A 144,179-nucleotide genomic window follows, 5' to 3' on the forward strand; every position below is an offset into this window, starting at 1 on the left:
TGTTTTTTTTTGTAATTTCTAGTTTTAGTGTGTATACAATTATATTATCGGGTTGATCTTCAAATTCGATTTATTCTTTATTAGGAAGGCTTCGTTCTGTTGCTCAAGTAATTTCTTATGAAGTAAGAATATTTTTAATTTTATTATCATTTTTAGTGTTAATTATATCTTTAAATTTAATAGATTTTATTTTTTATCAAAAATATGTTTGATTTGTTATATTTAATTTTCCTCTAAGAATAATATGATTTATTTCAAGATTAGCTGAAACTAATCGAACTCCTTTTGATTTTTCTGAGGGTGAATCAGAGTTAGTTTCAGGATTTAACGTTGAATATAGAAGTTTTGGATTTGCTTTTATTTTTATGGCTGAATATTCTAATATTATTTTTATAAGAATAATAAGAAGGTTGATTTTTATAGGAGGAGATTTTTATTCTATTATATTTTTTTTTAAATTATTATTTTTTTCTTTTATATGAATTTGGGTTCGAGGGACTTTACCTCGTTATCGATATGATAAATTAATATATTTATCTTGAAAGGTTTTTTTGCCTGTTTCTTAGAATATACTTATATTAAATTTTAGATTAAGATTATTATTTATAGTATTAATTATATAGTTAATTAAATTTTGTATAAATCAATAGAAATTTAAATTCTTTCTTATATTTTCAAAATATATGCTTTTCAAGCTCATTGATTAATTAAATATTCATCAGTCTCAAATTTTATAAATAATTGAGTTTAATATAAAGTATATGAAATAGATTAAGGTAAAAATTTGTCCTATGAAAATAAAAGGATTTTCAACTGGTTTAGCTCCGATTCATGTTAAAATTATAACTGTAACGATAAAATTTCAAAATATAATTTTATTAATATAATAAAAGCTGTTTCTTTTCATTATTTTGAAATAAATAAAAGGTATAAAATAAAGAATAGCAATTGATATTACTAAAGCAATTACACCTCCAAGTTTATTGGGAATAGAGCGAAGAATTGCATAAGCAAATAAAAAATATCATTCTGGTTGAATATGAGGAGGGGTGGAAAGAGGATTAGCTGGGATAAAATTATCAGGATCTCTTAATATATAAGGATATAGAATAATAATATTTAAAATAAAAAATATTATAATGAGAAAACCTAAAATATCTTTAAAGGAGAAATATGGATGAAAACTAATTTTATCTAGATTAGAATTAGATCCTAAAGGATTACTAGAGCCAGAGTTATGTAAAAATAGTAAATGAATTATAATTAAAGCTGAAATAATGAAAGGTAAAATAAAATGAAATGAATAAAATCGGTTTAATGTAGCATTGTCAACAGCAAAACCTCCTCATAGTCAAATAACGATAGAATTTCCTAGGTAAGGGATTGCAGAAACTAAATTTGTAATTACAGTTGCTCCTCAAAAAGATATTTGCCCTCAGGGAAGAACATAACCTAAAAAGGCTGTAGCTATAGATATAAATAAAATAGTAGTTCCTGTCATTCAAGTTTCTGTAAGTTTGTAAGAACCAAAATATAAGCCTCGCCTAATATGTAAATATAAACATATAAAAAATAAAGAGGCTCCATTTGCATGAATAGTTCGTATTAACCATCCTATATTTACGTCTCGACAAATATGAGTCACTCTATTAAAAGCTAAATCTACGTTTGCACAATAATGTATAGATAAAAATAATCCTGTAATAATTTGTATTATTAAACACAAGCCTAATAAAGATCCAAAATTTCATAAATATGAAATATTTCTTGGTGTAGGTAGATCGATTAAAGAGTTGTTAATAATTTTCGTTAAAGAATTAATTTTTCGTATTGGTATTTTCATATTTAAATTGACGTAACGGTCCAAATTTTACTTTAGTAATTTTTACAACTGCAATTATTGAAATTAATAAATAAAAAATCAAAATTAAAAATATGTTAGAATTTGGGTAATTTAAAAATTTATTTAAATTTAAATAAAAATTTCTAATTAAATCTATTTTATGTAAAATTTCATTATTAATATTTTGATTTATTAAATATAGATTTATATTATTTATAAATATAGTAATTATAAATAAACTAATTATAATAAATATAATATATTTATTAAATTTAAATTTTTCATTAGAGGCAGTTCTTGTTATATAAATAAATAAAATTAGTAAACCTCCAATTATAATTAATATTAAAATATATGAAAATCAAAAGTTTGATCTTATTAATCCTATAATGATACAAGTTATAATTGTATAAGTTAAAATAAGTAGTCCTAAGGATAGGGGGTGGGTAAGAAAAATTGCCAAAAAATTTAAAAATGTTAAAATTAAGATTTCAGAGGGTAGTTTAATAAAAAATATTAATTTTGGAGATTAAAGATATATTTGTTTTCCTCTGATATTTTAAAAGATTAAATCTTAAAGCTGGTTTACAAGACCAGTATTTTTTTTAAATTATTAAAATATGGAAATAATTTTTTTAAGTATGTTTATTTTTAGAATTTTAAATTTTTTTATTAATCGAAAACATTTATTAATAACATTACTTAGATTAGAATTAGTAATTTTAACTTTATTTATAATAATATATTTTTATTTATCTTATTTTAGTTATGAATTTTATTTTGTAGTAGTTTTTTTAACTATAAGTGTTTGTGAAAGAGTTTTGGGATTATCTTTATTAGTGTCAATAATTCGTTCTTATGGAAATGATTATTTTAATTCATTAAATATTTTATGATAATATTAATAATATTAGTATTTATGATTCCTTTATGTTTTATAAATAAATTTTGATTAATTAAAAATTATTTAATTTTAATAAGAATTTGATTTTTTTCAAAAATTTCTTTTTTATTTTTTAGTTCATTAAATTTTTTTATAGGTATAGATTTTTTATCATATTTTTTGTTATTATTAAGGTTTTGAATTTCTTTTTTAATATTTATAGCTAGAGAAAAACTTTTTAATTTAAAAGATTTCAGTGAGTTATTTAGTATTTTATTATTATTATTATTGCTTTTTTTATTATTAACTTTTTCTTCTATAAATATATTTTTATTTTATATATTTTTTGAGGCTAGGTTAATTCCAATTTTGATTTTGATTTTAGGTTGAGGATATCAGCCTGAACGTATTCAAGCTGGAATATATATATTTTTTTATACAATTATAGCTTCTTTACCAATAATATTGTTTATTTTTATTTATTATTCAAAGTTTAAAACATTAGATTTGACTTATATTAATGTAAATTTATTTAGTTTTATTTTATATTTTATAATAATAATAGTATTTTTAGTTAAAATGCCGATATTTTTATTTCATTTATGATTGCCTAAAGCACATGTAGAAGCTTCAGTTGCTGGGTCTATAATATTAGCAGGAGTGATATTAAAGTTAGGAAGATATGGACTTATTCGATTTTTAACTATATTTATATATCTAGGAGTTAAGGTTAATTTTTTTTTAATTAATTTATCTTTAATAGGAGGGATTTTAGTTTCTTTAAGTTGTTTACGTCAAAGAGATATAAAATCTTTAATTGCTTATTCTTCAGTTGTTCATATAGGACTTTTATTGTCAGGTTTATTAACATTTAATTCTTGAGGAATTACTGGATCTTTAATAATAATATTAGCTCATGGCTGTTGTTCTTCAGGATTATTTGTTTTAGTAAATATAAATTATGAACGTATTGTTAGTCGAAGTATTTTTATTAATGAAGGTTTAATTAATATTGTACCTTTTTTATCTTTATGGTGATTTTTGTTAGTAATTAGAAATATAGCTGCACCACCTTCTTTAAATTTGTTAAGAGAAATTTTGTTAATTAATAGTTTAATTAATTATTCTCATATTTGTATATTTATATTAATAATTATAACTTTTTTGAGAGCTTCTTATAGTTTGTATTTATATTCTTTTAGTCAACATGGAAAATTTTACAGAAGATTATATTTTTTTGAATTAATTTCTTATCGAGAATTAATTTTATTACTCATACATTGGGTTCCTTTAAATTTAATTTTATTAAAAAGAGATTTATTTTTCTTTTACTTAAATAGTTTATATAAAATATTGATTTGTGGAGTCAATGAAGTTACTTTAACTTTAAGTAATATCTTTTTGTGTAATTTTTTCTAGATTAATACTTAGGTTTTTTTTTTTTTTTTTTTGTTTTAGATTATTTTTACTTAATACAGGAAAGGTTTATTTTATTGAGTGAAGAATTTTTAATTTAAATTCAATAGAAGTAGAAATATTAATTCTTTTAGATTGAATATCTTTATTATTTGTTTCTTTTGTTTTATTTATTTCTACCATAGTAATTTTTTATAGAAAATCTTATATATCTAAGGATTTATCTATTAATCGTTTTATTATACTAGTTTTTATATTTGTTCTATCTATATTATTAATAATTTTAAGTCCAAATTTAATTTCAATTTTATTGGGTTGACATGGGTTAGGATTAGTTTCTTATTGTTTAGTAATTTATTATCAAAATGTAAAATCTTATTCAGCTGGTATATTAACAGCTTTATCTAATCGAGTAGGAGATGCAATATTAATAATTTCTATTGCTTGGATAATAAATTTTGGAAGATGAAATTTTATATTATATATTGATTATTATTATAGAGATAAAAGAATAATAATTGTAGGTTTGTTAATTATTATTGCTGCTTTAACTAAAAGTGCACAAATTCCTTTTTCAGCTTGATTACCAGCAGCTATAGCTGCTCCTACTCCTGTTTCAGCATTAGTACATTCTTCAACTTTAGTAACAGCAGGGGTTTATTTATTAATTCGATTTCATTTATTATTGGAAAATTATTCTTTTGTGTTAATATTCATTGGATTGATAACAATATTAATCTCAGGTTTAGCAGCTAATTTTGAATATGATTTAAAAAAAATTATTGCTTTATCAACTTTAAGTCAGTTAGGTTTAATAGTTACTATTTTAAGATTAGGTTTATATGAATTAGCTTTTTTTCATTTATTAATTCATGCTTTATTTAAAGCCTTATTATTTATATGTGCAGGTAATTTTATTCATTTAATAGGAGAATGTCAAGATATTCGTTTTATAGGAGGTTTAGTTTATAAAACTCCTATAACTGTAATATATTTTAATGTAAGAAATTTATCATTATGTGGTATTCCCTTTTTTTCTGGATTTTACTCAAAAGATTTAATTATAGAGGTTTATTCTATGATAAGATTAAATATTGTAATTTATTTAATTATATTAATTTCTTTAACATTAACAGTTTCTTATACAGTGCGTTTATTAAATTATTTAATATTTACAGATTATTGTGGGTTTAGAATAAATAGAACTGAAGAATTAAGAGATGAAATAGTTTATAGAATAGGATTTATATTTATTATTGTATTATTTTCAGGAACGGTTCTTATATGATTTATATTTAAGGATATCAATTTAGTTGTATTACCTTTTTTTATAAAAATTTTAATTTTAATTATAGTAATAATTGGGGTAATTATAGGTTTTGAGATTTCTTTATTAAAATTAAATTATAATTTAATTTTTTCTAATTTAATAAAAATTTTAATTTTTTTAGTATTAATATGGAATTTGCCTTATATTTCAACTTTTGGAATAAATTATTTTTTTATTAATTTAGGAATACTAAATTATAAATTTTTAGATCAGGGTTGATCAGAGTTCTTAGGAAGTCAGGGTTTATTTAAATTTTTTAATAAAATTTCTGTTTTATTTCAGTATATTTTTAAAAATAGTTTAAAGATTTATATAATCATATTTTTAATTTGAATTATTTTGTTATTGATTTATATATTCTACTTAAATAGCTTAATAGAGCGCAATATTGAAGATATTGAGGTAAATTAAAATATTTTTTAAGTATTTATAAGAATTAATCTTTTTTTATAATGAAAATATAATGTTTTAGATAAACTATATAAATAGAAATATTAACAAATTGCTATATATTAAGTTAGAAGCTTAAATTTTTATATTTCTTTAATTGGAGAGTTTCTCATTGGAATCATTAACAGTGACTTACCTCTAGTTTGGTTTCAATTAAATAAGGAATTTAAATTCAAATTTTTAGGTCGAAACTAAAAGCAATATTTTGCTTCTTATTTAAGATAAACTGAAAAACAGTATTTTTTAAATGCAAATTAAATGTTAATTTAACTATTATCCTATAAAGATCAGTTTAAGGCTCCTTGTTTTCATTCATGGTATAAACCTAAAATTAAGATTGCTATGAATATAAAAAATATAATGCTAATAATTATAATATTAGAATATTTTATTCTATAAATAAAAGGGATAATAAGGGTAATTTCTACATCAAAAATTAAAAAAATTAAAGCGATTAAAAAAAAGTGAATTGAGAATGGTAGGCGTGCAGAATTTTTAGGGTCAAATCCGCATTCAAAGGGAGAACTTTTTTCTCGATCTTTAAATGTTTTTATTGAGATATAATTTGCAGTAATTATTAAAATTATTATAATTCTAAGAATTATTAAAATTAAAGATGAAATTAAGAATATTATCTATACTTTTAAAAGATTTTTTGATTGGAAATCAAATGTAATATTTATACTATATAGATATCTACCTCATCAATAAATAGATATATATAGGAATAGTCATACTACGTCTACAAAATGTCAATATCATGCTGCTGCTTCAAATCCAAAATGGTGATTGTTTCTAAAATGATTAAAGTTTAATCGAGTTAAACAAACTAAAAGAAAAATAGAACCAATAATAACATGTAAACCATGGAATCCTGTAGCTATAAAGAATGTTCTTCCATAAACTGAATCGGCTATAGAAAATGGGGCTTCTAAATATTCAATTCCTTGTAGTAAAGAAAAATATATTCCTAGAAAAATAGTAATAATTAATCTTTGAAATGTTTGATTAAAATTATTTTCTATTAATCTATGGTGGGCTCAAGTTACTCTTAGGCCTGATCTTAATAGAATAATAGTGTTTAATAATGGGATTTCATTAGGATTAAAGGTATTAATTCCTTTTGGAGGTCAAGCTATTCCTAGTTCGATAGAAGGAGATAATCTTATATGATAAAATCTTCAAAAAAAACTAACAAAGAAAAAAATCTCTGAGGTAATAAATAAAATTATTCCTCATCGTAAACCAAAAGATACTAAAAGAGTGTGGTTTCCTTGAAAGGTTCTTTCTCGAATTACATCTCGTCATCATTGAAATATAATTAGTAAAAGAATTATATTTCTTAAAATAAATAAATTAGAGTTAAAAAGGTGGAATCATTTAATTATTCCTATTATTGCAGTTATAGCTCTAAAAGCTCCTAAAATTGGTCAAGGACTATAATCTACTAAATGAAATGGGTGATTTTTTATCATAATTATTTTCTCTAGAATAAAGAGTTCTAAGGATAGCAAAAACATAAGATTGAATTAAAGCTACTGCTGATTCTAATAAAATTAGTATAAATTGAATTATAATAATTAATAAAATAAGCAAATTTACTATAGGACCAGTGTTTCCTAAAAGAGTTAATAAAAGGTGTCCTGCAATTATATTAGCTGACAAACGAATAGCGAGAGTTCCAGGATGAATAATATTTCTAATTGTTTCAATACATACTATAAAAGGTATTAAAATAGAAGGAGTTCCTTGAGGCATTAGATGGGCAAATGAGTGATAAGTGTGACTAATTCAACTATTTAATATAAATCTTAACCATAAAGGTAAAGCTAGGGATAGAGTAAAAATTATATGACTTGAGGCTGTAAAAATGTAAGGAAATAACCCTATTAAGTTATTAATTATAATGAAGTAAAATAATACAATAAATATTAAAGTATTATTTTTTTTTGTAATGATTTTGAATTCTTTATGTAGAGTAATTAGTATATTTTGAATCAAAAAGTTAAATCGATTAGGAATTAGTCAGAATATAGAAGGAATAAATAAAAAACTAATAATTATTCTTAGTCAATTTAAAGGTAATATAAAATAAGATGAAGGATCAAAAGAAGAAAAAAGATTTATTATCATTTTCAAGAAAGTTTTTTATTTAATAATTTAAAATTTTTTAAAGGAGATTTTTTATGAGAATAAAATATTTTAATGTTTAAAATAATAAATAAAAGTGTTATAAAAATATATAAGGAAAACCAATCCATAGGTATAGTTTGAGGAATTAAAAATTATTCTGAGAATGATTTTAGTTTGACAAACTAATGTTATAGGTTAACTAAATTTTTCATTAGAAGTAGTCGTTAATTACTATAAAGTGGTTTAAGAGACCAATACTTATCTTTCAGTCATCTAATGAAAAATTTTCTACCCATTTAATGAAATTTTGGGGAGAAATTCTTTCAATAGAAATAGGTATAAATCTATGGTTTGCTCCACAAATTTCTGAACATTGACCAAAAAAAATTCCAGTTCGATTTAAATTAAATCTAAGTTGATTTAATCGCCCTGGGGAGGCATCGACTTTTACTCCTGTTGAAGGAACTGTTCAAGAATGAATTACGTCAGAAGATGAAGTTAGAATTCGAATATGAGAAAGATATGGTAAAATAGTTCGATTATCAACTTCTAGTAATCGAAAATTAAAAAGTTGATTATTATTAATTAAATATGAATCAAATTCAAGATTTTTAAAATCTGTATATTCATAGGTTCAATATCATTGATGACCAATAGTTTTAATAGTAACTAAAGGGTTACGGATTTCATCAATTAAGTAAATTAATTTTAAAGAAGGAAAAGCAATAAAAATTAAAGTTAATGCTGGTATGATAGTTCAAATTGTTTCAATATTGTGTCCTTCTAATATAAAACGATGGTTATAATTATTTAATGTTAGTCTCATTATGGTATATGTTACAATACAAGTGATTATTATTAAGATCAAAAGGGCGTGATCATGAAAAAATCTTAATTGTTCCAGTAAATATGAAGCTCTGTCTAAAAATATATATGATTTTCAAGTCGCTATTTCTAAAAAAAGGTAAATCTTTATAATTGGGGTTTAAATCCAATGCACTAATCTGCCATATTAGAATTTTTGAGCTAAGATTGGTACTTCTGAATAAGAATGTTCATTAGGGGGAGAAAGTTGGAGTCATTCAATTAAAGAGGGTACATTAGAATTAAACTTTCTTAAACGTATTGAATAAAATCTTTCTCAAATAATTAAGATTATAAAGATTATTCTAAGAGAGGAAATTATAGATCCAATAGAAGAAATTTTATTTCATTTGTAATAAGCATCAGGATAATCAGAGTATCGTCGAGGTATTCCTCTTAGTCCTAAGAAGTGTTGAGGAAAAAATGTTAAGTTTACCCCAATAAATATAATTAAAAATTGGATTTGTAATAATTTATTGTTAAGATTGAATCCTGTAATTAAAGGGAATCAATGGATAAATCCTGCTATAATGGCAAATACAGCTCCTATAGATAAAACGTAATGGAAATGAGCTACAACATAATAGGTATCATGTAAAATAATATCTATGGAAGAGTTAGCTAAAATTACTCCTGTTAATCCACCAATTGTAAATAAAAATAAAAATCCCAGGGTTCATAAAATTGAAGGTGTATAGTAAAATTGTATTCCATGTAAAGTTGCTAATCAAGAAAAAATTTTAATTCCAGTGGGTACTGCAATAATTATAGTAGCTGAAGTAAAATAAGCTCGAGTATCAACATCTATTCCCACTGTAAATATGTGATGAGCTCATACTACAAATCCTAGAAGTCCAATAGCTAATATAGCATAAATTATTCCTAAAGAACCAAAGGCAATTTTTTTCCCTCTTTCTTGTGTAATAATATGGGAAATTATACCAAATCCTGGGAGAATTAAAATATAAACTTCAGGATGGCCAAAAAATCAAAATAAATGTTGGTATAAAATTGGGTCTCCCCCACCGGTTGGATCAAAAAAAGAAGAATTTAAGTTTCGGTCAGTTAATAGTATAGTAATTGCTCCTGCAAGAACTGGTAGTGATAGTAATAAAAGAATTGCTGTAATAAGAACAGATCATACAAATAAAGGAGTTTTATCAAGTATTATACCAAATGGACGTATATTTATAATAGTTGAAATGAAATTTACTGCACCTAAAATTGAGGAAATTCCTGCTAAATGTAAACTAAAAATCACTAAATCTACTGAAGGCCCGTTATGTGTTAAATTAGAAGAAAGAGGAGGGTAAACAGTTCATCCTGTTCCTGCCCCTATTTCTACGATTGTTCTTAAAATTAAAAGAGTTAAAGCAGGGGGTAAAAGTCAAAATCTTATGTTATTTAATCGTGGAAATGCTATATCAGGAGCTCCAATTATTAAAGGAACTAATCAATTTCCAAAACCCCCAATTATAATAGGTATTACTATAAAGAAAATCATAATGAAAGCATGAGCTGTAACAATTATATTATAAATTTGGTCGTTTCCAATTAATCTTCCTCTAGTTCCTAATTCTAACCGAATTAAAATACTTAACGATGTTCCTACTATTCCTGCCCATATTCCAAATAAAAAGTATAATGTTCCAATATCTTTATGATTAGTAGAAAATAATCATTTATTCGATAAAGTGGCTGAATTAAAGCGTTAAATTGTAAATTTAATTATGAGTTTTCTCCTTTATTAAGCCTTATATTCAATTATGATTATAAATTGCAAATTTATAGGTGAATATTATTCTAAGGCTTAGAATAATTCTATTTTTAACTTTGAAGGTTACTAGTTTATTTAACTTAAATCCTTAATAAATTCTAAAAATTACAGTAAAAATGATTAATCCGTAAATATTCACTCAATTTAAAAAAATTACATAGTAAGAGTTAATATAATTAAATTTTTTATTTTCATTTAATTTTATTATTAAAGATTGAAGTATTAAGCGTATATAAATATATATACAAATTAAAGTAATAAAAATTATTATAAAAGATAGAAAATAAAAGTGATTTTCAATTAAAGTTTTTAGAATTAGTCACTTAGGAAAAAATCCTAAAAAGGGGGGGATTCCTCCTAGAGAAAAGAAATTTAAAAAAAAATAGAATTTTAAAGTTTTATTGTAATTCATATTATTTATAAGATCTTTAATGTTAAAGATTTTATATTTATTAAAAATTAAGATTATATTTAAAGAAATAAAAGTATAAATTAAAAAGTATAATATTCATAAGGATTGATTTAATATTATTATTCTTAATATTCAACCAATATGGTTAATGGAAGATAAGGCAAGAATTTTTTTTAATCTGGTTTGGTTCCATGTTTTTACACTCCCTAAGGTTATACATATCAAAATAATCAAAATAAAGAATAGGTTTAATTTAAAATTATATATAATTAAAATTATTGGGGCAATTTTTTGTCAAGTTATTAATAATAATGCATTAGCTCATCTTAGTCCTTCTAGGACTTCTGGGTATCAAAAGTGAAAAGGGGCTGCTCCTATTTTTATAAGGATAGCTCTGTTAAACAAAAATATAGAAGTAGGTATTAATTGCTCGATAGAATTGATTAAAATAAATGAATTTAAAAAAGAAAATAAAACTAGAATTGATGCAGAAACTTGAACTAAAAAATATTTCAAGGAGGATTCAGAAGAATACTTAAAATTATCTAAATTTATAATAGGAATAAAAGCTAAGAGGTTTAATTCTAAACCAATCCAGATATTAATTCATGAATAAGCAGAAATAGAAATAAGAGTTCCTCTTATTATTAAAATTAAAAATATTAATTTTATAGTTTTAATTATAAAGAAAAGGGGTATACCTTTATAAATGGGGTATGAACCCATCAGCTTCTTTAGCTTATCTTTATATTCTAGTATAAGATGTACAAGAGTTTTTGAAACTCTAAGAAATAATTTAATTTTATTGAATATAATTACAAAAAAAAATTAACAATTAAAAATTTAACTTATTAAGTTAAATTTAAAATTTAATATTTTAACCTTAAATAAAAACTATTAAATTTTCATTAATTTAAGTGTACAAAAATTAATTCACAAAGTAAAAAATCCTATAAAATAGGATTATTTATATAAATATATTCGATAAATTTGAGTTGATTTTGGTCGTCCTACTTCAGGATCAATTTCAACATTCTAAACCAATCCTGAGGCTAAGTCCAACAATCAACACCAAACCCGATAAATTTGAGTTGATTTTGATCGTCCTACTTCAGGATCAATTTCAATATTCTAAACCAATCCTGAGGCTAAGCCCAACAATCAACACCAAATCCGATAAATTTGAGTTGATTTTGGTGCCCTACTTCAGGATCAATTTCAACATTCTAAACTAATCCTGAGGCTAAGTCCAACAATCAACACCAAATCCGATAAATTTGAGTTGATTTTGGTGCCCTACTTCAGGATCAATTTCAACATTCTAAACCAATCCTGAGGCTAAGTCCAACAATCAGCACCAAATCCGATAAATTTGAGTTGATTTTGGTGCCCTACTTCAGGATCAATTTCAACATTCTAAACCAATCCTGAGGCTAAGTCCAACAATCAACACCAAATCCGATAAATTTGAGTTGATTTTGGTGCCCTACTTCAGGATCAATTTCAATATTCTAAACCAATCCTGAGGCTAAGTCCAACAATCAACACCAAATCCGATAAATTTGAGTTGATTTTGGTGCCCTACTTCAGGATCAATTTCAACATTCTAAACCAATCCTGAGGCTAAGTCCAACAATCAGCACCAAACCCGATAAATTTGAGTTGATTTTGGTGTCCTACTTCAGGATCAATTTCAACATTCTAAACCAATCCTGAGGCTAAGTCCAACAATCAGCACCAAACCCGATAAATTTGAGTTGATTTTGGTGCCCTACTTCAGGATCAATTTCAACATTCTAAACCAATCCTGAGGCTAAGCCCAACAATCAATACCAAATCCGATAAATTTGAGTTGATTTTGGTGCCCTACTTCAGGATCAATTTCAACATTCTAAACCAATCCTGAGGCTAAGTCCAACAATCAACACCAAACCCGATAAATTTGAGTTGATTTTGGTCGTCCTACTTCAGGATCAATTTCAATATTCTAAACCAATCCTGAGGCTAAGTCCAACAATCAACACCAAATCCGATAAATTTGAGTTGATTTTGGTGCCCTACTTCAGGATCAATTTCAACATTCTAAACTAATCCTGAGGCTAAGTCCAACAATCAACACCAAATCCGATAAATTTGAGTTGATTTTGGTGCCCTACTTCAGGATCAATTTCAACATTCTAAACCAATCCTGAGGCTAAGTCCAACAATCAACACCAAACCCGATAAATTTGAGTTGATTTTGGTCGTCCTACTTCAGGATCAATTCCAATATTCTAAACCAATCCTGAGGCTAAGTCCAACAATCAACACCAAATCCGATAAATTTGAGTTGATTTTGGTGCCCTACTTCAGGATCAATTTCAACATTCTAAACTAATCCTGAGGCTAAGTCCAACAATCAACACCAAATCCGATAAATTTGAGTTGATTTTGGTGCCCTACTTCAGGATCAATTTCAACATTCTAAACCAATCCTGAGGCTAAGTCCAACAATCAACACCAAACCCGATAAATTTGAGTTGATTTTGGTCGTCCTACTTCAGGATCAATTCCAATATTCTAAACCAATCCTGAGGCTAAGTCCAACAATCAACACCAAATCCGATAAATTTGAGTTGATTTTGGTGCCCTACTTCAGGATCAATTTCAACATTCTAAACTAATCCTGAGGCTAAGTCCAACAATCAGCACCAAACCCGATAAATTTGAGTTGATTTTGATCGTCCTACTTCAGGATCAATTTCAATATTCTAAACCAATCCTGAGGCTAAGCCCAACAATCAACACCAAACCCGATAAATTTGAGTTGATTTTGATCGTCCTACTTCAGGATCAATTTCAACATTCTAAACTAACCCTGAGGCTAAGTCCAACAATTAACACCAAATCCGATAAATTTGAGTTGATTTTGGTCGTCCTACTTCAGGATCAATTTCAATATTCTAAACCAATCCTGAGGCTAAGTCCAACAATCAACGTTTAAGTTTTTAAAATTATTAGTTTTTGATTTTGAATAACTAAGAAACTGACTTTTAAATTTTTAAAATTTTTAAATATCACCTTATTAATAAATTTGTATAAGAATTCTATGGGGGGGATCAATAGAATTCAATTTACAAAAATTTGAATAAATGGATTTATATTTAAAAATCAAAAAATTTTGTAATTAAAAATTATTCTTTCAATTTTATTTTCACAGAAAAGGTTTAAATTTTCTATAAAATAAATTTTCTGTTAGACTAGAAGAAGAATTTTTTCTAAAAGTTGATTTTTCTAACAAAATAGTTTGGAAAAAGAGATTTTATGATAAATCCTTTTTTCACATAAAAAATAATCGATCCCTGTAAAATTTTGTAATCCGAAGATTTTTTCCAAATTTCATCAAATTTCACGAAATTTGGCATTTTTTTCAAAAATTTCGGGGATGGAACTAGGGGTGGGTTGCACATGTTTCATCTCATCAAAATGATCCTTTCTTCAGGCGCCCTAATAGGAATTTCCTCATACATCGGTTTTTATATCCAAGTGTTATAATTGTTTTTTAGACAATAATGTCAATTTTAAAGATCAAATTTTTTGAAAAATTTCAAAAAAAAACGAAAAAAATGCAAAATTTTGCAATTTTTTGCATTTTTTGGGTCAAAATTTGGGCAAAAAAAAATGGCCTAAAATCGATACTTTATTAGCAGTATTAATTTAAATTTTGTCTTTTAATAGGGTTTTTCTCTTGGACCCTATGCCTTTTTAATTAAAGAATTTATTTATATATATCTATAATATTTAATAATTAATAATTACTTATTAATATATAATCATTTATATATAAGGGCGAAATATATCTTACATTGGATAGTACCATTAGTAATATTCTAGGTGCTAATTTTAATTAAATAGTTAAAATAAACATTTTTAAATATATAAAAACCGATTTAATATTGGTATCTTAAGGGATATATAATAGTACTCCCGAAAAAAAGAGAAAGAATATATAAAGTAAATCAGTATATAAAAACGACGGTGAATTTCGAGAATTTCTATATTAATAAATATTTTATATATTAATAATATTTATAATATATATATAAAGAGTATAAATTATTAATAATTAATTTAACATTAAAATATTAACATTTTATTTATATAAGAATTAAATTATAATTAATCTATAATTATTAATAATATATTAAAAATTATTAGTTATTAATAAAGTTAATTTTTAATGAAAAATTCAAAATTAATGAAAAAAAAAAAAAAAACCTGAGTATTAATGAATTAAATTATCATTAAGAAATATTATTTCTAAAGTATTATGGTATTTATCATGAAAATGAAGTTATTCTTATTTTAACTAAATCTATTAAAAATTACGTGAAAAATAGATTTAGAAAAATAAAATTAATAAAGATTTCATAAAAAATTTAAATTAAAATATCTAACAAAAAAATGTAATTTTTAAATATTTGGTTAAATTTGTCTATTTTTTGGTTGTCTCGAATAATTTTTAATTTATTGGATAAAAAGTGATCTTAAAGGGTAAAAAAATGATTTGTTAGTAAAATAAAGTTATTATGTCAATATTTTGATTTAAATTATAATTATTTTAAGTTTAATTATTACATAGTTAAAAAAATTATGTATAAAAATTTAGGATTTTCATAAAATTCGAGTAATTTTTGAAAATTTTATATAAATGCTTAAAAGGAAATCGCTCATAAAAAAAAAATCTATATTTTTTTGTTAGAAATTTAAATTTAAATAATTTTTAAAAATTGTGATATGGAAATTATCTAATAATTTTTTTTGAAAAAATTATTTGTTAGTGTAATAAAGTTATTTCGTTTAAAAATTTTGTGAAAAATTGTTAAAAATTTATCAAAATTTATGGATTTTTGAAAATTTTGATGATTAGGGGAAGAATTTTTTTTTTCATTTTTCATAAATTTGATTTTTATATAATTTTGAAAATTTTTAGAATAGGTTAATTTAAATATTTTAATAAAAATAGAAAATGTTTAGTTTCGGGGGGAACTAAATTAATAAATTTAAAATTAAATTTATTTTGAATTTTAAAAAATTTAATTTTTGATTATTTTATTTTATAATAAAATTATAATTTATTTTTTAAAAATTATTGTATTTATTAAGAATTTTTTGAATCCGATAATTTAAAATATTTTTGATATTTGGTAGGCTTCAGTTTATTACAAAATTTATTTTATTAAAATTAAATTTGAATAAAGCTATAACAGTCGGCAATAAGAATTGTTACAATTTAAATTGTTTAGTATTGGATTTAGTGAGTAGGGTAGCACTAAATTTAAGGGTATAACTTGTAAATCCTTGGGGGAAAATTTTTTAATTTAGAGTTAAAAAGTTTAAGGTTTGGTTATTATCTAAGGGGACGTTTTTGACGGGAGGAAGTTACAAAGATTTGTTAACATAAAGTTTTTATAATTATAATTTATTTTTTAAAAATTATTGTATTTATTAAGAATTTTTTAAATCCGATAATTTAAAATATTTTTGATATTTGGTAGGCTTCAGTTTATTACAAAATTTATTTTATTAAAATTAAATTTGAATAAAGCTATAACAGTCGGCAATAAGAATTGTTACAATTTAAATTGTTTAGTATTGGATTTAGTGAGTAGGGTAGCACTAAATTTAAGGGTATTACTTGTAAATCCTTGGGGGAAAATTTTTTAATTTAGAGTTAAAAAGTTTAAGGTTTGGTTATTATCTAAGGGGACGTTTTTGACGGGAGGAAGTTACAAAGATTTGTTAACATAAAGTTTTTAAAATTATTAGTTTTAATAATTTAATTTTTTAAATTTAATTTAATTATTATTATTTCTAAATAAAGTTAATTTTTTTTTGTTTGAAATAAATTTTAACTAAATGTAGTCTTTTTTGGGTTTTAGTTAATTAGATATTTGATTATGGTATTAGATATATATATTCATTCAAGATTTATATGAATATTGTTTTAAATTTAATAAATTAGTAGTGTATATTTTTAATTATTAAAAAAATTTAGAATTAGTGATAAGATTTAGTATTTGCAATTTTTGTGCCAGCAGCAGCGGTTATACAAAAAATATAATATATATTTATTAGCTTTAATTAATAGAATTAAAAATTAAAAAATAAATTTTAAGTTTTAAGGTGAAATTTTAATTTATTAATATTTTTAATTATGTTTTTATGAGGTTAAGAAATTATTATAATAAACTAGGATTAGATACCCTATTATTAATTAAGTAAATTATAAAGTTAAGTGATTAATAGTTAAGTTCTTTAAAGCTAAATGATTTGGCGGTATTTTTACTTTTCAGAGGAACCTGTTCTATAAACGATAATCCACGATTAAAATTACTTTAGTTAGAAACTTTTATATCGTCGTTGTTAAATATTTTTTTAGAAATTAATATTTAGATATTTTTTAAAAATTTAAATCAGATCAAGGTGAAGTTTATATTAAAGTAGAAATGGGTTACATTAAATTATATTTATGGATTTATATATTTTAAAAGTTTTATGAAATTGGATTTGATTGTAATTAAATATTTTTATTTTTAATGATTTAGTACTAAAATATGCACATATTGCCCGTCGCTTTCATCTAATATGGAATAAGTCGTAACATAGTAGATTTACTGGAAAGTGATTCTAGAATGTCAGTTTAGAGCTTGAATAAGCATCTTATTTACATTAAGAAGATAATTAATAATTTAAATTGAATTTTAAAATTTATTTAATTAATATATATATATATATATATATATATATATATATATATATATATATATATAATTTCATTAAATAATTAGTATTTTTATTAGATTAAGAAAAATTTTATTTTATGATAGATTAATAGTACTGAAAAGGAAAATTATATAAATTTATAAAAGAAACAATATTGTGTACCTTGTGTATCAGGGTTTATTAAAAATTTAATATTTATATATTTATCTCGAATTTAAAAGAGCTATATAGTTATAAATATTATTGTTTAATAAATATTTATAATAATTATATAGTAATGAAACGTTATTCGTTTTTAAATATATCTAGTTTTTTAAGAAAAGAATTTAATTCATTATAAAAATTATAAAAATTTAATTTTTAATTTTTTGAATTTTTATTTTAATAGTTTTAGGGATAAGCTTAAAATTAAATTATTATAATTAAATATTATAAATTAATAATTTATAGAATTAGAAATTTTTACTATTTGAAGTTTGTTAAAATTTGTTATTTAATTAAAAATATTTATATATCAATTTAATTTTTTTATTAAAGTAAATTTAATAATAAAAATTATATTGAAATAATGATAAAATTAGTATTAATTATTTTGTAAAAATATAAGTAATTACGAAAGGTATAATTAAGTAATTAGGCAAAAATATCTTTCACCTGTTTAATAAAAACATCTCTTTTTGATTATAATTTAAAGTAGGACCTGCCCACTGAATAAAATTTGAAGGGCCGCAGTATTTTGACTGTGCAAAGGTAGCATAATCATTAGTTTTTTAATTGAAAGCTTGTATGAATGGTTTGATGAGAAGATAACTTTCTAAATTTTATTATTTAAAAATTTTATTTTTAAGTTAAAAAGCTTAAATTTTTTTAAAAGACGAGAAGACCCTATAGAGTTTAATTTATAAAAGATTTTTAATTTAAAGAATTATAAAATTTAAAATTTTTATTAAATTTGATTGGGGTGATAAAAAAATTAGATTAACTTTTTTAATTTTAACCATTAATTTATGAAAAATTGATCCATTTTTATGATTAAAAGAATAAATTACCTTAGGGATAACAGCGTTATTTTTTTTTAGAGTTCAAATCGAAAGAAAAGATTGCGACCTCGATGTTGGATTAAAGTTAAATTTAGGTGTAGAAGCTTAAATATTTGGTCTGTTCGACCATTAAAACTTTACATGATCTGAGTTTAAACCGGTGTAAGCCAGGTTGGTTTCTATCTTCAATAATTTAATAAATTTTAGTACGAAAGGACCAAGTTTATGATTTAAAATTTTATAAATGAATAAAATTATTATTTTGGCAGATTAGTGCGTTAGATTTAGAATCTTTATAAGTATTTTATACAAATAATAATTGATATAATTTTAATTTTGATAATTTTTATTTTAATAATTATTTGTATTTTAGTTAGAGTAGCTTTTTTAACTTTATTAGAACGTAAGTTATTAGGGTATATTCAAATTCGAAAAGGCCCTAATAAAGTAGGTTTTTTAGGAATTTTACAGCCTTTTAGTGATGCAATTAAATTATTTAGAAAAGAAATAATTTTTCCTTATATGGCTAATATTTTAATTTATATTATATCACCAGTTTTTAATTTAATTTTAGCATTAATATTATGAATTAGAATACCTTTTTATTGTTATTTATTTAAGTTTAATTTTTCTGTATTGTTTTTTTTTGTAATTTCTAGTTTTAGTGTGTATACAATTATATTATCGGGTTGATCTTCAAATTCGATTTATTCTTTATTAGGAAGGCTTCGTTCTGTTGCTCAAGTAATTTCTTATGAAGTAAGAATATTTTTAATTTTATTATCATTTTTAGTGTTAATTATATCTTTAAATTTAATAGATTTTATTTTTTATCAAGAATATGTTTGATTTGTTATATTTAATTTTCCTCTAAGAATAATATGATTTATTTCAAGATTAGCTGAAACTAATTGAACTCCTTTTGATTTTTCTGAGGGTGAATCAGAGTTAGTTTCAGGATTTAACGTTGAATATAGAAGTTTTGGATTTGCTTTTATTTTTATGGCTGAATATTCTAATATTATTTTTATAAGAATAATAAGAAGGTTGATTTTTATAGGAGGAGATTTTTATTCTATTATATTTTTTTTAAAATTATTATTTTTTTCTTTTATATGAATTTGGGTTCGAGGGACTTTACCTCGTTATCGATATGATAAATTAATATATTTATCTTGAAAGGTTTTTTTGCCTGTTTCTTTGAATATACTTATATTAAATTTTAGATTAAGATTATTATTTATAGTATTAATTATATAGTTAATTAAATTTTGTATAAATCAATAGAAATTTAAATTCTTTCTTATATTTTCAAAATATATGCTTTTCAAGCTCATTGATTAATTAAATATTCATCAGTCTCAAATTTTGTAAATAATTGAGTTTAATATAAAGTATATGAAATAGATTAAGGTAAAAATTTGTCCTATGAAAATAAAAGGATTTTCAACTGGTTTAGCTCCGATTCATGTTAAAATTATAACTGTAACGATAAAATTTCAAAATATAATTTTATTAATATAATAAAAGCTGTTTCTTTTCATTATTTTGAAATTAATAAAAGGTATAAAATAAAGAATAGCAATTGATATTACTAAAGCAATTACACCTCCAAGTTTATTGGGAATAGAGCGAAGAATTGCATAAGCAAATAAAAAATATCATTCTGGTTGAATATGAGGAGGGGTGGAAAGAGGATTAGCTGGGATAAAATTATCAGGATCTCTTAATATATAAGGATATAGAATAATAATATTTAAAATAAAAAATATTATAATGAGAAAACCTAAAATATCTTTAAAGGAGAAATATGGATGAAAACTAATTTTATCTAGATTAGAATTAGATCCTAAAGGATTACTAGAGCCAGAGTTATGTAAAAATAGTAAATGAATTATAATTAAAGCTGAAATAATGAAAGGTAAAATAAAATGAAATGAATAAAATCGGTTTAATGTAGCATTGTCAACAGCAAAACCTCCTCATAGTCAAATAACGATAGAATTTCCTAGGTAAGGGATTGCAGAAACTAAATTTGTAATTACAGTTGCTCCTCAAAAAGATATTTGCCCTCAGGGAAGAACATAACCTAAAAAGGCTGTAGCTATAGATATAAATAAAATAGTAGTTCCTGTCATTCAAGTTTCTGTAAGTTTGTAAGAACCAAAATATAAGCCTCGCCTAATATGTAAATATAAACATATAAAAAATAAAGAGGCTCCATTTGCATGAATAGTTCGTATTAACCATCCTATATTTACGTCTCGACAAATATGAGTCACTCTATTAAAAGCTAAATCTACGTTTGCACAATAATGTATAGATAAAAATAATCCTGTAATAATTTGTATTATTAAACACAAGCCTAATAAAGATCCAAAATTTCATAAATATGAAATATTTCTTGGTGTAGGTAGATCGATTAAAGAGTTGTTAATAATTTTCGTTAAAGAATTAATTTTTCGTATTGGTATTTTCATATTTAAATTGACGTAACGGTCCAAATTTTACTTTAGTAATTTTTACAACTGCAATTATTGAAATTAATAAATAAAAAATCAAAATTAAAAATATGTTGGAATTTGGGTAATTTAAAAATTTATTTAAATTTAAATAAGAATTTCTAATTAAATCTATTTTATGTAAAATTTCATTATTAATATTTTGATTTATTAAATATAGATTTATATTATTTATAAATATAGTAATTATAAATAAACTAATTATAATAAATATAATATATTTATTAAATTTAAATTTTTCATTAGAGGCAGTTCTTGTTATATAAATAAATAAAATTAGTAAACCTCCAATTATAATTAATATTAAAATATATGAAAATCAAAAGTTTGATCTTATTAATCCTATAATGATACAAGTTATAATTGTATAAGTTAAAATAAGTAGTCCTAAGGATAGGGGGTGGGTAAGAAAAATTGCCAAAAAATTTAAAAATGTTAAAATTAAGATTTCAGAGGGTAGTTTAATAAAAAATATTAATTTTGGAGATTAAAGATATATTTGTTTTCCTCTGATATTCTAAAAGATTAAATCTTAAAGCTGGTTTACAAGACCAGTATTTTTTTTAAATTATTAAAATATGGAAATAATTTTTTTAAGTATGTTTATTTTTAGAATTTTAAATTTTTTTATTAATCGAAAACATTCATTAATAACATTACTTAGATTAGAATTAGTAATTTTAACTTTATTTATAATAATATATTTTTATTTATCTTATTTTAGTTATGAATTTTATTTTGTAGTAGTTTTTTTAACTATAAGTGTTTGTGAAAGAGTTTTGGGATTATCTTTATTAGTGTCAATAATTCGTTCTTATGGAAATGATTATTTTAATTCATTAAATATTTTATGATAATATTAATAATATTAGTATTTATGATTCCTTTATGTTTTATAAATAAATTTTGATTAATTAAAAATTATTTAATTTTAATAAGAATTTGATTTTTTTCAAAAATTTCTTTTTTATTTTTTAGTTCATTAAATTTTTTTATAGGTATAGATTTTTTATCATATTTTTTGTTATTATTAAGGTTTTGAATTTCTTTTTTAATATTTATAGCTAGAGAAAAACTTTTTAATTTAAAAGATTTCAGTGAGTTATTTAGTATTTTATTATTATTATTATTGCTTTTTTTATTATTAACTTTTTCTTCTATAAATATATTTTTATTTTATATATTTTTTGAGGCTAGGTTAATTCCAATTTTGATTTTGATTTTAGGTTGAGGATATCAGCCTGAACGTATTCAAGCTGGAATATATATATTTTTTTATACAATTATAGCTTCTTTACCAATAATATTGTTTATTTTTATTTATTATTCAAAGTTTAAAACATTAGATTTGACTTATATTAATGTAAATTTATTTAGTTTTATTTTATATTTTATAATAATAATAGTATTTTTAGTTAAAATGCCGATATTTTTATTTCATTTATGATTGCCTAAAGCACATGTAGAAGCTTCAGTTGCTGGGTCTATAATATTAGCAGGAGTGATATTAAAGTTAGGAAGATATGGACTTATTCGATTTTTAACTATATTTATATATCTAGGAGTTAAGGTTAATTTTTTTTTAATTAATTTATCTTTAATAGGAGGGATTTTAGTTTCTTTAAGTTGTTTACGTCAAAGAGATATAAAATCTTTAATTGCTTATTCTTCAGTTGTTCATATAGGACTTTTATTGTCAGGTTTATTAACATTTAATTCTTGAGGAATTACTGGATCTTTAATAATAATATTAGCTCATGGCTGTTGTTCTTCAGGATTATTTGTTTTAGTAAATATAAATTATGAACGTATTGTTAGTCGAAGTATTTTTATTAATAAAGGTTTAATTAATATTGTACCTTTTTTATCTTTATGGTGATTTTTGTTAGTAATTAGAAATATAGCTGCACCACCTTCTTTAAATTTGTTAAGAGAAATTTTGTTAATTAATAGTTTAATTAATTATTCTCATATTTGTATATTTATATTAATAATTATAACTTTTTTGAGAGCTTCTTATAGTTTGTATTTATATTCTTTTAGTCAACATGGAAAATTTTACAGAAGATTATATTTTTTTGAATTAATTTCTTATCGAGAATTAATTTTATTACTCATACATTGGGTTCCTTTAAATTTAATTTTATTAAAAAGAGATTTATTTTTCTTTTACTTGAATAGTTTATATAAAATATTGATTTGTGGAGTCAATGAAGTTACTTTAACTTTAAGTAATATCTTTTTGTGTAATTTTTTCTAGATTAATACTTAGGTTTTTTTTTTTTTTTTTTTGTTTTAGATTATTTTTACTTAATACAGGAAAGGTTTATTTTATTGAGTGAAGAATTTTTAATTTAAATTCAATAGAAGTAGAAATATTAATTCTTTTAGATTGAATATCTTTATTATTTGTTTCTTTTGTTTTATTTATTTCTACCATAGTAATTTTTTATAGAAAATCTTATATATCTAAGGATTTATCTATTAATCGTTTTATTATACTAGTTTTTATATTTGTTCTATCTATATTATTAATAATTTTAAGTCCAAATTTAATTTCAATTTTATTGGGTTGAGATGGGTTAGGATTAGTTTCTTATTGTTTAGTAATTTATTATCAAAATGTAAAATCTTATTCAGCTGGTATATTAACAGCTTTATCTAATCGAGTAGGAGATGCAATATTAATAATTTCTATTGCTTGGATAATAAATTTTGGAAGATGAAATTTTATATTATATATTGATTATTATTATAGAGATAAAAGAATAATAATTGTAGGTTTGTTAATTATTATTGCTGCTTTAACTAAAAGTGCACAAATTCCTTTTTCAGCTTGATTACCAGCAGCTATAGCTGCTCCTACTCCTGTTTCAGCATTAGTACATTCTTCAACTTTAGTAACAGCAGGGGTTTATTTATTAATTCGATTTCATTTATTATTGGAAAATTATTCTTTTGTGTTAATATTCATTGGATTGATAACAATATTAATCTCAGGTTTAGCGGCTAATTTTGAATATGATTTAAAAAAAATTATTGCTTTATCAACTTTAAGTCAGTTAGGTTTAATAGTTACTATTTTAAGATTATGTTTATATGAATTAGCTTTTTTTCATTTATTAATTCATGCTTTATTTAAAGCCTTATTATTTATATGTGCAGGTAATTTTATTCATTTAATAGGAGAATGTCAAGATATTCGTTTTATAGGAGGTTTAGTTTATAAAACTCCTATAACTGTAATATATTTTAATGTAAGAAATTTATCATTATGTGGTATTCCTTTTTTTTCTAGATTTTACTCAAAAGATTTAATTATAGAGGTTTATTCTATGACAAGATTAAATATTGTAATTTATTTAATTATATTAATTTCTTTAACATTAACAGTTTCTTATACAGTGCGTTTATTAAATTATTTAATATTTACAGATTATTGTGGGTTTAGAATAAATAGAACTGAAGAATTAAGAGATGAAATAGTTTATAGAATAGGATTTATATTTATTATTGTATTATTTTCAGGAACGGTTCTTATATGATTTATATTTAAGGATATCAATTTAGTTGTATTACCTTTTTTTATGAAAATTTTAATTTTAATTATAGTAATAATTGGGGTAATTATAGGTTTTGAGATTTCTTTATTAAAATTAAATTATAATTTAATTTTTTCTAATTTAATAAAAATTTTAATTTTTTTAGTATTAATATGGAATTTGCCTTATATTTCAACTTTTGGAATAAATTATTTTTTTATTAATTTAGGAATACTAAATTATAAATTTTTAGATCAAGGTTGATCAGAGTCCTTAGGAAGTCAGGGTTTATTTAAATTTTTTAAAAAAATTTCTGTTTTATTTCAGTATATTTTTAAAAATAGTTTAAAGATTTATATAATCATATTTTTAATTTGAATTATTTCGTTATTGATTTATATATTCTACTTAAATAGCTTAATAGAGCGCAATATTGAAGATATTGAGGTAAATTAAAATATTTTTTAAGTATTTATAAGAATTAATCTTTTTTTATAATGAAAATATAATGTTTTAGATAAACTATATAAATAGAAATATTAACAAATTGCTATATATTAAGTTAGAAGCTTAAATTTTTATATTTCTTTAATTGGAGAGTTTCTCATTGGAATCATTAACAGTGACTTACCTCTAGTTTGGTTTCAATTAAATAAGGAATTTAAATTCAAATTTTTAGGTCGAAACTAAAAGCAATATTTTGCTTCTTATTTAAGATAAACTGAAAAACAGTATTTTTTAAATGCAAATTAAATGTTAATTTAACTATTATCCTATAAAGATCAGTTTAAGGCTCCTTGTTTTCATTCATGGTATAAACCTAAAATTAAGATTGCTATGAATAAAAAAAATATAATGCTAATAATTATAATATTAGAATATTTTATTCTATAAATAAAAGGGATAATAAGGGTAATTTCTACATCAAAAATTAAAAAAATTAAAGCGATTAAAAAAAAGTGAATTGAGAATGGTAGGCGTGCAGAATTTTTAGGGTCAAATCCGCATTCAAAGGGAGAACTTTTTTCTCGATCTTTAAATGTTTTTATTGAGATATAATTTGCAATAATTATTAAAATTATTATAATTCTAAGAATTATTAAAATTAAAGATGAAATTAAGAATATTATCTATACTTTTAAAAGATTTTTTGATTGGAAATCAAATGTAATATTTATACTATATAGATATCTACCTCATCAATAAATAGATATATATAGGAATAGTCATACTACGTCTACAAAATGTCAATATCATGCTGCTGCTTCAAATCCAAAATGGTGATTGTTTCTAAAATGATTAAAGTTTAATCGAGTTAAACATACTAAAAGAAAAATAGAACCAATAATAACATGTAAACCATGGAATCCTGTAGCTATAAAGAATGTTCTTCCATAAACTGAATCGGCTAAAGAAAATGGGGCTTCTAAATATTCAATTCCTTGTAGTAAAGAAAAATATATTCCTAGAAAAACAGTAATAATTAATCTTTGAAATGTTTGATTAAAATTATTTTCTATTAATCTATGGTGGGCTCAAGTTACACTTAGGCCTGATCTTAATAGAATAATAGTGTTCAATAATGGGATTTCATTAGGATTAAAGGTATTAATTCCTTTTGGAGGTCAAGTTATTCCTAGTTCGATAGAAGGAGATAATCTTATATGATAAAATCTTCAAAAAAAAACTAACAAAGAAAAAAATCTCTGAGGTAATAAATAAAATTATTCCTCATCGTAAACCAAAAGATACTAAAAGAGTGTGGTTTCCTTGAAAGGTTCTTTCTCGAATTACATCTCGTCATCATTGAAATATAATTAGTAAAAGAATAATATTTCTTAAAATAAATAAATTAGAGTTAAAAAGATGGAATCATTTAATTATTCCTATTATTGCAGTTATAGCTCTAAAAGCTCCTAAAATTGGTCAAGGACTATAATCTACTAAATGAAATGGGTGATTTTTTATCATAATTATTTTCTCTAGAATAAAGAGTTCTAAGGATAGCAAAAACATAAGAATGAATTAAAGCTACTGCTGATTCTAATAAAATTAGTATAAATTGAATTATAATAATTAATAAAATAAGCAAATTTACTATAGGACCAGTATTTCCTAAAAGAGTTAATAAAAGGTGTCCTGCAATTATATAAGCTGATAAACGAATAGCGAGAGTTCCAGGACGAATAATATTTCTAATTGTTTCAATACATACTATAAAAGGTATTAAAATAGAAGGAGTTCCTTGAGGCATTAGATGGGCAAATGAGTGATAAGTGTGGCTAATTCAACTATTTAATATAAATCTTAACCATAAAGGTAAAGCTAGGGATAGAGTAAAAATTATATGACTTGAGGCTGTAAAAATGTAAGGAAATAACCCTATTAAGTTATTTATTATAATGAAGTAAAATAATACAATAAATATTAAAGTATTATTTTTTTTTGTAATGATTTTGAATTCTTTATGTAGAGTAATTAATATATTTTGAATTAAAAAGTTAAATCGATTAGGAATTAGTCAGAATATAGAAGGAATAAATAAAAAACTAATAATTATTCTTAGTCAATTTAAAGGTAATATAAAATAAGATGAAGGATCAAAAGAAGAAAAAAGATTTATTATCATTTTCAAGAAAGTTTTTTATTTAATAATTTAAAATTTTTTAAAGGAGATTTTTTATGAGAATAAAATATTTTAATGTTTAAAATAATAAATAAAAGTGTTATTAAAATATATAAGGAAAACCAATCCATAGGTATAGTTTGAGGAATTAAAAATTATTCTGAGAATGATTTTAGTTTGACAAACTAATGTTATAGGTTAACTAAATTTTTCATTAGAAGTAGTCGTTAATTACTATAAAGTGGTTTAAGAGACCAATACTTATCTTTCAGTCATCTAATGAAAAATTTTCTACCCATTTAATGAAATTTTGGGGAGAAATTCTTTCAATAGAAATAGGTATAAATCTATGGTTTGCTCCACAAATTTCTGAACATTGGCCAAAAAAAATTCCAGTTCGATTTAAATTAAATCTAAGTTGATTTAATCGCCCTGGGGAGGCATCAACTTTTACTCCTGTTGAAGGAACTGTTCAAGAATGATTTACGTCAGAAGATGAAGTTAGAATTCGAATATGAGAAAGATATGGTAAAATAGTTCGATTATCAACTTCTAGTAATCGAAAATTAAAAAGTTGATTATTATTAATTAAATATGAATCAAATTCAAGATTTTTAAAATCTGTATATTCATAGGTTCAATATCATTGATGACCAATAGTTTTAATAGTAACTAAAGGGTTACGGATTTCATCAATTAAGTAAATTAATTTTAAAGAAGGAAAAGCAATAAAAATTAAAGTTAATGCTGGTATGATAGTTCAAATTGTTTCAATATTGTGTCCTTCTAATATAAAACGATGGTTATAATTATTTAATGTTAGTCTCATTATGGTATATGTTACAATACAAGTGATTATTATTAAGATCAAAAGGGCGTGATCATGAAAAAATCTTAATTGTTCCAGTAAATATGAAGCTCTGTCTAAAAATATACTATTTTGTTAGAAAAATCAACTTTTAGAAAAAATTCTTCTTCTAGTCTAACAGAAAATTTATTTTATAGAAAATTTAAACCTTTTCTGTGAAAATAAAATTGAAAGAATAATTTTTAATTACAAAATTTTTTGATTTTTAAATATAAATCCATTTATTCAAATTTTTGTAAATTGAATTCTATTGATCCCCCCCAATAGAATTCTAATACAAATTTATAAATAAGGTGATATTTAAAAATTTTAAAAATTTAAAAGTCAGTTTCTTAGTTAATCAAAATCAAAAACTAATAATTTTAAAAACTTAAACGTTGATTGTTGGACTTAGCCTCAGGATTAGTTTAGAATGTTGAAATTGATCCTGAAGTAGGACGACCAAAATCAACTCAAATTTATCGGATTTGGTGTTGATTGTTGGACTTAGCCTCAGGATTGGTTTAGAATGTTGAAATTGATCCTGAAGTAGGACGACCAAAATCAACTCAAATTTATCGGATTTGGTGTTGATTGTTGGACTTAGCCTCAGGATTGGTTTAGAATGTTGAAATTGATCCTGAAGTAGGACGACCAAAATCAACTCAAATTTATCGGATTTGGTGTTGATTGTTGGACTTAGCCTCAGGATTGGTTTAGAATGTTGGAATTGATCCTGAAGTAGGACGACCAAAATCAACTCAAATTTATCGGGTTTGGTGTTGATTGTTGGACTTAGCCTCAGGATTAGTTTAGAATGTTGAAATTGATCCTGAAGAAGGACGACCAAAATCAACTCAAATTTATCGGATTTGGTGTTGATTGTTGGACTTAGCCTCAGGATTGGTTTAGAATGTTGGAATTGATCCTGAAGTAGGACGACCAAAATCAACTCAAATTTATCGGATTTGGTGTTGATTGTTGGACTTAGCCTCAGGATTGGTTTAGAATGTTGAAATTGATCCTGAAGTAGGACGACCAAAATCAACTTAGTATTAATTATTTTGTAAAAATATAAGTAATTACGAAAGGTATAATTAAGTAATTAGGCAAAAATATCTTTCACCTGTTTAATAAAAACATCTCTTTTTGATTATAATTTAAAGTAGGACCTGCCCACTGAATAAAATTTGAAGGGCCGCAGTATTTTGACTGTGCAAAGGTAGCATAATCATTAGTTTTTTAATTGAAAGCTTGTATGAATGGTTTGATGAGAAGATAACTTTCTAAATTTTATTATTTAAAAATTTTATTTTTAAGTTAAAAAGCTTAAATTTTTTTAAAAGACGAGAAGACCCTATAGAGTTTAATTTATAAAAGATTTTTAATTTAAAGAATTAAAAAATTTAAAATTTTTATTAAATTTGATTGGGGTGATAAAAAAATTAGATTAACTTTTTTAACTTTAACCATTAATTTATGAAAAATTGATCCATTTTTATGATTAAAAGAATAAATTACCTTAGGGATAACAGCGTTATTTTTTTTTAGAGTTCAAATCGAAAGAAAAGATTGCGACCTCGATGTTGGATTAAAGTTAAATTTAGGTGTAGAAGCTTAAATATTTGGTCTGTTCGACCATTAAAACTTTACATGATCTGAGTTTAAACCGGTGTAAGCCAGGTTGGTTTCTATCTTTAATAATTTAATAAATTTTAGTACGAAAGGACCAAGTTTATGATTTAAAATTTTATAAATGAATAAAATTATTATTTTGGCAGATTAGTGCGTTAGATTTAGAATCTTTATAAGTATTTTATACAAATAATAATTGATATAATTTTAATTTTGATAATTTTTATTTTAATAATTATTTGTATTTTAGTTAGAGTAGCTTTTTTAACTTTATTAGAACGTAAGTTATTAGGATATATTCAAATTCGAAAAGGCCCTAATAAAGTAGGTTTTTTAGGAATTTTACAGCCTTTTAGTGATGCAATTAAATTATTTAGAAAAGAAATAATTTTTCCTTATATGGCTAATATTTTAATTTATTATATATCACCAGTTTTTAATTTAATTTTAGCATTAATATTATGAATAAGAATACCTTTTTATTGTTATTTATTTAAGTTTAATTTTTCTGTATTGTTTTTTTTTGTAATTTCTAGTTTTAGTGTGTATACAATTATATTATCGGGTTGATCTTCAAATTCGATTTATTCTTTATTAGGAAGGCTTCGTTCAGTTGCTCAAGTAATTTCTTATGAAGTAAGAATATTTTTAATTTTATTATCATTTTTAGTGTTAATTATATCTTTAAATTTAATAGATTTTATTTTTTATCAAAAATATGTTTGATTTGTTATATTTAATTTTCCTCTAAGAATAATATGATTTATTTCAAGATTAGCTGAAACTAATCGAACTCCTTTTGATTTTTCTGAGGGTGAATCAGAGTTAGTTTCAGGATTTAACGTTGAATATAGAAGTTTTGGATTTGCTTTTATTTTTATGGCTGAATATTCTAATATTATTTTCATAAGAATAATAAGAAGGTTGATTTTTATAGGAGGAGATTTTTATTCTATTATATTTTTTTTTAAATTATTATTTTTTTCTTTTATATGAATTTGGGTTCGAGGGACTTTACCTCGTTATCGATATGATAAATTAATATATTTATCTTGAAAGGTTTTTTTGCCTGTTTCTTTGAATATACTTATATTAAATTTTAGATTAAGATTATTATTTATAGTATTAATTATATAGTTAATTAAATTTTGTATAAATCAATAGAAATTTAAATTCTTTCTTATATTTTCAAAATATATGCTTTTCAAGCTCATTGATTAATTAAATATTCATCAGTCTCAAATTTTATAAATAATTGAGTTTAATATAAAGTATATGAAATAGATTAAGGTAAAAATTTGTCCTATGAAAATAAAAGGATCTTCAACTGGTTTAGCTCCGATTCATGTTAAAATTATAACTGTAACGATAAAATTTCAAAATATAATTTTATTAATATAATAAAAGCTGTTTCTTTTCATTATTTTGAAATTAATAAAAGGTATAAAATAAAGAATAGCAATTGATATTACTAAAGCAATTACACCTCCAAGTTTATTGGGAATAGAGCGAAGAATTGCATAAGCAAATAAAAAATATCATTCTGGTTGAATATGAGGAGGGGTGGAAAGAGGATTAGCTGGGATAAAATTATCAGGATCTCTTAATATATAAGGATATAGAATAATAATATTTAAAATAAAAAATATTATAATGAGAAAACCTAAAATATCTTTAAAGGAGAAATATGGATGAAAACTAATTTTATCTAGATTAGAATTAGATCCTAAAGGATTACTAGAGCCAGAGTTATGTAAAAATAGTAAATGAATTATAATTAAAGCTGAAATAATGAAAGGTAAAATAAAATGAAATGAATAAAATCGGTTTAATGTAGCATTGTCAACAGCAAAACCTCCTCATAGTCAAATAACGATAGAATTTCCTAGGTAAGGGATTGCAGAAACTAAATTTGTAATTACAGTTGCTCCTCAAAAAGATATTTGCCCTCAGGGAAGAACATAACCTAAAAAGGCTGTAGCTATAGATATAAATAAAATAGTAGTTCCTGTCATTCAAGTTTCTGTAAGTTTGTAAGAACCAAAATATAAGCCTCGCCTAATATGTAAATATAAACATATAAAAAATAAAGAGGCTCCATTTGCATGAATAGTTCGTATTAACCATCCTATATTTACGTCTCGACAAATATGAGTCACTCTATTAAAAGCTAAATCTACGTTTGCACAATAATGTATAGATAAAAATAATCCTGTAATAATTTGTATTATTAAACACAAGCCTAATAAAGATCCAAAATTTCATAAATATGAAATATTTCTTGGTGTAGGTAGATCGATTAAAGAGTTGTTAATAATTTTCGTTAAAGAATTAATTTTTCGTATTGGTATTTTCATATTTAAATTGACGTAACGGTCCAAATTTTACTTTAGTAATTTTTACAACTGCAATTATTGAAATTAATAAATAAAAAATCAAAATTAAAAATATGTTAGAATTTGGGTAATTTAAAAATTTATTTAAATTTAAATAAAAATTTCTAATTAAATCTATTTTATGTAAAATTTCATTATTAATATTTTGATTTATTAAATATAGATTTATATTATTTATAAATATAGTAATTATAAATAAACTAATTATAATAAATATAATATATTTATTAAATTTAAATTTTTCATTAGAGGCAGTTCTTGTTATATAAATAAATAAAATTAGTAAACCTCCAATTATAATTAATATTAAAATATATGAAAATCAAAAGTTTGATCTTATTAATCCTATAATGATACAAGTTATAATTGTATAAGTTAAAATAAGTAGTCCTAAGGATAGGGGGTGGGTAAGAAAAATTGCCAAAAAATTTAAAAATGTTAAAATTAAGATTTCAGAGGGTAGTTTAATAAAAAATATTAATTTTGGAGATTAAAGATATATTTGTTTTCCTCTGATATTTTAAAAGATTAAATCTTAAAGCTGGTTTACAAGACCAGTATTTTTTTTAAATTATTAAAATATGGAAATAATTTTTTTAAGTATGTTTATTTTTAGAATTTTAAATTTATTTATTGATCGAAAACATTTATTAATAACATTACTTAGATTAGAATTAGTAATTTTAACTTTATTTATAATAATATATTTTTATTTATCTTATTTTAGTTATGAATTTTATTTTGTAGTAGTTTTTTTAACTATAAGTGTTTGTGAAAGAGTTTTGGGATTATCTTTATTAGTGTCAATAATTCGTTCTTATGGAAATGATTATTTTAATTCATTAAATATTTTATGATAATATTAATAATATTAGTATTTATGATTCCTTTATGTTTTATAAATAAATTTTGATTAATTAAAAATTATTTAATTTTAATAAGAATTTGATTTTTTTCAAAAATTTCTTTTTTATTTTTTAGTTCATTAAATTTTTTTATAGGTATAGATTTTTTATCATATTTTTTGTTATTATTAAGGTTTTGAATTTCTTTTTTAATATTTATAGCTAGAGAAAAACTTTTTAATTTAAAAGATTTCAGTGAGTTATTTAGTATTTTATTATTATTATTATTGCTTTTTTTATTATTAACTTTTTCTTCTATAAATATATTTTTATTTTAGATATTTTTTGAGGCTAGGTTAATTCCAATTTTGATTTTGATTTTAGGTTGAGGATATCAGCCTGAACGTATTCAAGCTGGAATATATATATTTTTTTATACAATTATAGCTTCTTTACCAATAATATTGTTTATTTTTATTTATTATTCAAAGTTTAAAACATTAGATTTGACTTATATTAATGTAAATTTATTTAGTTTTATTTTATATTTTATAATAATAATAGTATTTTTAGTTAAAATGCCGATATTTTTATTTCATTTATGATTGCCTAAAGCACATGTAGAAGCTTCAGTTGCTGGGTCTATAATATTAGCAGGAGTGATATTAAAGTTAGGAAGATATGGACTTATTCGATTTTTAACTATATTTATATATCTAGGAGTTAAGGTTAATTTTTTTTTAATTAATTTATCTTTAATAGGAGGGATTTTAGTTTCTTTAAGTTGTTTACGTCAAAGAGATATAAAATCTTTAATTGCTTATTCTTCAGTTGTTCATATAGGACTTTTATTGTCAGGTTTATTAACATTTAATTCTTGAGGAATTACTGGATCTTTAATAATAATATTAGCTCATGGCTGTTGTTCTTCAGGATTATTTGTTTTAGTAAATATAAATTATGAACGTATTGTTAGTCGAAGTATTTTTATTAATAAAGGTTTAATTAATATTGTACCTTTTTTATCTTTATGGTGATTTTTGTTAGTAATTAGAAATATAGCTGCACCACCTTCTTTAAATTTGTTAAGAGAAATTTTGTTAATTAATAGTTTAATTAATTATTCTCATATTTTTATATTTATATTAATAATTATAACTTTTTTGAGAGCTTCTTATAGTTTGTATTTATATTCTTTTAGTCAACATGGAAAATTTTACAGAAGGTTATATTTTTTTGAATTAATTTCTTATCGAGAATTAATTTTATTACTCATACATTGGGTTCCTTTAAATTTAATTTTATTAAAAAGAGATTTATTTTTCTTTTACTTAAATAGTTTATATAAAATATTGATTTGTGGAGTCAATGAAGTTACTTTAACTTTAAGTAATATCTTTTTGTGTAATTTTTTCTAGATTAATACTTAGGTTTTTTTTTTTTTTTTTTGTTTTAGATTATTTTTACTTAATACAGGAAAGGTTTATTTTATTGAGTGAAGAATTTTTAATTTAAATTCAATAGAAGTAGAAATATTAATTCTTTTAGATTGAATATCTTTATTATTTGTTTCTTTTGTTTTATTTATTTCTACCATAGTAATTTTTTATAGAAAATCTTATATATCTAAGGATTTATCTATTAATCGTTTTATTATACTAGTTTTTATATTTGTTTTATCTATATTATTAATAATTTTAAGTCCAAATTTAATTTCAATTTTATTGGGTTGAGATGGGTTAGGATTAGTTTCTTATTGTTTAGTAATTTATTATCAAAATGTAAAATCTTATTCAGCTGGTATATTAACAGCTTTATCTAATCGAGTAGGAGATGCAATATTAATAATTTCTATTGCTTGGATAATAAATTTTGGAAGATGAAATTTTATATTATATATTGATTATTATTATAGAGATAAAAGAATAATAATTGTAGGTTTGTTAATTATTATTGCTGCTTTAACTAAAAGTGCACAAATTCCTTTTTCAGCTTGATTACCAGCAGCTATAGCTGCTCCTACTCCTGTTTCAGCATTAGTACATTCTTCAACTTTAGTAACAGCAGGGGTTTATTTATTAATTCGATTTCATTTATTATTGGAAAATTATTCTTTTGTGTTAATATTCATTGGATTGATAACAATATTAATCTCAGGTTTAGCGGCTAATTTTGAATATGATTTAAAAAAAATTATTGCTTTATCAACTTTAAGTCAGTTAGGTTTAATAGTTACTATTTTAAGATTAGGTTTATATGAATTAGCTTTTTTTCATTTATTAATTCATGCTTTATTTAAAGCCTTATTATTTATATGTGCAGGTAATTTTATTCATTTAATAGGAGAATGTCAAGATATTCGTTTTATAGGAGGTTTAGTTTATAAAACTCCTATAACTGTAATATATTTTAATGTAAGAAATTTATCATTATGTGGTATTCCTTTTTTTTCTGGATTTTACTCAAAAGATTTAATTATAGAGGTTTATTCTATGACAAGATTAAATATTGTAATTTATTTAATTATATTAATTTCTTTAACATTAACAGTTTCTTATACAGTGCGTTTATTAAATTATTTAATATTTACAGATTATTGTGGGTTTAGAATAAATAGAACTGAAGAATTAAGAGATGAAATAGTTTATAGAATAGGATTTATATTTATTATTGTATTATTTTCAGGAACGGTTCTTATATGATTTATATTTAAGGATATCAATTTAGTTGTATTACCTTTTTTTATGAAAATTTTAATTTTAATTATAGTAATAATTGGGGTAATTATAGGTTTTGAGATTTCTTTATTAAAATTAAATTATAATTTAATTTTTTCTAATTTAATGAAAATATTAATTTTTTTAGTATTAATATGGAATTTGCCTTATATTTCAACTTTTGGAATAAATAATTTTTTTATTAATTTAGGAATACTAAATTATAAATTTTTAGATCAAGGTTGATCAGAGTCCTTAGGAAGTCAGGGTTTATTTAAATTTCTTAAAAAAATTTCTGTTTTATTTCAGTATATTTTTAAAAATAGTTTAAAGATTTATATAATCATATTTTTAATTTGAATTATTTTGTTATTGATTTATATATTCTACTTAAATAGCTTAATAGAGCGCAATATTGAAGATATTGAGGTAAATTAAAATATTTTTTAAGTATTTATAAGAATTAATCTTTTTTTATAATGAAAATATAATGTTTTAGATAAACTATATAAATAGAAATATTAACAAATTGCTATATATTAAGTAAGAAGCTTAAATTTTTATATTTCTTTAATTGGAGAGTTTCTCATTGGAATCATTAACAGTGACTTACCTCTAGTTTGGTTTCAATTAAATAAGGAATTTAAATTCAAATTTTTAGGTCGAAACTAAAAGCAATATTTTGCTTCTTATTTAAGATAAACTGAAAAACAGTATTTTTTAAATGCAAATTAAATGTTAATTTAACTATTATCCTATAAAGATCAGTTTAAGGCTCCTTGTTTTCATTCATGGTATAAACCTAAAATTAAGATTGCTATGAATATAAAAAATATAATGCTAATAATTATAATATTAGAATATTTTATTCTATAAATAAAAGGGATAATAAGGGTAATTTCTACATCAAAAATTAAAAAAATTAAAGCGATTAAAAAAAAGTGAATTGAGAATGGTAGGCGTGCAGAATTTTTAGGGTCAAATCCGCATTCAAAGGGAGAACTTTTTTCTCGATCTTTAAATGTTTTTATTGAGATATAATTTGCAATAATTATTAAAATTATTATAATTCTAAGAATTATTAAAATTAAAGATGAAATTAAGAATATTATCTATACTTTTAAAAGATTTTTTGATTGGAAATCAAATGTAATATTTATACTATATAGATATCTACCTCATCAATAAATAGATATATATAGGAATAGTCATACTACGTCTACAAAATGTCAATATCATGCTGCTGCTTCAAATCCAAAATGGTGATTGTTTCTAAAATGATTAAAGTTTAATCGAGTTAAACATACTAAAAGAAAAATAGAACCAATAATAACATGTAAACCATGGAATCCTGTAGCTATAAAGAATGTTCTTCCATAAACTGAATCGGCTATAGAAAATGGGGCTTCTAAATATTCAATTCCTTGTAGTAAAGAAAAATATATTCCTAGAAAAACAGTAATAATTAATCTTTGAAATGTTTGATTAAAATTATTTTCTATTAATCTATGGTGGGCTCAAGTTACTCTTAGGCCTGATCTTAATAGAATAATAGTGTTTAATAATGGGATTTCATTAGGATTAAAGGTATTAATTCCTTTTGGAGGTCAAGTTATTCCTAGTTCGATAGAAGGAGATAATCTTATATGATAAAATCTTCAAAAAAAACTAACAAAGAAAAAAATCTCTGAGGTAATAAATAAAATTATTCCTCATCGTAAACCAAAAGATACTAAAAGAGTGTGGTTTCCTTGAAAGGTTCTTTCTCGAATTACATCTCGTCATCATTGAAATATAATTAGTAAAAGAATTATATTTCTTAAAATAAATAAATTAGAGTTAAAAAGATGGAATCATTTAATTATTCCTATTATTGCAGTTATAGCTCTAAAAGCTCCTAAAATTGGTCAAGGACTATAATCTACTAAATGAAATGGGTGATTTTTTATCATAATTATTTTCTCTAGAATAAAGAGTTCTAAGGATAGCAAAAACATAAGATTGAATTAAAGCTACTGCTGATTCTAATAAAATTAGTATAAATTGAATTATAATAATTAATAAAATAAGCAAATTTACTATAGGACCAGTGTTTCCTAAAAGAGTTAACCCATTACAGCCCCGTGGCAACTTAAGTTGCCACGGCGCATTCGACTACATTCTATGCGCACGCGCATAGATATTGAAGTTCCATTGGTAAATTCCGGTCATGTGATATGTCCTGTCTCGAATAGCACAAACGTCAGTCAGATATTGTCAAACAGTGAGTTAGTGTATAACGATTTATTCAGAGCTCTTGAACTTTTTCATTCACCATAATGGCCGTCGATGAGAGATTGTAAGTATTCTATTTCAATAATGCATGCACATTTGTATTTTTGTACCAGTTTTATTCAATATGAATTCAGCAGTATATTTCTTCTTCACAGTAATATTTTCATGCAATATTTTGCTTTTGCCATACGGGCAAAGTTTGATGGCAACTAAAGTGGCCAACGGGAACACGTGACAACGGTTTCTGCAATATTTACATTTCTTACTGAATGATTTCGACAGGTATACTCGTGGAAGATCAGGCACTGGATTACTTCTTCATGAATTAATTGACCTTATCGAGAACGATGAGGACATATCAGCCACCAATATAGCCATATGTCCACCTGATGAACTTCCTGGTGCAGATACAGATAAGGACTCTGATTTATCGGATGAAGAGGTAGTTGGAGATTTTGACCACCTTCCTGCCCGTATATTACGCTCTCAGGTGGAAATGCAGAATCCAGAAATCGATGATGATCACGGCAATCCAGTCGTCCAAGATGAGAACCATTCAGAAGAACCTAGACCGACGACTTCTTCGCAGACAAGAGTAAGAAGCACCAAACGTAAGCGTCCCACAGAACGTACTTGGAAGCCGAAAATGAATGGGTTATCTTCAAGTATTCCTGAACTTGAATGCGAATACCGACCGGTAGCAGAAGATCTTCTGAAAGAAACGGTAAAAAGCCCTATTGAGGCTTTTAGGGCTTACTTCTCGGAAGATTTATTGAGTCATATCGTAACCGAAACTAATCGTTATGCTATGCAGAAACTCGTTCACAACCTGAATGCCACTGCTGAAGAAATGATTACATTTGTCGGAATTATGTTGATGTCAGGTTACCACCCTCTTCCATATAGAAGACTCTACTGGAAACAAGATCCAGATGTTCATTCGCACTTAGTTTCCGATGCCATCCGTCGAAACCGATTCGATGAACTGATAAGTTTTATTCACCTTGCCAACAATGAAAACAATGATGGAAGTGATAAAATGTACAAGGTCCGACCTATTTTTGATCACCTCAACAACTCTTTCAAACAAATCAGTCCTGGGCCCACTATTAGTATCGACGAGAGTATGATTCCTTATTACGGAAGGCATGGGTGCAAACAGTTTATTCGCGGAAAACCTATCAGATTTGGGTTCAAGTTATGGGTTGCCGCGGATCCATCTGGATACATCCATCATGTTGAACCCTATTGTGGAAGTTCAACTCGTCTTCCAGAAACTGGACTCGGTCAAGGAGGTGACGTAGTAATTGGACTTGTAGACCACATGAAATTGTCAAAGGGTATTCGACTCTACTTTGACAATCTTTTTACATCGGTTGGGTTGTTGGAAGAGCTTAGTTCTAGAGGACTTGGTGGAACTGGTACTCTGCGTGAGAATCGCTGTAGTGTTTCAATGAAACTTCCAGATAAAAAAACGTGGAAAAATAAACCCAGAGGTGAAACATCCACCAGTTCTTCAGGAGATATTTTAGCAGTCCGTTGGAATGACAACAATGTTGTTACTGTACTTACTAATTGTGATAATGTACATCCTATGTCAAAGTCAAACCGATACTCCAGAATTGAAAAGAAGGTCATTTCTGTCAAAGTACCAGGTCCTATTGCTCGTTACAATAGTAACATGGGTGGAGTAGATCTTTCTGATCAATTTTTGGCTTCCTACCGAAACAGAATCAGGTCGAAAAAATGGTGGTGGCCTTATTTCTCTTGGACTGTGGATGTATGCAGCACACAAGGTTGGTTACTGTATCGTCGCCTTGGGCATGATATTCCTCTATTGGATTTCAGACGTCAGTGTGCTATTTTCATTCTGAAGTCTTACGGCAGTCCTCCAATGGTAGCAGGAGTTCGATCATCTCTAGAGTTCACACCAGCTCTCGAAGAAATAAGAAAAGATCGAACAGATCATTTCATCGAAAAAGGTGAATCCAAGTATCGCCGTTGTAAAGTATGTGGCAGGCGTACAATTTTTGTATGCAAGAAGTGTGAAGTTCCTGTTCATCCTGATGAGTGTTTCAAAATTTTTCATGATGTAAAATAATAATATTTTATGTAATTTCATAGGAAATATTATACGGTTGAATCACAATAGATGTATACGATTGATATGCTAGTTTTATTGTACTTTGGAAAATTTCTTCATGAATTATCCCAGTGGCAACTTAAGTTGCCGCTTCATAGTAACTCTCCTGCATGTTCGATCATTATTTTTATAACACAATATCACTTTTTGAGTCTAAATAACTCATCAGACAAAGTTTCAGTTGAAAATCTTCACGGGGGAATTATGGGCTTTAATGGGTTAATAAAAGGTGTCCTGCAATTATATTAGCTGATAAACGAATAGCGAGAGTTCCAGGACGAATAATATTTCTAATTGTTTCAATACATACTATAAAAGGTATTAAAATAGAAGGAGTTCCTTGAGGCATTAGATGGGCAAATGAGTGATAAGTGTGGCTAATTCAACTATTTAATATAAATCTTAACCATAAAGGTAAAGCTAGGGATAGAGTAAAAATTATATGACTTGAGGCTGTAAAAATGTAAGGAAATAACCCTATTAAGTTATTAATTATAATGAAGTAAAATAATACAATAAATATTAAAGTATTATTTTTTTTTGTAATGATTTTGAATTATTTATGTAGAGTAATTAATATATTTTGAATTAAAAAGTTAAATCGATTAGGAATTAGTCAGAATATAGAAGGAATAAATAAAAAACTAATAATTATTCTTAGTCAATTTAAAGGTAATAGAAAATAAGATGAAGGATCAAAAGAAGAAAAAAGATTTATTATCATTTTCAAGAAAGTTTTTTATTTAATAATTTAAAATTTTTTAAAGGAGATTTTTTATGAGAATAAAATATTTTAATGTTTAAAATAATAAATAAAAGTGTTATAAAAATATATAAGGAAAACCAATCCATAGGTATAGTTTGAGGAATTAAAAATTATTCTGAGAATGATTTTAGTTTGACAAACTAATGTTATAGGTTAACTAAATTTTTCATTAGAAGTAGTCGTTAATTACTATAAAGTGGTTTAAGAGACCAATACTTATCTTTCAGTCATCTAATGAAAAATTTTCTACCCATTTAATGAAATTTTGGGGAGAAATTCTTTCAATAGAAATAGGTATAAATCTATGGTTTGCTCCACAAATTTCTGAACATTGACCAAAAAAAATTCCAGTTCGATTTAAATTAAATCTAAGTTGATTTAATCGTCCTGGGGAGGCATCGACTTTTACTCCTGTTGAAGGAACTGTTCAAGAATGAATTACGTCAGAAGATGAAGTTAGAATTCGAATATGAGAAAGATATGGTAAAATAGTTCGATTATCAACTTCTAGTAATCGAAAATTAAAAAGTTGATTATTATTAATTAAATATGAATCAAATTCAAGATTTTTAAAATCTGTATATTCATAGGTTCAATATCATTGATGACCAATAGTTTTAATAGTAACTAAAGGGTTACGGATTTCATCAATTAAGTAAATTAATTTCAAAGAAGGAAAAGCAATAAAAATTAAAGTTAATGCTGGTATGATAGTTCAAATTGTTTCAATATTGTGTCCTTCTAATATAAAACGATGGTTATAATTATTTAATGTTAGTCTCATTATGGTATATGTTACAATACAAGTGATTATTATTAAGATCAAAAGGGCGTGATCATGAAAAAATCTTAATTGTTCCAGTAAATATGAAGCTCTGTCTAAAAATATATATGATTTTCAAGTCGCTATTTCTAAAAAAAGGTAAATCTTTATAATTGGGGTTTAAATCCAATGCACTAATCTGCCATATTAGAATTTTTGAGCTAAGATTGGTACTTCTGAATAAGAATGTTCATTAGGGGGAGAAAGTTGGAGTCATTCAATTAAAGAGGGTACATTAGAATTAAACTTTCTTAAACGTATTGAATAAAATCTTTCTCAAATAATTAAGATTATAAAGATTATTCTAAGAGAGGAAATTATAGATCCAATAGAAGAAATTTTATTTCATTTGTAATAAGCATCAGGATAATCAGAGTATCGTCGAGGTATTCCTCTTAGTCCTAAGAAGTGTTGAGGAAAAAATGTTAAGTTTACCCCAATAAATATAATTAAAAATTGGATTTGTAACAATTTATTGTTAAGATTGAATCCTGTAATTAAAGGGAATCAATGGATAAATCCTGCTATAATGGCAAATACAGCTCCTATAGATAAAACGTAATGGAAATGAGCTACAACATAATAGGTATCATGTAAAATAATATCTATGGAAGAGTTAGCTAAAATTACTCCTGTTAATCCACCAATTGTAAATAAAAATAAAAATCCCAGGGTTCATAAAATTGAAGGTGTATAGTAAAATTGTATTCCATGTAAAGTTGCTAATCAAGAAAAAATTTTAATTCCAGTGGGTACTGCAATAATTATAGTAGCTGAAGTAAAATAAGCTCGAGTATCAACATCTATTCCCACTGTAAATATATGATGAGCTCATACTACAAATCCTAGAAGTCCAATAGCTAATATAGCATAAATTATTCCTAAAGAACCAAAGGCAATTTTTTTCCCTCTTTCTTGTGTAATAATATGGGAAATTATACCAAATCCTGGGAGAATTAAAATATAAACTTCAGGATGGCCAAAAAATCAAAATAAATGTTGGTATAAAATTGGGTCTCCCCCACCGGTTGGATCAAAAAAAGAAGAATTTAAGTTTCGGTCAGTCAATAGTATAGTAATTGCTCCTGCAAGAACTGGTAGTGAAAGTAATAAAAGAATTGCTGTAATAAGAACAGATCATACAAATAAAGGAGTTTTATCAAGTATTATACCAAATGGACGTATATTTATAATAGTTGAAATGAAATTTACTGCACCTAAAATTGAGGAAATTCCTGCTAAATGTAAACTAAAAATCACTAAATCTACTGAAGGCCCATTATGTGTTAAATTAGAAGAAAGAGGAGGGTAAACAGTTCATCCTGTTCCTGCCCCTATTTCTACGATTGTTCTTAAAATTAAAAGAGTTAAAGCAGGGGGTAAAAGTCAAAATCTTATGTTATTTAATCGTGGAAATGCTATATCAGGAGCTCCAATTATTAAAGGAACTAATCAATTTCCAAAACCTCCAATTATAATAGGTATTACTATAAAGAAAATTATAATGAAAGCATGAGCTGTAACAATTATATTATAAATTTGGTCGTTTCCAATTAATCTTCCTCTAGTTCCTAATTCTAACCGAATTAAAATACTTAACGATGTTCCTACTATTCCTGCCCATATTCCAAATAAAAAGTATAATGTTCCAATATCTTTATGATTAGTAGAAAATAATCATTTATTCGATAAAGTGGCTGAATTAAAGCGTTAAATTGTAAATTTAATTATGAGTTTTCTCCTTTATTAAGCCTTATATTCAATTATGATTATAAATTGCAAATTTATAGGTGAATATTATTCTAAGGCTTAGAATAATTCTATTTTTAACTTTGAAGGTTACTAGTTTATTTAACTTAAATCCTTAATAAATTCTAAAAATTACAGTAAAAATGATTAATCCGTAAATATTCACTCAATTTAAAAAAATTACATAGTAAGAGTTAATATAATTAAATTTTTTATTTTCATTTAATTTTATTATTAAAGATTGAAGTATTAAGCGTATATAAATATATATACAAATTAAAGTAATAAAAATTATTATAAAAGATAGAAAATAAAAGTGATTTTCAATTAAAGTTTTTAGAATTAGTCACTTAGGAAAAAATCCTAAAAAGGGGGGGATTCCTCCTAGAGAAAAGAAATTTAAAAAAAAATAGAATTTTAAAGTTTTATTGTAATTCATATTATTTATAAGATCTTTAATGTTAAAGATTTTATATTTATTAAAAATCAAGATTATATTTAAAGAAATGAAAGTATAAATTAAAAAGTATAATATTCATAAGGATTGATTTAATATTATTATTCTTAATATTCAACCAATATGGTTGATGGAAGATAAGGCAAGAATTTTTTTTAATCTGGTTTGGTTTCATGTTTTTACACTCCCTAAGGTTATACATATCAAAATAATCAAAATAAAGAATAGGTTTAATTTAAAATTATATATAATTAAAATTATTGGGGCAATTTTTTGTCAAGTTATTAATAATAATGCATTAGCTCATCTTAGTCCTTCTAGGACTTCTGGGTATCAAAAGTGAAAAGGGGCTGCTCCTATTTTTATAAGGATAGCTCTGTTAAACAAAAATATAGAAGTAGGTATTAATTGCTCGACAGAATTGATTAAAATAAATGAATTTAAAAAAGAAAATAAAACTAGAATTGATGCAGAAACTTGAACTAAAAAATATTTCAAGGAGGATTCAGAAGAATACTTAAAATTATCTAAATTTAAAACAAAATCAACTCAAATTTATCGGATTTGGCGTTGATTGTTGGACTTAGCCTCAGGATTGGTTTAGAATGTTGGAATTGATCCTGAAGTAGGACACCAAAATCAACTCAAATTTATCGGATTTGGTGTTGATTGTTGGACTTAGCCTCAGGATTGGTTTAGAATGTTGGAATTGATCCTGAAGTAGGACACCAAAATCAACTCAAATTTATCGGATTTGGTGTTGATTGTTGGACTTAGCCTCAGGATTGGTTTAGAATGTTGGAATTGATCCTGAAGTAGGACACCAAAATCAACTCAAATTTATCGGATTTGGTGTTGATTGTTGGACTTAGCCTCAGGATTAGTTTAGAATGTTGAAATTGATCCTGAAGTAGGACACCAAAATCAACTCAAATTTATCGGGTTTGGTGTTGATTGTTGGACTTAGCCTCAGGATTAGTTTAGAATGTTGGAATTGATCCTGAAGTAGGACACCAAAATCAACTCAAATTTATCGGATTTGGTGTTGATTGTTGGACTTAGCCTCAGGATTGGTTTAGAATGTTGGAATTGATCCTGAAGTAGGACACCAAAATCAACTCAAATTTATCGGATTTGGTGTTGATTGTTGGACTTAGCCTCAGGATTAGTTTAGGATGTTGAAATTGATCCTGAAGTAGGACACCAAAATCAACTCAAATTTATCGGGTTTGGTGTTGATTGTTGGACTTAGCCTCAGGATTAGTTTAGAATGTTGAAATTGATCCTGAAGTAGGACACCAAAATCAACTCAAATTTATCGGGTTTGGTGTTGATTGTTGGACTTAGCCTCAGGATTGGTTTAGAATGTTGGAATTGATCCTGAAGTAGGACGACCAAAATCAACTCAAATTTATCGGGTTTGGTGTTGATTGTTGGACTTAGCCTCAGGATTAGTTTAGAATGTTGAAATTGATCCTGAAGTAGGACGACCAAAATCAACTCAAATTTATCGGATTTGGTGTTGATTGTTGGACTTAGCCTCAGGATTGGTTTAGAATGTTAAATTGATCCTGAAGTAGGACGACCAAAATCAACTCAAATTTATCAGATTTGGTGTTGATTGATGGACTTAGCCTCAGGATTGGTTTAGAATGTTAAATTGATCCTGAAGTAGGACGACCAAAATCAACTCAAATTTATCGGATTTGGTGTTGATTGATGGACTTAGCCTCAGGATTGGTTTAGAATGTTAAAATGATCCTGAAGTAGGACGACCAAAATCAACTCAAATTTATCGGGTTTGGTATTGATTGTTGGACTTAGCCTCAGGATTGGTTTAGAATGTTGAAATTGATCCTGAAGTAGGACGACCAAAATCAACTCAAATTTATCGAATATATTTATATAAATAATCCTATTTTATAGGATTTTTTACTTTGTGAATTAATTTTTGTACACTTAAATTAATGAAAATTTAATAGTTTTTATTAAAGGTTAAAATATTAAATTTTAAATTTAACTTAATAAGTTAAATTTTTAATTGTTAATTTTTTTTTGTAATTATATTCAATAAAATTAAATTATTTCTTAAAGTTTCAAAAACTCTTGTACATCTTATACTAGAATATAAAGATAAGCTAAAGAAGCTGATGGGTTCATACCCCATTTATAAAGGTATACCCCTTTTCTTTATAATTAAAACTATAAAATTAATATTTTTAATTTTAATAATAAGAGGAACTCTTATTTCTATTTCTGCTTATTCATGAATTAATATCTGGATTGGTTTAGAATTAAACCTCTTAGCTTTTATTCCTATTATAAATTTAGATAATTTTAAGTATTCTTCTGAATCCTCCTTGAAATATTTTTTAGTCCAAGTCTCTGCATCAATTCTAGTTTTATTTTCTTTTTTAAATTCATTTATTTTAATCAATTCTATCGAGCAATTAATACCTACTTCTATATTTTTGTTTAACAGAGCTATCCTTATAAAAATAGGAGCAGCCCCTTTCCACTTTTGATATCCAGAAGTCCTAGAAGGACTAAGATGAGCTAATGCATTATTATTAATAACTTGACAAAAAATTGCCCCAATAATTTTAATTATATATAATTTTAAATTAAACCTATTCTTTATTTTGATTATTTTGATGTGTATAACCTTAGGGAGTGTAAAAACATGAAACCAAACCAGATTAAAAAAAATTCTTGCCTTATCTTCCATCAACCATATTGGTTGAATATTAAGAATAATAATATTAAATCAATCCTTATGAATATTATACTTTTTAATTTATACTTTTATTTCTTTAAATATAATCTTAATTTTTAATAAATATAAAATCTTTAACATTAAAGATCTTATAAATAATATGAATTACAATAAAAGTTTAAAATTCTATTTTTTTTTAAATTTCTTTTCTCTAGGAGGAATCCCCCCCTTTTTAGGATTTTTTCCTAAGTGACTAATTCTAAAAACTTTAATTGAAAATCACTTTTATTTTCTATCTTTTATAATAATTTTTATTACTTTAATTTGTATATATATTTATATACGCTTAATACTTCAATCTTTAATAATAAAATTAAATGAAAATAAAAAATTTAATTATATTAACTCTTACTATGTAATTTTTTTAAATTGAGTGAATATTTACGGATTAATCATTTTTACTGTAATTTTTAGAATTTATTAAGGATTTAAGTTAAATAAACTAGTAACCTTCAAAGTTAAAAATAGAATTATTCTAAGCCTTAGAATAATATTCACCTATAAATTTGCAATTTATAATCATAATTGAATATAAGGCTTAATAAAGGAGAAAACTCATAATTAAATTTACAATTTAACGCTTTAATTCAGCCACTTTATCGAATAAATGATTATTTTCTACTAATCATAAAGATATTGGAACATTATACTTTTTATTTGGAATATGGGCAGGAATAGTAGGAACATCGTTAAGTATTTTAATTCGGTTAGAATTAGGGACTAGAGGAAGATTAATTGGAAACGACCAAATTTATAATATAATTGTTACAGCTCATGCTTTCATTATAATTTTCTTTATAGTAATACCTATTATAATTGGAGGTTTTGGAAATTGATTAGTTCCTTTAATAATTGGAGCTCCTGATATAGCATTTCCACGATTAAATAACATAAGATTTTGACTTTTACCCCCTGCTTTAACTCTTTTAATTTTAAGAACAATCGTAGAAATAGGGGCAGGAACAGGATGAACTGTTTACCCTCCTCTTTCTTCTAATTTAACACATAATGGGCCTTCAGTAGATTTAGTGATTTTTAGTTTACATTTAGCAGGAATTTCCTCAATTTTAGGTGCAGTAAATTTCATTTCAACTATTATAAATATACGTCCATTTGGTATAATACTTGATAAAACTCCTTTATTTGTATGATCTGTTCTTATTACAGCAATTCTTTTATTACTATCACTACCAGTTCTTGCAGGAGCAATTACTATACTATTAACTGACCGAAACTTAAATTCTTCTTTTTTTGATCCAACCGGTGGGGGAGACCCAATTTTATACCAACATTTATTTTGATTTTTTGGCCATCCTGAAGTTTATATTTTAATTCTCCCAGGATTTGGTATAATTTCCCATATTATTACACAAGAAAGAGGGAAAAAAATTGCCTTTGGTTCTTTAGGAATAATTTATGCTATATTAGCTATTGGACTTCTAGGATTTGTAGTATGAGCTCATCACATATTTACAGTGGGAATAGATGTTGATACTCGAGCTTATTTTACTTCAGCTACTATAATTATTGCAGTACCCACTGGAATTAAAATTTTTTCTTGATTAGCAACTTTACATGGAATACAATTTTACTATACACCTTCAATTTTATGAACCCTGGGATTTTTATTTTTATTTACAATTGGTGGATTAACAGGAGTAATTTTAGCTAACTCTTCCATAGATATTATTTTACATGATACCTATTATGTTGTAGCTCATTTTCATTACGTTTTATCTATAGGAGCTGTATTTGCCATTATAGCAGGATTTATCCATTGATTCCCTTTAATTACAGGATTCAATCTTAACAATAAATTATTACAAATCCAATTTTTAATTATATTTATTGGGGTAAACTTAACATTTTTTCCTCAACACTTCTTAGGACTAAGAGGAATACCTCGACGATACTCTGATTATCCTGATGCTTATTACAAATGAAATAAAATTTCTTCTATTGGATCTATAATTTCCTCTCTTAGAATAATCTTTATAATCTTAATTATTTGAGAAAGATTTTATTCAATACGTTTAAGAAAGTTTAATTCTAATGTACCCTCTTTAATTGAATGACTTCAACTTTCTCCCCCTAATGAACATTCTTATTCAGAAGTACCAATCTTAGCTCAAAAATTCTGATATGGCAGATTAGTGCATTGGATTTAAACCCCAATTATAAAGATTTACCTTTTTTTAGAAATAGCGACTTGAAAATCATATATATTTTTAGACAGAGCTTCATATTTACTGGAACAATTAAGATTTTTTCATGATCACGCCCTTTTGATCTTAATAATAATCACTTGTATTGTAACATATACCATAATGAGACTAACATTAAATAATTATAACCATCGTTTTATATTAGAAGGACACAATATTGAAACAATTTGAACTATCATACCAGCATTAACTTTAATTTTTATTGCTTTTCCTTCTTTAAAATTAATTTACTTAATTGATGAAATCCGTAACCCTTTAGTTACTATTAAAATTATTTCTCAAGTTATTAATAATAATGCATTAGCTCATCTTAGTCCTTCTAGGACTTCTGGATATCAAAAGTGGAAAGGGGCTGCTCCTATTTTTATAAGGATAGCTCTGTTAAACAAAAATATAGAAGTAGGTATTAATTGCTCGATAGAATTGATTAAAATAAATGAATTTAAAAAAGAACATAAAACTAGAATTGATGCAGAAACTTGGACTAAAAAATATTTCAAGGAGGATTCAGAAGAATACTTGAAATTATCTAAATTTATAATAGGAATAAAAGCTAAGAGGTTTAATTCTAAACCAATCCAGATATTAATTCATCAATAAGCAGAAATAGAAATAAGAGTTCCTCTTATTATTAAAATTAAAAATATTAATTTTATAGTTTTAATTATAAAGAAAAGGGGTATACCTTTATAAATGGGGTATGAACCCATCAGCTTCTTTAGCTTATCTTTATATTCTAGTATAAGATGTACAAGAGTTTTTGAAACTTTAAGAAATAATTTAATTTTGTTGAATATAATTACAAAAAAAAATTAACAATTAAAAATTTAACTTATTAAGTTAAATTTAAAATTTAATATTTTAACCTTTAATAAAAACTATTAAATTTTCATTAATTTAAGTGTACAAAAATTAATTCACAAAGTAAAAAATCCTATAAAATAGGATTATTTATATAAATATATTCGATAAATTTGAGTTGATTTTGGTCATCCTACTTCAGGATCAATTTCAACATTCTAAACCAATCCTGAGGCTAAGTCCAACAATCAACACCAAATCCGATAAATTTGAGTTGATTTTGGTCGTCCTACTTCAGGCTCAATTTAACATTCTAAACCAATCCTGAGGCTAAGTCCAACAATCAACACCAAACCCGATAAATTTGAGTTGATTTTGATGTCCTACTTCAGGATCAATTCCAACATTCTAAACCAATCCTGAGGCTAAGTCCAACAATCAACACCAAATCCGATAAATTTGAGTTGATTTTGGTCGTCCTACTTCAGGATCAATTCCAACATTCTAAACCAATCCTGAGGCTAAGTCCAACAATCAACACCAAATCCGATAAATTTGAGTTGATTTTGGTCGTCCTACTTCAGGATCAATTCCAACATTCTAAACCAATCCTGAGGCTAAGTCCAACAATCAACACCAAATCCGATAAATTTGAGTTGATTTTGGTCATCCTATTTCAGGATCAATTTCAACATTCTAAACCAATCCTGAGGCTAAGTCCAACAATCAACACCAAATCCGATAAATTTGAGTTGATTTTGGTCTTCCTACTTCAGGATCAATTTCAACATTCTAAACCAATCCTGAGGCTAAGTCCAACAATCAACACCAAACCCGATAAATTTGAGTTGATTTTGGTCGTCCTACTTCAGGATCAATTCCAACATTCTAAACCAATCCTGAGGCTAAGTCCAACAATCAACACCAAATCCGATAAATTTGAGTTGATTTTGGTCGTCCTACTTCAGGATCAATTCCAACATTCTAAACCAATCCTGAGGCTAAGTCCAACAATCAACACCAAATCCGATAAATTTGAGTTGATTTTGGTCGTCCTACTTCAGGATCAATTCCAACATTCTAAACCAATCCTGAGGCTAAGTCCAACAATCAACACCAAACCCGATAAATTTGAGTTGATTTTGGTCGTCCTACTTCAGGATCAATTCCAACATTCTAAACCAATCCTGAGGCTACGTCCAACAATCAACACCAAATCCGATAAATTTGAGTTGATTTTGGTCGTCCTACTTCAGGATCAATTCCAACATTCAAAACAAATCATGAGGCTAAGTCCAACAATCAACACCAAATCCGATAAATTTGAGTTGATTTTGGTCGTCCTACTTCAGGATCAATTTCAACATTCTAAACCAATCCTGAGGCTAAGTCCAACAATCAACACCAAATCCGATAAAATTGAGTTGATTTTGGTCGTCCTACTTCAGGATCAATTTCAACATTCTAAACCAATCCTGAGGCTAAGTCCAACAATCAACACCAAACCCGATAAATTTGAGTTGATTTTGGTCGTCCTACTTCAGGATCAATTCCAACATTCTAAACCAATCCTGAGGCTAAGTCCAACAATCAACACCAAATCCGATAAATTTGAGTTGATTTTGGTCGTCCTACTTCAGGATCAATTTCAACATTCTAAACTAATCCTGAGGCTAAGTCCAACAATCAACGTTTAAGTTTTTAAAATTATTAGTTTTTGATTTTGATTAACTAAGAAACTGACTTTTAAATTTTTAAAATTTTTAAATATCACCTTATTTATAAATTTGTATTAGAATTCTATTGGGGGGGATCAATAGAATTCAATTTACAAAAATTTGAATAAATGGATTTATATTTAAAAATCAAAAAATTTTGTAATTAAAAATTATTCTTTCAATTTTATTTTCACAGAAAAGGTTTAAATTTTCTATAAAATAAATTTTCTGTTAGACTAGAAGAAGAATTTTTTCTAAAAGTTGATTTTTCTAACAAAATAGTTTGGAAAAAGAAATTTTATGATAAATCCTTTTTTCATATAAAAAATAATCGATCCCTGTAAAATTTTGTAATCCGAAGATTTTTTCCAAATTTCATCAAATTTCACGAAATTTGGCATTTTTTTCAAAAATTTCGGGGATGGAACTAGGGGTGGGTTGCACATGTTTCATCTCATCAAAATGATCCTTTCTTCAGGCGCCCTAATAGGAATTTCCTCATACATTGGTTTTTATATCCAAGTGTTATAATTGTTTTTTAGACAATAATGTCAATTTTAAAGATCAAATTTTTTGAAAAATTTCAAAAAAAAACGAAAAAAATGCAAAATTTTGCAATTTTTTGCATTTTTTGGGTCAAAATTTGGCCAAAAAAAAATGGCCTAAAATCGATACTTTATTAGCAGTATTAATTTAAATTTTGTCTTTCAATAGGGTTTTTCTCTTGGACCCTATGCCTTTTTAATTAAAGAATTTATTTATATATATCTATAATATTTAATAATTAATAATTACTTATTAATATATAATAATAATTATATATATAAGGGCGAAATATATCTTACATTGGATAGTACCATTAGTAATATTCTAGGTGCTAATTTTAATTAAATAGTTAAAATAAACATTTTTAAATATATAAAAACCGATTTAATATTGGTATCTTAAGGGATATATAATAGTACTCCCGAAAAAAAGAGAAAGAATATATAAAGTAAATCAGTATATAAAAACGACGGTGAATTTCGAGAATTTCTATATTAATAAATATTTTATATATTAATAATATTTATAATATATATATAAAGAGTATAAATTATTAATAATTAATTTAACATTAAAATATTAACATTTTATTTATATAAGAATTAAATTATAATTAATCTATAATTATTAATAATATATTAAAAATTATTAGTTATTAATAAAGTTAATTTTTAATGAAAAATTCAAAATTAATGAAAAAAAAAAAAAAAACCTAAGTATTAATGAATTAAATTATCATTAAGAAATATTATTTCTAAAGTATTATGGTATTTATCGTGAAAATGAAGTTATTCTTATTTTAACTAAATCTATTAAAAATTACGTGAAAAATAGATTTAGAAAAATAAAATTAATAAAGATTTCATAAAAAAATTGAATTAAAATATCTAACAAAAAAATGTAATTTTTAAATATTTGGTTAAATTTGTCTATTTTTTGGTTGTCTCGAATAATTTTTAATTTATTGGATACAAAGTGATCATAAAGGGTAAAAAAATGATTTGTTAGTAAAATGAAGTTATTATGTCAATATTTTGATTTAAATTATAATTATTTTAAGTTTAATTATTACATAGTTAAAAAAATTATTTATAAAAATTTAGGATTTTCATAAAATTCGAGTAATTTTTGAAAATTTTATATAAATGCTTAAAAGGAAATCGCTCATAAAAAAAAAATCTATATTTTTTTGTTAGAAATTTAAATTTAAATAATTTTTAAAAATTGTGATATGGAAATTATCTAATAATTTTTTTTGAAAAAATTATTTGTTAGTGTAATAAAGTTATTTCGTTTAAAAATTTTGTGAAAAATTGTTAAAAATTTTTCAAAATTTATGGATTTTTGAAAATTTTGATGATTAGGGAAGGAATTTTTTTTTTCATTTTTCATAAATTTGATTTTTATATAATTTTGAAAATTTTTAGAATAGGTTAATTTAAATATTTTAATAAAAATGATAAATGTTTAGTTTCGGGGGGAACAAAATTAATAAATTTAAAATTAAATTTATTTTGAATTTTAAAAAATTTAATTTTTGATTATTTTATTTAATAATAAAATTATAATTTATTTTTTTAAAATTATTGTATTTATCAAGAATTTTTTAAATCCGATAATTTAAAATATTTTTGATATTTGGTAGGCTTCAGTTTATTACAAAATTTATTTTATTAAAATTAAATTTGAATAAAGCTATAACAGTCGGCAATAAGAATTGTTACAATTTAAATTGTTTAGTATTGGATTTAGTGAGTAGGGTAGCACTAAATTTAAGGGTATAACTTGTAAATCCTTGGGGGAAAATTTTTTAATTTAGAGTTAAAAAGTTTAAGGTTTGGTTATTATCTAAGGGGACGTTTTTGACGGGAGGAAGTTACAAAGATTTGTTAACATAAAGTTTTTATAATTATAATTTATTTTTTTTAAATTATTGTATTTATCAAGAATTTTTTAAATCCGATAATTTAAAATATTTTTGATATTTGGTAGGCTTCAGTTTATTACAAAATTTATTTTATTAAAATTAAATTTGAATAAAGCTATAACAGTCGGCAATAAGAATTGTTACAATTTAAATTGTTTAGTATTGGATTTAGTGAGTAGGGTAGCACTAAATTTAAGGGTATAACTTGTAAATCCTTGGGGGAAAATTTTTTAATTTAGAGTTAAAAAGTTTAAGGTTTGGTTATTATCTAAGGGGACGTTTTTGACGGGAGGAAGTTACAAAGATTTGTTAACATAAAGTTTTTAAAATTATTAGTTTTAATAATTTAATTTTTTAAATTTAATTTAATTATTATTATTTCTAAATAAAGTTAATTTTTTTTTGTTTGAAATAAATTTTAACTAAATGTAGTCTTTTTTGGGTTTTAGTTAATTAGATATTTGATTATGGTATTAGATATATATATTCATTCAAGATTTATATGAATATTGTTTTAAATTTAATAAATTAGTAGTGTATATTTTTAATTATTAAAAAAATTTAGAATTAGTGATAAGATTTAGTATTTGCAATTTTTGTGCCAGCAGCAGCGGTTATACAAAAAATATAATATATATTTATTAGCTTTAATTAATAGAATTAAAAATTAAAAAAGAAATTTTAAGTTTTAAGGTGAAATTTAAATTTATTAATATTTTTAATTATGTTTTTATGAGGTTAAGAAATTATTATAATGAACTAGGATTAGATACCCTATTATTAATTAAGTAAATTATAAAGTTAAGTGATTAATAGTTAAGTTCTTTAAAGCTAAATGATTTGGCGGTATTTTTACTTTTCAGAGGAACCTGTTCTATAAACGATAATCCACGATTAAAATTACTTTAGTTAGAAACTTTTATATCGTCGTTGTTAAATATTTTTTTAGAAATTAATATTTAGATATTTTTTAAAAATTTAAATCAGATCAAGGTGAAGTTTATATTAAAGTAGAAATGGGTTACATTAAATTATATTTATGGATTTATTTATTTTAAAAGTTTTATGAAATTGGATTTGATTGTAATTAAATATTTTTATTTTTAATGATTTAGTACTAAAATATGCACATATTGCCCGTCGCTTTCATCTAATATGGAATAAGTCGTAACATAGTAGATTTACTGGAAAGTGATTCTAGAATGTCAGTTTAGAGCTTGAATAAGCATCTTATTTACATTAAGAAGATAATTAATAATTTAAATTGAATTTTAAAATTTATTTAATTAATATATATATATATATATATATATATATAATTTTATTAAATAATTAGTATTTTTATTAGATTAAGAAAAATTTTATTTTATGATAGATTAATAGTACTGAAAAGGAAAATTATATAAATTTATAAAAGAAACAATATTGTGTACCTTGTGTATCAGGGTTTATTAAAAATTTAATATTTATATATTTATCTCGAATTTAAAAGAGCTATATAGTTATAAATATTATTGTTTAATAAATATTTATAATAATTATATAGTAATGAAACGTTATTCGTTTTTAAATATATCTAGTTTTTTAAGAAAAGAATTTAATTCATTATAAAAATTATAAAAATTTAATTTTTAATTTTTTGAATTTTTATTTTAATAGTTTTAGGGATAAGCTTAAAATTAAATTATTATAATTAAATATTATAAATTAATAATTTATAGAATTAGAAATTTTTACTATTTGAAGTTTGTTAAAATTTGTTATTTAATTAAAAATATTTATATATTAATTTAATTTTTTTATTAAAGTAAATTTAATAATAAAAATTATATTGAAATAATGATAAAATTAGTATTAATTATTTTGTAAAAATATAAGTAATTACGAAAGGTATAATTAAGTAATTAGGCAAAAATATCTTTCACCTGTTTAATAAAAACATTTCTTTTTGATTATAATTTAAAGTAGGACCTGCCCACTGAATAAAATTTGAAGGGCCGCAGTATTTTGACTGTGCAAAGGTAGCATAATCATTAGTTTTTTAATTGAAAGCTTGTATGAATGGTTTGATGAGAAGATAACTTTCTAAATTTTATTATTTAAAAATTTTATTTTCAAGTTAAAAAGCTTAAATTTTTTTAAAAGACGAGAAGACCCTATAGAGTTTAATTTATAAAAGATTTTTAATTTAAAGAATTATAAAATTTAAAATTTTTATTAAATTTGATTGGGGTGATAAAAAAATTAGATTAACTTTTTTAACTTTAACCATTAATTTATGAAAAATTGATCCATTTTTATGATTAAAAGAATAAATTACCTTAGGGATAACAGCGTTATTTTTTTTTAGAGTTCAAATCGAAAGAAAAGATTGCGACCTCGATGTTGGATTAAAGTTAAATTTAGGTGTAGAAGCTTAAATATTTGGTCTGTTCGACCATTAAAACTTTACATGATCTGAGTTTAAACCGGTGTAAGCCAGGTTGGTTTCTATCTTTAATAATTTAATAAATTTTAGTACGAAAGGACCAAGTTTATGATTTAAAATTTTATAAATGAATAAAATTATTATTTTGGCAGATTAGTGCGTTAGATTTAGAATCTTTATAAGTATTTTATACAAATAATAATTGATATAATTTTAATTTTGATAATTTTTATTTTAATAATTATTTGTATTTTAGTTAGAGTAGCTTTTTTAACTTTATTAGAACGTAAGTTATTAGGATATATTCAAATTCGAAAAGGCCCTAATAAAGTAGGTTTTTTAGGAATTTTACAGCCTTTTAGTGATGCAATTAAATTATTTAGAAAAGAAATAATTTTTCCTTATATGGCTAATATTTTAATTTATATTATATCACCAGTTTTTAATTTAATTTTAGCATTAATATTATGAATTAGAATACCTTTTTATTGTTATTTATTTAAGTTTAATTTTTCTGTATTGTTTTTTTTGTAATTTCTAGTTTTAGTGTGTATACAATTATATTATCGGGTTGATCTTCAAATTCTATTTATTCTTTATTAGGAAGGCTTCGTTCAGTTGCTCAAGTAATTTCTTATGAAGTAAGAATATTTTTAATTTTATTATCATTTTTAGTGTTAATTATATCTTTAAATTTAATAGATTTTATTTTTTATCAAAAATATGTTTGATTTGTTATATTTAATTTTCCTCTAAGAATAATATGATTTATTTCAAGATTAGCTGAAACTAATCGAACTCCTTTCGATTTTTCTGAGGGTGAATCAGAGTTAGTTTCAGGATTTAACGTTGAATATAGAAGTTTTGGATTTGCTTTTATTTTTATGGCTGAATATTCTAATATTATTTTTATAAGAATAATAAGAAGGTTGATTTTTATAGGAGGAGATTTTTATTCTATTATATTTTTTTTAAAATTATTATTTTTTTCTTTTATATGAATTTGGGTTCGAGGGACTTTACCTCGTTATCGATATGATAAATTAATATATTTATCTTGAAAGGTTTTTTTGCCTGTTTCTTTGAATATACTTATATTAAATTTTAGATTAAGATTATTATTTATGGTATTAATTATATAGTTAATTAAATTTTGTATAAATCAATAGAAATTTAAATTCTTTCTTATATTTTCAAAATATATGCTTTTCAAGCTCATTGATTAATTAAATATTCATCAGTCTCAAATTTTATAAATAATTGAGTTTAATATAAAGTATATGAAATAGATTAAGGTAAAAATTTGTCCTATGAAAATAAAAGGATCTTCAACTGGTTTAGCTCCGATTCATGTTAAAATCATAACTGTAACGATAAAATTTCAAAATATAATTTTATTAATATAATAAAAGCTGTTTCTTTTCATTATTTTGAAATTAATAAAAGGTATAAAATAAAGAATAGCAATTGATATTACTAAAGCAATTACACCTCCAAGTTTATTGGGAATAGAGCGAAGAATTGCATAAGCAAATAAAAAATATCATTCTGGTTGAATATGAGGAGGGGTGGAAAGAGGATTAGCTGGGATAAAATTATCAGGATCTCTTAATATATAAGGATATAGAATAATAATATTTAAAATAAAAAATATTATAATGAGAAAACCTAAAATATCTTTAAATGAGAAATATGGATGAAAACTAATTTTATCTAAATTAGAATTAGATCCTAAAGGATTACTAGAGCCAGAGTTATGTAAAAATAGTAAATGAATTATAATTAAAGCTGAAATAATAAAAGGTAAAATAAAATGAAATGAATAAAATCGGTTTAATGTAGCATTGTCAACAGCAAAACCTCCTCATAGTCAAATAACGATAGAATTTCCTAGGTAAGGGATTGCAGAAACTAAATTTGTAATTACAGTTGCTCCTCAAAAAGATATTTGCCCTCAGGGAAGAACATAACCTAAAAAGGCTGTAGCTACAGATATAAATAAAATAGTAGTTCCTGTCATTCAAGTTTCTGTAAGTTTGTAAGAACCAAAATATAAGCCTCGCCTAATATGTAAGTATAAACATATAAAAAATAAAGAGGCTCCATTTGCATGAATAGTTCGTATTAACCATCCTATATTTACGTCTCGACAAATATGAGTTACTCTATTAAAAGCTAAATCTACGTTTGCACAATAATGCATAGATAAAAATAATCCTGTAATAATTTGTATTATTAAACATAAGCCTAATAAAGATCCAAAATTTCATAAATATGAAATATTTCTTGGTGTAGGTAGATCGATTAAATAATTGTTAATAATTTTCGTTAAAGAATTAATTTTTCGTATTGGTATTTTCATATTTAAATTGACGTAACGGTCCAAATTTTACTTTAGTAATTTTTACAACTGCAATTATTGAAATTAATAAATAAAAAAATCAAAATTAAAAATATGTTAGAATTTGGGTAATTCAAAAATTTATTTAAATTCAAATAAAAATTCAAAAAATAATATTATCTCAATGATTTCAATTTCAATGAATATTTCTATTAAGATCAGGCCTAAGTGTAACTTGAGCCCACCATAGATTAATAGAAAATAATTTTAATCAAACATTTCAAAGATTAATTATTACTGTTTTACTAGGAATATATTTTTCTTTACTAGAAGGAATTGAATATTTAGAAGCCCCATTTTCTATACCCGATTCAGTTTATGGAAGAACATTCTTTATAGCTACAGGATTCCATGGTTTACATGTTATTATTGGTTCTATTTTTCTTTTAGTTTGTTTAACTCGATTAAACTTTAATCATTTTAGAAACAATCACCATTTTGGATTCGAAGCAGCAGCATGATATTGACATTTTGTAGACGTAGTATGACTATTCCTATATATATCTATTTATTGATGAGGTAGATATCTATATAGTATAAATATTACATTTGATTTCCAATCAAAAAATCTTTTAAAAGTATAGATAATATTCTTAATTTCATCTTTAATTTTAATAATTCTTGGAATTATAATAATTTTAATAATTATTGCAAATTATATTTCAATAAAAACATTTAAAGATCGAGAAAAAAGTTCTCCCTTTGAATGCGGATTTGACCCTAAAAATTCTGCACGCCTACCATTCTCAATTCACTTTTTTTTAATCGCTTTAATTTTTTTAATTTTTGATGTAGAAATTACCCTTATTATCCCTTTTATTTATAGAATAAAATATTCTAATATTATAATTATTAGCATTATATTTTTTATATTCATAGCAATCTTAATTTTAGGTTTATACCATGAATGAAAACAAGGAGCCTTAAACTGATCTTTATAGGATAATAGTTAAATTAACATTTAATTTGCATTTAAAAAATACTGTTTTTCAGTTTATCTTAAATGAGAAGCAAAATATTGCATTTAGTTTCGACCTAAAAATTTGAATTTAAATTCCTTATTTAATTGAAACCAAACTAGAGGTAAGTCACTGTTAATGATTCCAATGAGAAACTCTCCAATTAAAGAAATATAAAAATTTAAGCTTCTAACTTAATATATAGCAATTTGTTAATATTTCTATTTATATAGTTCATCTAAAACATTATATTTTCATTATAAAAAAAGATTAATTCTTATAAATACTTAAAAAATATTTTAATTTACCTCAATATCTTCAATATTGCGCTCTATTAAGCTATTTAAGTAGAATATATAAATCAATAACAAAATAATTCAAATTAAAAATATGATTATATAAATCTTTAAACTATTTTTAAAAATATACTGAAATAAAACAGAAATTTTTTTAAAAAATTTAAATAAACCCTGACTTCCTAAGGACTCTGATCAACCTTGATCTAAAAATTTATAATTTAGTATTCCTAAATTAATAAAAAAATTATTTATTCCAAAAGTTGAAATATAAGGCAAATTCCATATTAATACTAAAAAAATTAAAATTTTTATTAAATTAGAAAAAATTAAATTATAATTTAATTTTAATAAAGAAATCTCAAAACCTATAATTACCCCAATTATTACTATAATTAAAATTAAAATTTTCATAAAAAAAGGTAATACAACTAAATTGATATCCTTAAATATAAATCATATAAGAACCGTTCCTGAAAATAATACAATAATAAATATAAATCCTATTCTATAAACTATTTCATCTCTTAATTCTTCAGTTCTATTTATTCTAAACCCACAATAATCTGTAAATATTAAATAATTCAATAAACGCACTGTATAAGAAACTGTTAATGTTAAAGAAATTAATATAATTAAATAAATTACAATATTTAATCTTGTCATAGAATAAACCTCTATAATTAAATCTTTTGAGTGAAATCCAGAAAAAAAAAGGAATACCACATAATGATAAATTTCTTACATTAAAATATATTACAGTTATAGGAGTTTTATAAACTCTAAACCTCCTATAAAACGAATATCTTGACATTCTCCTATTAAATGAATAAAATTACCTGCACATATAAATAATAAGGCTTTAAATAAAGCATGAATTAATAAATGAAAAAAAGCTAATTCATATAAACCTAATCTTAAAATAGTAACTATTATATTTATATATATATATATGATTTTCTTGGACTCGGATGTCACGCATGTAGCTACAATCTCTCAAATGGTAAGGTCAATTGCTGCTGTAACCAAAACTGGACGGCTGACTTCTGTTGTTGATTTCATTTGTTTGTTATTTCCTCCAATATTTCTTATTAAGCCATTCCACATTTTTGATTTCCTCCCACGTGGTAAGGTCAATTGCTGCTGTAACCAAAACTGGACGGTTGACTTCTGTTGTTGATTTCATTCGTTTGTTATTTCCTTCAATGTTTCTTACTCTAACACTTTTTGTCGTATTGCTGAGGGATGAAAGCTTGACACACGTGTCTAAGGAAACCACTTTGGTATAAAGGACTGTTCTTATTTCCTTTTTTTTGTTTAATCAACAATTATCCGAGTAGGCCATTCCACATTGTTGATTTTCTTGGACTCGGATGTCTCGCAGGTAGCTATAATCTCCCACGTGGTAAGGTCAATTGCTGCTGTAACCACAAATGCACGACTGACTTCTGTTGTTGATTTCATTCGTTTGTTATTTCCTTCAATGTTTCTTACTCTAACACTTTTTGTCGTATTGCTGAGGGATGAAAGCTTGACACACGTGTCTATGGAAACCACATTGGTATAAGGGACTGTTCTTATTCCCTTCTTTCTGGCCATTGACCTTAACACGTGGGAGATTATAGCTACCTGCGTGACATCGTAGTCCAAGAAAATCAACAATGTGGAATGGCTCACTTGGATAATTGTTCATCAAAATGAAAAAAGGGAATAAAAACAGTCCCTTATACCAAAGTGGTTTCCTTAGACACGTGTGTCAAGCTTTCGTCCCTGTGCAATACGATGAAAAGTATTAGAATGTGAAACATTGAAGAAAATAACAAACGAATGAAATCAACAACAGAAGTCAGTCGTGCATTTGTGGTTACAGCAGCAATTGACCTAACCACGTGGGAGGTTATAGCTCCCTGCGTGACATCCGAGTCCAAGGAAATCAACAATGTGGAATGGCTTACTTGGATAATTGTTCATTAAACAAAAAGAAGGGAATAAGAACAGTCCCTCATACCAAAGTGGTTTCCTTAGACACATGTGTCAAGCATTCGTCCCTGTGCAATACGATGAAAAGTGTTAGAATGAGAAACATAGAAGGAAATAACAAACAAATGAAATCAACAACAGAAGTCAATCGTGCATTCGTGGTTACAGCACGAATGGACCTTACCACGTGAGAGATTATAGCTACCTGCGTGACATCCGAGTCCAAGAAAATCAACAATGTGGAATGGCTTACTTGGATAATTGTTCATTAAACAAAAAGGAGGGAATAAGAACAGTCCCTTATACCAAAGTGGGTTCCTTAGACACGTGTGTCAAGCTTTCGTCCCTGTGCAATACGATGAAAAGTGTTAGAATGAGAAACATTGAAGAAAATAACAAACGAATGAAATCAACAACAGAAGTCAGTCGAGCATTTGTGGTTACAGCAGCAATTGACCTTACCACGTGGGAGATTATAGCTACCTGCGTGACATCCGAGTCCAAGAAAATCATCAATGTGGAATGGCTTACTTGGATAATTGTTCATCAAAAAGAAAAAAGGGAATGAGAACAAACCCTTGTGGTTTCCGTAGACACGTGTGTCAAGCTTTCGTCCCTGTGCAATACGATGAAAAGTGTTAAAATGAGAAACATAGAAGGAAAAAACAAACAAATGAAATTAACGACAGAAGTCAGTCGTGCATTTGTGGTTACAGCAGCAATTGACCTTACCACGTGGGAGATTATAGCTAGCTGCGTGACATCCTAGTCCAAGAAAATCAAAAATGTGGAATGGCTTACTTGGATAATTGTTCATCAAAAAGAAAAAAGGGAATAAAAACAGTACCTCATACCAATGTGGCTTCCTTAGACACGAAAGTCAAGCTTTCGTCCCTGTGTAATACGATGAAAAGAGTTAGAATGAGAAACATTGAAGGAAATAACAAACAAATGAAATCAACAACAGAAGTCAGTCGTGCATTTGTGGTTACAGCAGCAATTGACCTCACCACGTGTGAGATTATAGCTACCTGCGTGACATTCGAGTCCAAGAAAATCAACAATGTGGAATGGCTTACTTGGATAATTGATCATTATACAGAAAGAATGGAATAAGAACAGTCCCTTATACCGATGTGGTTTCCATAGACACGTGTGTCAAGCTTTCGTCCCTGTGCAATACGATGAGAAGTGTTAGAATGAGAAACATTGAAGAAAATAACAAACGAAAGAAATCAACAACAGAAGTCAGTCGTGCATTTGTGGTTACAGCAGCAATTGACCTTACCACGTGGGAGATTATAGCTACCTGCGTGACATCCGAGTCCAAGAAAATCAACAATGTGGAATGGCTTACTTGGATAATTGATCATTAAACAAAAAGAAGGGAATAAGAACAGTCCCTCATACCAAAGTGGTTTCCTAAGACACATGTGTCAAGCATTCGTCCCTGTGCAATACGATGAAAAGTGTTAGAATGAGAAACATAGAAGGAAATAACAAACAAATGAAATCAACAACAGAAGTCAATCGTGCATTCGTGGTTACAGCACGAATGGACCTTACCACGTGAGAGATTATAGCTACCTGCGTGACATCCGAGTCCAAGAAAATCAACAATGTGGAATGGCTTACTTGGATAATTGATCATTATACAGAAAGAATGGAATAAGAACAGTCCCTTATACCGATGTGGTTTCCATAGACACGTGTGTCAAGCTTTCGTCCCTGTGCAATACGATGAAAAGTGTTAGAATGAGAAACATTGAAGAAAATAACAAACGAAAGAAATCAACAACAGAAGTCAGTCGTGCATTTGTGGTTACAGCAGCAATTGACTTTACCACGTGGGAGATTATAGCTACCTGCGTGACATCCGAGTCCAAGAAAATCAACAATGTGGAACGGCTTACTTATATAATTGTTCTTCAAACAAAAAGAAGGGAATAAGAACAGTCCCTTATACCAAAGTGGTTTCCTTAGACACGTGTGTCAAGCTTTCGTCCCTGTGCAATACGATGAAAAGTGTTAGAATGAGAAACATTGAAGAAAATAACAAACGAAAGAAATCAACAACAGAAGTCAGTCGTGCATTTGTGGTTACAGCAGCAATTGACCTTACCACGTGGGAGATTATAGCTACCTGCGTGACATCCGAGTCCAAGAAAATCAACAATGTGGAACGGCTTACTTGGATAATTGTTCTTCAAACAAAAAGAAGGGAATAAGAACAGTCCCTTATACCAAAGTGGTTTCCTTAGACACGTGTGTCAAGCTTTCGTCCCTGTGCAATACGATGAAAAGTGTTAGAATGAGAAACATTGAAGGAAATAACAAACAAATGAAATCAAAAACAGATGTCAGTTGTGCATTTATGGATACAGCAGCAATTGACCTTACCACGTTAAAGATTATAGCTACCTGCGTGTCATCCGAGTCCAAGAAAATCAACAATGTGGAATGGCTTACTTGGATAATTGATCATCATACAGAAAGAAAGGGAATAAGAACAGTGTCTTATACCAATGTGGTTTCCATAGACACGTGTGTCAATCTTTCGTCCCTGTGCAATACGATGAGAAGTGTTAGAATGAGAAACATTGAAGGAAATAACAAACAAATGAAATCAACAACAGAAGTCAGCCGTCCAATTGTGGTTACAGCAGCAATTGACCTCACCACGTGGGAGATTATAGCTACCCGCGTGTCATCCGAGTCCAAGAAAATCAACAATGTGGAATGGCTTACTTGGATAATTGTTCATCAAAAAGAAAAAAGGGAATGAGAACAAACCCTTGTGGTTTCCGTAGACACGTGTGTCAAGCTTTCGTCCCTGTGCAATACGATGAAAAGTGTTAAAATGAGAAACATAGAAGGAAATAACAAACAAATGAAATTAACGACAGAAGTCAGTCGTGCATTTGTGGTTACAGCAGCAATTGACCTTACCACGTGGGAGATTATAGCTAGCTGCGTGACATCCTAGTCCAAGAAAATCAAAAATGTGGAATGGCTTACTTGGATAATTGTTCATCAAAAAGAAAAAAGGGAATAAGAACAGTACCTCATACCAATGTGGCTTCCTTAGACACGAAAGTCAAGCTTTCGTCCCTGTGTAATACGATGAAAAGAGTTAGAATGAGAAACATTGAAGGAAATAACAAACAAATGAAATCAACAACAGAAGTCAGTCGTGCATTTGTGGTTACAGCAGCAATTGACCTCACCACGTGTGAGATTATAGCTACCTGCGTGACATTCGAGTCCAAGAAAATCAACAATGTGGAATGGCTTACTTGGATAATTGATCATTATACAGAAAGAATGGAATAAGAACAGTCCCTTATACCGATGTGGTTTCCATAGACACGTGTGTCAAGCTTTCGTCCCTGTGCAATACGATGAGAAGTGTTAGAATGAGAAACATTGAAGAAAATAACAAACGAAAGAAATCAACAACAGAAGTCAGTCGTGCATTTGTGGTTACAGCAGCAATTGACCTTACCACGTGGGAGATTATAGCTACCTGCGTGACATCCGAGTCCAAGAAAATCAACAATGTGGAATGGCTTACTTGGATAATTGATCATTAAACAAAAAGAAGGGAATAAGAACAGTCCCTCATACCAAAGTGGTTTCCTTAGACACATGTCTCAAGCATTCGTCCCTGTGCAATACGATGAAAAGTGTTAGAATGAGAAACATAGAAGGAAATAACAAACAAATGAAATCAACAACAGAAGTCAATCGTGCATTCGTGGTTACAGCACGAATGGACCTTACCACGTGAGAGATTATAGCTACCTGCGTGACATCCGAGTCCAAGAAAATCAACAATGTGGAATGGCTTACTTGGATAATTGATCATTATACAGAAAGAATGGAATAAGAACAGTCCCTTATACCGATGTGGTTTCCATAGACACGTGTGTCAAGCTTTCGTCCCTGTGCAATACGATGAAAAGTGTTAGAATGAGAAACATTGAAGAAAATAACAAACGAAAGAAATCAACAACAGAAGTCAGTCGTGCATTTGTGGTTACAGCAGCAATTGACCTTACCACGTGGGAGATTATAGCTACCTGCGTGACATCCGAGTCCAAGAAAATCAACAATGTGGAACGGCTTACTTATATAATTGTTCTTCAAACAAAAAGAAGGGAATAAGAACAGTCCCTTATACCAAAGTGGTTTCCTTAGACACGTGTGTCAAGCTTTCGTCCCTGTGCAATACGATGAAAAGTGTTAGAATGAGAAACATTGAAGAAAATAACAAACGAAAGAAATCAACAACAGAAGTCAGTCGTGCATTTGTGGTTACAGCAGCAATTGACCTTACCACGTGGGAGATTATAGCTACCTGCGTGACATCCGAGTCCAAGAAAATCAACAATGTGGAACGGCTTACTTGGATAATTGTTCTTCAAACAAAAAGAAGGGAATAAGAACAGTCCCTTATACCAAAGTGGTTTCCTTAGACACGTGTGTCAAGCTTTCGTCCCTGTGCAATACGATGAAAAGTGTTAGAATGAGAAACATTGAAGGAAATAACAAACAAATGAAATCAACAACAGAAGTCAGTTGTGCATTCATGGATACAGCAGCAATTGACCTTACCACGTTAAAGATTATAGCTACCTGCGTGTCATCCGAGTCCAAGAAAATCAACAATGTGGAATGGCTTACTTGGATAATTGATCATCATACAGAAAGAAAGGGAATAAGAACAGTGTCTTATACCAATGTGGTTTCCATAGACACGTGTGTCAATCTTTCGTCCCTGTGCAATACGATGAGAAGTGTTAGAATGGGAAACATTGAAGGAAATAACAAACAAATGAAATCAACAACAGAAGTCAGCCGTCCAATTGTGGTTACAGCAGCAATTGACCTCACCACGTGGGAGATTATAGCAACCCGCGTGTCATCCGAGTCCAAGAAAATCAACAATGTGGAATGGCTTACTTGGATAATTGATCATTATACAGAAAGAATGAAGTAAGAACAGTCCCTTATACCAATGTGGTTTCCATAGACACGTGTGTCAAGCTTTCGTCCCTGTGCAATACGATGAAAAGTGTCAGAATGAGAAACATTGAAGAAAATAACAAACGAATGAAATCAACAACAGAAGTCAGTCGTGCATTTGTGATTACAGCAGCAATTGACCTTACCACGTGGGAGATTATAGCTACCTGCGTGACATCCGAGTCCAAGAAAATCAACAATGTGGAATGGCTTACTTGGATAATTGATCATTATACAGAAAGAATGAAGTAAGAACAGTCCCTTATACCAATGTGGTTTCCATAGACACGTGTGTCAAGCTTTCGTCCCTGTGCAATACGATAAAAAGTGTTAGAATGAGAAACATTGAAGAAAATAACAAACGAATGAAATCAACAACAGAAGTCAGTCGTGCATTTGTGGTTACAGCAGCAATTGACCTTACCACGTGGGAGATTATAGCTACCTGCGTGACATCCGAGTTCAAGAAAATCAACAATGTGGAACGGCTTACTTGGATAATTGTTCATTAAACAAAAAGAATTGAATAAGAACAGTCCCTTATACCAAAGTGGTTTCCTTAGACACGTGTGTCAAGCTTTCGTCCCTGTGCAATACGATGAAAAGTGTTAGAATGAGAAACATTGAAGGAAATAACAAACAAATGAAATCAACAACAGAAGTCAATCGTGCATTCGTGGTTACAGCAGCAATGGACCTTACCACGTGAGAGATTACAGCTACCTGCGTGACATCCGAGTCCAAGAAAATCAACAATGTGGAATGGCTTACTTGGATAATTGTTCATTAAACAAAAAGGAGGGAATAAGAACAGTTCCTTATACCAAAGTGGTTTCCTTAGACACGTGTGTCAAGCTTTCGTCCCTGTGCAATACGATGAAAAGTGTTAGAATGAGAAACATTGAAGAAAATAACAAACGAATGAAATCAACAACAGAAGTCAGTCGTGCATTTGTGGTTACAGCAGCAATTGACCTTACCACGTGGGAGATTATAGCTACCTGCGTGACATCCGAGTCCAAGAAAATCAACAATGTGGAACGGCTTACTTGGATAATTGTTCATTAAACAAAAAGAATTGAATAAGAACAGTCCCTTATACCAAAGTGGTTTCCTTAGACACGTGTGTCAAGCTTTCGTCCCTGTGCAATACGATGAAAAGTGTTAGAATGAGAAACATTGAAGGAAATAACAAACAAATGAAATCAACAACACAAGTCAGTCGTGCATTTGTGGTTACAGCAGCAATTGACCTTACCACGTGGGAGATTATAGCTACCCGCGTGTCATCCGAGTCCAAGAAAATCAACAATGTGGAATGGCTTACTTGGATAATTTTTCATTAGACAAAAAGAAGGGAATAAGAACAGTCCCTTATACCAAAGTGGTTTCCTTAGACACCTGTGTCAAGCTTTCGTTCCTGTGCAATACGATGAAAAGTGTTAGAATGAGAAACATTGAAGGAAATAACAAACAAATGAAATCAACATTAGAAGTCAGTCGTGCATTTGTGGTTACAGCAGCAATTGACCTTACCACGTGGGAGATTATAGCTACCTGCGTGACATCCGAGTCCAAGAAAATAAACAATGTGGAATAGCCTACTTGGATAATTGTTGATTGATCAAAAAAAAAAATCAGAACAGTCCCTTATACCAAAGTGGTTTCCTTAGACACGTGTGTCAAGCTTTCGTCCCTGTGCAATACGATGAGAAGTGTTAGAATGAGAAACATTGAAGGAAATAATAAACAAATGAAATCAACAACAGAAGTCAGTCGTGCATTTGTGGTAACAGCAGCAATTGACCTTACCACGTGGGAGATTATAGCTACCTGCGTGACATCCGAGTCCAAGATAATCAACAATGTGTAATGGCCTACTTGGATAATTGTTGATTAAACAAAAAAAAGAGAATAAGAACAGTTCCTTATACCAAAGTGGTTTCCTTAGACACGTGTGTCAAGCTTTCGTCCCTGTGCAATACGATGAAAAGTGTTAGAATGAGAAACATAGAAGGGAATAACAAACAAATGAAATCAACAACAGAAGTCAGTCGTGCATTTGTGGTTACAGCAGCAATTGACCTTACCACGTGGGAGATTATAGCTACCTGCGTGACATTCGAGTCCAAGAAAATCAACAATGTGGAATGGCTTACTTGGATAATTGTTGATTGAACAAAAAGAAGGGAATAAAAACAGTCCCTCATATCAAAGTGTTTTCCTTAGACACGTGTGTCAAGCTTTCGTCCCTGTGCAATACGATGAGAAGTGTTAGAATGAGAAACATTGAAGGAAATAACAAACAAATGAAATCAACATTAGAAGTCAGTCGTGCATTTGTGGTTACAGCAGCAATTGACCTTACCACGTGGGAGATTATAGCTACCTGCGTGACATCCGAGTCCAAGAAAATAAACAATGTGGAATAGCCTACTTGGATAATTGTTGATTGATCAAAAAAAAAATCAGAACAGTCCCTTATACCAAAGTGGTTTCCTTAGACACGTGTGTCAAGCTTTCGTCCCTGTGCAATACGATGAGAAGTGTTAGAATGAGAAACATTGAAGGAAATAATAAACAAATGAAATCAACAACAGAAGTCAGTCGTGCATTTGTGGTAACAGCAGCAATTGACCTTACCACGTGGGAGATTATAGCTACCTGCGTGACATCCGAGTCCAAGAAAATCAACAATGTGGAATGGCCTACTTGGATAATTGTTGATTAAACAAAAAAAAAATAAGAACAGTCCCTTATACCAAAGTGGTTTCCTTAGACACGTGTGTCAAGCTTTCGTCCCTGTGCAATACGATGAGAAGTGTTAGAATGAAAAACATTGAAGGAAATAACAAACAAATGAAATCAACAACAGAAGTCAGTCGTGCATTTGTGGTTACAGCAGCAATTGACCTTACCACGTGGGAGATTATAGCTACCTGCGTGACATCCGAGTCCAAGAAAATCAACAATGTGGAATAGCCTACTTGGATAATTGTTGATTGAACAAAAAAAAAAATAAGAACAGTCCCTCATACCAAAGTGGTTTCCTTAGACAGGTGTGTCAAGCTTTCGTCCCTGTGCAATACGATGAGAAGTGTTAGAACGAGAAACATTGAAGGAAATAACAAACAAATGAAATCAACATTAGAAGTCAGTCGTGCATTTGTGGTTACAGCAGCAATTGACCTTACCACGTGGGAGATTATAGCTACCTGCGTGACATCCGAGTCCAAGAAAATCAACAATGTGGAATGGCCTACTTGGATAATTGTTGATTGAACAAAAAAAAATAAGAACAGTCCCTTATACCAAAGTGGTTTCCCTAGACACGTGTGTCAAGCTTTCGTCCCTGTGCAATACGATGAGAAGTGTTAGAATGAGAAACATTGAAGGAAATAACAAACAAATGAAATCAACAACAGAAGTCAGTCGTGCATTTGTGGTTACAGCAGCAATTGACCTTACCACGTGGGAGATTATAGCTACCTGTGCAATACGATGAAAAGTGTTAGAATGAGAAACATAGAAGGAAATAACAAACAAATGAAATCAACAACAGAAGTCAGTCGTGCATTTGTGGTTGCAGCAGCAAATGACCTTACCACGTGGGAGATTATAGCTACCTGCGTGACATCCGAGTCCAAGATAATCAACAATGTGGAATGGCCTACTTGGATAATTGTTGATTAAACAAAAAAAAGAGAATAAGAACAGTCCCTTATACCAAAGTGGTTTCCTTAGACACGTGTGTCAAGCTTTCGTCCCTGTGCAATACGATGAGAAGTGTTAGAATGAGAAACATTGAAGGAAATAACAAACAAATGAAATCAACATTAGAAGTCAGTCGTGCATTTGTGGTTACAGCAGCAATTGACCTTACCACGTGGGAGATTATAGCTACCTGCGTGACATCCGAGTCCAAGAAAATCAACAATGTGGAATGGCCTACTTGGATAATTGTTGATTAAACAAAAAAAAAATAAGAACAGTCCCTTATACCAAAGTGGTTTCCTTAGACACGTGTGTCAAGCTTTCCTCCCTGTGCAATACGATGAAAAGTGTTAGAATGAGAAACATAGAAGGAAATAACAAACAAATGAAATCAACAACAGAAGTCAGTCGTGCATTTGTGGTTACAGCAGCAATTGACCTTACCACGTGGGAGCTTATAGCTACCTGCGTGACATTTGAGTCCAAGAAAATCAACAATGTGGAATGGCTTACTTGGATAATTGTTGATTGAACAAAAAGAAGGGAATAAGAACAGTCCCTCATACCAAAGTGGTTTTCTTAGACACGTGTGTCAAGCTTTCGTCCCTGTGCAATACGATGAAAAGTGTTAGAATGAGAAACATTGAAAGAAATAACAAACAAATGAAATCAACAACAGAAGTCAGTCGTGCATTTGTGGTTTCAGCAGCAATTGACCTTACCACGTGGGAGATTATAGCTACCTGCGTGACATCCGAGTCCAAGAAAATCAACAATGTGGAATGACTTACTTGGATAATTGATCATTATACAGAAAGAATGAATTAAGAACAGTCCCTTATACGAATGTGGTTTCCATAGACACGTGTGTCAAGCTTTCGTCCCTGTGCAATACGATGAAAAGTGTGAGAATGAGAAACATAGAAGGAAAAAACAAACAAATGAAATCAACAACAGAAGTCAGTCGTGCATTTGTATTTACAGCAGCAATTGACATTACCACGTGGGAGATTCTAGCTACCTGCGTGACATCCGAGTCCAAGAAAATCAACAATGTGGAATGGCATATTCGGATAATTGTTCATTAAACAAAAAGAAGGGAATAAGAACAGTCCCTTATACCAAAGTGGTTTCCTTAGACACGCGTGTCAAGCTTTCGTCCCTGTGCAATACGATGAAAAAAGTGTTAGAATGAGAAACATTGAAGAAAATAACAAACGAATGAAATCAACAACAGAAGTCAGTCGTGCATTTGTGGTTACAGCAGCAATTGACCTTACCACGTGGGAGATGATAGCTACCTGCGTGACATCCGAGTCCAAGAAAATCAACAATGTGGAATGGCCCACTTGGATAATTGTTGATCAAACAAAAAAAAGGGAATAAGAACAGTCCCTTATACCAAAGTGGTTTCCTAAGACACGCATGTCAAGCTTTCGTCCCTGTGCAATACGATGAAAAGTGTTAGAATGAGAAACATTGAAGAAAATAACAAACGAATGAAATCAACATTAGAAGTCAGTCGTGCATTTGTGGTTACAGCAGCAATTGACCTTACCACGTGGGAGATTATAGCTACCTGCGTGACATCCGAGTCCAAGAAAATCAACAATGTGGAATGGCCTACTTGGATAATTGTTGATTAAACAAAAAGAAGTGGTTTCCTTAGACACGCGTGTCAAGCTTTCGTCCCTGTGCAATACGATGAAAAGTGTTAGAATGAGAAACATAGAAGGAAATAACAAACAAATGAAATCAACAACAGAAGTCAGTCGTGCATTTGTGGTTACAGCAGCAATTGACCTTACCACGTGGGAGATTATAGCTACCTGCGTGTCATCCGAGTCCAAGAAAATCAACAATGTGGAATGGCTTACTTGGATAATTGTTCATCAAAAAGAAAAAAGGGAAGAAGAGCAGTCCCTCATACCAAAGTGGTTTCCTTAGTCACGTGTGTCAAGCTTTCGTCACTGTGCAATACGATGAAAAGTGTTAGAATGAGAAACATTGAAGAAAATAACAAACGAATGAAATCAACAACAGAAGTCAGTCGTGCATTTGTGATTACAGCAGCAATTGACCTTACCACGTGGGAGATTACAGCTACCTGCGTGACATTCGAGCCCAAGAAAATCAACAATGTGGAACGGCTTACTTGGATAATTGTTCATTAAACAGAAAGAAGGGAATAAGAACAGTCCCTTATACCAAAGTGGTTTCCTTAGACACGCGTGTCAAGCTTTCGTCCCTGTGCAATACGATGAAAAGTGCTGGAATGAGAATCATTGAAGAAAATAACAAACGAATGAAATCAACAACAGAAGTCAGTCGTGCATTCGTGGTTACAGCAGCAATTGACCTTACCACGTGGGAGATTACAGCTACCTGCGTGACATCCGAGCCCAAGATAATCAACAATGTGGAACGGCTTACTTGGATAATTGTTCATTAAACAAAAAGAAGGAAATAAGAACAGTCCCTTATACCAAAGTGGTTTCCTTAGACACGCGTGTCAAGCTTTCGTCCCTGTGCAATACGATGAAAAGTGTTAGAATGAGAAACATTGAAGGAAATAACAAACAAATGAAATCAACAACAGAAGTCAGTCGTGCATTTGTGGTTACAGCAGCAATTGACCTTACCACGTGGGAGATTATAGCTACCGGCGTGACATCCGAGTCCAAGAAAATCAACAATGTGGAATGGCTTACTTGGATAATTGTTGATTGAACAAAAAGAAGGGAATAAGAACAGTCCCTTATACCAAAGTGGTTTCCTTAGACACGTGTGTCAAGCTTTCGTCCCTGTGCAATACGATGAAAAGTGTTAGAATGAGAAACATTGAAGAAAATAACAAACGAATGAAATCAACAACAGAAGTCAGTCGTGCATTTGTGGTTACAGCAGCAATTGACCTCACCACGTGGGAGATTATAGCTACCTGCGTGACATCCGAGTCCAAGAAAATCAACAATGTGGAATGGCTTGGATAATTGTTCATTAAACAAAAAGAAGGGAATAAGAACAGTCCCTTATACCAAAGTGGTTTCCTTAGACACGCGTGTCAAGCTTTCGTCCCTGTGCAATACGATGAAAAGTGTTAGAATGAGAAACATTGAAGAAAATAACAAACGAATGAAATCAACAACAGAAGTCAGTCGTGCATTTGTGGTTACAGCAGCAATTGACCTTACCACGTAAAAGATTATAGCTACCTGCGTGTCATCCGAGTCCAAGAAAATCAACAATGTGGAACGGCTTACTTGGATAATTGTTCATTAAACAAAAAGAAGGGAATAAGAACAGTCCCTTATACCAAAGTGGTTTCCTTAGACACGTGTGTCAAGCTTTCGTCCCTGTGCAATACGATGAAAAGTGTTAGAATGAGAAACATTGAAGGAAATAACAAACAAATGAAATCAACAACAGAAGTCAGTCGTGCATTTGTGGTTACAGCAGCAATTGACCTTACCACGTTAAAGATTATAGCTACCTGCGTGTCATCCGAGTCCAAGAAAATCAATAATGTGGAATGGCTTACTTGGATAATTGATCATCATACAGAAAGAAGGGAATAAGAACAGTCCCTTATACCAATGTGGTTTCCTTAGACACGTGTGTCAAGCTTTCGTCCCTGTGCAATACGATGAGAAGTGTTAGAATGAGAAACATTGAAGGAAATAACAAACAAATCAAATCAACAACAGAAGTCAGTCGTGCATTTGTGATTACAGCAGCAATTGACCTTACCACGTGGGAGATTATAGATACCTGCGTGACATCCGAGTCCAAGAAAATCAACAATGTGGAATGACTTACTTGGATAATTGATCATTATACAGAAAGAATGAAGTAAGAACAGTCCCTTATACCAAAGTGGTTTCCTTAGACACGTGTGTCAAGCTTTCGTCCCTGTGCAATACGATGAGAAGTGTTAGAATGAGGAACATTGAAGGAAATAACAAACAAATGAAATCAACAACAGAAGTCAGCCGTCCAATTGTGGTTACAGCAGCAATTGACCTTACCACGTGGGAGATTATAGCTACCCGCGTGTCATCCGAGTCCAAGAAAATCAACAATGTGGAATGGCCCACTTGGATAATTGTTGATCAAACAAAAAAAAGGGAATAAGAACAGTCCCTTATACCAATGTGGTTTCCTAAGACACGCATGTCAAGCTTTCGTCCCTGTGCAATACGATGAAAAGTGTTAGAATGAGAAACATTGAAGAAAATAACAAACGAATGAAATCAACATTAGAAGTCAGTCGTGCATTTGTGGTTACAGCAGCAATTGACCTTACCACGTGGGAGATTATAGCTACCTGCGTGACATCCGAGTCCAAGAAAATCAACAATGTGGAATGGCCTACTTGGATAATTGTTGATTAAACAAAAAGAAGTGGTTTCCTTAGACACGCGTGTCAAGCTTTCGTCCCTGTGCAATACGATGAAAAGTGTTAGAATGAGAAACATACAAGGAAATAACAAACAAATGAAATCAACAACAGAAGTCAGTCGTGCATTTGTGATTACAGCAGCAATTGACCTTACCACGTGGGAGATTATAGATACCTGCGTGACATCCGAGTCCAAGAAAATCAACAATGTGGAATGACTTACTTGGATAATTGATCATTATACAGAAAGAATGAAGTAAGAACAGTCCCTTATACCAAAGTGGTTTCCTTAGACACGCGTGTCAAGCTTTCGTCCCTGTGCAATACGATGAAAAGTGTTAGAATGAGAATCATTGAAGAAAATAACAAACGAATGAAATCAACAACAGAAGTCAGTCGTGCATTCGTGGTTACAGCAGCAATTGACCTTACCACGTGGGAGATTACAGCTACCTGCGTGACATCCGAGCCCAAGAAAATCAACAATGTGGAACGGCTTACTTGGATAATTGTTCATTAAACAAAAAGAAGGGAATAAGAACAGTCCCTTATACCAAAGTGTTTTCCTTCGACACGCGTGTCAAGCTTTCGTCCCTGTGCAATACGATGAAAAGTGTTAGAATGAGAAACATTAAAGGAAATAACAAACAAATGAAATCAACAACAGAAGTCAGTCGTGCATTTGTGGTTACAGCAGCAATTGACCTTACCACGTGGGAGATTATAGCTACCGGCGTGACATCCGAGTCCAAGAAAATCAACAATGTGGAATTGCTTACTTGGATAATTGTTCATTAAACAAAAAGAAGGGAATAAGAACAGTCCCTTATACCAAAGTGGTTTCCTTAGACACGCGTGTCAAGCTTTCGTCCCTGTGCAATACGATGAAAAGTGTTAGAATGAGAATCATTGAAGAAAATAACAAACGAATGAAATCAACAATAGAAGTCAGTCGTGCATTTGTGGTTACAGCAGCAATTGACCTCACCACGTGGGAGATTATAGCTACCTGCGTGACATCCGAGTCCAAGAAAATCAACAAAGTGGAATGGCTTACTTGGATAATTGTTCATTAAACAAAAAGAAGGGAATAAGAACAGTCCCTTATACCAAAGTGGTTTCCTTAGACACGCGTGTCAAGCTTTCGTCCCTGTGCAATACGATGAAAAGTGTTAGAATGAGAAACATTGAAGAAAATAACAAACGAATGAAATCAACAACAGAAGTCAGTCGTGCATTTGTGGTTACAGCAGCAATTGACCTTACCACGTGGGAGATTACTGCTACCTGCGTGACATCCGAGCCCAAGAAAATGAACAATGTGGAACGGCTTACTTGGATAATTGTTCATTAAACAAAAAGAAGGGAATAAGAACAGTCCCTTATACCAAAGTGGTTTCCTTAGACACGTGTGTCAAGCTTTCGTCCCTGTGCAAAACGATGAGAAATGTTAGAATGAGAAACATTAAAGCAAATAACAAACAAATGAAATCAACAACAGAAGTCAGTCGTGCATTTGTGGTTACAGCAGCAATTGACCTTACCACGTAATAGATAATAGCTACCTGCGTGTCATCCGAGTCCAAGAAAATCAACAATGTGGAATGGCTTACTTGGATAATTGATCATTATACAGAAAGAAGGGAATAAGAACAGTCCCTTATACCAATGTGGTTTCCATAGACACGTGTGTCAAGCTTTCGTCCCTGTGCAATACGATGAGAAGTGTTAGAATGGGAAACATTGAAGGAAATAACAAACAAATCAAATCAACAACAGAAGTCAGTCGTGCATTTGTGATTACAGCAGCAATTGACCTTACCACGTGGGAGATTATAGCTACCTGCGTGACATCCGAGTCCAAGAAAATCAACAATGTGGATTGGCTTAATTGGATAATTGATCATTATACAGAAAGAATGAAGTAAGAACAGTCCCTTATACCAATGTGGTTTCCGTAGACACGTGTGTCAAGCTTTCGTCCCTGTGCATTACGATGAAAAGTGTTAGAATGAGAAACATTGAAGAAAATAACAAACGAATGAAATCAACAACAGAAGTCAGTCGTGCATTTGTGGTTACAGCAGCAATTGACCTTACCACGTGGGAGATTATAGCTACCTGCGTGACATCCGAGTCCAAGAAAATCAACAATGTGTAACGGCTTACTTGGATAATTGTTCATTAAACAAAAAGAATTGAATAAGAACAGTCGCTTATACCAAAGTGGTATCCTTAGACACGTGTGTCAAGCTTTCGTCCCTGTGCAATACGATGAAAAGTGTTAGAATGAGAAACATTGAAGGAAATAACAAACAAATGAAATCAACAACAGAAGTCAGTCGAGCATTTGTGGTTACAGCAGCAATTGACCTTACCACGTTACAGATTATAGCTACCTGCGTGTCATCCGAGTCCAAGAAAATCAACAATATGGAATGGCTTACTTGGATAATTGATCATCATACAGAAAGAAGGGAATAAGAACAGTCCCTTATACCAATGTGGTTTCCATAGACACGTGTGTCAAGCTTTCGTCCCTGTGCAATACGATGAGAAGTGTTAGAATGAGAAACATTGAAGGAAATAACAAACAAATGAAATCAACAACAGAAGTCAGCCGTCCAATTGTGGTTACAGCAGCAATTGACCTTACCACGTGGGAGATTATAGCTACCCGCGTGTCATCCGAGTCCAAGAAAATCAACAATGTGGAATGGCTTACTTGGATAATTGTTCATTAAACAAAAAGAAGGGAATAAGAACAGTCCCTTATACCAAAGTGGTTTCCTTAGACACCTGTGTCAAGCTTTCGTTCCTGTGCAATACGATGAAAAGTGTTAGAATGAGAAACATAGAAGGAAATAACAAACAAATGAAATCAACAACAGAAGTCAGTCGTGCATTTGTGGTTACAGCAGCAATTGACCTTACCACGTGGGAGATTATAGCTACCTGCGTGACATTCGAGTCCAAGAAAATCAACAATGTGGAATGGCTTACTTGGATAATTGTTGATTGAACAAAACGAAGGGAATAAGAATAGTCCCTTATACCAAAGTGGTTTCCTAAGACACGCGTGTCAAGCTTTCGTCCCTGTGCAATACGATGAAAAGTGTTAGAATGAGAAACATTGAAGGAAATAACAAACAAATGAAATCAACATTAGAAGTCAGTCGTGCATTTGTGGTTACAGCAGCAATTGACCTTACCACGTGGGAGATTATAGCTACCTGCGTGACATCCGAGTCCAAGAAAATCAACAATGTGGAATGGCCTACTTGGATAATTGTTGATTAAACAAAAAAAAATAAGAACAGTCCCTTATACCAAAGTGGTTTCCTTAGACACGTGTGTCAAGCTTTCGTCCCTGTGCAATACGATGAAAAGTGTTAGAATGAGAAACATAAAAGGAAATAACAAACAAATGAAATCAACAACAGAAGTCAGTCGTGCATTTGTGATTACAGCAGCAATTGACCTTACCACGTGGGAGCTTATAGCTACCTGCGTGACATCCGAGTCCAAGAAAATCAACAATGTGGAATGGCTTACTTGGATAATTGTTGATTGAACAAAAAGAAGGGAATAAGAACAGTCCCTCATACCAAAGTGGTTTTCTTAGACACGTGTGTCAAGCTTTCGTCCCTGTGCAATACGATGAAAAGTGTTAGAATGAGAAACATTGAAGGAAATAACAAACAAATGAAATCAACAACAGAAGTCAGTCGTGCATTTGTGGTTTCAGCAGCAATTGACCTTACCACGTGGGAGATTATAGCTACCTGCGTGACATCCGAGTTCAAGAAAATCAACAATGTGGAATGACTTACTTGGATAATTGATCATTATACAGAAAGAATGAAGTAGGAACAGTCCCTTATACGAATGTGGTTTCCATAGACACGTGTGTCAAGCTTTCGTCCCTGTGCAATACGATGAAAAGTGTAAGAATGAGAAACATAGAAGGAAAAAACAAACAAATGAAATCAACAACAGAAGTCAGTCGTGCATTTGTGGTTACAGCAGCAATTGACATTACCACGTGGGAGATTCTAGCTACCTGCGTGACATCCGAGTCCAAGAAAATCAACAATGTGGAATGGCTTATTCGGATAATTGTTCATTAAACAAAAAAAAGGGAATAAGAACAGTCCCTTATACCAAAGTGGTTTCCTAAGACACGCATGTCAAGCTTTCGTCCCTGTGCAATACGATGAAAAGTGTTAAAATGAGAAACATTGAAGAAAATAACAAACGAATGAAATCAACATTAGAAGTCAGTCGTGCATTTGTGGTTACAGCAGCAATTGACCTTACCACGTGGGAGATTATAGCTACCTGCGTGACATCCGAGTCCAAGAAAATCAACAATGTGGAATGGCCTACTTGGATAATTGTTGATTAAACAAAAAAAAGTGGTTTCCTTAGACACGCGTGTCAAGCTTTCGTCCCTGTGCAATACGATGAAAAGTGTTAGAATGAGAAACATAGAAGGAAATAACAAACAAATGAAATCAACAACAGAAGTCAGTCGTGCATTTGTGGTTACAGTAGCAATTGACCTTACCACGTGGGAGATTATAGCTACCTGCGTGTCATCCGAGTTCAAGAAAATCAACAATGTGGAATGGCTTACTTGGATAATTGTTGATTAAACAAAAAAAAGGGAATAAGAACAGTCCCTCATACCAAAGTGGTTTTCTCAGACATGTGTGTCAAGCTTTCGTCCCTGTGCAATACGATGAAAAGTGTTAGAATGAGAAACATAGAAGGAAATAACAAACAAAAGAAATCAACAACAGAAGTCAGTCGTGCATTTGTGGTTACAGCAGCAATTGACCTTTCCACGTGGGAGATTATAGATAGCTGCGTGACATCCTAGTCCAAGGAAATCAACAATGTGGAATGGCTTACTTGGATAATTGTTCATCAAAAAGAAAAAAGGGAAGAAGAGTAGTCCCTCATACCAAAGTGGTTTCCTTAGACACGTGTGTCAAGCTTTCGTCACTGTGCAATACGATGAAAAGTGTTAGAATGAGAAACATTGAAGAAAATAACAAACGAATGAAATCAACAACAGAAGTCAGTCGTGCATTCGTGGTTACAGCAGCAATTGACCTTACCACGTGGGAGATTACAGCTACCTGCGTGACATCCGAGCCCAAGATAATCAACAATGTGGAACGGCTTACTTGGATAATTGTTCATTAAACAAAAAGAAGGGAATAAGAACAGTCCCTTATACCAAAGTGGTTTCCTTAGACACGCGTGTCAAGCTTTCGTCCCTGTGCAATACGATGAAAAGTGCTGGAATGAGAATCATTGAAGAAAATAACAAACGAATGAAATCAACAACAGAAGTCAGTCGTGCATTCGTGGTTACAGCAGCAATTGACCTTACCACGTGGGAGATTACAGCTACCTGCGTGACATCCGAGCCCAAGATAATCAACAATGTGGAACGGCTTACTTGGATAATTGTTCATTAAACAAAAAGAAGGAAATAAGAACAGTCCCTTATACCAAAGTGGTTTCCTTAGGCACGTGTGTCAAGCTTTCGTCCCTGTGCAATACGATGAAAAGTATTAGAATGAGAATCATAGAATGAAATAACAAACAAATGAAATCAACAAACGAAGTCAGTCGTGCATTTGTGGTTACAGCAGCAATTGACCTTACCACGTGGGATATTATAGCTACCTGCGTGACATCCGAGTCCAAGAAAATCAACAATGTGGAATGGCTTACTTGGATAATTGTTCATTAAACAAAAAGAAGGGAATAAGAACAGTCTCTTATACCAAAGTGGTTTCCTTAGACACGCGTGTCAAGCTTTCGTCCTTGTGCAATACGATGAAAAGTGTTAGAATGAGAAACATAGAAGGAAATAACAAACAAATGAAATCAACAACAGAAGTCAGTCGTGCATTTGTGGTTACAGCAGCAATTGACCTTACCACGTGGGAGATTATAGCTACCTGCGAGACATCCGAGTCCAAGAAAATCAACAATGTGGAATGGCCTACTCGGATAATTGTTGATTAAACAAAAAAAAAGGAAGTAAGAACAGTCTCTTATACCAATGTGGTTTCCATAGACACGTGTGTCAAGCTTTCGTCCCTGTGCATTACGATGAAAAGTGTTAGAATGAGAAACATTGAAGAAAATAACAAACGAATGAAATCAACAACAGAAGTCAGTCGTGCATTTGTGGTTACAGCAGCAATTGACCTCACCACGTGGGAGATTATAGCTACCTGCGTGACATCCGAGTCCAAGAAAATCAACAATGTGGAATTGCTTATTTGGATAACTGATCATTATACAGAAAGAATGAAGTAAGAACATTCCCTTATACCAATGTGGTTTCCTTAGACACGCGTGTCAAGCTATCGTCCCTGTGCAATACGATGAAAAGTGTTAGAATGAGAATCATTGAAGAAAATAACAAACGAATGAAATCAACAACAGAAGTCAGTCGTGCATTTGTGGTTACAGCAGCAATTGACCTTACCACGTGGGAGATTACAGCTACCTGCGTGACATCCGAGCCCAAGAAAATGAACAATGTGGAACGGCTTACTTGGATAATTGTTCATTAAACAAAAAGAAGGGAATAAGAACAGTCCCTTATACCAAAGTGGTTTCCTTAGACACGTGTGTCAAGCTTTCGTCCCTGTGCAATACGATGAGAAATGTTAGAATGAGAAACATTAAAGGAAATAACAAACAAATGAAATCAACAACAGAAGTCAGTCGTGCATTTGTGGTTACAGCAGCAATTGACCTTACCACGTAAAAGATAATAGCTACCTGCGTGTCATCCGAGTCCAAGAAAATCAACAATGTGGAATGGCTTACTTGGATAATTGATCATTATACAGAAAGAAGGGAATAAGAACAGTCCCTTATACCAATGTGGTTTCCATAGACACGTGTGTCAAGCTTTCGTCCCTGTGCAATACGATGAGAAGTGTTAGAATGGGAAACATCGAAGGAAATAACAAACAAATCAAATCAACAACAGAAGTCAGTCGTGCATTTGTGATTACAGCAGCAATTGACCTTACCACGTGGGAGATTATAGCTACCTGCGTGACATCCGAGTCCAAGAAAATCAACAATATGGAATGGCTTACTTGGATAATTGATCATCATACAGAAAGAAGGGAATAAGAACAGTCCCTTATACCAATGTGGTTTCCATAGACACGTGTGTCAAGCTTTCGTCCCTGTGCAATACGATGAGAAGTGTTAGAATGAGAAACATTGAAGGAAATAACAAACAAATGAAATCAACAACAGAAGTCAGCCGTCCAATTGTGGTTACAGCAGCAATTGACCTTACCACGTGGGAGATTATAGCTACCCGCGTGTCATCCGAGTCCAAGAAAATCAACAATGTGGAATGGCTTACTTGGATCATTGTTCATTAAACAAAAAGAAGGGAATAAGAACAGTCCCTTATACCAAAGTGGTTTCCTTAGACACCTGTGTCAAGCTTTCGTTCCTGTGCAATACGATGAAAAGTGTTAGAATGAGAAACATAAAAGGAAATAACAAACAAATGAAATCAACAACAGAAGTCAGTCGTGTATTTGTGGTTACAGCAGCAATTGACCTTACCACGTGGGAGATTATAGCTACCTGCGTGACATTCGAGTCCAAGAAAATCAACAATGTGGAATGGCTTACTTGGATAATTGTTGATTGAACAAAACGAAGGGAATAAGAACAGTCCCTTATACCAAAGTGGTTTCCTAAGACACGCGTGTCAAGCTTTCGTCCCTGTGCAATACGATGAAAAGTGTTAGAATGAGAAACATAGAAGGAAATAACAAACAAATGAAATCAACAACAGAAGTCAGTCGTGCATTTGTGGTTGCAGCAGCAATTGACCTTACCACGTGGGAGATTATAGCTACCTGCGTGACATCCGAGTCCAAGATAATCAACAATGTGGAATGGCCTACTTGGATAATTGTTGATTAAACAAAAAAAAGAGAATAAGAACAGTCCCTTATACCAAAGTGGTTTCCTTAGACACGTGTGTCAAGCTTTCGTCCCTGTGCAATACGATGAAAAGTGTTAGAATGAGAAACATAGAAGGAAATAACAAACAAATGAAATCAACAACAGAAGTCAGTCGTGCATTTGTGATTACAGCAGCAATTGACCTTACCACGTGGGAGCTTATAGCTACCTGCGTGACATCCGAGTCCAAGAAAATCAACAATGTGGAATGGCTTACTTGGATAATTGTTGATTGAACAAAAAGAAGGGAATAAGAACAGTCCCTCATACCAAAGTGGTTTTCTTAGACACGTGTGTCAAGCTTTCGTCCCTGTGCAATACGATGAAAAGTGTTAGAATGAGAAACATTGAAGGAAATAACAAACAAATGAAATCAACAACAGAAGTCAGTCGTGCATTTGTGGTTTCAGCAGCAATTGACCTTACCACGTGGGAGATTATAGCTACCTGCGTGACATCCGAGTTCAAGAAAATCAACAATGTGGAATGACTTACTTGGATAATTGATCATTATACAGAAAGAATGAAGTAGGAACAATCCCTTATACGAATGTGGTTTCCATAGACACGTGTGTCAAGCTTTCGTCCCTGTGCAATACGATGAAAAGTGTAAGAATGAGAAACATAGAAGGAAAAAACAAACAAATGAAATCAACAACAGAAGTCAGTCGTGCATTTGTGGTTACAGCAGCAATTGACATTACCACGTGGGAGATTCTAGCTACCTGCGTGACATCCGAGTCCAAGAAAATCAACAATGTGGAATGGCTTATTCGGATAATTGTTCATTAAACAAAAAAAAGGGAATAAGAACAGTCCCTTATACCAAAGTGGTTTCCTAAGACACGCATGTCAAGCTTTCGTCCCTGTGCAATACGATGAAAAGTGTTAAAATGAGAAACATTGAAGAAAATAACAAACGAATGAAATCAACATTAGAAAGCAGTCGTGCATTTGTGGTTACAGCAGCAATTGACCTTACCACGTGGGAGATTATAGCTACCTGCGTGACATCCGAGTCCAAGAAAATCAACAATGTGGAATGGCCTACTTGGATAATTGTTGATTAAACAAAAAAAAGTGGTTTCCTTAGACACGCGTGTCAAGCTTTCGTCCCTGTGCAATACGATGAAAAGTGTTAGAATGAGAAACATAGAAGGAAATAACAAACAAATGAAATCAACAACAGAAGTCAGTCGTGCATTTGTGGTTACAGTAGCAATTGACCTTACCACGTGGGAGATTATAGCTACCTGCGTGTCATCCGAGTTCAAGAAAATCAACAATGTGGAATGGCTTACTTGGATAATTGTTGATTAAACAAAAAAAAGGGAATAAGAACAGTCCCTCATACCAAAGTGGTTTTCTCAGACATGTGTGTCAAGCTTTCGTCCCTGTGCAATACGATGAAAAGTGTTAGAATGAGAAACATAGAAGGAAATAACAAACAAAAGAAATCAACAACAGAAGTCAGTCGTGCATTTGTGGTTACAGCAGCAATTGACCTTTCCACGTGGGAGATTATAGATAGCTGCGTGACATCCTAGTCCAAGAAAATCAACAATGTGGAATGGCTTACTTGGATAATTGTTCATCAAAAAGAAAAAAGGGAAGAAGAGTAGTCCCTCATACCAAAGTGGTTTCCTTAGACACGTGTGTCAAGCTTTCGTCACTGTGCAATACGATGAAAAGTGTTAGAATGAGAAACATTGAAGAAAATAACAAACGAATGAAATCAACAACAGAAGTCAGTCGTGCATTCGTGGTTACAGCAGCAATTGACCTTACCACGTGGGAGATAACAGCTACCTGCGTGACATCCGAGCCCAAGAAAATCAACAATGTGGAACGGCTTACTTGGATAATTGTTCATTAAACAAAAAGAAGGGAATAAGAACAGTCCCTTATACCAAAGTGGTTTCCTTAGACACGCGTGTCAAGCTTTCGTCCCTGTGCAATACGATGAAAAGTGCTGGAATGAGAATCATTGAAGAAAATAACAAACGAATGAAATCAACAACAGAAGTCAGTCGTGCATTCGTGGTTACAGCAGCAATTGACCTTACCACGTGGGAGATTACAGCTACCTGCGTGACATCCGAGCCCAAGATAATCAACAATGTGGAACGGCTTACTTGGATAATTGTTCATTAAACAAAAAGAAGGAAATAAGAACAGTCCCTTATACCAAAGTGGTTTCCTTAGACACGCGTGTCAAGCTTTCGTCCCTGTGCAATACGATGAAAAGTGTTAGAATGAGAAACTTTGAAGGAAATAACAAACAAATGAAATCAACAACAGAAGTCAGTCGTGCATTTGTGGTTACAGCAGCAATTGACCTTACCACGTGGGAGATTATAGCTACCGGCGTGACATCCGAGTCCAAGAAAATCAACAATGTGGAATGGCTTACTTGGATAATTGTTGATTGAACAAAAAGAAGGGAATAAGAACAGTCCCTTATACCAAAGTGGTTTCCTTAGACACGTGTGTCAAGCTTTCGTCCCTGTGCAATACGATGAAAAGTGTTAGAATGAGAAACATTGAAGAAAATAACAAACGAATGATATCAACAACAGAAGTCAGTCGTGCATTTGTGGTTACAGCAGCAATTGACCTCACCACGTGGAAGATTATAGCTACCTGCGTGACATCCGAGTCCAAGAAAATCAACAATGTGAAATGGCTTGGATAATTGTTCATTAAACAAAAAGAAGGGAATAAGAACAGTCCCTTATACCAAAGTGGTTTCCTTAGACACGCGTGTCAAGCTTTCGTCCCTGTGCAATACGATGGAAATTGTTAGAATGAGAAACATTGAAGAAAATAACAAACGAATGAAATCAACAACAGAAGTCAGTCGTGCATTTGTGGTTACAGCAGCAATTGACCTTACCACGTAAAAGATTATTGCTACCTGCGTGTCATCCGAGTCCAAGAAAATCAACAATGTGGAACGGCTTACTTGGATAATTGTTCATTAAACAAAAAGAAGGGAATAAGAACAGTCCCTTATACCAAAGTGATTTCCTTAGACACGTGTGTCAAGCTTTCGTCCCTGTGCAATACGATGAAAAGTGTTAGAATGAGAAACATTGAAGGAAATAACAAACAAATGAAATCAACAACAGAAGTCAGTCGTGCATTTGTGGTTACAGCAGCAATTGACCTTACCACGTGGGAGATTATAGATACCTGCATGACATCCGAGTCCAAGAAAATCAACAATGTGGAATGACTTACTTGGATAATTGATCATTATACAGAAAGAATGAAGTAAGAACAGTCCCTTATACCAAAGTGGTTTCCTTAGACACGTGTGTCAAGCTTTCGTCCCTGTGCAATACGATGAGAAGTGTTAGAATGAGGAACATTGAAGGAAATAACAAACAAATGAAATCAACAACAGAAGTCAGCCGTCCAATTGTGGTTACAGCAGCAATTGACCTTACCACGTGGGAGATTATAGCTACCCGCGTGTCATCCGAGTCCAAGAAAATCAACAATGTGGAATGGCTTACTTGGATAATTGTTCATTAAACAAAAAGAAGGGAATAAGAACAGTCTCTTATACCAAAGTGGTTTCCTTAGACACGCGTGTCAAGCTTTCGTCCTTGTGCAATACGATGAAAAGTGTTAGAATGAGAAACATAGAAGGAAATAACAAACAAATGAAATCAACAACAGAAGTCAGTCGTGCATTTGTGGTTACAGCAGCAATTGACCTTACCACGTGGGAGATTATAGCTACCTGCGAGACATCCGAGTCCAAGAAAATCAACAATGTGGAATGGCCTACTCGGATAATTGTTGATTAAACAAAAAAAAAGGAAATAAGAACAGTCCTTTATACCAAAGTGGTTTCCTTAGACACGTGTGTCAAGCTTTCATCTCTCAGCAATACGACAGAAAGTGTTAGAGTAAGAAACATTGAAGGAAATAACAAACGAATGAAATCAACAACAGAAGTCAACCGTCCAGTTTTGGTTACAGCAGCAATTGACCTTACCACGTGGGAGGAAATCAAAAATGTGGAATGGCTTAATAAGAAATATTGGAGGAAATAACAAACAAATGAAATCAACAACAGAAGTCAGCCGTCCAGTTTTGGTTACAGTAGCAATTGACCTTACCAATTGAGAGATTGTAGCTACATGCGTGACATCCCATTCCAAGAAAATCAACAATGTGGAATGGCTTACTTGGATAATTGTTGATTAAACAAAAAAAAGGGAATAAGAACAGTCCCTCATACCAAAGTGGTTTTCTCAGACATGTGTGTCAAGCTTTCGTCCCTGTGCAATACGATGAAAAGTGTTAGAATGAGAAACATAGAAGGAAATAACAAACAAATGAAATCAACAACAGAAGTCAGTCGTGCATTTGTGGTTACAGCAGCAATTGACCTTTCCACGTGGGAGATTATAGATAGCTGCGTGACATCCTAGTCCAAGAAAATCAACAATGTGGAATGACTTACTTGGATAATTGATCATTATACAGAAAGAATGAAGTAAGAACAGTCCCTTATACCAAAGTGGTTTCCTTAGACACGTGTGTCAAGCTTTCGTCCCTGTGCAATACGATGAGAAGTGTTAGAATGAGGAACATTGAAGGAAATAACAAACAAATGAAATCAACAACAGAAGTCAGCCGTCCAATTGTGGTTACAGCAGCAATTGACCTTACCACGTGGGAGATTATAGCTACCCGCGTGTCATCCGAGTCCAAGAAAATCAACAATGTGGAATGGCTTACTTGGATAATTGTTCATTAAACAAAAAGAAAGGAAATAAGAACATTCCCTTATACCAAAGTGGTTTCCTTAGGCACGTGTGTAAAGCTTTCGTCCCTGTGCAATACGATGAAAAGTGTTAGAATGAGAATCATAGAATGAAATAACAAACAAATGAAATCAACAAACGAAGTCAGTCGTGCATTTGTGGTTACAGCAGCAATTGACCTTACCACGTGGGATATTATAGCTACCTGCGTGACATCCGAGTCCAAGAAAATCAACAATGTGGAATGGCTTACTTGGATAATTGTTCATTAAACAAAAAGAAGGGAATAAGAACAGTCTCTTATACCAAAGTGGTTTCCTTAGACACGCGTGTCAAGCTTTCGTCCTTGTGCAATATGATGAAAAGTGTTAGAATGAGAAACATAGAAGGAAATAACAAACAAATGAAATCAACAACAGAAGTCAGTCGTGCATTTGTGGTTACAGCAGCAATTGACCTTACCACGTGGGAGATTATAGCTACCTGCGAGACATCCGAGTCCAAGAAAATCAACAATGTGGAATGGCCTACTCGGATAATTGTTGATTAAACAAAAAAAAAGGAAATAAGAACAGTCCTTTATACCAAAGTGGTTTCCTTAGACACGTGTGTCAAGCTTTCATCCCTCAGCAATACGACAGAAAGTGTTAGAGTAAGAAACATTGAAGGAAATAACAAACGAATGAAATCAACAACAGAAGTCAACCGTCCAGTTTTGGTTACAGCAGCAATTGACCTTACCACGTGGGAGGAAATCAAAAATGTGGAATGGCTTAATAAGAAATATTGGAGGAAATAACAAACAAATGAAATCAACAACAGAAGTCAGCCGTCCAGTTTTGGTTACAGTAGCAATTGACCTTACCAATTGAGAGATTGTAGCTACATGCGTGACATCCCATTCCAAGAAAATCAACAATGTGGAATGGCTTACTTGGATAATTGTTGATTAAACAAAAAAAAGGGAATAAGAACAGTCCCTCATACCAAAGTGGTTTTCTCAGACATGTGTGTCAAGCTTTCGTCCCTGTGCAATACGATGAAAAGTGTTAGAATGAGAAACATAGAAGGAAATAACAAACAAATGAAATCAACAACAGAAGTCAGTCGTGCATTTGTGGTTACAGCAGCAATTGACCTTTCCACGTGGGAGATTATAGATAGCTGCGTGACATCCTAGTCCAAGAAAATCAACAATGTGGAATGGCTTACTTGGATAATTGTTCATCAAAAAGAAAAAAGGGAAGAAGAGCAGTCCCTCATACCAAAGTGGTTTCCTTAGACACGTGTGTCAAGCTTTCGTCACTGTGCAATACGATGAAAAGTGTTAGAATGAGAAACATTGAAGAAAATAACAAACGAATGAAATCAACAACAGAAGTCAGTCTTGCATTCGTGGTTACAGCAGCAATTGACCTTACCACGTGGGAGATTACAGCTACCTGCGTGACATCCGAGCCCAAGAAAATCAACAATGTGGAACGGCTTACTTGGATAATTGTTCATTAAACAAAAAGAAGGGAATAAGAACAGTCCCTTATACCAAAGTGGTTTCCTTAGACACGCGTGTCAAGCTTTCGTCCCTGTGCAATACGATGAAAAGTGCTGGAATGAGAATCATTGAAGAAAATAACAAACGAATGAAATCAACAACAGAAGTCAGTCGTGCATTTGTGGTTACAGCAGCAATTGACCTCACCACGTGGGAGATTATAGCTACCTGCGTGACATCCGAGTCCAAGAAAATCAACAATGTGGAATTGCTTACTTGGATAATTGTTCATCAAACAAAAAGAAGGGAATAAGAACAGTCCCTTATACCAAAGTGGTTTCCTTATACACGCGTGTCAAGCTTTCGTCCCTGTGCAATACGATGAAAAGTGTTAGAATGAGAATCATTGAAGAAAATAACAAACGAATGTAATCAACAACAGAAGTCAGTCGTGCATTTGTGGTTACAGCAGCAATTGACCTCACCACGTGGGAGATTATAGCTACCTGCGTGACATCCGAGTCCAAGAAAATCAACAATGTGGAATGGCTTACTTGGATAATTGTTCATTAAACAAAAAGAAGGGAATAAGAACAGTCCCTTATACCAAAGTGGTTTCCTTAGACACGCGTGTCAAGCTTTCGTCCCTGTGCAATACGATGAAAAGTGTTAGAATGAGAATCATTGAAGAAAATAACAAACGAATGAAATCAACAACAGAAGTCAGTCGTGCATTCGTGGTTACAGCAGCAATTGACCTTACCACGTGGGAGATTACAGCTACCTGCGTGACATCCGAGCCCAAGAAAATCAACAATGTGGAACGGCTTACTTGGATAATTGTTCATTAAACAAAAAGAAGGGAATAAGAACAGTCCCTTATACCAAAGTGGTTTCCTTAGACACGCGTGTCAAGCTTTCGTCCCTGTGCAATACGATGAAAAGTGTTAGAATGAGAAACATTGAAGAAAATAACAAACGAATGAAATCAACAACAGAAGTCAGTCGTGCATTTGTGGTTACAGCAGCAATTGACCTTACCACGTGGGAGATTACAGCTACCTGCGTGACATCCGAGCCCAAGAAAATGAACAATGTGGAACGGCTTACTTGGATAATTGTTCATTAAACAAAAAGAAGGGAATAAGAACAGTCCCTTATACCAAAGTGGTTTCCTTAGACACGTGTGTCAAGCTTTCGTCCCTGTGCAATACGATGAGAAATGTTAGAATGAGAAACATTAAAGGAAATAACAAACAAATGAAATCAACAACAGAAGTCAGTCGTGCATTTGTGGTTACAGCAGCAATTGACCTTACCACGTGAGAGATAATAGCTACCTGCTTGTCATCCAAGTCCAAGAAAATCAACAATGTTGAATGGCTTACTTGGATAATTGATCATTATACAGAAAGAAGGGAATAAGAACAGTCCCTTATACCAATGTGGTTTCCATAGACACGTGTGTCAAGCTTTCGTCCCTGTGCAATACGATGAGAAGTGTTAGAATGAGAAACATTGAAGGAAATAACAAACAAATCAAATCAACAACAGAAGTCAGTCGTGCATTTGTGATTACAGCAGCAATTGACCTTACCACGTGGGAGATTATAGCTACCTGCGTGACATCCGAGTCCAAGAAAATCAACAATGTGGAATGGCTTACTTGGATAATTGATCATTATACAGAAAGAATGAAGTAAGAACAGTCTCTTATACCAATGTGGTTTCCATAGACACGTGTGTCAAGCTTTCGTCCCTGTGCATTACGATGAAAAGTGTTAGAATGAGAAACATTGAAGAAAATAACAAACGAATGAAATCAACAACAGAAGTCAGTCGTGCATTTGTGGTTACAGCAGCAATTGACCTCACCACGTGGGAGATTATAGCTACCTGCGTGACATCCGAGTCCAAGAAAATCAACAATGTGGAATGGCTTATTTGGATAATTGATCATTATACAGAAAGAATGAAGTAAGAACATTCCCTTATACCAATGTGGTTTCCTTAGACACGCGTGTCAAGCTTTCGTCCCTGTGCAATACGATGAAAAGTGTTAGAATGAGAATCATTGAAGAAAATAACAAACGAATGAAATCAACAACAGAAGTCAGTCGTGCATTCGTGGTTACAGCAGCAATTGACCTTACCACGTGGGAGATTACAGCTACCTGCGTGACATCCGAGCCCAAGATAATCAACAATGTGGAACGGCTTACTTGGATAATTGTTCATACTTACATATTTTCACTCATTGTTATTGATTTCAGTGCATCATTGTGAGTGAAGTTCTCTGATAGCCGTTTGAGGAGATTACAAAGTGGTGGGCAAGCAAGTAAGGCTTGTAATATTGAGTTTATAAAACAAAAGTTACTTTTGTTTCGTAAACACCTGGATTTAAAACTGGTTTGCGTCCCAGCAATTTAATAGTTCTTGAGAAATTCTGAAAATTTAAAAATATCACTAACCATGATAGAAACTTGAATTTTCACTGATATCTGTAGGTGAAAACCAAAGCATTCCACTTTTCATCAAGTAAAATGGGTTCAACTAAGTAAAATAATTATCTACTGTAGATGTTAGCAAATTGTTAGTTGAAAGTAAGATAAATATATAAAAAAAGATATGGTTTTGAACTGACCTCCTAACATATGAGTGGCTGAATCTATTTTTTTGACTACTTTTGTATGTTTTAAAGGTGTTACATGTGAATCATTAATTTTATTGTCTATTTTCTCATTCGATATTGTTTTAACATCTTTATCAAATAGACTAGCCCATGATTTTTTCCATACATTTACTGTGGGCTCCTCAATTTTAGATTCATTTTTATTCGAGATGCTACTTTCAATTTTTTCAATTGTCCTATTGGAAATTGTATCATTTTTGATTATCTCTGTATTATCTCTTGCATTAATTTCAACTGTTTTTACAGCTGAACTAGGGGGAGTTGAAGGTTTCGAATGTTTTCCTGTCTTCTCATTCTGGATAAAAGGTTTTGTAATTGATAATCCATTGTAATTGATTACAGATTTTCTACACTCATTTTCTGAAAAAGTTGATATTAGTTGATTCATTATTATATTACATATTCATATTGACCATGAATAATTCTTTTAAGATCTCTATACTTACTTGCAGAAATTTTTTGTTCGACTCTACAGGGTAATTTGTATTCACTAGAATTGGTAAATAATATATTATTAATAATACCTCTTCTTCTTCTAACTGAGTTAACTCCAAGAAATGTAGATTCTGAAAAAAAAAATAACAATATAATAGTGGAAATCATTTTGGAAATTATAATATTTCTGTATATAGTATATCCAAAGTCCCTTGAAATAGTCTATAAAAACGCTTGGCCAGAGATAATTGCAAAACAGTCATAAACCAGTAAGGCGAAATTTATATCCCTCAGTGGAAGCAAAAGGCTGAATGATAATGATGTACAGAGTGATTCACCGCGATGGCTTATTGTTTATGGAAAACTAATAATAATTTTGTGCTGAAAATTTAATCAATTTCAGATTACTACCTTCTTATCTCAAACGGCACACCCAGTATATTAGTGCATTATCAGAATGCTTGGTTGATGATAATTTCAGCAATATGGCAATACTTGAGTATAAGCTGAACAGTTCATAAGTTGAAGAGATTCCTATAGATATCTAATGAAAAGTTTTTCGGAAAAATCTTTATTTTTTTATTCATTCAGTCAAATTTACGTAGATATAAAAAGAGAGGGGTCTCAAGCAAACTCTATACTTGAAGAGTTTTCGAGGAAAAACTTCAACTAAGAAAAACTGCAATTTCTCATTGAATGGAGTAGTCTATGACTTCCAGAAAACATGAAAAGAAACTAAAAAGTCGAAATTTCTTGAATTGTAATAAATTTTTCGTTAAGAAAGTTGAAAATTCATAAACCAATAAAAAAAAACAACTACATAAAATATAACTGATATTTGGAAATATTCGAATAAATGAAAATATCCCTAAGCTAGTATTAAAAAAATTACCTCCATATTCAAGCAATTAACTATTTAAACATGAAACTTTCCACTAGAAATATCACTTCAACAACTGTTTATAAAGTAACTCTTTGAAGAATGTTCGCTGAACTGAGGTTACTTACAATTTGTCAACCCGGCATGGTTGACGAACATAGAATATTTTTCTTCTTCTTAACTATGTACAGATCGAGCCATATACCTAATATTAGGGGCAAGTTGCACCATTTGCCTGAACATTGATTAAAATTTAAACATTGATTAATTTCTGATTTCTTTCGAGAAATCATAGAGTAATCAACGTTTAAATTTTTAATTAATGTTTAGGCAAATGGTGCAACTGGCCCTTTGTCTATTGGGTAAAATATAGAAGTGCGCGTGCGCGGCATATTTTTTTGTTCATTAAGACAATTTTACGTAGATATAAAAAGAGAGGGGTCTCAAGCAAATTCTATACTTAAGGAGATTTCGAGGAAAAACTTCAACTAAGGAAAACTGCAATTTCTCATTGAATGGAGTAGTCTATGACTTCCAGAAAACATGAAAACAAACTAAAAAGTCGAAATTTCATGAATTGTAATGAATTTTTTGTTATGATGGTTGAAAATCCATAAACCAATAAAAAAAAACTAACTACATGAAATATAACTGATATTTGAAAATATTCGAATAAATTAAAACAACCCTAAGCTAGTATTAAAAAAATTACCTCCATATTCAAACAATTTTATATTCAAACATGAAACTTTCCACTAGAAATATCACTTCAACAACTGTTTATAAAGTAACTCTTGAAAGAATGTTCGCTAAACTGAGGTTACTTACATTTTGTCAACCCGGCATGGTTGACGAACATAGAATATTTTTCTTCTTCTTAACTATGTACAGGTCGAGCCATATACCTAATATTAGGGGCCAGTTGCACCATTTGCCTAAACATTGATTAAAATTCAAACATTGATTAATTTCTGATTTCTCTTGAGAAATCATAGAGTAATCAACGTTTAAATTTTTAATTAATGTTTAGGCAAATGGTGCAACTGGCCCTTAGTCTATAAGGTAGAATATAGAAGTGCGCGTGCGCCTCATATTAAATTTCAATAATAATATATATGATAATAATAATAATTTTCAAACAGATAGTTTCTAAACTGTGCTCGAAATAAAAAATTCCAATCCCACAAAATTATCTGTATTTCGTTTCTTCATTTCCAGCTTAATTTTATTGTAATCTATGGTCCACAGTTCGCATTGAAAAAGTGTCCAGCGGACAGGATAAATAGATGGCGCTAGTGTAGCTAGGGGTATATTTGTATTTTGTGGTTTCTGTAATCTGCATTCCGTGGTTTCATTTTAAGCGTGGTTATATTCATAGATAAATACAAATGTACCCCTTATATATGGTTATAATTGATTCTGATAGATGTGGCAAGCTGAAAAATAAATATTAAATTCTGTTGATAATTATAACATAGGTAATGAGAAAACCATTGTCTGTTGATATTTCGACATTTCGATCTTTAGTGGAATATAACAATTATGTTAAATTATTATATTTACTTTAATATTATTTTTGTGTCTCCCGACCAAAGTACAAATTTCCGAAATTATTTTTTGTTCCCGATAATAGGGACATTCGATCTGCCAACCCAAGAAAGCGAACATACTTTTGTTGGATAGCACAGATGCCTACTCATGCGTTTCGTCCCTGGCACACACACCGGACTCATCAGTGTGACTTTGGTATAATTGTGTGTGCCGTGTCACAGACGCTTGGGGAATTTATTATTATCGGGAGCCGCCGGGACTCGAACCCGGCACCTTGTCGCATCTCGGTGAGTGAGTCTACCTCTTAACGTCTAGGCTACCGAATGCTTTGTTTATTGTTGCTATGTGGAGCTTTATGAGAAACCGCCACACTTTCATCCTTTTTGAAGTTTTCTATGAAATTTACCTTAGAACATAGAATATACTCTAAGAAATTAGCCTTCTAGCTATTCAGTGAATAGTTTTCTATTCAGTGAGTAGTTGATATTTATGAATATTCGTTACTATTCACTGATGATGATTAGATAGTTGAGTAATTAATTATTTGTGAAGTTAAGAATGAAAGTTTGAATGATCACTTTTCAGGAATAATTGAAGAAAGATATTGAAATTGGAGATCACATATGTTGAAATTGATAGATACAATTGAATTGTAATTATTCATTTCATAGTAGAAACTGGTATTCGTCCAAAGAAACATGAATAGAATTGGGATTTTATAAATAAAAAAATATAAAAATTGAATATAAGATTCTAACATATGAATTTAGCAATAAAGAGTTCTAATAATAACAATATAAGATTCTACATTCGAAATTTAATGCCGTCTTTTTAATCGATTGCAGAGTTTATTCATTTGAAACCTTGCTTTCATATTTCATATGCATTGTCATTTCTAGACATTACTCTATTTCATTGGTCAATTATTGTTTGATTCTGAATTGCGAAACGACGAATTTTTCTATTCTTTTAAATCTGAGGTCTAAAAATGTAAAAGAATTGAATGGACTTAACCAATCCTTATTCAGAAGCAAATTCTAGAGGTTTTAGGCATGTACATTAGTAAATGGTGGAACATCCAAAATGTTACCAAATCGAGGCCTATGCCATTGAATAGTTGGTATCCCAGACAATCGAAATTACTAGCGTACACCAGATGTAAATTATAAGCACATACCTTCAACTGTAGTAAGAGAGAAATTCAATATATTCTGAGTTCTCATGTCTAATATCCAGGATAATAAAATTTAAAGAAATCCAATCTGACCTTGGACAGAACTTTTTTTTGAGTAATTATTCAACTGAGTTTTGATTTTCAAGTGAATTAGAGGACCAATAGAAAAAAAAAATTTCATAATAATCAGAGACGAGAATTCTCCAAAAAAATTGTTCTGACCCAGGAAAAGGAATAATAGGTTATAAAACGGAAATTAATGAGTGTTTTGTTTTGGGTCATTATAGATATAGGTTAATTCAGAGTTCATGACTGAGTTAATGCCCATAGCTGGCCTCCTTTCCTACATGGTATACTACAGATATTAATTTATATTGTCTCTCCGCTGAAGTATTCGTCCTTCCAGATAATATTTTAGAATCAATCTGCAGATTGATGGGAAATTCTATAGTCTTCATTATTTTAGTGCAGCCATTCATTCTGTATTCGAAGCATTTCAAATGTAATACTAAAACTACAGGCAACTTCTCTATCATCACTTGCTGCCATGCTTCAACCGTTTCTTTCGTTTTCGATGATGTCAGACCCTCTAGTTTGTTCTTGGTTGTAAGGCCTTCTAATGCTTCAGATATGTTATTTGCTTTCTTAATATTTAATGGCAATGTTAGGAATGGTTCAATATTTTCTGAAGTTTCGTCTCCGGTTTTATGGATTCTTGAACAGAGAAGTCCTTCGAATATATCACTAATCGGTGTCTTGTCCATTTGTATTTCTCTTGTTACATTCCCTTCGTTCCTAGGACCAATAACTTTCCAATCATCCACATCTATTTTCACTTCTTTTTTAGCTGCTTGAATATTTTCGTCATGGCTAATCAATTTCATTATTCCCATCATTTCATCATTGAGTCCATTCAACAGAAGGCCCAAGATTTCTTCGGCGTCTTCTTGTCGGCCTTCAACAAGGAAAGAATCGCTACGTGTTCCGTTTAGCATCGTATAAAACGATGAGGCCTCAAACGAATTGTCATTGTCTATATTGACGAAAGTTTGCTTCTTGTTCTTCTTTTTTGAACGTGACTTGCGTCTTACATTGGGCAGATTATCGAAGTTATTCATAAATTTACACCTGGATTAGTTGAATAATGAAAATACATATATAAAATTGTTATCCAATCAAAGTTGCAAATTATATTAATTTATACTTACATATTTTCACTCATTGTTATTGATTTCAGTGCATTATTGTGAGTGAAGTTCTCTGATAGCCGTTTGAGGAGATTACAAAGTGGTGGGCAAGCAAGTAAGGCTTGTATTATTGAGTTTATATAACAAAAATTACTTTTGTTTCGTAAACACCTGGGTTTAAAACTGGTTTGCGTTCCAGCAATTCAATAGTTCTTGAGAAATTCTGAAAATTTAAAAATATTACTAACCATGATAGAAACTTGAATTTTCACTGATATCTGTAGGTGAAAACCAAAGCATTCCACTTTTCATCGAGTAAAATGGATTCAACTAAGTAAAATAATTATCTACTGTAGATGTAAGCAAATTGTTAGTTGAAAGTAAGATAGATATATAAAAAAAGATATGGTTTTGAACTCACCTCCTAAATGGTGGAACATCCAAAATGTTACCAAATCGAGGCCTATGCCATTGAATAGTTGGTATCCCAGACAATCGAAATTACTAGCGTACACCAGATGTAAATTATAAACACAGACCTTTAACTGTAGTAAGAGAGAAATTCAATATATTCTGAGTTCTCATGTCTAATATCCAGGATGATAAAATTCAGAGAAATCCAATTTGACCTTGGACAGAACTTTTTTTTGAGTAATTATTCAACTAAGTTTTGATTTTCGAGTGAATTAGAGGACCAATAGAAGAAAGAAATTTTATAGTAATCAGAGACGAGAATTCTCCAAAAAAATTGTTCTGACCCAGGAAAAAGAATAATAGGTTATAAAACGGAAATTAATGAGTGTTTTGTTTTGGGTCATTATAAATATAGGTTAATTCAGAGTTCATGACTGGTATATTTGTGATTTTTGTGAAACAAAAAAAAATTACATGATTCGAGTGCATGAGGTAAACAAATGAAATCAACAACAGAAGTCAGTCGTGCATTTGTGGTTACAGCAGCAATTGACCTTACCACGTGGGAGATTATAGCTACCTGCGAGACATCCGAGTCCAAGAAAATCGACAATGTGGAATGGCCTACTTGGATAATTGTTGATTAAACAAAAAAAAGGAAATGAGAACAGTCCTTTATACCAAAGTGGTTTCCTTAGACACGTGTGTCAAGCTTTCATCCCTCAGCAATACGACAAAAAGTGTTAGAGTAAGAAACATTGAAGGAAATAACAAACGAATGAAATCAACAACAGAAGTCAACCGTCCAGTTTTGGATACAGCAGCAATTGACCTTAACACGTGGGAGGAAATCAAAAATGTGGAATGGCTTAATAAGAAACATTGGAGGAAATAACAAACAAATGAAATCAACAACAGAAGTCAGCCGTCCAGTTTTGGTTACAGCAGCAATTGAACTTAACAATTCAGAGATTGTAGCTACATACGTGACATCCGAGACCAAGAAAAACAACAATGTGAAATGGCTTACTTGGATAATTGTTCATTAAACGAAAAGAAGAGAATAAGAACAGTCCCTTATATCAATGTGGTTTCCTTAGACACGTGTGTCAAGCTTTCGTCTCTGTGCAATACGATAAAAAGTGTTAGAATGAGGAAGATTGAAGGAAATAACAAACAAATGAAATCAACAATAGAAGTCAGTCGTGCATTTGTGGTTACAGCAGCAATTGACCTTACCAATTGAGAGATTATAGCTACCTGCGTGACATCCGAGACCAAGAAAAACAACAATGTGAAATGGCTTACTTGGATAATTGTTCATTAAACAAAAAGAAGAGAATAAGAACAGTCCCTTATATTAATGTGGTTTCCTTAGACACGTGTGCCAAGCTTTCGTCTCTGTGCAATAAGATGAAAAGTGTTAGAATGAGGAAGATTGAAGGAAATAACAAACGAATGAAATCAACAACAGAGGTCAGTCGTGCATTTGTGGTTACAGCAGCAATTGACCTCACCAAATGAGAGATTACAGCTACCTACGTGACATCCGAGACCAAGAAAAACAACAATGTGAAATGGCTTACTTGGATAATTGTTCATCAAACAAAAAGAAGAGAATAAGTACAGTCCATTATATCAATGTGGTTTCCTTAGACACGTGTGTCAAGCTTTCGTCCCTGTGCAATACGATGAAAAGTGTTAGAATGAGAAACATTGAATTTAATAACAAACAAATGAAATCAACAAAAGAAGTCAGCCGTCCATTCATTGTTAAAGCAGCAATTGATCTTACCACGTGGGAGATTATAGCTACCTGCGTGACATCCGAGTCCAAGAAAATCAACAATGTGAAAAGGCTGATCTGGATAATTGTTCATCTAACAGAAAAAAGGGAATAAGAACAGTCCCTCATACCAGTGTGGATTCCTTAGACACGTGTGTCAAGCTTTCGTCCGTGTGCAATACGATGAAAAGTGTTAGAATGAGAAACATTGAAGGAAATTTCAAACAAATGAAATCAACAAAAGAAGTCAGCCGTCCATTTATTGTTAAAGCAGCAATTGATCTTACCACGTGGGAGATTATAGCTACCTGCGTGACATCCTAGTCCAAGAAAATCAACAATGTGGAATGGCTTACTTGGATAATTGTTCATCAAAAAGAAAAAAGGGAAGAAGAGCAGTTTCTCATACCAAAGTGGTTTCCTTAGACACGTGTGTCAAGCTTTCGTCACTGTGCAATACGATGAAAAGTGTTAGAATGAGAAACATTGAAGAAAATAACAAACGAATTAAATCAACAACAGAAGTCAGTCGTGCATTTGTGGTTACAGCAGCAATTGACCTTACCACGTGGGAGATTATAGCTACCTGCGTGACATCCGAGTCCAAGAAAATCAACAATGTGGAATGGCTTACTTGGATAATTGTTCATTTAACAAGAAGAAGGGAATAAGAACAGTCCCTCATACCAAAGTGGTTTCCTTAGACACGCGTGTCAAGCTTTCGTCCCTGTGCAATACGATGAAAAGTGTTAGAATGAGAAACATTGAAGGAAATAACAAACAAATCAAATCAACAACAGAAGTCAGTCGTGCATTTGTGATTACAGCAGCAATTGACCTTACCACGTGGGAGATTATAGCTACCTGCGTGACATCCGAGTCCAAGAAAATCAACAATGTGGAATGGCTTACTTGGATAATTGATCATTATACAGAAAGAATGAAGTAAGAACAGTCCCTTATACCAATGTGGTTTCCATAGACACGTGTGTCAAGCTTTCGTCCCTGTGCAATACGATGAAATGTGTTAGAATGAGAAACATTGAAGAAAATAACAAACGAATGAAATCAACAACAGAAGTCAGTCGTGCATTTGTGGTTACAGCAGCAATTGACCTTACCACGTGGGAGATTATAGCTACCGGCGTGACATCCGAGTCCAAGAAAATCAACAATGTGGAATGGCTTACTTGGATAATTGTTGATTGAACAAAAAGAAGGGAATAAGAACAGTCCCTTATACCAAAGTGGTTTCCTTAGACACGTGTGTCAAGCTTTCGTCCCTGTGCAATACGATGAAAAGTGTTAGAATGAGAAACATTGAAGAAAATAACAAACGAATGATATCAACAACAGAAGTCAGTCGTGCATTTGTGGTTACAGCAGCAATTGACCTCACCACGTGGAAGATTATAGCTACCTGCGTGACATCCGAGTCCAAGAAAATCAACAATGTGAAATGGCTTGGATAATTGTTCATTAAACAAAAAGATGGGAATAAGAACAGTCCCTTATACCAAAGTGGTTTCCTTAGACACGCGTGTCAAGCTTGTTAGAATGAGAAACATTGAAGAAAATAACAAACGAATGAAATCAACAACAGAAGTCAGTCGTGCATTTGTGGTTACAGCAGCAATTGACCTTACCACGTAAAAGATTATTGCTACCTGCGTGTCATCCGAGTCCAAGAAAATCAACAATGTGGAACGGCTTACTTGGATAATTGTTCATTAAACAAAAAGAAGGGAATAAGAACAGTCCCTTATACCAAAGTGATTTCCTTAGACACGTGTGTCAAGCTTTCGTCCCTGTGCAATACGATGAAAAGTGTTAGAATGAGAAACATTGAAGGAAATAACAAACAAATGAAATCAACAACAGAAGTCAGTCGTGCATTTGTGGTTACAGCAGCAATTGACCTTACCACGTTAAAGATTATAGCTACCTGCGTGTCATCCGAGTCCAAGAAAATCAATAATGTGGAATGGCTTACTTGGATAATTGATCATCATACAGAAAGAAGGGAATAAGAACAGTCCCTTATACCAATGTGGTTTCCTTAGACACGTGTGTCAAGCTTTCGTCCCTGTGCAATACGATGAGAAGTGTTAGAATGAGAAACATTGAAGGAAATAACAAACAAATCAAATCAACAACAGAAGTCAGTCGTGCATTTGTGATTACAGCAGCAATTGACCTTACCACGTGGGAGATTATAGATACCTGCATGACATCCGAGTCCAAGAAAATCAACAATGTGGAATGACTTACTTGGATAATTGATCATTATACAGAAAGAATGAAGTAAGAACAGTCCCTTATACCAAAGTGGTTTCCTTAGACACGTGTGTCAAGCTTTCGTCCCTGTGCAATACGATGAGAAGTGTTAGAATGAGGAACATTGAAGGAAATAACAAACAAATGAAATCAACAACAGAAGTCAGCCGTCCAATTGTGGTTACAGCAGCAATTGACCTTACCACGTGGGAGATAATAGCTACCCGCGTGTCATCCGAGTCCAAGAAAATCAACAATGTGGAATGGCTTACTTGGATAATTGTTCATTAAACAAAAAGAAAGGAAATAAGAACATTCCCTTATACCAAAGTGGTTTCCTTAGGCACGTGTGTCAAGCTTTCGTCCCTGTGCAATACGATGAAAAGTGTTAGAATGAGAATCATAGAATGAAATAACAAACAAATGAAATCAACAAACGAAGTCAGTCGTGCATTTGTGGTTACAGCAGCAATTGACCTTACCACGTGGGATATTATAGCTACCTGCGTGACATCCGAGTCCAAGAAAATCAACAATGTGGAATGGCTTACTTGGATAATTGTTCATTAAACAAAAAGAAGGGAATAAGAACAGTCTCTTATACCAAAGTGGTTTCCTTAGACACGCGTGTCAAGCTTCCGTCCTTGTGCAATACGATGAAAAGTGTTAGAATGAGAAACATAGAAGGAAATAACAAACAAATGAAATCAACAACAGAAGTCAGTCGTGCATTTGTGGTTACAGCAGCAATTGACCTTACCACGTGGGAGATTATAGCTACCTGCGAGACATCCGAGTCCAAGAAAATCAACAATGTGGAATGGCCTACTCGGATAATTGTTGATTAAACAAAAAAAAAGGAAATAAGAACAGTCCTTTATACCAAAGTGGTTTCCTTAGACACGTGTGTCAAGCTTTCATCCCTCAGCAATACGACAGAAAGTGTTAGAGTAAGAAACATTGAAGGAAATAACAAACGAATGAAATCAACAACAGAAGTCAACCGTCCAGTTTTGGTTACAGCAGCAATTGACCTTACCACGTGGGAGGAAATCAAAAATGTGGAATGGCTTAATAAGAAATATTGGAGGAAATAACAAACAAATGAAATCAACAACAGAAGTCAGCCGTCCAGTTTTGGTTACAGTAGCAATTGACCTTACCAATTGAGAGATTGTAGCTACATGCGTGACATCCCATTCCAAGAAAATCAACAATGTGGAATGGCTTACTTGGATAATTGTTGATTAAACAAAAAAAAGGGAATAAGAACAGTCCCTCATACCAAAGTGGTTTTCTCAGACATGTGTGTCAAGCTTTCGTCCCTGTGCAATACGATGAAAAGTGTTAGAATGAGAAACATAGAAGGAAATAACAAACAAATGAAATCAACAACAGAAGTCAGTCGTGCATTTGTGGTTACAGCAGCAATTGACCTTTCCACGTGGGAGATTATAGATAGCTGCGTGACATCCTAGTCCAAGAAAATCAACAATGTGGAATGGCTTACTTGGATAATTGTTCATTAAACAAAAAGAAGGGAATAAGAACAGTCCCTTATACCAAAGTGGTTTCCTTAGACACGCGTGTCAAGCTTTCGTCCCTGTGCAATACGATGAAAAGTGCTGGAATGAGAATCATTGAAGAAAATAACAAACGAATGAAATCAACAACAGAAGTCAGTCGTGCATTTGTGGTTACAGCAGCAATTGACCTCACCACGTGGGAGATTATAGCTACCTGCGTGACATCCGAGTCCAAGAAAATCAACAATGTGGAATTGCTTACTTGGATAATTGTTCATCAAACAAAAAGAAGGGAATAAGAACAGTCCCTTATACCAAAGTGGTTTCCTTATACACGCGTGTCAAGCTTTCGTCCCTGTGCAATACGATGAAAAGTGTTAGAATGAGAATCATTGAAGAAAATAACAAACGAATGTAATCAACAACAGAAGTCAGTCGTGCATTTGTGGTTACAGCAGCAATTGACCTCACCACGTGGGAGATTATAGCTACCTGCGTGACATCCGAGTCCAAGAAAATCAACAATGTGGAATGGCTTACTTGGATAATTGTTCATTAAACAAAAAGAAGGGAATAAGAACAGTCCCTTATACCAAAGTGGTTTCCTTAGACACGCGTGTCAAGCTTTCGTCCCTGTGCAATACGATGAAAAGTGTTAGAATGAGAATCATTGAAGAAAATAACAAACGAATGAAATCAACAACAGAAGTCAGTCGTGCATTCGTGGTTACAGCAGCAATTGACCTTACCACGTGGGAGATTACAGCTACCTGCGTGACATCCGAGCCCAAGAAAATCAACAATGTGGAACGGCTTACTTGGATAATTGTTCATTAAACAAAAAGAAGGGAATAAGAACAGTCCCTTATACCAAAGTGGTTTCCTTAGACACGCGTGTCAAGCTTTCGTCCCTGTGCAATACGATGAAAAGTGTTAGAATGAGAAACATTGAAGAAAATAACAAACGAATGAAATCAACAACAGAAGTCAGTCGTGCATTTGTGGTTACAGCAGCAATTGACCTTACCACGTGGGAGATTACAGCTACCTGCGTGACATCCGAGCCCAAGAAAATGAACAATGTGGAACGGCTTACTTGGATAATTGTTCATTAAACAAAAAGAAGGGAATAAGAACAGTCCCTTATACCAAAGTGGTTTCCTTAGACACGTGTGTCAAGCTTTCGTCCCTGTGCAATACGATGAGAAATGTTAGAATGAGAAACATTAAAGGAAATAACAAACAAATGAAATCAACAACAGAAGTCAGTCGTGCATTTGTGGTTACAGCAGCAATTGACCTTACCACGTGAGAGATAATAGCTACCTGCGTGTCATCCGAGTCCAAGAAAATCAACAATGTTGAATGGCTTACTTGGATAATTGATCATTATACAGAAAGAAGGGAATAAGAACAGTCCCTTATACCAATGTGGTTTCCATAGACACGTGTGTCAAGCTTTCGTCCCTGTGCAATACGATGAGAAGTGTTAGAATGAGAAACATTGAAGGAAATAACAAACAAATCAAATCAACAACAGAAGTCAGTCGTGCATTTGTGATTACAGCAGCAATTGACCTTACCACGTGGGAGATTATAGCTACCTGCGTGACATCCGAGTCCAAGAAAATCAACAATGTGGAATGGCTTACTTGGATAATTGATCATTATACAGAAAGAATGAAGTAAGAACAGTCTCTTATAGCAATGTGGTTTCCATAGACACGTGTGTCAAGCTTTCGTCCCTGTGCAATACGATGAAATGTGTTAGAATGAGAAACATTGAAGAAAATAACAAACGAATGAAATCAACAACAGAAGTCAGTCGTGCATTTGTGGTTACAGCAGCAATTGACCTTACCACGTGAGAGATAATAGCTACCTGCGTGTCATCCGAGTCCAAGAAAATCAACAATGTGGAATGGCTTACTTGGATAATTGTTCATTTAACAAGAAGAAGGGAATAAGAACAGTCCCTCATACCAAAGTGGTTTCCTTAGACACGCGTGTCAAGCTTTCGTCCCTGTGCAATACGATGAAAAGTGTTAGAATGAGAAACATTGAAGGAAATAACAAACAAATCAAATCAACAACAGAAGTCAGTCGTGCATTTGTGATTACAGCAGCAATTGACCTTACCACGTGGGAGATTATAGCTACCTGCGTGACATCCGAGTCCAAGAAAATCAACAATGTGGAATGGCTTACTTGGATAATTGATCATTATACAGAAAGAATGAAGTAAGAACAGTCCCTTATACCAATGTGGTTTCCATAGACACGTGTGTCAAGCTTTCGTCCCTGTGCAATACGATGAAATGTGTTAGAATGAGAAACATTGAAGAAAATAACAAACGAATGAAATCAACAACAGAAGTCAGTCGTGCATTTGTGGTTACAGCAGCAATTGACCTTACCACGTGGGAGATTATAGCTACCGGCGTGACATCCGAGTCCAAGAAAATCAACAATGTGGAATGGCTTACTTGGATAATTGTTGATTGAACAAAAAGAAGGGAATAAGAACAGTCCCTTATACCAAAGTGGTTTCCTTAGACACGTGTGTCAAGCTTTCGTCCCTGTGCAATACGATGAAAAGTGTTAGAATGAGAAACATTGAAGAAAATAACAAACGAATGATATCAACAACAGAAGTCAGTCGTGCATTTGTGGTTACAGCAGCAATTGACCTCACCACGTGGAAGATTATAGCTACCTGCGTGACATCCGAGTCCAAGAAAATCAACAATGTGAAATGGCTTGGATAATTGTTCATTAAACAAAAAGAAGGGAATAAGAACAGTCCCTTATACCAAAGTGGTTTCCTTAGACACGCGTGTCAAGCTTTCGTCCCTGTGCAATACGATGGAAATTGTTAGAATGAGAAACATTGAAGAAAATAACAAACGAATGAAATCAACAACAGAAGTCAGTCGTGCATTTGTGGTTACAGCAGCAATTGACCTTACCACGTAAAAGATTATTGCTACCTGCCTGTCATCCGAGTCCAAGAAAATCAACAATGTGGAACGGCTTACTTGGATAATTGTTCATTAAACAAAAAGAAGGGAATAAGAACAGTCCCTTATACCAAAGTGATTTCCTTAGACACGTGTGTCAAGCTTTCGTCCCTGTGCAATACGATGAAAAGTGTTAGAATGAGAAACATTGAAGGAAATAACAAACAAATGAAATCAACAACAGAAGTCAGTCGTGCATTTGTGGTTACAGCAGCAATTGACCTTACCACGTTAAAGATTATAGCTACCTGCGTGTCATCCGAGTCCAAGAAAATCAATAATGTGGAATGGCTTACTTGGATAATTGATCATCATACAGAAAGAAGGGAATAAGAACAGTCCCTTATACCAATGTGGTTTCCTTAGACACGTGTGTCAAGCTTTCGTCCCTGTGCAATACGATGAGAAGTGTTAGAATGAGAAACATTGAAGGAAATAACAAACAAATCAAATCAACAACAGAAGTCAGTCGTGCATTTGTGATTACAGCAGCAATTGACCTTACCACGTGGGAGATTATAGATACCTGCATGACATCCGAGTCCAAGAAAATCAACAATGTGGCATGACTTACTTGGATAATTGATCATTATACAGAAAGAATGAAGTAAGAACAGTCCCTTATACCAAAGTGGTTTCCTTAGACACGTGTGTCAAGCTTTCGTCCCTGTGCAATACGATGAGAAGTGTTAGAATGAGGAACATTGAAGGAAATAACAAACAAATGAAATCAACAACAGAAGTCAGCCGTCCAATTGTGGTTACAGCAGCAATTGACCTTACCACGTGGGAGATTATAGCTACCCGCGTGTCATCCGAGTCCAAGAAAATCAACAATGTGGAATGGCTTACTTGGATAATTGTTCATTAAACAAAAAGAAAGGAAATAAGAACATTCCCTTATACCAAAGTGGTTTCCTTAGGCACGTGTGTCAAGCTTTCGTCCCTGTGCAATACGATGAAAAGTGTTAGAATGAGAATCATAGAATGAAATAACAAACAAATGAAATCAACAAACGAAGTCAGTCGTGCATTTGTGGTTACAGCAGCAATTGACCTTACCACGTGGGATATTATAGCTACCTGCGTGACATCCGAGTCCAAGAAAATCAACAATGTGCAATGGCTTACTTGGATAATTGTTCATTAAACAAAAAGAAGGGAATAAGAACAGTCTCTTATACCAAAGTGGTTTCCTTAGACACGCGTGTCAAGCTTTCGTCCTTGTGCAATACGATGAAAAGTGTTAGAATGAGAAACATAGAAGGAAATAACAAACAAATGAAATCAACAACAGAAGTCAGTCGTGCATTTGTGGTTACAGCAGCAATTGACCTTACCACGTGGGAGATTATAGCTACCTGCGAGACATCCGAGTCCAAGAAAATCAACAATGTGGAATGGCCTACTCGGATAATTGTTGATTAAACAAAAAAAAAGGAAATAAGAACAGTCCTTTATACCAAAGTGGTTTCCTTAGACACGTGTGTCAAGCTTTCATCCCTCAGCAATACGACAGAAAGTGTTAGAGTAAGAAACATTGAAGGAAATAACAAACGAATGAAATCAACAACAGAAGTCAACCGTCCAGTTTTGGTTACAGCAGCAATTGACCTTACCACGTGGGAGGAAATCAAAAATGTGGAATGGCTTAATAAGAAATATTGGAGGAAATAACAAACAAATGAAATCAACAACAGAAGTCAGCCGTCCAGTTTTGGTTACAGTAGCAATTGACCTTACCAATTGAGAGATTGTAGCTACATGCGTGACATCCCATTCCAAGAAAATCAACAATGTGGAATGGCTTACTTGGATAATTGTTGATTAAACAAAAAAAAGGGAATAAGAACAGTCCCTCATACCAAAGTGGTTTTCTCAGACATGTGTGTCAAGCTTTCGTCCCTGTGCAATACGATGAAAAGTGTTAGAATGAGAAACATAGAAGGAAATAACAAACAAATGAAATCAACAACAGAAGTCAGTCGTGCATTTGTGGTTACAGCAGCAATTGACCTTACCACGTGGGAGATTACAGCTACCTGCGTGACATCCGAGCCCAAGAAAATCAACAATGTGGAACGGCTTACTTGGATAATTGTTCATTAAACAAAAAGAAGGGAATAAGAACAGTCCCTTATACCAAAGTGGTTTCCTTAGACACGCGTGTCAAGCTTTCGTCCCTGTGCAATACGATGAAAAGTGCTGGAATGAGAATCATTGAAGAAAATAACAAACGAATGAAATCAACAACAGAAGTCAGTCGTGCATTTGTGGTTACAGCAGCAATTGACCTCACCACGTGGGAGATTATAGCTACCTGCGTGACATCCGAGTCCAAGAAAATCAACAATGTGGAATTGCTTACTTGGATAATTGTTCATCAAACAAAAAGAAGGAAATAAGAACAGTCCCTTATACCAAAGTGGTTTCCTTATACACGCGTGTCAAGCTTTCGTCCCTGTGCAATACGATGAAAAGTGTTAGAATGAGAATCATTGAAGAAAATAACAAACGAATGTAATCAACAACAGAAGTCAGTCGTGCATTTGTGGTTACAGCAGCAATTGACCTCACCACGTGGGAGATTATAGCTACCTGCGTGACATCCGAGTCCAAGAAAATCAACAATGTGGAATGGCTTACTTGGATAATTGTTCATTAAACAAAAAGAAGGGAATAAGAACAGTCCCTTATACCAAAGTGGTTTCCTTAGACACGCGTGTCAAGCTTTCGTCCCTGTGCAATACGATGAAAAGTGTTAGAATGAGAATCATTGAAGAAAATAACAAACGAATGAAATCAACAACAGAAGTCAGTCGTGCATTCGTGGTTACAGCAGCAATTGACCTTACCACGTGGGAGATTACAGCTACCTGCGTGACATCCGAGCCCAAGAAAATCAACAATGTGGAACGGCTTACTTGGATAATTGTTCATTAAACAAAAAGAAGGGAATAAGAACAGTCCCTTATACCAAAGTGGTTTCCTTAGACACGTGTGTCAAGCTTTCGTCCCTGTGCAATACGATGAGAAATGTTAGAATGAGAAACATTAAAGGAAATAACAAACAAATGAAATCAACAACAGAAGTCAGTCGTGCATTTGTGGTTACAGCAGCAATTGACCTTACCACGTGAGAGATAATAGCTACCTGCGTGTCATCCGAGTCCAAGAAAATCAACAATGTTGAATGGCTTACTTGGATAATTGATCATTATACAGAAAGAAAGGAATAAGAACAGTCCCTTATACCAATGTGGTTTCCATAGACACGTGTGTCAAGCTTTCGTCCCTGTGCAATACGATGAGAAGTGTTAGAATGAGAAACATTGAAAGAAATAACAAACAAATCAAATCAACAACAGAAGTCAGTCGTGCATTTGTGATTACAGCAGCAATTGACCTTACCACGTGGGAGATTATAGCTACCTGCGTGACATCCGAGTCCAAGAAAATCAACAATGTGGAATGGCTTACTTGGATAATTGATCATTATACAGAAAGAATGAAGTAAGAACAGTCTCTTATACCAATGTGGTTTCCATAGACACGTGTGTCAAGCTTTCGTCCCTGTGCAATACGATGAAATGTGTTAGAATGAGAAACATTGAAGAAAATAACAAACGAATGAAATCAACAACAGAAGTCAGTCGTGCATTTGTGGTTACAGCAGCAATTGACCTTACCACGTGAGAGATAATAGCTACCTGCGTGTCATCCGAGTCCAAGAAAATCAACAATGTGGAATGGCTTACTTGGATAATTGTTCATTTAACAAGAAGAAGGGAATAAGAACAGTCCCTCATACCAAAGTGGTTTCCTTAGACACGCGTGTCAAGCTTTCGTCCCTGTGCAATACGATGAAAAGTGTTAGAATGAGAAACATTGAAGGAAATAACAAACAAATCAAATCAACAACAGAAGTCAGTCGTGCATTTGTGATTACAGCAGCAATTGACCTTACCACGTGGGAGATTATAGCTACCTGCGTGACATCCGAGTCCAAGAAAATCAACAATGTGGAATGGCTTACTTGGATAATTGATCATTATACAGAAAGAATGAAGTAAGAACAGTCCCTTATACCAATGTGGTTTCCATAGACACGTGTGTCAAGCTTTCGTCCCTGTGCAATACGATGAAATGTGTTAGAATGAGAAACATTGAAGAAAATAACAAACGAATGAAATCAACAACAGAAGTCAGTCGTGCATTTGTGGTTACAGCAGCAATTGACCTTACCACGTGGGAGATTATAGCTACCGGCGTGACATCCGAGTCCAAGAAAATCAACAATGTGGAATGGCTTACTTGGATAATTGTTGATTGAACAAAAAGAAGGGAATAAGAACAGTCCCTTATACCAAAGTGGTTTCCTTAGACACGTGTGTCAAGCTTTCGTCCCTGTGCAATACGATGAAATGTGTTAGAATGAGAAACATTGAAGAAAATAACAAACGAATGAAATCAACAACAGAAGTCAGTCGTGCATTTGTGGTTACAGCAGCAATTGACCTTACCACGTGAGAGATAATAGCTACCTGCGTGTCATCCGAGTCCAAGAAAATCAACAATGTTGAATGGCTTACTTGGATAATTGATCATTATACAGAAAGAAGGGAATAAGAACAGTCCCTTATACCAATGTGGTTTCCATAGACACGTGTGTCAAGCTTTCGTCCCTGTGCAATACGATGAGAAGTGTTAGAATGAGAAACATTGAAGGAAATAACAAACAAATCAAATCAACAACAGAAGTCAGTCGTGCATTTGTGATTACAGCAGCAATTGACCTTACCACGTGGGAGATTATAGCTACCTGCGTGACATCCGAGTCCAAGAAAATCAACAATGTGGAATGGCTTACTTGGATAATTGATCATTATACAGAAAGAATGAAGTAAGAACAGTCTCTTATACCAATGTGGTTTCCATAGACACGTGTGTCAAGCTTTCGTCCCTGTGCATTACGATGAAAAGTGTTAGAATGAGAAACATTGAAGAAAATAACAAACGAATGAAATCAACAACAGAAGTCAGTCGTGCATTTGTGGTTACAGCAGCAATTGACCTCACCACGTGGGAGATTATAGCTACCTGCGTGACATCCGAGTCCAAGAAAATCAACAATGTGGAATGGCTTATTTGGATAATTGATCATTATACAGAAAGAATGAAGTAAGAACATTCCCTTATACCAATGTGGTTTCCTTAGACACGCGTGTCAAGCTTTCGTCCCTGTGCAATACGATGAAAAGTGTTAGAATGAGAATCATTGAAGAAAATAACAAACGAATGAAATCAACAACAGAAGTCAGTCGTGCATTCGTGGTTACAGCAGCAATTGACCTTACCACGTGGGAGATTACAGCTACCTGCGTGACATCCGAGCCCAAGATAATCAACAATGTGGAACGGCTTACTTGGATAATTGTTCATACTTACATATTTTCACTCATTGTTATTGATTTCAGTGCATCATTGTGAGTGAAGTTCTCTGATAGCCGTTTGAGGAGATTACAAAGTGGTGGGCAAGCAAGTAAGGCTTGTAATATTGAGTTTATAAAACAAAAGTTACTTTTGTTTCGTAAACACCTGGATTTAAAACTGGTTTGCGTCCCAGCAATTTAATAGTTCTTGAGAAATTCTGAAAATTTAAAAATATCACTAACCATGATAGAAACTTGAATTTTCACTGATATCTGTAGGTGAAAACCAAAGCATTCCACTTTTCATCAAGTAAAATGGGTTCAACTAAGTAAAATAATTATCTACTGTAGATGTTAGCAAATTGTTAGTTGAAAGTAAGATAAATATATAAAAAAAGATATGGTTTTGAAATGACCTCCTAACATATGAGTGGCTGAATCTATTTTTTTGACTACTTTTGTATGTTTTAAAGGTGTTACATGTGAATCATTAATTTTATTGTCTATTTTCTCATTCGATATTGTTTTAACATCTTTATCAAATAGACTAGCCCATGATTTTTTCCATACATTTACTGTGGGCTCCTCAATTTTAGATTCATTTTTATTCGAGATGCTACTTTCAATTTTTTCAATTGTCCTATTGGAAATTGTATCATTTTTGATTATCTCTGTATTATCTCTTGCATTAATTTCAACTGTTTTTACAGCTGAACTAGGGGGAGTTGAAGGTTTCGAATGTTTTCCTGTCTTCTCATTCTGGATAAAAGGTTTTGTAATTGATAATCCATTGTAATTGATTACAGATTTTCTACACTCATTTTCTGAAAAAGTTGATATTAGTTGATTCATTATTATATTACATATTCATATTGACCATGAATAATTCTTTTAAGATCTCTATACTTACTTGCAGAAATTTTTTGTTCGACTCTACAGGGTAATTTGTATTCACTAGAATTGGTAAATAATATATTATTAATAATACCTCTTCTTCTTCTAACTGAGTTAACTCCAAGAAATGTAGATTCTGAAAAAAAAAATAACAATATAATAGTGGAAATCATTTTGGAAATTATAATATTTCTGTATATAGTATATCCAAAGTCCCTTGAAATAGTCTATAAAAACGCTTGGCAAGAGATAATTGCAAAACAGTCATAAACCAGTAAGGCGAAATTTATATCCCTCAGTGGAAGCAAAAGGCTGAATGATAATGATGTACAGAGTGATTCACCGCGATGGCTTATTGTTTATGGAAAACTAATAATAATTTTGTGCTGAAAATTTAATCAATTTCAGATTACTACCTTCTTATCTCAAACGGCACACCCAGTATATTAGTGCATTATCAGAATGCTTGGTTGATGATAATTTCAGCAATATGGCAATACTTGAGTATAAGCTGAACAGTTCATAAGTTGAAGAGATTCCTATAGATATCTAATGAAAAGTTTTTCGGAAAAATCTTTATTTTTTTATTCATTCAGTCAAATTTACGTAGATATAAAAAGAGAGGGGTCTCAAGCAAACTCTATACTTGAAGAGTTTTCGAGGAAAAACTTCAACTAAGAAAAACTGCAATTTCTCATTGAATGGAGTAGTCTATGACTTCCAGAAAACATGAAAAGAAACTAAAAAGTCGAAATTTCTTGAATTGTAATAAATTTTTCGTTAAGAAAGTTGAAAATTCATAAACCAATAAAAAAAAACAACTACATAAAATATAACTGATATTTGGAAATATTCGAATAAATGAAAATATCCCTAAGCTAGTATTAAAAAAATTACCTCCATATTCAAGCAATTAACTATTTAAACATGAAACTTTCCACTAGAAATATCACTTCAACAACTGTTTATAAAGTAACTCTTTGAAGAATGTTCGCTGAACTGAGGTTACTTACAATTTGTCAACCCGGCATGGTTGACGAACATAGAATATTTTTCTTCTTCTTAACTATGTACAGATCGAGCCATATACCTAATATTAGGGGCAAGTTGCACCATTTGCCTGAACATTGATTAAAATTTAAACATTGATTAATTTCTGATTTCTTTCGAGAAATCATAGAGTAATCAACGTTTAAATTTTTAATTAATGTTTAGGCAAATGGTGCAACTGGCCCTTTGTCTATTGGGTAAAATATAGAAGTGCGCGTGCGCCGCATATTTTTTTGTTCATTAAGACAATTTTACGTAGATATAAAAAGAGAGGGGTCTCAAGCAAATTCTATACTTAAGGAGATTTCGAGGAAAAACTTCAACTAAGGAAAACTGCAATTTCTCATTGAATGGAGTAGTCTATGACTTCCAGAAAACATGAAAACAAACTAAAAAGTCGAAATTTCATGAATTGTAATAAATTTTTTGTTATGATGGTTGAAAATCCATAAACCAATAAAAAAAAACTAACTACATGAAATATAACTGATATTTGAAAATATTCGAATAAATTAAAACAACCCTAAGCTAGTATTAAAAAAATTACCTCCATATTCAAACAATTTTATATTCAAACATGAAACTTTCCACTAGAAATATCACTTCAACAACTGTTTATAAAGTAACTCTTGAAAGAATGTTCGCTAAACTGAGGTTACTTACAATTTGTCAACCCGGCATGGTTGACGAACATAGAATATTTTTCTTCTTCTTAACTATGTACAGGTCGAGCCATATACCTAATATTAGGGGCCAGTTGCACCATTTGCCTAAACATTGATTAAAATTCAAACATTGATTAATTTCTGATTTCTCTTGAGAAATCATAGAGTAATCAACGTTTAAATTTTTAATTAATGTTTAGGCAAATGGTGCAACTGGCCCTTAGTCTATAAGGTAGAATATAGAAGTGCGCGTGCGCCTCATATTAAATTTCAATAATAATATATATGATAATAATAATAATTTTCAAACAGATAGTTTCTAAACTGTGCTCGAAATAAAAAATTCCAATCCCACAAAATTATCTGTATTTCGTTTCTTCATTTCCAGCTTAATTTTATTGTAATCTATGGTCCACAGTTCGCATTGAAAAAGTGTCCAGCGGACAGGATAAATAGATGGCGCTAGTGTAGCTAGGGGTATATTTGTATTTTGTGGTTTCTGTAATCTGCATTCCGTGGTTTCATTTTAAGCGTGGTTATATTCATAGATAAATACAAATGTACCCCTTATATATGGTTATAATTGATTCTGATAGATGTGGCAAGCTGAAAAATAAATATTAAATTCTGTTGATAATTATAACATAGGTAATGAGAAAACCATTGTCTGTTGATATTTCGACATTTCGATCTTTAGTGGAATATAACAATTATGTTAAATTATTATATTTACTTTAATATTATTTTTGTGTCTCCCGACCAAGGTACAAATTTCCGAAATTATTTTTTGTTCCCGATAATAGGGACATTCGATCTGCCAACCCAAGAAAGCGAACATACTTTTGTTGGATAGCACATATGCCTACTCATGCGTTTCGTCCCTGGCACACACACCGGACTCATCAGTGTGACTTTGGTATAATTGTGTGTGCCGTGTCACAGACGCTTGGGGAATTTATTATTATCGGGAGCCGCCGGGACTCGAACCCGGCACCTTGTCGCATCTCGGTGAGTGAGTCTACCTCTTAACGTCTAGGCTACCGAATGCTTTGTTTATTGTTGCTATGTGGAGCTTTATGAGAAACCGCCACACTTTCATCCTTTTTGAAGTTTTCTATGAAATTTACCTTAGAACATAGAATATACTCTAAGAAATTAGCCTTCTAGCTATTCAGTGAATAGTTTTCTATTCAGTGAGTAGTTGATATTTATGAATATTCGTTACTATTCACTGATGATGATTAGATAGTTGAGTAATTAATTATTTGTGAAGTTAAGAATGAAAGTTTGAATGATCACTTTTCAGGAATAATTGAAGAAAGATATTGAAATTGGAGATCACATATGTTGAAATTGATAGATACAATTGAATTGTAATTATTCATTTCATAGTAGAAACTGGTATTCGTCCAAAGAAACATGAATAGAATTGGGATTTTATAAATAAAAAAATATAAAAATTGAATATAAGATTCTAACATATGAATTTAGCAATAAAGAGTTCTAATAATAACAATATAAGATTCTACATTCGAAATTTAATGCCGTCTTTTTAATCGATTGCAGAGTTTATTCATTTGAAACCTTGCTTTCATATTTCATATGCATTGTCATTTCTAGACATTACTCTATTTCATTGGTCAATTATTGTTTGATTCTGAATTGCGAAACGACGAATTTTTCTATTCTTTTAAATCTGAGGTCTAAAAATGTAAAAGAATTGAATGGACTTAACCAATCCTTATTCAGAAGCAAATTCTAGAGGTTTTAGGCATGTACATTAGTAAATGGTGGAACATCCAAAATGTTACCAAATCGAGGCCTATGCCATTGAATAGTTGGTATCCCAGACAATCGAAATTACTAGCGTACACCAGATGTAAATTATAAGCACATACCTTCAACTGTAGTAAGAGAGAAATTCAATATATTCTGAGTTCTCATGTCTAATATCCAGGATAATAAAATTTAAAGAAATCCAATCTGACCTTGGACAGAACTTTTTTTTGAGTAATTATTCAACTGAGTTTTGATTTTCAAGTGAATTAGAGGACCAATAGAAAAAAAAAATTTCATAATAATCAGAGACGAGAATTCTCCAAAAAAATTGTTCTGACCCAGGAAAAGGAATAATAGGTTATAAAACGGAAATTAATGAGTGTTTTGTTTTGGGTCATTATAGATATAGGTTAATTCAGAGTTCATGACTGAGTTAATGCCCATAGCTGGCCTCCTTTCCTACATGGTATACTACAGATATTAATTTATATTGTCTCTCCGCTGAAGTATTCGTCCTTCCAGATAATATTTTAGAATCAATCTGCAGATTGATGGGAAATTCTATAGTCTTCATTATTTTAGTGCAGCCATTCATTCTGTATTCGAAGCATTTCAAATGTAATACTAAAACTACAGGCAACTTCTCTATCATCACTTGCTGCCATGCTTCAACCGTTTCTTTCGTTTTCGATGATGTCAGACCCTCTAGTTTGTTCTTGGTTGTAAGGCCTTCTAATGCTTCAGCTATGTTATTTGCTTTCTTAATATTTAATGGCAATGTTAGGAATGGTTCAATATTTTCTGAAGTTTCGTCTCCGGTTTTATGGATTCTTGAACAGAGAAGTCCTTCGAATATATCACTAATCGGTGTCTTGTCCATTTGTATTTCTCTTGTTACATTCCCTTCGTTCCTAGGACCAATAACTTTCCAATCATCCACATCTATTTTCACTTCTTTTTTAGCTGCTTGAATATTTTCGTCATGGCTAATCAATTTCATTATTCCCATCATTTCATCATTGAGTCCATTCAACAGAAGGCCCAAGATTTCTTCGGCGTCTTCTTGTCGGCCTTCAACAAGGAAAGAATCGCTACGTGTTCCGTTTAGCATCGTATAAAACGATGAGGCCTCAAACGAATTGTCATTGTCTATATTGACGAAAGTTTGCTTCTTGTTCTTCTTTTTTGAACGTGACTTGCGTCTTACATTGGGCAGATTATCGAAGTTATTCATAAATTTACACCTGGATTAGTTGAATAATGAAAATACATATATAAAATTGTTATCCAATCAAAGTTGCAAATTATATTAATTTATACTTACATATTTTCACTCATTGTTATTGATTTCAGTGCATTATTGTGAGTGAAGTTCTCTGATAGCCGTTTGAGGAGATTACAAAGTGGTGGGCAAGCAAGTAAGGCTTGTAATATTGAGTTTATATAACAAAAATTACTTTTGTTTCGTAAACACCTGGGTTTAAAACTGGTTTGCGTTCCAGCAATTCAATAGTTCTTGAGAAATTCTGAAAATTTAAAAATATTACTAACCATGATAGAAACTTGAATTTTCACTGATATCTGTAGGTGAAAACCAAAGCATTCCACTTTTCATCGAGTAAAATGGATTCAACTAAGTAAAATAATTATCTACTGTAGATGTAAGCAAATTGTTAGTTGAAAGTAAGATAGATATATAAAAAAAGATATGGTTTTGAACTCACCTCCTAAATGGTGGAACATCCAAAATGTTACCAAATCGAGGCCTATGCCATTGAATAGTTGGTATCCCAGACAATCGAAATTACTAGCGTACACCAGATGTAAATTATAAACACAGACCTTTAACTGTAGTAAGAGAGAAATTCAATATATTCTGAGTTCTCATGTCTAATATCCAGGATGATAAAATTCAGAGAAATCCAATTTGACCTTGGACAGAACTTTTTTTTGAGTAATTATTCAACTAAGTTTTGATTTTCGAGTGAATAAGAGGACCAATAGAAGAAAGAAATTTTATAGTAATCAGAGACGAGAATTCTCCAAAAAAATTGTTCTGACCCAGGAAAAAGAATAATAGGTTATAAAACGGAAATTAATGAGTGTTTTGTTTTGGGTCATTATAAATATAGGTTAATTCAGAGTTCATGACTGGTATATTTGTGATTTTTGTGAAACAAAAAAAAATTACATGATTCGAGTGCATGAGGTAAACAAATGAAATCAACAACAGAAGTCAGTCGTGCATTTGTGGTTACAGCAGCAATTGACCTTACCACGTGGGAGATTATAGCTACCTGCGAGACATCCGAGTCCAAGAAAATCGACAATGTGGAATGGCCTACTTGGATAATTGTTGATTAAACAAAAAAAAGGAAATAAGAACAGTCCTTTATACCAAAGTGGTTTCCTTAGACACGTGTGTCAAGCTTTCATCCCTCAGCAATACGACAAAAAGTGTTAGAGTAAGAAACATTGAAGGAAATAACAAACGAATGAAATCAACAACAGAAGTCAACCGTCCAGTTTTGGATACAGCAGCAATTGACCTTAACACGTGGGAGGAAATCAAAAATGTGGAATGGCTTAATAAGAAACATTGGAGGAAATAACAAACAAATGAAATCAACAACAGAAGTCAGCCGTCCAGTTTTGGTTACAGCAGCAATTGAACTTAACAATTCAGAGATTGTAGCTACATGCGTGACATCCGAGACCAAGAAAAACAACAATGTGAAATGGCTTACTTGGATAATTGTTCATTAAACGAAAAGAAGAGAATAAGAACAGTCCCTTATATCAATGTGGTTTCCTTAGACACGTGTGTCAAGCTTTCGTCTCTGTGCAATACGATAAAAAGTGTTAGAATGAGGAAGATTGAAGGAAATAACAAACAAATGAAATCAACAATAGAAGTCAGTCGTGCATTTGTGGTTACAGCAGCAATTGACCTTACCAATTGAGAGATTATAGCTACCTGCGTGACATCCGAGACCAAGAAAAACAACAATGTGAAATGGCTTACTTGGATAATTGTTCATTAAACAAAAAGAAGAGAATAAGAACAGTCCCTTATATTAATGTGGTTTCCTTAGACACGTGTGCCAAGCTTTCGTCTCTGTGCAATAAGATGAAAAGTGTTAGAATGAGGAAGATTGAAGGAAATAACAAACGAATGAAATCAACAACAGAGGTCAGTCGTGCATTTGTGGTTACAGCAGCAATTGACCTCACCAAATGAGAGATTACAGCTACCTACGTGACATCCGAGACCAAGAAAAACAACAATGTGAAATGGCTTACTTGGATAATTGTTCATCAAACAAAAAGAAGAGAATAAGTACAGTCCATTATATCAATGTGGTTTCCTTAGACACGTGTGTCAAGCTTTCGTCCCTGTGCAATACGATGAAAAGTGTTAGAATGAGAAACATTGAATTTAATAACAAACAAATGAAATCAACAAAAGAAGTCAGCCGTCCATTCATTGTTAAAGCAGCAATTGATCTTACCACGTGGGAGATTATAGCTACCTGCGTGACATCCGAGTCCAAGAAAATCAACAATGTGAAAAGGCTTATCTGGATAATTGTTCATCTAACAGAAAAAAGGGAATAAGAACAGTCCCTCATACCAGTGTGGATTCCTTAGACACGTGTGTCAAGCTTTCGTCCGTGTGCAATACGATGAAAAGTGTTAGAATGAGAAACATTGAAGGAAATTTCAAACAAATGAAATCAACAAAAGAAGTCAGCCGTCCATTTATTGTTAAAGCAGCAATTGATCTTACCACGTGGGAGATTATAGCTACCTGCGTGACATCCTAGTCCAAGAAAATCAACAATGTGGAATGGCTTACTTGGATAATTGTTCATCAAAAAGAAAAAAGGGAAGAAGAGCAGTTTCTCATACCAAAGTGGTTTCCTTAGACACGTGTGTCAAGCTTTCGTCACTGTGCAATACGATGAAAAGTGTTAGAATGAGAAACATTGAAGAAAATAACAAACGAATTAAATCAACAACAGAAGTCAGTCGTGCATTTGTGGTTACAGCAGCAATTGACCTTACCACGTGGGAGATTATAGCTACCTGCGTGACATCCGAGTCCAAGAAAATCAACAATGTGGAATGGCTTACTTGGATAATTGTTCATTTAACAAGAAGAAGGGAATAAGAACAGTCCCTCATACCAAAGTGGTTTCCTTAGACACGCGTGTCAAGCTTTCGTCCCTGTGCAATACGATGAAAAGTGTTAGAATGAGAAACATTGAAGGAAATAACAAACAAATCAAATCAACAACAGAAGTCAGTCGTGCATTTGTGATTACAGCAGCAATTGACCTTACCACGTGGGAGATTATAGCTACCTGCGTGACATCCGAGTCCAAGAAAATCAACAATGTGGAATGGCTTACTTGGATAATTGATCATTATACAGAAAGAATGAAGTAAGAACAGTCCCTTATACCAATGTGGTTTCCATAGACACGTGTGTCAAGCTTTCGTCCCTGTGCAATACGATGAAAAGTGTTAGAATGAGAAACATTGAAGAAAATAACAAACGAATGAAATCAACAACAGAAGTCAGTCGTGCATTTGTGGTTACAGCAGCAATTGACCTTACCACGTGGGAGTTTATAGCTACCTGCGTGACATATGAGTCCAAGAAAATCAACAATGTGGAACGGCTTACTTGAATGATTGTTCATTAAACAAAAAGAAGGGAATAAGAGCAGTCCCTTATACCAAAGTGGTTTCTTTAGACACGTGTGTCAAGCTTTCGTCCCTGTGCAATACGATGAAAAGTGTTAGAATGAGAAACATTGAAGGAAATAACAAACAAATGAAATCAACAACAGAAGTCAGCCGTCCAATTGTGTTTACATCAGCAATTGACCTTACCACGTGGGAGATTATAGCTACCCGCGTGTCATCCGAGTCCAAGAAAATCAACAATGTGGAATGGCTTATTTGGATAATTGTTCATTAAACAAAAAGAAGGGAATAAGAACAGTCCCTTATACCAAAGTGGTTTCCTTAGACACCTGTGTCAAGCTTTCGTTCCAGTGCAATACGATGAAAAGTGTTAGAATGAGAAACATAGAAGGAAATAACAAACAAATGAAATCAACAACAGGAGTCAGTCGTGCATTCGTGGTTACAGCAGCAATTGACCTCACCACGTGGGAGATTATAGCTACCTGCGTGACATCCGAGTCCAAGAAAATCAACAATGTGGAATGGCTTACTTGGATAATTGTTCATTAAACAAAACGAGGCGAATAAGAACAGTCCCTTATACCAAAGTGGTTTCCTTAGACACGCGTGTCAAGCTTTCGTCCCTGTGCAATACGATGAAAAGTGATAGAATGAGAAACATAGAAGGAAATAACAAACAAATGAAATCAACAACAGAAGTCAGTCGTGCATTTGTGGTTACAGCAGCAATTGACCTTACCACGTGGGAGATTATAGCTACCTGCGTGACATTCGAGTCCAAGAAAATCAACAATGGCTTACTTGGATAATTGTTGATTGAACAAAAAGATGGGAATAAGAACAGTCCCTTATACCAAAGTGGTTTCCTTAGACACGTGTGTAAAGCTTTCGTCCCTGTGCAATACGATGAGAAGTGTTAGAATGAGAAACATTGAAGGAAATAACAAACAAATGAAATCAACATTAGAAGTCAGTCGTGCATTTGTGGTTACAGCAGCAATTGACCTTACCACGTGGGAGATTATAGCTACCTGCGTGACATCCGAGTCCAAGATAATCAACAATGTGGAATGGCCTACTTGGATAATTGTTGATTAAACAAAAAAAAGAGAATGAGAAAAGTCCCTTATACCAAAGTGGTTTCCTTAGACACGTGTGTCAAGCTTTCGTCCCTGTGCAATACGATGAAAAGTGTTAGAATGAGAAACATAGAAGGAAATAACAAACAAATGAAATCAACAACAGAAGTCAGTCGTGCATTTGTGGTTACAGCAGCAATTGACCTTACCACGTGGGAGATTATAGCTACCTGCGTGACATCCGAGTCCAAGAAAATCAACAATGTGGAATGGCTTACTTGGATAATTGTTCATTTAACAAGAAGTAGGGAATAAGAACAGTCCCTCATACCAAAGTGGTTTCCTTAGACACGCGTGTCAAGCTTTCGTCCCTGTGCAATACGATGAAAAGTGTTAGAATGAGAAACATAGAAGGAAATAACAAACAAATCACATCAACAACAGAAGTCAGTCGTGCATTTGTGATTACAGCAGCAATTGACCTTACCACGTGGGAGATTATAGCTACCTGCGTGACATCCGAGTCCAAGAAAATCAACAATGTGGAATGGCTTACTTGGATAATTGATCATTATACAGAAAGAATGAAGTAAGAACAGTCCCTTATACCAATGTGGTTTCCATAGACACGTGTGTCAAGCTTTCGTCCCTGTGCAATACGATGAAAAGTGTTAGAATGAGAAACATTGAAGAAAATAACAAACGAATGAAATCAACAACAGAAGTCAGTCGTGCATTTGTGGTTACAGCAGCAATTGACCTTACCACGTGGGAGATTATAGCTACCTGCGTGACATCTGAGTCCAAGAAAATCAACAATGTGGAACGGCTTACTTGAATAATTGTTCATTAAACAAAAAGAAGGGAATAAGAACAGTCCCTTATACCAAAGTGGTTTCCTTAGACACGTGTGTCAAGCTTTCGTCCCTGTGCAATACGATGAAAAGTGTTAGAATGAGAAACATTGAAGGAAATAACAAACAAATGAAATCAACAACAGAAGTCAGCCGTCCAATTGTGGTTACATCAGCAATTGACCTTACCACGTGGGAGATTATAGCTACCTGCGTGTCATCCGAGTCCAAGAAAATCAACAATGTGGAATGGCTTATTTGGATAATTGTTCATTAAACAAAAAGAAGGGAATAAGAACAGTCCCTTATACCAAAGTGGTTTCCTTAGACACCTGTGTCAAGCTTTCATTCCTGTGCAATACGATGAAAAGTGTTAGAATGAGAAACATAGAAGGAAATAACAAACAAATGAAATCAACATTAGAAGTCAGTCGTGCATTTGTGGTTACAGCAGCAATTGACCTTACCACGTGGGAGATTATAGCTACCTGCGTGACATCCGAGTCCAAGATAATCAACAATGTGGAATGGCCTACTTGGATAATTGTTGATTAAACAAAAAAAAGAGAATGAGAAAAGTCCCTTATACCAAAGTGGTTTCCTTAGACACGTGTGTCAAGCTTTCGTCCCTGTGCAATACGATGAAAAGTGTTAGAATGAGAAACATAGAAGGAAATAACAAACAAATGAAATCAACAACAGAAGTCAGTCGTGCATTTGTGATTTCAGCAGCAATTGACCTTACCACGTGGGAGATTATAGCTACCTGCGTGACATCCGAGTCCAAGAAAATCAACAATGTGGAATGACTTACTTGGATAATTGATCATTATACAGAAAGAATGAAGTAAGAACAGTCCCTTATACGAATGTGGTTTCCATAGACACGTGTGTCAAGCTTTCGTCCCTGTGCAATACGATGAAAAGTGTAAGAATGAGAAACATAGAAGGAAAAAACAAACAAATGAAATCAACAACAGAAGTCAGTCGTGCATTTGTGGTTACAGCAGCAATTGACCTTACCACGTGGGAGATTATAGCTAGCTGCGTGACATCCTAGTCCAAGAAAATCAACAATGTGGAATGGCTTACTTGGATAATTGTTCATCAAAAAGAAAAAAGGGAAGAAGAGCAGTCCCTCATACCAAAGTGGTTTCCTTAGGCACGTGTGTCAAGCTTTCGTCACTGTGCAATACGATGAAAAGTGTTAGAATGAGAAACGTTGAAGAAAATAACAAACGAATTAAAACAACAACAGAAGTCAGTCGTGCATTTGTGGTTACAGCAGCAATTGACCTTACCACGTGGGAGATTATAGCTACCTGCGTGACATCCGAGTCCAAGAAAATCAACAATGTGGAATGGCTTACTTGGATAATTGTTCATTTAACAAGAAGAAGGGAATAAGAACAGTACCTCATACCAAAGTGGTTTCCTTAGACACGCGTGTCAAGCTTTCGTCCCTGTGCAATACGATGAAAAGTGTTAGAATGAGAAACATTGAAGGAAATAACAAACAAATCAAATCAACAACAGAAGTCAGTCGTGCATTTGTGATAACAGCAGCAATTGACCTTACCACGTGGGAGATTATAGCTACCTGCGTGACATCCGAGTCCAAGATAATCAACAATGTGGAATGGCCTACTTGGATAATTGTTGATTAAACAAAAAAAAGAGAATGAGAAAAGTCCCTCATACCAAAGTGGTTTCCTTAGACACGTGTGTCAAGCTTTCGTCCCTGTGCAATACGATGAAAAGTGTTAGAATGAGAAACATAGAAGGAAATAACAAACAAATCACATCAACAACAGAAGTCAGTCGTGCATTTGTGATTACAGCAGCAATTGACCTTACCACGTGGGAGATTATAGCTACCTGCGTGACATCCGAGTCCAAGAAAATCAACAATGTGGAATGGCTTACTTGGATAATTGATCATTATACAGAAAGAATGAAGTAAGAACAGTCCCTTATACCAATGTGGTTTCCATAGACACGTGTGTCAAGCTTTCGTCCCTGTGCAATACGATGAAAAGTGTTAGAATGAGAAACATTGAAGAAAATAACAAACGAATGAAATCAACAACAGAAGTCAGTCGTGCATTTGTGGTTACAGCAGCAATTGACCTTACTACGTGGGAGATTATAGCTACCTGCGTGACATCTGAGTCCAAGAAAATCAACAATGTGGAACGGCTTACTTGAATAATTGTTCATTAAACAAAAAGAAGGGAATAAGAACAGTCCCTTATACCAAAGTGGTTTCCTTAGACACGTGTGTCAAGCTTTCGTCCCTGTGCAATACGATGAAAAGTGTTAGAATGAGAAACATTGAAGGAAATAACAAACAAATGAAATCAACAACAGAAGTCAGCCGTCCAATTGTGGTTACATCAGCAATTGACCTTACCACGTGGGAGATTATAGCTACCTGCGTGTCATCCGAGTCCAAGAAAATCAACAATGTGGAATGGCTTATTTGGATGATTGTTCATTGAACAAAAAGAAGGGAATAAGAACAGTCCCTTATACCAAAGTGGTTTCCTTAGACACCTGTGTCAAGCTTTCATTCCTGTGCAATACGATGAAAAGTGTTAGAATGAGAAACATAGAAGGAAATAACAAACAAATGAAATCAACATTAGAAGTCAGTCGTGCATTTGTGGTTACAGCAGCAATTGACCTTACCACGTGGGAGATTATAGCTACCTGCGTGACATCCGAGTCCAAGATAATCAACAATGTGGAATGGCCTACTTGGATAATTGTTGATTAAACAAAAAAAAGAGAATGAGAAAAGTCCCTTATACCAAAGTGGTTTCCTTAGACACGTGTGTCAAGCTTTCGTCCCTGTGCAATACGATGAAAAGTGTTAGAATGAGAAACATAGAAGGAAATAACAAACAAATGAAATCAACAACAGAAGTCAGTCGTGCATTTGTGGTTACAGCAGCAATTGACCTTACCACGTGGGAGATTATAGCTACCTGCGTGTCATCCGAGTCCAAGAAAATCAACAATGTGGAATGGCACACTTGGATAATTGTTGATTGAACAAAAAGGAGGGAATAAGAACAGTCCCTCATACCAAAGTGGTTTCCTTAGACACGTGTGTCAAGCTTTCGTCCCTGTGCAATACGATGAAAAGTGTTAGAATGAGAAACATTGAAGGAAATAACAAACGAATGAAATCAACAACAGAAGTCAGTCGTGCATTTGTGATTTCAGCAGCAATTGACCTTACCACATTGGAGATTATAGCTAGCTGCGTGACATCCTAGTCCAAGAAAATCAACAATGTGGAATGGCCTACTTGGATAATTGTTGATTAAACAAAAAAAAGTGGTTTCCTTAGACACGTGTGTCAAGCTTTCGTCCTTGTGCAATACGATGAAAAGTGTTAGAATGAGAAACATTGAAGGAAATAACAAACAAATGAAATCAACAACAGAAGTCAGTCGTGCATTTGTGATTTCAGCAGCAATTGACCTTACCACGTGGGAGATTATAGCTACCTGCGTGACATCCGAGTCCAAGAAAATCAACAATGTGGAATGACTTACTTGGATAATTGATCATTATACAGAAAGAATGAAGTAAGAACAGTCCCTTATACGAATGTGGTTTCCATAGACACTTGTGTCAAGCTTTCGTCCCTGTGCAATACGATGAAAAGTGTAAGAATGAGAAACATAGAAGGAAAAAACAAACAAATGAAATCAACAACAGAAGTCAGTCGTGCATTTGTGGTTACAGCAGCAATTGACCTTACCACGTGGGAGATTATAGCTAGCTGCGTGACATCCTAGTCCAAGAAAATCAACAATGTGGAATGGCTTACTTGGATAATTGTTCATCAAAAAGAAAAAAGGGAAGAAGAGCAGTCCCTCATACCAAAGTGGTTTCCTTAGGCACGTGTGTCAAGCTTTCGTCACTGTGCAATACGATGAAAAGTGTTAGAATGAGAAACGTTGAAGAAAATAACAAACGAATTAAATCAACAACAGAAGTCAGTCGTGCATTTGTGGTTACAGCAGCAATTGACCTTACCACGTGGGAGATTATAGCTACCTGCGTGACATCCGAGTCCAAGAAAATCAACAATGTGGAATGGCTTACTTGGATAATTGTTCATTTAACAAGAAGAAGGGAATAAGAACAGTCCCTCATACCAAAGTGGTTTCCTTAGACACGCGTGTCAAGCTTTCGTCCCTGTGCAATACGATGAAAAGTGTTAGAATGAGAAACATTGAATTTAATAACAAACAAATGAAATCAACAAAAGAAGTCAGCCGTCCATTCATTGTTAAAGCAGCAATTGATCTTACCACGTGGGAGATTATAGCTACCTGCGTGACATCCGAGTCCAAGAAAATCAACAATGTGAAAAGGCTTATCTGGATAATTGTTCATCTAACAGAAAAAAGGGAATAAGAACAGTCCCTCATACCAGTGTGGATTCCTTAGACACGTGTGTCAAGCTTTCGTCCGTGTGCAATACGATGAAAAGTGTTAGAATGAGAAACATTGAAGGAAATTTCAAACAAATGAAATCAACAAAAGAAGTCAGCCGTCCATTTATTGTTAAAGCAGCAATTGATCTTACCACGTGGGAGATTATAGCTACCTGCGTGACATCCTAGTCCAAGAAAATCAACAATGTGGAATGGCTTACTTGGATAATTGTTCATCAAAAAGAAAAAAGGGAAGAAGAGCAGTTTCTCATACCAAAGTGGTTTCCTTAGACACGTGTGTCAAGCTTTCGTCACTGTGCAATACGATGAAAAGTGTTAGAATGAGAAACGTTGAAGAAAATAACAAACGAATTAAATCAACAACAGAAGTCAGTCGTGCATTTGTGGTTACAGCAGCAATTGACCTTACCACGTGGGAGATTATAGCTACCTGCGTGACATCCGAGTCCAAGAAAATCAACAATGTGGAATGGCTTACTTGGATAATTGTTCATTTAACAAGAAGAAGGGAATAAGAACAGTCCCTCATACCAAAGTGGTTTCCTTAGACACGCGTGTCAAGCTTTCGTCCCTGTGCAATACGATGAAAAGTGTTAGAATGAGAAACATTGAAGGAAATAACAAACAAATCAAATCAACAACAGAAGTCAGTCGTGCATTTGTGATTACAGCAGCAATTGACCTTACCACGTGGGAGATTATAGCTACCTGCGTGACATCCGAGTCCAAGAAAATCAACAATGTGGAATGGCTTACTTGGATAATTGATCATTATACAGAAAGAATGAAGTAAGAACAGTCCCTTATACCAATGTGGTTTCCATAGACACGTGTGTCAAGCTTTCGTCCCTGTGCAATACGATGAAAAGTGTTAGAATGAGAAACATTGAAGAAAATAACAAACGAATGAAATCAACAACAGAAGTCAGTCGTGCATTTGTGGTTACAGCAGCAATTGACCTTACCACGTGGGAGTTTATAGCTACCTGCGTGACATATGAGTCCAAGAAAATCAACAATGTGGAACGGCTTACTTGAATGATTGTTCATTAAACAAAAAGAAGGGAATAAGAGCAGTCCCTTATACCAAAGTGGTTTCTTTAGACACGTGTGTCAAGCTTTCGTCCCTGTGCAATACGATGAAAAGTGTTAGAATGAGAAACATTGAAGGAAATAACAAACAAATGAAATCAACAACAGAAGTCAGCCGTCCAATTGTGTTTACATCAGCAATTGACCTTACCACGTGGGAGATTATAGCTACCCGTGTGTCATCCGAGTCCAAGAAAATCAACAATGTGGAATGGCTTATTTGGATAATTGTTCATTAAACAAAAAGAAGGGAATAAGAACAGTCCCTTATACCAAAGTGGTTTCCTTAGACACCTGTGTCAAGCTTTCGTTCCAGTGCAATACGATGAAAAGTGTTAGAATGAGAAACATAGAAGGAAATAACAAACAAATGAAATCAACAACAGGAGTCAGTCGTGCATTCGTGGTTACAGCAGCAATTGACCTCACCACGTGGGAGATTATAGCTACCTGCGTGACATCCGAGTCCAAGAAAATCAACAATGTGGAATGGCTTACTTGGATAATTGTTCATTAAACAAAACGAGGCGAATAAGAACAGTCCCTTATACCAAAGTGGTTTCCTTAGACACGCGTGTCAAGCTTTCGTCCCTGTGCAATACGATGAAAAGTGATAGAATGAGAAACATAGAAGGAAATAACAAACAAATGAAATCAACAACAGAAGTCAGTCGTGCATTCGTGGTTACAGCAGCAATTGACCTTACCACGTGGGAGATTATAGCTACCTGCGTGACATTCGAGTCCAAGAAAATCAACAATGGCTTACTTGGATAATTGTTGATTGAACAAAAAGATGGGAATAAGAACAGTCCCTTATACCAAAGTGGTTTCCTTAGACACGTGTGTAAAGCTTTCGTCCCTGTGCAATACGATGAGAAGTGTTAGAATGAGAAACATTGAAGGAAATAACAAACAAATGAAATCAACATTAGAAGTCAGTCGTGCATTTGTGGTTACAGCAGCAATTGACCTTACCACGTGGGAGATTATAGCTACCTGCGTGACATCCGAGTCCAAGATAATCAACAATGTGGAATGGCCTACTTGGATAATTGTTGATTAAACAAAAAAAAGAGAATGAGAAAAGTCCCTTATACCAAAGTGGTTTCCTTAGACACGTGTGTCAAGCTTTCGTCCCTGTGCAATACGATGAAAAGTGTTAGAATGAGAAACATAGAAGGAAATAACAAACAAATGAAATCAACAACAGAAGTCAGTCGTGCATTTGTGGTTACAGCAGCAATTGACCTTACCACGTGGGAGATTATAGCTACCTGCGTGACATCCGAGTCCAAGAAAATCAACAATGTGGAATGGCTTACTTGGATAATTGTTCATTTAACAAGAAGTAGGGAATAAGAACAGTCCCTCATACCAAAGTGGTTTCCTTAGACACGCGTGTCAAGCTTTCGTCCCTGTGCAATACGATGAAAAGTGTTAGAATGAGAAACATAGAAGGAAATAACAAACAAATCACATCAACAACAGAAGTCAGTCGTGCATTTGTGATTACAGCAGCAATTGACCTTACCACGTGGGAGATTATAGCTACCTGCGTGACATCCGAGTCCAAGAAAATCAACAATGTGGAATGGCTTACTTGGATAATTGATCATTATACAGAAAGAATGAAGTAAGAACAGTCCCTTATACCAATGTGGTTTCCATAGACACGTGTGTCAAGCTTTCGTCCCTGTGCAATACGATGAAAAGTGTTAGAATGAGAAACATTGAAGAAAATAACAAACGAATGAAATCAACAACAGAAGTCAGTCGTGCATTTGTGGTTACAGCAGCAATTGACCTTACCACGTGGGAGATTATAGCTACCTGCGTGACATCTGAGTCCAAGAAAATCAACAATGTGGAACGGCTTACTTGAATAATTGTTCATTAAACAAAAAGAAGGGAATAAGAACAGTCCCTTATACCAAAGTGGTTTCCTTAGACAAGTGTGTCAAGCTTTCGTCCCTGTGCAATACGATGAAAAGTGTTAGAATGAGAAACATTGAAGGAAATAACAAACAAATGAAATCAACAACAGAAGTCAGCCGTCCAATTGTGGTTACATCAGCAATTGACCTTACCACGTGGGAGATTATAGCTACCTGCGTGTCATCCGAGTCCAAGAAAATCAACAATGTGGAATGGCTTATTTGGATAATTGTTCATTAAACAAAAAGAAGGGAATAAGAACAGTCCCTTATACCAAAGTGGTTTCCTTAGACACCTGTGTCAAGCTTTCATTCCTGTGCAATACGATGAAAAGTGTTAGAATGAGAAACATAGAAGGAAATAACAAACAAATGAAATCAACATTAGAAGTCAGTCGTGCATTTGTGGTTACAGCAGCAATTGACCTTACCACGTGGGAGATTATAGCTACCTGCGTGACATCCGAGTCCAAGATAATCAACAATGTGGAATGGCCTACTTGGATAATTGTTGATTAAACAAAAAAAAGAGAATGAGAAAAGTCCCTTATACCAAAGTGGTTTCCTTAGACACGTGTGTCAAGCTTTCGTCCCTGTGCAATACGATGAAAAGTGTTAGAATGAGAAACATAGAAGGAAATAACAAACAAATGAAATCAACAACAGAAGTCAGTCGTGCATTTGTGATTTCAGCAGCAATTGACCTTACCACGTGGGAGATTATAGCTACCTGCGTGACATCCGAGTCCAAGAAAATCAACAATGTGGAATGACTTACTTGGATAATTGATCATTATACAGAAAGAATGAAGTAAGAACAGTCCCTTATACGAATGTGGTTTCCATAGACACGTGTGTCAAGCTTTCGTCCCTGTGCAATACGATGAAAAGTGTAAGAATGAGAAACATAGAAGGAAATAACAAACAAATGAAATCAACAACAGAAGTCAGTCGTGCATTTGTGGTTACAGCAGCAATTGACCTTACCACGTGGGAGATTATAGCTAGCTGCGTGACATCCTAGTCCAAGAAAATCAACAATGTGGAATGGCTTACTTGGATAATTGTTCATCAAAAAGAAAAAAGGGAAGAAGAGCAGTCCCTCATACCAAAGTGGTTTCCTTAGGCACGTGTGTCAAGCTTTCGTCACTGTGCAATACGATGAAAAGTGTTAGAATGAGAAACGTTGAAGAAAATAACAAACGAATTAAAACAACAACAGAAGTCAGTCGTGCATTTGTGGTTACAGCAGCAATTGACCTTACCACGTGGGAGATTATAGCTACCTGCGTGACATCCGAGTCCAAGAAAATCAACAATGTGGAATGGCTTACTTGGATAATTGTTCATTTAACAAGAAGAAGGGAATAAGAACAGTACCTCATACCAAAGTGGTTTCCTTAGACACGCGTGTCAAGCTTTCGTCCCTGTGCAATACGATGAAAAGTGTTAGAATGAGAAACATTGAAGGAAATAACAAACAAATCAAATCAACAACAGAAGTCAGTCGTGCATTTGTGATAACAGCAGCAATTGACCTTACCACGTGGGAGATTATAGCTACCTGCGTGACATCCGAGTCCAAGATAATCAACAATGTGGAATGGCCTACTTGGATAATTGTTGATTAAACAAAAAAAAGAGAATGAGAAAAGTCCCTCATACCAAAGTGGTTTCCTTAGACACGTGTGTCAAGCTTTCGTCCCTGTGCAATACGATGAAAAGTGTTAGAATGAGAAACATAGAAGGAAATAACAAACAAATCACATCAACAACAGAAGTCAGTCGTGCATTTGTGATTACAGCAGCAATTGACCTTACCACGTGGGAGATTATAGCTACCTGCGTGACATCCGAGTCCAAGAAAATCAACAATGTGGAATGGCTTACTTGGATAATTGATCATTATACAGAAAGAATGAAGTAAGAACAGTCCCTTATACCAATGTGGTTTCCATAGACACGTGTGTCAAGCTTTCGTCCCTGTGCAATACGATGAAAAGTGTTAGAATGAGAAACATTGAAGAAAATAACAAACGAATGAAATCAACAACAGAAGTCAGTCGTGCATTTGTGGTTACAGCAGCAATTGACCTTACTACGTGGGAGATTATAGCTACCTGCGTGACATCTGAGTCCAAGAAAATCAACAATGTGGAACGGCTTACTTGAATAATTGTTCATTAAACAAAAAGAAGGGAATAAGAACAGTCCCTTATACCAAAGTGGTTTCCTTAGACACGTGTGTCAAGCTTTCGTCCCTGTGCAATACGATGAAAAGTGTTAGAATGAGAAACATTGAAGGAAATAACAAACAAATGAAATCAACAACAGAAGTCAGCCGTCCAATTGTGGTTACATCAGCAATTGACCTTACCACGTGGGAGATTATAGCTACCTGCGTGTCATCCGAGTCCAAGAAAATCAACAATGTGGAATGGCTTATTTGGATGATTGTTCATTGAACAAAAAGAAGGGAATAAGAACAGTCCCTTATACCAAAGTGGTTTCCTTAGACACCTGTGTCAAGCTTTCATTCCTGTGCAATACGATGAAAAGTGTTAGAATGAGAAACATAGAAGGAAATAACAAACAAATGAAATCAACATTAGAAGTCAGTCGTGCATTTGTGGTTACAGCAGCAATTGACCTTACCACGTGGGAGATTATAGCTACCTGCGTGACATCCGAGTCCAAGATAATCAACAATGTGGAATGGCCTACTTGGATAATTGTTGATTAAACAAAAAAAAGAGAATGAGAAAAGTCCCTTATACCAAAGTGGTTTCCTTAGACACGTGTGTCAAGCTTTCGTCCCTGTGCAATACGATGAAAAGTGTTAGAATGAGAAACATAGAAGGAAATAACAAACAAATGAAATCAACAACAGAAGTCAGTCGTGCATTTGTGGTTACAGCAGCAATTGACCTTACCACGTGGGAGATTATAGCTACCTGCGTGTCATCCGAGTCCAAGAAAATCAACAATGTGGAATGGCACACTTGGATAATTGTTGATTGAACAAAAAGGAGGGAATAAGAACAGTCCCTCATACCAAAGTGGTTTCCTTAGACACGTGTGTCAAGCTTTCGTCCCTGTGCAATACGATGAAAAGTGTTAGAATGAGAAACATTGAAGGAAATAACAAACGAATGAAATCAACAACAGAAGTCAGTCGTGCATTTGTGATTTCAGCAGCAATTGACCTTACCACATTGGAGATTATAGCTAGCTGCGTGACATCCTAGTCCAAGAAAATCAACAATGTGGAATGGCCTACTTGGATAATTGTTGATTAAACAAAAAAAAGTGGTTTCCTTAGACACGTGTGTCAAGCTTTCGTCCTTGTGCAATACGATGAAAAGTGTTAGAATGAGAAACATTGAAGGAAATAACAAACAAATGAAATCAACAACAGAAGTCAGTCGTGCATTTGTGATTTCAGCAGCAATTGACCTTACCACGTGGGAGATTATAGCTACCTGCGTGACATCCGAGTCCAAGAAAATCAACAATGTGGAATGACTTACTTGGATAATTGATCATTATACAGAAAGAATGAAGTAAGAACAGTCCCTTATACGAATGTGGTTTCCATAGACACTTGTGTCAAGCTTTCGTCCCTGTGCAATACGATGAAAAGTGTAAGAATGAGAAACATAGAAGGAAAAAACAAACAAATGAAATCAACAACAGAAGTCAGTCGTGCATTTGTGGTTACAGCAGCAATTGACCTTACCACGTGGGAGATTATAGCTAGCTGCGTGACATCCTAGTCCAAGAAAATCAACAATGTGGAATGGCTTACTTGGATAATTGTTCATCAAAAAGAAAAAAGGGAAGAAGAGCAGTCCCTCATACCAAAGTGGTTTCCTTAGGCACGTGTGTCAAGCTTTCGTCACTGTGCAATACGATGAAAAGTGTTAGAATGAGAAACGTTGAAGAAAATAACAAACGAATTAAATCAACAACAGAAGTCAGTCGTGCATTTGTGGTTACAGCAGCAATTGACCTTACCACGTGGGAGATTATAGCTACCTGCGTGACATCCGAGTCCAAGAAAATCAACAATGTGGAATGGCTTACTTGGATAATTGTTCATTTAACAAGAAGAAGGGAATAAGAACAGTCCCTCATACCAAAGTGGTTTCCTTAGACACGCGTGTCAAGCTTTCGTCCCTGTGCAATACGATGAAAAGTGTTAGAATGAGAAACATTGAAGGAAATAACAAACAAATCAAATCAACAACAGAAGTCAGTCGTGCATTTGTGATTACAGCAGCAATTGACCTTACCACGTGGGAGATTATAGCTACCTGCGTGACATCCGAGTCCAAGAAAATCAACAATGTGGAATGGCTTACTTGGATAATTGATCATTATACAGAAAGAATGAAGTAAGAACAGTCCCTTATACCAATGTGGTTTCCATAGACACGTGTGTCAAGCTTTCGTCCCTGTGCAATACGATGAAAAGTGTTAGAATGAGAAACATTGAAGAAAATAACAAACGAATGAAATCAACAACAGAAGTCAGTCGTGCATTTGTGGTTACAGCAGCAATTGACCTTACCACGTGGGAGATTATAGCTACCTGCGTGACATCTGAGTCCAAGAAAATCAACAATGTGGAACGGCTTACTTGAATAATTGTTCATTAAACAAAAAGAAGGGATTGAGAACAGTCCCTTATAACAAAGTGGTTTCCTTAGACACGTGTGTCAAGCTTTCGTCCCTGTGCAATACGATGAAAAGTGTTAGAATGAGAAACATTGAAGGAAATAACAAACAAATGAAATCAACAACAGAAGTCAGTCGTGCATTTGTGGTTACAGCAGCAATTGACCTTACCACGTTACAGATTATAGCTACCTGCGTGTCATCCGAGTCCAAGAAAATCAACAATGTGGAATGGCTTACTTGGATAATTGATCATCATACAGAAAGAAGGGAATAAGAACAGTCCCTTATACCAATGTGGTTTCCATAGACACGTGTGTCAAGCTTTCGTCCCTGTGCAATACGATGAGAAGTGTTAGAATGAGAAACATAGAAGGAATTAACAAACAAATGAAATCAACAACAGAAGTCAGTCGTGCATTTGTGGTTACAGCAGCAATTGACCTTACCACGTGGGAGATTATAGCTACCTGCGTGACATTCGAGTCCAAGAAAATCAACAATGGCTTACTTGGATAATTGTTGATTGAACAAAAAGATGGGAATAAGAACAGTCCCTTATACCAAAGTGGTTTCCTTAGACACGTGTGTAAAGCTTTCGTCCCTGTGCAATACGATGAGAAGTGTTAGAATGAGAAACATTGAAGGAAATAACAAACAAATGAAATCAACATTAGAAGTCAGTCGTGCATTTGTGGTTACAGCAGCAATTGACCTTACCACGTGGGAGATTATAGCTACCTGCGTGACATCCGAGTCCAAGATAATCAACAATGTGGAATGGCCTACTTGGATAATTGTTGATTAAACAAAAAAAAGAGAATGAGAAAAGTCCCTTATACCAAAGTGGTTTCCTTAGACACGTGTGTCAAGCTTTCGTCCCTGTGCAATACGATGAAAAGTGTTAGAATGAGAAACATAGAAGGAAATAACAAACAAATGAAATCAACAACAGAAGTCAGTCGTGCATTTGTGGTTACAGCAGCAATTGACCTTACCACGTGGGAGATTATAGCTACCTGCGTGACATCCGAGTCCAAGAAAATCAACAATGTGGAATGGCTTACTTGGATAATTGTTCATTTAACAAGAAGTAGGGAATAAGAACAGTCCCTCATACCAAAGTGGTTTCCTTAGACACGCGTGTCAAGCTTTCGTCCCTGTGCAATACGATGAAAAGTGTTAGAATGAGAAACATAGAAGGAAATAACAAACAAATCACATCAACAACAGAAGTCAGTCGTGCATTTGTGATTACAGCAGCAATTGACCTTACCACGTGGGAGATTATAGCTACCTGCGTGACATCCGAGTCCAAGAAAATCAACAATGTGGAATGGCTTACTTGGATAATTGATCATTATACAGAAAGAATGAAGTAAGAACAGTCCCTTATACCAATGTGGTTTCCATAGACACGTGTGTCAAGCTTTCGTCCCTGTGCAATACGATGAAAAGTGTTAGAATGAGAAACATTGAAGAAAATAACAAACGAATGAAATCAACAACAGAAGTCAGTCGTGCATTTGTGGTTACAGCAGCAATTGACCTTACCACGTGGGAGATTATAGCTACCTGCGTGACATCTGAGTCCAAGAAAATCAACAATGTGGAACGGCTTACTTGAATAATTGTTCATTAAACAAAAAGAAGGGAATAAGAACAGTCCCTTATACCAAAGTGGTTTCCTAGACACGTGTGTCAAGCTTTCGTCCCTGTGCAATACGATGAAAAGTGTTAGAATGAGAAACATTGAAGGAAATAACAAACAAATGAAATCAACAACAGAAGTCAGCCGTCCAATTGTGGTTACATCAGCAATTGACCTTACCACGTGGGAGATTATAGCTACCTGCGTGTCATCCGAGTCCAAGAAAATCAACAATGTGGAATGGCTTATTTGGATAATTGTTCATTAAACAAAAAGAAGGGAATAAGAACAGTCCCTTATACCAAAGTGGTTTCCTTAGACACCTGTGTCAAGCTTTCATTCCTGTGCAATACGATGAAAAGTGTTAGAATGAGAAACATAGAAGGAAATAACAAACAAATGAAATCAACATTAGAAGTCAGTCGTGCATTTGTGGTTACAGCAGCAATTGACCTTACCACGTGGGAGATTATAGCTACCTGCGTGACATCCGAGTCCAAGATAATCAACAATGTGGAATGGCCTACTTGGATAATTGTTGATTAAACAAAAAAAAGAGAATGAGAAAAGTCCCTTATACCAAAGTGGTTTCCTTAGACACGTGTGTCAAGCTTTCGTCCCTGTGCAATACGATGAAAAGTGTTAGAATGAGAAACATAGAAGGAAATAACAAACAAATGAAATCAACAACAGAAGTCAGTCGTGCATTTGTGATTTCAGCAGCAATTGACCTTACCACGTGGGAGATTATAGCTACCTGCGTGACATCCGAGTCCAAGAAAATCAACAATGTGGAATGACTTACTTGGATAATTGATCATTATACAGAAAGAATGAAGTAAGAACAGTCCCTTATACGAATGTGGTTTCCATAGACACGTGTGTCAAGCTTTCGTCCCTGTGCAATACGAAGAAAAGTGTTAGAATGAGAAACATAGAAGGAAAAAACAAACAAATGAAATCAACAACAGAAGTCAGTCGTGCATTTGTGGTTACAGCAGCAATTGACCTTACCACGTGGGAGATTATAGCTAGCTGCGTGACATCCTAGTCCAAGAAAATCAACAATGTGGAATGGCTTACTTGGATAATTGTTCATCAAAAAGAAAAAAGGGAAGAAGAGCAGTCCCTCATACCAAAGTGGTTTCCTTAGGCACGTGTGTCAAGCTTTCGTCACTGTGCAATACGATGAAAAGTGTTAGAATGAGAAACGTTGAAGAAAATAACAAACGAATTAAAACAACAACAGAAGTCAGTCGTGCATTTGTGGTTACAGCAGCAATTGACCTTACCACGTGGGAGATTATAGCTACCTGCGTGACATCCGAGTCCAAGAAAATCAACAATGTGGAATGGCTTACTTGGATAATTGTTCATTTAACAAGAAGAAGGGAATAAGAACAGTCCCTCATACCAAAGTGGTTTCCTTAGACACGCGTGTCAAGCTTTCGTCCCTGTGCAATACGATGAAAAGTGTTAGAATGAGAAACATTGAAGGAAATAACAAACAAATCAAATCAACAACAGAAGTCAGTCGTGCATTTGTGATTACAGCAGCAATTGACCTTACCACGTGGGAGATTATAGCTACCTGCGTGACATCCGAGTCCAAGATAATCAACAATGTGGAATGGCCTACTTGGATAATTGTTGATTAAACAAAAAAAAGAGAATGAGAAAAGTCCCTCATACCAAAGTGGTTTCCTTAGACACGTGTGTCAAGCTTTCGTCCCTGTGCAATACGATGAAAAGTGTTAGAATGAGAAACATAGAAGGAAATAACAAACAAATCACATCAACAACAGAAGTCAGTCGTGCATTTGTGATTACAGCAGCAATTGACCTTACCACGTGGGAGATTATAGCTACCTGCGTGACATCCGAGTCCAAGAAAATCAACAATGTGGAATGGCTTACTTGGATAATTGATCATTATACAGAAAGAATGAAGTAAGAACAGTCCCTTATACCAATGTGGTTTCCATAGACACGTGTGTCAAGCTTTCGTCCCTGTGCAATACGATGAAAAGTGTTAGAATGAGAAACATTGAAGAAAATAACAAACGAATGAAATCAACAACAGAAGTCAGTCGTGCATTTGTGGTTACAGCAGCAATTGACCTTACCACGTGGGAGATTATAGCTACCTGCGTGACATCTGAGTCCAAGAAAATCAACAATGTGGAACGGCTTACTTGAATAATTGTTCATTAAACAAAAAGAAGGGAATAAGAACAGTCCCTTATACCAAAGTGGTTTCCTTAGACACGTGTGTCAAGCTTTCGTCCCTGTGCAATACGATGAAAAGTGTTAGAATGAGAAACATTGAAGGAAATAACAAACAAATGAAATCAACAACAGAAGTCAGCCGTCCAATTGTGGTTACATCAGCAATTGACCTTACCACGTGGGAGATTATAGCTACCTGCGTGTCATCCGAGTCCAAGAAAATCAACAATGTGGAATGGCTTATTTGGATAATTGTTCATTAAACAAAAAGAAGGGAATAAGAACAGTCCCTTATACCAAAGTGGTTTCCTTAGACACCTGTGTCAAGCTTTCATTCCTGTGCAATACGATGAAAAGTGTTAGAATGAGAAACATAGAAGGAAATAACAAACAAATGAAATCAACATTAGAAGTCAGTCGTGCATTTGTGGTTACAGCAGCAATTGACCTTACCACGTGGGAGATTATAGCTACCTGCGTGACATCCGAGTCCAAGATAATCAACAATGTGGAATGGCCTACTTGGATAATTGTTGATTAAACAAAAAAAAGAGAATGAGAAAAGTCCCTTATACCAAAGTGGTTTCCTTAGACACGTGTGTCAAGCTTTCGTCCCTGTGCAATACGATGAAAAGTGTTAGAATGAGAAACATAGAAGGAAATAACAAACAAATGAAATCAACAACAGAAGTCAGTCGTGCATTTGTGGTTACAGCAGCAATTGACCTTACCACGTGGGAGATTATAGCTACCTGCGTGTCATCCGAGTCCAAGAAAATCAACAATGTGGAATGGCACACTTGGATAATTGTTGATTGAACAAAAAGGAGGGAATAAGAACAGTCCCTCATACCAAAGTGGTTTCCTTAGACACGTGTGTCAAGCTTTCGTCCCTGTGCAATACGATGAAAAGTGTTAGAATGAGAAACATTGAAGGAAATAACAAACGAATGAAATCAACAACAGAAGTCAGTCGTGCATTTGTGATTTCAGCAGCAATTGACCTTACCACATTGGAGATTATAGCTAGCTGCGTGACATCCTAGTCCAAGAAAATCAACAATGTGGAATGGCCTACTTGAATAATTGTTGATTAAACAAAAAAAAGTGGTTTCCTTAGACACGTGTGTCAAGCTTTCGTCCCTGTGCAATACGATGAAAAGTGTTAGAATGAGAAACATTGAAGGAAATAACAAACAAATGAAATCAACAACAGAAGTCAGTCGTGCATTTGTGATTTCAGCAGCAATTGACCTTACCACGTGGGAGATTATAGCTACCTGCGTGACATCCGAGTCCAAGAAAATCAACAATGTGGAATGACTTACTTGGATAATTGATCATTATACAGAAAGAATGAAGTAAGAACAGTCCCTTATACGAATGTGGTTTCCATAGACACTTGTGTCAAGCTTTCGTCCCTGTGCAATACGATGAAAAGTGTAAGAATGAGAAACATAGAAGGAAAAAACAAACAAATGAAATCAACAACAGAAGTCAGTCGTGCATTTGTGGTTACAGCAGCAATTGACCTTACCACGTGGGAGATTATAGCTAGCTGCGTGACATCCTAGTCCAAGAAAATCAACAATGTGGAATGGCTTACTTGGATAATTGTTCATCAAAAAGAAAAAAGGGAAGAAGAGCAGTCCCTCATACCAAAGTGGTTTCCTTAGGCACGTGTGTCAAGCTTTCGTCACTGTGCAATACGACGAAAAGTGTTAGAATGAGAAACGTTGAAGAAAATAACAAACGAATTAAATCAACAACAGAAGTCAGTCGTGCATTTGTGGTTACAGCAGCAATTGACCTTACCACGTGGGAGATTATAGCTACCTGCGTGACATCCGAGTCCAAGAAAATCAACAATGTGGAATGGCTTACTTGGATAATTGTTCATTTAACAAGAAGAAGGGAATAAGAACAGTCCCTCATACCAAAGTGGTTTCCTTAGACACGCGTGTCAAGCTTTCGTCCCTGTGCAATACGATGAAAAGTGTTAGAATGAGAAACATTGAAGGAAATAACAAACAAATCAAATCAACAACAGAAGTCAGTCGTGCATTTGTGATTACAGCAGCAATTGACCTTACCACGTGGGAGATTATAGCTACCTGCGTGACATCCGAGTCCAAGAAAATCAACAATGTGGAATGGCTTACTTGGATAATTGATCATTATACAGAAAGAATGAAGTAAGAACAGTCCCTTATACCAATGTGGTTTCCATAGACACGTGTGTCAAGCTTTCGTCCCTGTGCAATACGATGAAAAGTGTTAGAATGAGAAACATTGAAGAAAATAACAAACGAATGAAATCAACAACAGAAGTCAGTCGTGCATTTGTGGTTACAGCAGCAATTGACCTTACCACGTGGGAGATTATAGCTACCTGCGTGACATCTGAGTCCAAGAAAATCAACAATGTGGAACGGCTTACTTGAATAATTGTTCATTAAACAAAAAGAAGGGAATGAGAACAGTCCCTTATAACAAAGTGGTTTCCCTAGACACGTGTGTCAAGCTTTCGTCCCTGTGCAATACGATGAAAAGTGTTAGAATGAGAAACATTGAAGGAAATAACAAACAAATGAAATCAACAACAGAAGTCAGTCGTGCATTTGTGGTTACAGCAGCAATTGACCTTACCACGTTACAGATTATAGCTACCTGCGTGTCATCCGAGTCCAAGAAAATCAACAATGTGGAATGGCTTACTTGGATAATTGATCATCATACAGAAAGAAGGGAATAAGAACAGTCCCTTATACCAATGTGGTTTCCATAGACACGTGTGTCAAGCTTTCGTCCCTGTGCAATACGATGAGAAGTGTTAGAATGAGAAACATTGAAGGAAATAACAAACAAATGAAATCAACAACAGAAGTCAGCCGTCCAATTGTGGTTACATCAGCAATTGACCTTACCACGTGGGAGATTATAGCTACCCGCGTGTCATCCGAGTCCAAGAAAATCAACAATGTGGAATGGCTTATTTGGATAATTGTTCATTAAACAAAAAGAAGGGAATAAGAACAGTCCCTTATACCAAAGTGGTTTCCTTAGACACCTGTGTCAAGCTTTCGTTCCTGTGCAATACGATGAAAAGTGTTAGAATGAGAAACATAGAAGGAAATAACAAACAAATGAAATCAACAACAGAAGTCATTCGTGCATTTGTGGTTACAGCAGCAATTGACCTTACCACGTGGGAGATTATAGCTACCTGCGTGACATCCGAGTCCAAGAAAATCAACAATGTGGAATGGCTTACTTGGATAATTGTTCATTAAACAAAACGAAGGGAATAAGAACAGTCCCTTATACCAAAGTGGTTTCCTTAGACACGCGTGTCAAGCTTTCGTCCCTGTGCAATACGATGAAAAGTGATAGAATGAGAAACATAGAAGGAAATAACAAACAAATGAAATCAACAACAGAAGTCATTCGTGCATTTGTGGTTACAGCAGCAATTGACCTTACCACGTGGGAGATTATAGCTACCTGCGTGACATTCGAGTCCAAGAAAATCAACAATGTGGAATGGCTTACTTGGATAATTGTTGATTGAACAAAAAGAAGGGAATAAGAACAGTCCCTTATACCAAAGTGGTTTCCTTAGACACGTGTGTAAAGCTTTCGTCCCTGTGCAATACGATGAGAAGTGTTAGAATGAGAAACATTGAAGGAAATAACAAACAAATGAAATCAACATTAGAAGTCAGTCGTGCATTTGTGGTTACAGCAGCAATTGACCTTACCATGTGGGAGATTATAGCTACCTGCGTGACATCCGAGTCCAAGATAATCAACAATGTGGAATGGCCTACTTGGATAATTGTTGATTAAACAAAAAAAAGAGAATGAGAAAAGTCCCTTATACCAAAGTGGTTTCCTTAGACACGTGTGTCAAGCTTTTGTCCCTGTGCAATACGATGAAAAGTGTTAGAATGAGAAACATAGAAGGAAATAACAATCAAATGAAATCAACAACAGAAGTCAGTCGTGCATTTGAGGTTACAGCAGCAATTGACCTTACCACGTGGGAGCTTATAGCTACCTGCGTGACATCCGAGTCCAAGAAAATCAACAATGTGGAATGGCTTACTTGGATAATTGTTGATTGAACAAAAAGAAGGGAATAAGAACAGTCCCTCATACCAAAGTGGTTTTCTTAGACACGTGTGTCAAGCTTTCGTCCCTGTGCAATACGATGAAAAGTGTTAGAATGAGAAACATTGAAGGAAATAACAAACAAATGAAATCAACAACAGAAGTCAGTCGTGCATTTGTGATTTCAGCAGCAATTGACCTTACCACGTGGGAGATTATAGCTACCTGCGTGACATCCGAGTCCAAGAAAATCAACAATGTGGAATGACTTACTTGGATAATTGATCATTATACAGAAAGAATGAAGTCAGAACAGTCCCTTATACGAATGTGGTTTCCATAGACACGTGTGTCAAGCTTTCGTCCCTGTGCAATACGATGAAAAGTGTAAGAATGAGAAACATAGAAGAAAAAAACAAACAAATGAAATCAACAACAGAAGTCAGTCGTGCATTTGTGGTTACAGCAGCAATTGACCTTACCACGTGGGAGATTCTAGCTACCTGCGTGACATCCGAGTCCAAGAAAATCAACAATGTGGAATGGCTTACTTGGATAATTGTTCATTAAACAAAAAGAAGGGAATAAGAACAGTCCCTTATACCAAAGTGGTTTCCTTAGACACGCGTGTCAAACTTTCGTCCCTGTGTACGATGAAATGTGTAAGAATGAGAAACATTGAAGAAAATAACAAACGAATGAAATCAACAACAGAAGTCAGTCGTGCATTTGTGGTTACAGCAGCAATTGACCTTACCACGTGGGAGATTATAGCTACCTGCGTGACATCCGAGTCCAAGAAAATCAACAATGTGG

General features: G+C 31.8%; 1 protein-coding gene and 10 pseudogenes across 1 annotated transcript; 4 read left to right on the top strand and 7 right to left on the bottom strand.

The window, feature by feature from the left end:
• Nucleotides 1–703: 703 nt before the first annotated feature.
• LOC123685836 lies at nucleotides 704–1,858 on the bottom strand (annotated as a pseudogene).
• A 2,336-nt stretch (nucleotides 1,859–4,194) lies between these two features.
• LOC123685837 lies at nucleotides 4,195–5,820 on the top strand (annotated as a pseudogene).
• Nucleotides 5,821–8,259: 2,439 nt separating this feature from the next.
• On the bottom strand, nucleotides 8,260–10,621 carry LOC123685838 (annotated as a pseudogene).
• Nucleotides 10,622–20,455: 9,834 nt separating this feature from the next.
• LOC123685839 lies at nucleotides 20,456–21,408 on the bottom strand (annotated as a pseudogene).
• Nucleotides 21,409–23,744: 2,336 nt separating this feature from the next.
• On the top strand, nucleotides 23,745–25,377 carry LOC123685840 (annotated as a pseudogene).
• A 2,433-nt stretch (nucleotides 25,378–27,810) lies between these two features.
• On the bottom strand, nucleotides 27,811–31,607 carry LOC123686638 (annotated as a pseudogene).
• Nucleotides 31,505–32,457, bottom strand: LOC123685843 (annotated as a pseudogene).
• Nucleotides 32,458–34,792: 2,335 nt separating this feature from the next.
• Nucleotides 34,793–36,418, top strand: LOC123685842 (annotated as a pseudogene).
• A 1,740-nt stretch (nucleotides 36,419–38,158) lies between these two features.
• LOC123685841 (piggyBac transposable element-derived protein 3-like) lies at nucleotides 38,159–40,483 on the top strand. Its single transcript, XM_045625706.1, has 2 exons — nucleotides 38,159–38,381; nucleotides 38,600–40,483. Exons 1-2 carry the CDS (start codon nucleotides 38,362–38,364, stop codon nucleotides 40,416–40,418), a joined length of 1,839 nt encoding a protein of 612 aa, XP_045481662.1. The 5' UTR covers nucleotides 38,159–38,361; the 3' UTR covers nucleotides 40,419–40,483.
• Nucleotides 40,484–41,388: 905 nt separating this feature from the next.
• LOC123685844 lies at nucleotides 41,389–42,254 on the bottom strand (annotated as a pseudogene).
• Nucleotides 42,255–57,898: 15,644 nt separating this feature from the next.
• Nucleotides 57,899–59,038, bottom strand: LOC123685845 (annotated as a pseudogene).
• Nucleotides 59,039–144,179: the final 85,141 nt, after the last annotated feature.

This window comes from Harmonia axyridis, chromosome X (assembly GCF_914767665.1).
Source record: "Harmonia axyridis chromosome X, icHarAxyr1.1, whole genome shotgun sequence".
Lineage (NCBI taxonomy): Eukaryota > Metazoa > Arthropoda > Insecta > Coleoptera > Coccinellidae > Harmonia > Harmonia axyridis.

Coding starts and splice junctions, on each gene's coding strand:
- LOC123685841 (XM_045625706.1), top strand. CDS start 38,362: ATGGCCGTCGATGAGAGATT. Junction 38,382..38,599: donor ATGGCCGTCGATGAGAGATT/GTAAGTATTCTA, acceptor TGATTTCGACAG/GTATACTCGTGGAAGATCAG.